This window comes from Paramormyrops kingsleyae, chromosome 22 (assembly GCF_048594095.1).
Source record: "Paramormyrops kingsleyae isolate MSU_618 chromosome 22, PKINGS_0.4, whole genome shotgun sequence".
Classification (NCBI taxonomy): domain Eukaryota; kingdom Metazoa; phylum Chordata; class Actinopteri; order Osteoglossiformes; family Mormyridae; genus Paramormyrops; species Paramormyrops kingsleyae.
Genome location: NC_132818.1, coordinates 21,010,420 through 21,153,238, shown reverse-complemented (window position 1 = coordinate 21,153,238; position 142,819 = coordinate 21,010,420). Strand labels below are relative to the sequence as shown.

At 41.7% G+C, this 142,819-nt stretch overlaps 7 protein-coding genes and 2 long non-coding RNA genes across 15 annotated transcripts; 4 read left to right on the top strand and 5 right to left on the bottom strand.

Moving 5' to 3' along the window:
• The first annotated feature begins 3,405 nt into the window (after positions 1-3,405).
• On the top strand, positions 3,406-15,309 carry LOC111856048 (uncharacterized). Of its 3 annotated transcripts, XR_011984740.1 has the most exons (5): positions 3,406-3,602; positions 9,070-9,126; positions 9,742-10,190; positions 14,031-14,111; positions 15,279-15,309. It is a non-coding gene; the product is annotated as an uncharacterized lncRNA (long non-coding RNA). The 3 variants fall into 3 exon arrangements; XR_011984741.1 differs by lacking the exon at positions 9,070-9,126 and having other exon boundaries at positions 3,412-3,602; XR_011984739.1 differs by lacking the exons at positions 9,070-9,126; positions 9,742-10,190 and having other exon boundaries at positions 3,430-3,602.
• Positions 6,338-7,706, bottom strand: LOC111856046 (Ig-like V-type domain-containing protein FAM187A). Its single transcript, XM_023835668.2, has one exon. It carries the CDS (start codon positions 7,654-7,656, stop codon positions 6,391-6,393), a length of 1,266 nt encoding a protein of 421 aa, XP_023691436.1. The 5' UTR covers positions 7,657-7,706; the 3' UTR covers positions 6,338-6,390.
• dnaaf19 (dynein axonemal assembly factor 19) lies at positions 9,526-15,323 on the bottom strand. 2 transcript variants are annotated; one of them, XM_023835671.2, is made up of 4 exons: positions 15,244-15,323; positions 13,776-13,919; positions 13,323-13,455; positions 9,526-10,132 (listed from the first exon to the last, which is right to left on the bottom strand). In XM_023835671.2, exons 2-4 carry the CDS (start codon positions 13,916-13,918, stop codon positions 9,578-9,580), a joined length of 831 nt encoding a protein of 276 aa, XP_023691439.1. In that variant the 5' UTR covers position 13,919; positions 15,244-15,323; the 3' UTR covers positions 9,526-9,577. The 2 variants fall into 2 exon arrangements, with proteins under 2 accessions (XP_023691439.1, XP_023691438.1); XM_023835670.2 differs by lacking the exon at positions 15,244-15,323 and adding an exon at positions 14,069-14,721.
• LOC111856049 (uncharacterized) lies at positions 15,314-36,552 on the top strand. Of its 3 annotated transcripts, XR_002841034.2 has the most exons (6): positions 15,314-15,371; positions 23,780-23,868; positions 28,113-28,213; positions 30,679-30,750; positions 31,011-31,151; positions 31,693-36,552. It is a non-coding gene; the product is annotated as an uncharacterized lncRNA (long non-coding RNA). The 3 variants fall into 3 exon arrangements; XR_002841032.1 differs by lacking the exon at positions 31,693-36,552 and having other exon boundaries at positions 31,011-31,584; XR_002841033.1 differs by lacking the exons at positions 30,679-30,750; positions 31,693-36,552 and having other exon boundaries at positions 31,011-31,584.
• Positions 36,553-68,559: 32,007 nt separating this feature from the next.
• On the top strand, positions 68,560-93,843 carry LOC111855986 (uncharacterized). The gene is made up of 51 exons (XM_023835553.2): positions 68,560-68,783; positions 70,721-70,909; positions 71,266-71,288; positions 71,527-71,562; positions 72,388-72,480; positions 72,883-72,951; positions 73,233-73,277; positions 73,468-73,521; positions 73,838-73,891; positions 74,282-74,335; positions 76,218-76,271; positions 76,357-76,410; positions 76,497-76,541; positions 77,337-77,390; positions 77,640-77,684; positions 77,972-78,025; positions 78,519-78,617; positions 78,705-78,749; positions 78,835-78,933; positions 79,101-79,154; positions 79,490-79,597; positions 79,944-79,997; positions 80,493-80,591; positions 81,001-81,054; positions 81,291-81,389; positions 81,616-81,669; positions 82,505-82,558; positions 82,806-82,859; positions 83,016-83,069; positions 83,671-83,715; positions 83,809-83,907; positions 84,198-84,305; positions 84,424-84,531; positions 84,847-84,900; positions 85,021-85,074; positions 85,959-86,066; positions 86,352-86,405; positions 86,544-86,597; positions 87,172-87,333; positions 87,474-87,581; positions 87,915-88,022; positions 88,937-88,990; positions 89,124-89,231; positions 89,615-89,668; positions 89,776-89,883; positions 90,335-90,388; positions 90,694-90,801; positions 90,887-91,169; positions 91,567-91,757; positions 91,863-92,105; positions 92,660-93,843. The coding sequence occupies exons 1-51, from the start codon at positions 68,702-68,704 to the stop codon at positions 92,804-92,806; spliced, it is 4,344 nt and encodes a 1,447-aa protein (XP_023691321.1). The 5' UTR covers positions 68,560-68,701; the 3' UTR covers positions 92,807-93,843.
• Positions 93,844-96,733: 2,890 nt separating this feature from the next.
• Positions 96,734-100,976, bottom strand: ifnphi1 (interferon phi 1). Of its 2 annotated transcripts, XM_072704628.1 has the most exons (6): positions 100,758-100,976; positions 98,578-98,665; positions 98,379-98,456; positions 97,950-98,099; positions 97,767-97,844; positions 96,735-97,357 (listed from the first exon to the last, which is right to left on the bottom strand). In XM_072704628.1, exons 1-6 carry the CDS (start codon positions 100,772-100,774, stop codon positions 97,265-97,267), a joined length of 504 nt encoding a protein of 167 aa, XP_072560729.1. In that variant the 5' UTR covers positions 100,775-100,976; the 3' UTR covers positions 96,735-97,264. The 2 variants fall into 2 exon arrangements, with proteins under 2 accessions (XP_072560728.1, XP_072560729.1); XM_072704627.1 differs by lacking the exon at positions 100,758-100,976 and having other exon boundaries at positions 96,734-97,357; positions 98,578-98,887.
• A 3,783-nt stretch (positions 100,977-104,759) lies between these two features.
• LOC111855979 (rho GTPase-activating protein 27-like) lies at positions 104,760-122,658 on the top strand. The gene is made up of 17 exons (XM_023835541.2): positions 104,760-104,987; positions 107,152-108,088; positions 111,412-111,738; positions 112,145-112,330; positions 114,009-114,122; positions 115,185-115,247; positions 116,299-116,366; positions 116,490-116,577; positions 117,014-117,115; positions 117,383-117,481; positions 117,726-117,813; positions 118,483-118,608; positions 119,033-119,131; positions 119,384-119,461; positions 119,866-120,000; positions 120,118-120,223; positions 120,818-122,658. The coding sequence occupies exons 2-17, from the start codon at positions 107,219-107,221 to the stop codon at positions 120,990-120,992; spliced, it is 2,724 nt and encodes a 907-aa protein (XP_023691309.1). The 5' UTR covers positions 104,760-104,987; positions 107,152-107,218; the 3' UTR covers positions 120,993-122,658.
• Positions 122,659-123,456: 798 nt separating this feature from the next.
• Positions 123,457-139,364, bottom strand: LOC111855978 (serine/threonine-protein kinase WNK4-like). The gene is made up of 17 exons (XM_023835539.2): positions 138,932-139,364; positions 133,579-133,751; positions 132,723-132,943; positions 132,073-132,230; positions 131,678-131,766; positions 130,573-130,780; positions 129,560-129,899; positions 127,992-128,113; positions 127,813-127,886; positions 127,141-127,216; positions 126,255-126,371; positions 125,820-125,993; positions 125,579-125,609; positions 124,559-124,979; positions 124,083-124,282; positions 123,728-123,798; positions 123,457-123,606 (listed from the first exon to the last, which is right to left on the bottom strand). The coding sequence occupies exons 1-17, from the start codon at positions 139,316-139,318 to the stop codon at positions 123,604-123,606; spliced, it is 2,865 nt and encodes a 954-aa protein (XP_023691307.2). The 5' UTR covers positions 139,319-139,364; the 3' UTR covers positions 123,457-123,603.
• Positions 139,365-141,362: 1,998 nt separating this feature from the next.
• Positions 141,363-142,413, bottom strand: LOC111856012 (interferon tau-3-like). The gene is made up of 5 exons (XM_023835603.2): positions 142,342-142,413; positions 142,174-142,257; positions 141,747-141,899; positions 141,569-141,658; positions 141,363-141,455 (listed from the first exon to the last, which is right to left on the bottom strand). Exons 1-5 carry the CDS (start codon positions 142,411-142,413, stop codon positions 141,363-141,365), a joined length of 492 nt encoding a protein of 163 aa, XP_023691371.1.
• Between the last annotated feature and the right edge of the window lie 406 nt (positions 142,414-142,819).

Genomic DNA, 142,819 nt, shown 5'->3' with positions numbered 1-142,819 from the left:
ATGTGTGGTATTGCTGGTACTACAATGTTGTGCTCATCTTGTGTCCTAAGGTACAGAGACTTTAACCAGTCTAATGATGCTAACTACTTTCTTGCAATGACTGACAATTGTCTCATTCTTTTGCCATTGACTTCAATGACAAGCACCGAATCCTTATGAATAAATTTTAGTCAAGATCCAGGCAGCTGTTTTATTCAGAAAATGTGAACAAATCAGTTCAATCAGCCTAATCCATGGTCGTGTAACAACTATCTATAGCGTACAATAGCTATTCTCCAAATGTACAATAATTAGCTTTGTCTCCAGAACTGCTTCAAGGGAAGACGCATCCCTTTCTGCACACCATGATTGTACTGTTATTTTTGCACCTTTATTGAACTATGCCAATGTCCCCCGACCTCATTAAGAATTTCAGCTGCAGAAATTCCCTTGACTGGATATTTTATCATTACCCCGTCTGACTCAATAACTGCAGAGTTCCAAGCTTCTTCTGGCATTAATCCAAGCAAAAAACTGCCAGGAGCATCATGGAATGGGCTTCCATGGCTGACCAACTGCATGCAAGCCTCACATCCAGTGCACTGCCAAGTGTTGGATGGAGCAGAGTAAAGCACACTGTCACTGGACTCTGGAGCAGTGGAAAGGTGTTCTGTGGAGTAACGAATCACGCTTCTCTGTCTGGCAGTGAGATGGATGAGTCTGGGTTTGGCAGATGCTAGGAGAACATTACCTGTCTGACTGCATTGTGCCAACTGTAAAGTTTGGTGGAGGAGGGACAATGTTATGGGGTGTTTTTCAGAGGTTGGGCTAGGCCCCTTAGTTCCACTGAAGGGATCTCTTAATGCCTCAGCATACTAAGACATTTTGGACAATTTTATGCTTCCAACTGGGAATGGTTTGGGGAAGGCTGGTTACCATTCCAGCATGACTGTGCTCCAGTGCACAAAGCAAGTTCCGTAAAAGACAGTTTGGTGTGGAAGAACATGACTGGCCTGCACGGAGCCCTGATCCCATCGAACACCTTTGGGATGAAGTAGAACGGAGATTGCGAGCCAGGCCTTCACATCCAACATCAGTGTCTGACCTCACCAATGCTCTTTCGGATGAATGGGCAAAAATTCCCACAGACGCACTCCAGAACCTTGTGTAAACCTTCCTATAAGAGTGCCAGCTGTTATAACTGCAAAGGGGGGACCAACTCCATATTGATAACTATGGATTTAGGATGGGATGTGAAACGTTCCTGTAGGTGTGATGGTCAGGTGTCCTAATACTTTTGTCCATATAATGTCTGCTGGGTGGTATTTAATGTCATGCTCAGTTTATATACATTACCTTGATGTTTTGGAGGAGATTGGTTGAAAAGGGAGCAAAACCCTAGTCGAAACTGAAGCTGAAACTGTGTCTAGCTAGAATGTAATTGTGACAGTTTTATAAAACAAGCTGTTCATGTCAAGTTTTGGAAAAACTACACGTGTAGCATGAGAACTGCTCTCTGGTTGGTTTGTATGTCCAGTCTTACACAAATGCCTTGTGGTGATATGATTTCTGGAAATCAAATGAATCCGTGGGTATAGTTTTCCTTTTTTCTATAGCATTTTATTATACCATTTTTTTTAGAATCAATATAATTACCTCTTGCCACAAATTAAACTATAATTATGTAATAGGCATATTAAATATTTTTAATTGGATGACTACCATGAGTCAAGCATACCAATTCTGCACACCGCAATTGCAACTCGAGATGCATGCAGTCAGGATGACCAGGAGAATGGGGTCAGTTTCGGGGACTGGAAGCAGAACTAATGGTTGGAAGAGAGATGGAAAAGAACCAAGCGGTTATAAATGGTAGCACAGGAAGTCTGTGTGTATGACCGAAAGACTAGAAGACCTCCAAGAACCCAGGACACTGGCAACCCTTTGCTACATTGGTGGGCAGGGTTCTTCTTATCCGTTAATTAGCAAAGCTAACTTTTTCAGTAGTGGATTAGCGTTTCCACTAACTTTAAGAACTGTTAGCGGACCGATTAGGTTCTGCTAAGTTTAGTTCTGTAAACTAACTGCCTGCATTTTTGTGCAGGTAAAGTGATTAAAGTTTAAACGGTCAAAAATGTTTGTAAACCCCAAAATCATACATATCTTTCTTGTTTGTTGTGATCGTGTCTGCAGCAGTCTATCTGGCACTGTGTTGGCTGACTGTGTGTAAACACAAGGCGTGGTTGTTCAATTAAAATGAAATACATTTAAAGTGGGATATCATGAACAAAGCGGGTTTGTCAAGCAGGGTTTACGAAGCAGGGTTTCTCACTAATCCAGATAACTTGTCGGATTTAGTTTTTATCTTTGATCACTTAGATTTAATGTTAGATTAAATCTGACAAGTTATCCGGCTAAGCAAGAAATCCTGGGTGTTTCTCAATACCAAGAATGTGAAGTCTTGGTAGCTTGCCTCTCAAGAGCAAACCTGGAGTGGAATGAATCATGGCATTGGTCTTGTTTGGCAAGGATGCTGTCACTACAGTATGAGTCAGCTGTGGATTTGAGTTGTGTTTGTGCTGCAGATCGGAGTCAACTGTGTTAAACTATTAAAATAATAAACTATTCAAGTAATAAAGGACTTTAGACCATTTGCCAAACTTACACCCTTACCAATTATAGAAAGTTATGGCCCAACTCATGTATTTGCACAAATTTTCACAAAATAGACGATTTTCTTTAATTGTCTGTTTAGATACTGGCAAAGCCCTACACAGGAACTGGATGTGTTTTTTTGTATTTGGCTTGCTTTTAATTAGTTTTCAGTTTTTTTAAAAGATAGTTTGAAGTTGCTTTTGTATTTGCCTTTCAATACCTGTGTATGTGTGACAACAAATCCACAGTTGACTCAGATCCTGGGGCGTTTCTCAACATGCGTACTTGACTGTACTTGTGTTACTGCACACTCGTTTTATGTCATCTTCCATTGCTGAAAACCCGTTCCAGTATCCGACAGAAGGAAAGAGAACTGTAAAACCCCCAGATGTCATTCTTGTCCAGCCCCAAAGCTCAAGAAAGCATCACTTGCATCTTCGCCAAACAAGACCAGTTCCATGATTGATTGCGCCCATAGTTCATTCTTGGAGGCAAAGTTAGCAAGACCGGTCTTGCCAAGACCACAAATATGAACTTTGTTCTTCCTGGTATTGAGAAACACCTCAGTAGTAACAGATGCAACCAATGTATCCTTGATATTTGGGGTGGGGCATCTGTATGTCTGTACTTAAGTATTGGAACTGGTCTTAAGCAATGGAAGATGATGTAAAGCGGGTACAAGTTAACACAAGTACGCTTAAGGACGCATATTGATTTTCCGGGTTTTGATTGACAGAGCTATAGACTAATAAAGAGCTGAGATCCTCCTTCCTAATTCCGGGTAAGTGGCGCCATATTTGTAGTCCAAAAGTGGGTTTCACTGAGGCCGAAATGTCAGCATGGGTCAGTTGCGAAACAGGGTTTCTCTGACAAAAATGCTTCTGTCTCGAAATCGGAATATCACAGAAAGAACATTTCAACGCAGATTTATTCCAGAGACACGACATCATCCAATGACACTTAACTAAGTAAGTCCTAAATATCCCCTGGCAATCACTTTGGACCGACATTTGGGACTTAAGTGTTAGAGGTTAAAATTTTAGCGCTCTGTGTGTTTTTAAGGGTTTCAGAGTCAAAAACCAAACCAAAGCTAAATTCATATTAGTTAGTGGTTGTCGTTAACGCCTGCTAAACCAAAGGATTATCGTTTTAGCGCTATCTAATTAAACTTCGGAGTCAGTGTTTTAACCGTTATTGAAGCGAACTTTTCAGTTTGCTGTGCTCACCGCTCCTCAGATGCAATATCAGCAGGTGATATATTTAAGCAAAGTCATAAGAACTGCTAGAACTCCGTGTCATTAAGGCCACTTAAAATTAATAAATTGTTTTACATGACTCAAACTTCTAAAATGTTGGTGAGTAGGGGATTTTATATTTTTAGCGAAAAGACGATCGGCAACAGAGATATACTAAAACTAGAAAATTAAACTTTAATTTGTCAGTATCTCAACATTTTAAACTCTCAACAGTTCAAACAATTACAAGAAAAGAGAAACCTTCAAAAGAAATGCCTAGTCTAAGTGTTTAATGGTCTTGCCACAGAATGGCCCAATAAAAGCGTCCTCCTGACAATAGCAAAACAACAGCACTTCCATTGTTTCATGAGGGCACTATTATTGGACCACCCTACAAGAGACTACTTGCTCACAGTGCACAGGATATCAGGATTTGGCACATTGACGATCTCTGACAGTTTTTGAGGTGAAAAAAACGGATTTTTTGAAAAATATAAAAAATAAAAAAAATCGAGGCGGCACCAAAAAATTGAGGCGGGCGGCCATGTAAAACAATTTATTAATTTTAAGTGGCCTAAAGTACCGGCATCCTGTGTCGTTCTGGGTTCACCTTAATTAGAATTGGTTGAGTCTACTGTTATTATAGTGGTGATCCTTATGTTGTTTTAGATCGTCATTGCTGCCCACCTACGTACAACAGGTACCCTACAATTTTACTGTGGTGTTTGTTTAAAATTCTATCATGCACTCCATTTACAAATTTCTTGAAATTGAAAGTTGGAAGAAAACGCTTCGTTTTATAATCTGTTGTTCCATTCAGTTTCCATAACCAGTATAACAGTAGTGGGTTGTGATTTGTAAAATGGGGGAGGCACCGTGTGGACATTTGGCAGCATGACCAAAAAAGGTCTTTTTTTCTTAGGTCAGCTGCTTGTATGTAAATTCTGTTTATCATCAAAGGACTTCTTTAGGCATGTTGCGCTCTCTCTCTCTCTCTCTCTCTCTCTCACACACACACACACACACACATACAGAGCTTAGTTAGCAAACTATCAGACTAATCTACTAAAAGTCACTGAACTTGAAAATTATATGAACGATCAAACTCAATGATAACGACTTCATTTGCAAAATGTACAAATGCGAAAGATGACACGAAATGATAAACCGTCACTGGATTTAGACGAAATGCACCTGCGTGCGACAGAATGGCAGGATACTGCGAGTCAGCACCGGCGACGCCACGTGAAAACTCGTCCGAGCATTACTGTTAGCGGTAGTCAATCCTGTCTTGTGCAGAGAAGCCTGGCATCCAGGCGGGTCTATCTGTCCCATCAACGTTGCTTAAGCAAACGTTAAGCAAATGCACGAAGCTCTCGTAGACTCCCAGTTCAGGATAGCTTCCGGCATTCACTCTGCGGTTGGTAGTGTACAATTCAACTCAAAACCTCTAGGTGTCATGATAAGACCTCGCAATGCTGTATACCATAATGCGAATCAGTTTTCAGTATGTAATACTCAAAGATATTCCCACTGCTCCAATTTCACCAGATGGAGTTGAGATATAAAAAGGTATACAAAAAAAAAAAAATCAACAACAGACTGCAACGTACCCAGACATGTTAATTAGCTGCTGTTTGTTGCAAACAATGGAGTGAACATCCACATAATTACTAAATAGTGCAACATTTTCATACAATCATTTGTAATAAATCAGAAGTATACTGTAGAGCAGCTATTCTCAACCCATGGGTCGCAACCCAAATTTGGGTTGGCAGGCTCTGAATAGGTTACGAGGCAGAGTTGGAAATATAAGCATATTAAAACCAGCAAGCTCCTATGCCAGGGGTGGGCAATCTTACCCGCAAAGGGTCGGTGTGTATGCAGGTATTTGGGGTGACCTGTAGGTCAGCTGTTCAAACCCAGGTGTGAGGACTCTTCAGCCAATCAGTCCTCTAATTCGTGATATAAATAGGGAGTTGCAGGGAAAACCCGCAAACACACCGGCCCTTTGCGGATAAGATTGGCCACCCCTGTCCTATGCTGATCCATGATCAGATTTCCCAGCCCCAATCCTAGAATTAACCTATATAAACGGGTCTTGGGTCTGCAAATGCTTAGTGCAAAACTAATGAACAGTCAACCAATCCAAGAAGCCAAACCACAAACTTACATAATAAGTTTCCGTCGTTATTCGGGAAACGCACCCGGACGGCCACACCGGCCACATCGTGCGGCGCCGCTGCTCCTGTCAACACGCCCTCTCATAGAGAACAAATGACTTCCGGTTGCTTTGATTCTCTCGCCGCTCAGGGCGTCATTTAGCATCTGTGTTTAACATAAATTCTGGTCGTCCAAGACATCTTTTCAAGTGAAAACTGGAAGCAGGATTTGGCAATAAACACATTACTGGCAGTAGATGATTCGGTCCCAGGAAAGCTTAAAGAATCAGAATAAGCAGTTCAACATCTGTAAACAGAGTATTTTATTAAATGCATTTTTGTCCATTAGGCTTTATTTTTTACATTTTTGGTTTTCGGGACATTCTAGTATACCTAATAGAACACCTGCCTACTAAAAACAGGACGAAGACTGACGTGAATCCTGCATAGGTTATGAGAGTGGCTCGTAAGAAATCAACTGTTCTGGGGTCAGTGGGCTGGAACTGGTAGCCCAAAGGATGATAGATGCTAAGCCTGATGTCTGCTGCCAGTTTCCCCTGCAGCCAGCAGTAGTATGAGCCCTTGTCATTCAAGAGCACAGGGTGAAAATGCAGACGGCCTCCTCCATCGATGTAGACCCGCATGGTCTTGCTGACCCCTTCCATAAAGCGTCTGCGGAGCATCCTCTTCTCCCCTTGGTCCCACGCTACAGCATCCCTAGAGTTTGCTCCAGGACAGACCAGGATGATGTGGGCATTCACTGGATGATTCTGATAATATACTGGGAGCCCAGCTCCTTTCGTGGAATCACTGAGGAACTCCAGGATGGCCGCCTCTTTCGATGGTAGCCTGGGTTCTGCTGGACATGGCACCTGGCACTCTCTCACTTCCAGCTTCGCCCCTGTCAGAGAATCATCCAGCTGGAATCTGCGAGGCACCGCAGGGGATCCGCAGGAGGCAATTCCACGTTTGGAAGTCCTGTAGCGTATGTTCAGGTAGTCGCTCCGCAAATAGCACAGACCCACTCGAGTTAGTTCACCGGGTACACCGCAGCGATCACACACTGACCATCGCCAGTATCTGTTAAACACGATGAAGTGTGGAGATTGTTCAGATCCTCTGCTTGTTGAAGGATTCTGAGAAGAGATGTCAGATCCAGGAGACAAAGACACCTGCTGAATCTTCTGAATATCCAGATAGTAGGCATAGAAAAATCGGTTCGATTTTGTGCCGCAGATGTAGTAACCAGAGTCTGCTACCTGGCCTCTGAAGATGATCAGACTGAAGAGGCGGATTGACAAACGGTTCTGAAGGTCTGTTTTATGGCCTACCTTAGCCGTGTCTATCACTGACACGCCTTCAAAGTCAGTGATAACTGTACTGTCCTTGCTGGCAAGATGTCTCTGGTAGTGCCAAACAACTGAATAGGCCTCTTCAGATTTGCAGCGACATGGTAGTTCAACTGTCACATCGGCCAGCGACGCAACATTTTCAAACCGGAAAAAGGCAGGACCAGCCTTCTTGGCAAAAATGTTCTCCTTTTCTTCTGGGCTCTCCTGGGCAAAGAGCAGTACTATCAGTCCAAAATAAAATGGAAAGAGCAACATTTCTAAAGCAACTGTCATAACGTACGATTTGAAAAATACTGATGAATATATCCTTGCTTCACTGGAGTTTAAAGGTAAAGTGCTGGAGAATTCTCAGTGATGATGTCAGAGTTGCTATGGAGATAACCCTAACCGACAATTTTTGATTCTAAAGCATATAGTAGCCTGAACAATAATATATGGAGGGTTTTTTTTTGAGACATCCTTAATTTGTCAACCTATCTTTAATTATGTGTCTATTGTCTAATTAATACATCAGTAATTAAATATATCAATAAATCATTCAATTATTGCAAAGCTTATATCAATTTTATTATTTATTGAGACATTTAATGAGTGATATATTGTAAGATATATTGTAGGATTGATTGCAAGATAGACTGACTTTGAAGTATTCAAGTATGCAAAGTAGGTGGGCTCTGATTGGTCTGTGAAAGCACAGTGGGCGTGTTCAAGCCGTGAACCTACAGTGTCATTCCTCTGATTTCTGTGCACGAAAGGAAGTGAATCTTTATGCTTTTGTAGGCAAATTTTCTATACGACGGCGTCACCCAGACTCCCTATGACTGCGCACGGACATAAAACCGGGCTGGTTATAGCTGCGAAATATATGGGGCGCCAAGTGTCTAGTGCTTATTTTCATGCACAAATTATATTCTGTGGCAAAGAAGCATTATTTAATGATGAAATTAAGTAATGCCTTGCTGCATTTTGTCCACAGAAAAACAAACTAAAGTTACATTGTGTCCACAAAAGCATGAAGACCTCACTTCCTTTCGTACACAGAAATCAAAAGGAACGAGACTGTCGGTTCAGAGCTTGAACACCCCCACTGTGCATTCACACAGTAATCAGAGCAAGCCAGGCCAATCCCAACCCAGCAGGCTATCGTGGGCCTTGTGATGTGCCGATTGCATGTACACAACGTGTGAAGTCGTCCACATCACTCCCTGTGCAGGCCTGTTTCACATCTACACACTAGTGCTATTTTAATGTTAGCCAATGAAAATAAATAGTTGTGCTCATATAAAATATATATATAAGGACCACTGAGCTTATGCTCACTGTACTTTTTGTAATGCATCTTATAAAAAATAACTAAATTCATCATCATTTATTTGTCTCCATATTAATAAGGTTTTTTTGGAGGATGTTCCCACATCTTTACTATAAAACAGAAAGGGCCACTGTGTATGCAGGTTTTCGCTGCAGCTCCCTAATTAGATGACTAATTAGAGGACTGATTGGCTGAAGAGTCCTCACACCTGGGTTTGAACAGCTGACCTAAAGGTTACCCCAAATACCTGCACACACACCGGCCCTTTGTGGATAAGGTTGCCTACCCCAGCTTTAAAGTATTACTAAATGCCTGGAACGTTCTGGAATACATTTTGTTTGATACCAAAACTGCATTTTCTTGAATTTTTTCAGGAAATTGAGTGATTAGACAAACCAGTCAGATGTCAGAAAATATACATCACAAAAAAGGTGACTGGAAATTCTGGGCCTCCATCCCCAGATTGCCGGCTGGTTTTAGAATCCCTGTCCATATATGGTCCCCTGAATCATTTTCCAACCCACTTGCAACACCCCTGCACCATGACATGCAGTATATTCTCTATTGTATAATCACAGACATATGTATAATATAAGAAATCTCAGGGTACTTAGTGAACACAGCTAATGGCTCATATACTGCATAGACCAGATGAATTACTCTAATAAAACACACTAAAACTTTTAATAGCATATTTATATAAAAACATCATAATTTTCCTCAGAACTTGTATTAGAATTTAGTAACCATAAAAGTAAAAAAGGACTCAAAATATACATAAAGTTTCTTATGTTTAGACTTAAATAGTAATGCAAATGGATAACTCAGTCTTTTACTTTACTTTTGTTTTTATTAAACAGCATCAGGATGAGTTACACACTTTTAGCTGTCTTGGGTAATGCAATCCAGTTGGGTAGCGAAAGGTTGTGTCTTCACATCATAACATTGCATTAAGTCTTTCAGCTTTTCAACATCAATCCCGTCCCCTGCAGTCTGAGCATCGCAAAAAGCTTTGTAATATTTCTCCTTTTCCCGTGTCTCTGTAGTATGTTCTAGGGCGCCGTCATGGCCGACACCTGTGTGCCCTATCTGAGCTTGTTTATCCGTTACATCAAGCAGCCTGGCAAACAGCTGTGAACACCCGTCTCTTTCTGCTTGGTCCAAGAAGGACACGTTGAGGCTGAAACGACAAGTTTGTGACAGCCCCTGCAGGATTGCCAGTACGTCTGCTTCATCACCCGGCTGCATACATTCTGCCATAATTATCAGGAACTCTCCCAGCAGGCCTGAAGCAATCTCAATGTTGAATATCTCCCTCAACTTCGGCCCGCCGAGGGATATTATGCAGTGATATTTGTCTTTGACCTTCCCCCCTAATCGCCGCCAGCCGCGCTGAAACTCCGAGGCTGTCCGCGGCTGGAACGCCGCTGCGTCACACTGTGAAGAAAAAAATCACATGGAGATGAACTTTACAGAAACGTTCAGCATCACATAAGTAAGACACCTTTTACAACATGAACCTTCATATTGTAAGTTTTCACAGCATTCATTTTTAGATTGTTTTAAATGGAATATCAAACAAAAATTGTTTTTGTAGTTGATGCTCAACAGGATCACATTTTTTGAACGAGCCAGTTATGTAGGTTTGATCTTGGCCTTTGGGGCATTGTTTTGGTTAGACGTGACCACGTTTTACCTTGACTGAGCTGACACACATAGCTAATGTATTTCTTGAGGTTAACTGATGGTTTACAAATGATCTAACCCTGATATAGACAGAGTTGGGTAATTCAGGTCCAGAGTATTCAAATGTTGAGCATAAAGAGTCACAGTCACAGAGTACTCAACTGGTTGGTTGATACAAATTCCCGGTCTGGACTTTTACTCTCTGGACCTGAATTACTCAACTCTGCTTATAGATCAGCTGTGAAGGAAGTAATGTGAATCTATGCCTAGTGTATCGTCAGAATTTGATAATATGGAGAATATCCACTGACCATAGTTAGGATTTTAATTGTTCCACCCAATGTTACTTGCAAATTTTCACAATTCGGAATAATATGGGCTTTTGAAAATGCACAATATAATTTATAAAACAGAAAATATTACAGTCATAATGTAGCTTTTTTGGTGATGTAAGATGGGTCTCCTAGGGTGGGGTAAATTCGGATAACAAGCCCCTCCATTGATTGTTAAAGGTATAAAGTAGCTGACATAAGCTGTAACTTATAGTTTTCCTGTAAGTTCATTTTATATAAATGGCTGTCTTGGATGTTTGCTCTGTTCGGCCGGATGTCGTGTCCTGAAGGTGCAAAAAAACTCCCTGTTGCATCCTCCAGTCTGTGTCACACGGACCTCTGCTGGCCAAGCAGACATAAATCTTACAGATAATTAATGGCATGTATTATTACATTACTAAATGTAGATTTAATCTGGCAAGACTTCAAAACAATCTTGCCAAATTCAGAACAGACTTTAGAGCAGCTAAATAATGTGAGATGTAAAGTCCATGAAAATATTTAATCCCTGGACGTGGGTGACTGTGCAGCTCTCACACTGAATTTGTTTTGTTCCACATCACCACCCTGCTTCCCAGTCAGCTTCCTGCAGGGGATGTGAACAGGTCGAGTAAGGCAGCTGTCTCTCTTTCTCACCTGAAATGCATCCTTTTGCATCAGTTAAGCACATTATCCGCCAAGCGTGCTGGAACATGGAGCAAGGGCTTAAATAGCTGAACTTATTTAATATTAACTCATACCTTAATAGACTATATTGGAATAGTACGGTGGCTCAGTGGGGTGCTGATGATGGGCTTTCGTATCCTACCTGTGCTCTATTTGTGTCAAATTTCCTCCCTCAGTTAGAAGACATGGGTGTTTCTCAATACCAAGAATGTCGAGATCGTACCTGTGGCTTACTCGCCTCCCAAGAACGAACTTGGGGCACAATGAATCATGGGATTGGTCTCGTTTGGCGAGGATGCAACAGATGCATCCTTGATATTTGGGGCGGGGCAAGAACGACATCCGGGGATGTTTACTGTCCACTCTACTTCTGATCTTAGTATTGGAACTGGTCTTCGGCAAAGGAAGATGACGTAAAACGGGTACGCGAGAACACAAGCATGGTCAAGTACGCAGATTGATCAGCACCCATGCACTTAGGACAATTTGTATGTCCAAATTACCCGTAATGCATTAGTATGTGTTCTGAAATGGACTGCCATCCTATGTAGGGGGTTCCCACCGTTGGTTATTTAAGGTTCCAGGCTCCCAGTGATATGGCACTGGATAAGCAGTTAGAACCCTGTAACCATAATTACATATTAGATCCCAGTGTCCGTGCTCCTATAATTAATTCGGTTACTTGTCACTCATCATCCGTCAAAACAGCTTGTAAAAAAATTCCTGCCTGCTTTTGCGTTGCACCCATCCCAGAAAGAAATACCCCCAATTCCTTGTCCCATACATGAGTTTTATGATCTGACTGAAGCAGTCCCCACATTTGTGATTATAGTCAATGTTGGCATCTCTAACCCTCTAACCCTACCCCCCGTGTGTTTGCGGGCTGTGATGCACTGGCATCCTGTCCTGGCTGAACCCAGCCTGATGCCCTTCACACCCTGGACAGCCTCCAGGCCGGCTGAGACCCAATAAGAAGTCCTGCGAAAGTAAAACGGATGGATGCAAAAGTAGTGTTTTCATTTACCGATAATCCGCTCTTGAATGCTGATTTCATTCTGTATATTTAAATTAATTAACTTTTGGAATTGTTTCCTTTTTTTTTCTTTGAAACATTTTTGCGCCTCTCTTCAGAGGCTTCGCTTCTTCAAGTGCCCTATTCGGATTCTGTGGTACAGCTGGAAAACTCTTTATCTGGGCAATCAGCCAGCAACTCGAGAGAACTCAGCCAGATCTGCCAAGAAGAATAGCTGCACACTGAAATAAGCTTGGTAAAAAAAAAAGGAAAAAGGAAAAAAAAGATTTACTCACAGAAACATTTGGTTGTAAACGAGCTGTGATACAAGGGTCTAAATATTTTCTCACAGTAGGTGGCAGAAATACTGACTTCCTTGACTGTTTTTAATAAAGGTATTTAAAATGTGTATCAGTTCTCAATATCAAAATCAATATAAGAAAGTCATTTGGAATGATCAATACATCTTATCATGAAGAGTTGGGTAATTCAGGTCCAGAGAGTAAAAGTACAGACAGGGATTTTGTTTCAACCAACCAGTTGAGTACTCTGTGACTGTGACTGTGACTCTATGCTCAACTGGTTAGCTGAAACAAAATGGGTCTGGACTTCTACTCTCCTACCCAACTCTGGAAATCACACACTTCCATCCAGCTCATGAGTCTTCTGGAGGGTTGTGGTGTGTGAAGCCTTTCCTGGAAGCTACAAGTGCGAGGCAGGGAATAACCCAGGATGGGCCGCCAACCCATGCTCCGCAAACATAGTGTTGGGGCGGAGACTCGAACCCTGGACTTCAGAGGTATACGGCACAATTGCTGTCCCCTTACAAACTTTTATAACTATAAATATAACATCTAAGCCATCTTCAACATCCTCACACCCACTGTAAGCTATTAATTGTAGGTATTTAGTATTTACTGCCTTGACTGACCTCCGTCACCTCACAACCAACCGTGTCCTTTTGCTTTGTAGCGGAAAAAACGGAATTCCATGGCTGTTTGCGTGGGGCTTCTGTCACGTCACTCTTCTCCAGAGGTTTCAAATGGGAGGCCAGGACTATGTCCCTGAAAAGTAAAACATCAACTTATATTGGTATAAGTTATGATATATCAATATTAACTTATTAAAATATTAATTGAGGATTCAGGGCTTAAAAATATGCTTAAAATATTATGGACAGCTCCAAGAGTCAGCCTGTATATTTATAAAGGTGACGTATGATTAAATAATACATTTCCCTCATGATTTTTCTATTTTTTATTATCTTGTGTCAAAACCACGTTTCAACATTTCATTCATTTAATTTTAATTCCGCCTCGATTCCCGCTCCAAATGGAGACCGAGCCGTGTGAGCGTATGTAGCATGTGCATAAGTGACGCTCACCTGAATTCCTCGTAAGACGCCACCCTTTGATGTACAGCTCGAAACTTGGCATTATTTTCTCTTTGATACCTTTCGTCGGATTCCAGGGCGGCATTCAGAGCACTCTCCACTGATGCAAAATTAATCACCTCTGGGCCATCCATACTGCATATAGATAAAATAATAATAATAACAATAATAATATCAGTTAGAGATATTACGGTATTTCAGTTTTGTTGTTTCCTCTTTGTCTAACTACTATACGTTTCTCATCAGGTTCGTCCGTAACTGACATTCAAGCTGGATAACGTTACCTTGGCTGTGTCTTGGTTAGTTTAGCAGTTCTTGCGTCCGGTGGTAAGTCTTGCTTTAAAATTTGAGTTTTTTATAAAGATAACTACTCAGAACTATCAAGAATTAGATTAAGGAAAATAATTATTTGTATTATTACTGTTATTATTTGCTATTGTTTTATACAATAAGAAACTAAGTTATGGCTGTGAGTTTCAGTTTAACTAGCTTTCCTCCCTGTAAAGTAAACAGCTCGTGTCCATGGCAACCACTATAGTAATCGCTGTGTCTCCGTCAGTATATTACCGGCCTGGTGGCTGCGACAATCCAAAGCAGCTCCATTGGTAGTCTACAGTAGCTAGACAGACTAGTGGATATTACAGACGACGCCACTTTTTGTGCAAGGATAACGCTAAATGCGTTGATGAGGGGAAAACGGTCTGGCGATACGTTTAAGCAAATGCTGCGCGATCGGCCGGAATGGGCATGCGCAATGTCTAAAAGGCAAGCTGGGAAAACTGGGGTCTGGAGTCTGGACTCTGGGTCGCTAAAGCGCTACACTGTAAAACAAATAAACGTGAACGGAGGAAGCCCGCGAGCTGGACCGCGCAGTATATTTTAGCGGCGTATACGTCATCGAAGTGCAGACGTAACGTTTCATCACCTCCAGGTGGAAAACGTGCTTTGGTGTTGCATATTCTACAGCTACTGAAATAAATACTTGCAAAATGAGTGTCTTTTAACTCGCTATCAAAACGAAATTACGTGAATTACGTGAAATTTCCTGGACACATTCTGGAAATATAAAAATTATTATTATAGTTGTGTACAGGACAAATAGGGTTTCATGCTCTTGGGAAAATTCATCTTTTAATTAATACAAAGTTTGACATATAAGTTTGAATTGGTTATTACGCAATCAACAGATTCATCCAGCGTAATTAAGAGTAGCATAAAAGTGTACGTTGTTTATCCATAATGTCTTGTGCGTGCCTTTAGTTTTACCCCAAACACACATTTTGATATGTGGATACAGTAATTTTATCCATCACTTGAAATAGGCCTATACGTGTTTGTGTTTGTTCATTTGATTAAATCAAATATTGAGCCATTGGCAGCTGCATTGTAATTCTGCATTGTTGTTCCTGATCCTTATCTGCATAATCAAATATTTTATAATTGAAAACTCAGGACTTACCATGAAATTACTTCTATTGTTTCTATGTTTTTCAGGCTACGTCACGAACCAGGGGCGGAGGAGGGGTCTCGGGGGAGGGGGGCAACAGGAGTGAAATTTGCTGACCCAGGGAGGAGGGGTCCCACTTTGTAAGTTTCTTATTGCGAATTTTGCATGATCGTCGGTTATCAAAAGCAGCATCCAATAAAATCTGCTGGTCGGGTGGGGGTGTGGGGTGTGGGGTGTTGCCAATGGGGAAATTTCGCAGTGGCCCGCCCACGCCGTGATGGGCTCGTTGGCGGTTTAAACAAATTAGTTTTACATTTAAAAAAAATTCAAGAACAACTAAAATGTACTCTAATGAGTGCGTATTTGTTATTAAATAAGGTATTAAAATGAGATTTGCTGATTGAATCACACAGGAAATGTTATCACAATTCTGTCCAGTAGGTGGGGCTAAAGTACTAGAATTTCTGAGAAAATAAGATAAATAAACAGATATATACAACATATCTGGAAATAATCTGTATGTAGTCTGCAGAGGTGTTTATTGAATTAGTTCATGCCATTGGTTCACCCATCCTTCTTCTAACCCGTCTGGTTAGGGTTGGTGTGGTTGGGGGAGGGGGGAGGGGTATGCTAACCTGGGCAGCACAGGGCACAAGGCTGGAGTATAATCTGGAAGGGAGAATAGGCCCACACTCTTTGTCCAAAATGGGTTCCATTGTTTTAGTTGTGGTTCAGTAGCATCATTATTAATGACAGGCACCAGTATGCTTGTGTATATTCCAGATGTTTGTGTTCTATTAATGTCAACACCAGGGAACTACTGTATCATGTTCTTATTGCATTTTCAATAATGATGATTGGGGCTTAAAAAGAGAGTTAGCAAACTAACCTCCTCTTATAGTTGAACTTTGCTTGCCTTTTGGCTTTGATAATGAAATGGAATTTATAGATAAAAGAAACTTTGCTGATTTGATATAAATTGAAAACTAAAGGAATGATCATCAACTTTGTGTCGATCTCCTCTGAGTGGTACAGTTATGGATATCATCCAGTATGATCTGGCCAGAACATGAAATGTTTGATCATATATTTGCAGTGAATTTTGTGTAAAAACTGGAAAAGAAATATATTACTTAAGTTTGCTTCTTTTACCTGTTCACACATATGATCCCCGTTAAATCCACGTGTGCTGGTTCAGGCTGCTGAACTATAGTGTTCCATCCATCCATCCATCCATCCATGTTCAATACCCACTTGTCCTATGCAGGGCTGCATGGGTCTGGAACCTATCCTGGAAGTATTGGGCACAAGGCAGGGAATTACCCAGGACTGGACCCTAACCCATTGCAGGACACACTCACACACCATTCACTCACACATGCACACCCATGGACAGTTTGGTAACTCCAATTCACTTTGGCATGTTTTTGGACTTTTTTGGGGGGGGGCATGGGAGAACTCTTGAAGAAACCACACAACTACATGGGGAGAACATACCAACTCCACATGGGGTCAGGGTGGAGCCTCAGACCTTGGTCCCAGAAATGTGAGCCAACAGTGCTAACCACTGCGCCATCACACTGCCCTGAGCTGTGCTAACCACTGCGCCATCACACTGCCCTGAACTGTGCTAACCACTGCGCCATCACACTGCCCTGAGCAGTGCTAACCACTGCGCCATCACACTGCCCTGAGCAGTGCTAACCACTGCGCCATCACACTGCCCTGAGCTGTAGCGTTAAAGTGTCAAAAAACAGAAAAGAAATAGATGACCTAACAAAAATTGCCATTATCTATTCTGCTAATTCCAGAATTGTAATGTTGACAGGAAAATACCCAGTCCCTCCATCCATTCATCCATCCATCCATCCATCCCTTCATCTGTCCATCCATCCCTTCATCCATCCATCTATCCCTTCATCCATCCCTTCCTTCATCCATCCATCCATCCCTTCATCCATCCATCCATCCATCCATTCCAGACAATTTTAAGTGCCAGTTACACTCAGTGCATATCGTCGAACTGCAGGAGGAGAGCCACACCACACAGGGAAATCATGGCAAACAGAGAGAGTGGTGGCAGGAGGGGAAAAGGAGGAGAGCCACACCACACAGGGAGATCATGCCAAACAGAGAGAGTGGTGGCAGGAGGGGAAAAGGAGGAGAGCCACACCACACAGGGAGATCATGCCGAACAGAGAGAGTGGTGGCAGGAGGGGAAAAGGAGGAGAGCCACACCACACAGGGAGATCATGCCGAACAGAGAGAGTGGTGGCAGGAGGGGAAAAGGAGGAGAGCCACACCACACAGGGAGATCATGCCGAACAGAGAGAGTGGTGGCAGGAGGGGAAAAGGAGGAGAGCCACACCACACAGGGAGATCATGCCGAACAGAGAGAGTGGTGGCAGGAGGGGAAAAAGGAGGAGAGCCACGCCACACAGGGAGATCATGCCGAACGGAGAGAGTGGTGGCAGGAGGGGAAAAAGGAGGAGAGCCACGCCACACAGGGAGATCATGCCGAACGGAGAGAGTGGTGGCAGGAGGGGAAAAAGGAGGAGAGCCACGCCACACAGGGAGATCATGCCGAACGGAGAGAGTGGTGGCAGGAGGGGAAAAAGGAGGAGAGCCACGCCACACAGGGAGATCATGCCGAACGGAGAGAGTGGTGGCAGGAGGGGAAAAAGGAGGAGAGCCACGCCACACAGGGAGATCATGCCGAACGGAGAGAGTGGTGGCAGGAGGGGAAAAGGAGGAGAGCCACGCCACACAGAGAGATCATGCCGAACGGAGAGAGTGGTGGCAGGAGGGGAAGCGGCGATAGACCTCTTCACTGAGCCGCTCTGCTTCCTCTGAATCAAATATACAAATTGGATTCATGAGGAAACATGATCAATGATCAACTCACAGACACACATCTGAAGATCGATTTGTGGAAAATGAAGGCAGTATCTTGCCAAACAGAAAACGCTTAGCGACTCCCCTTCTGGCAGTGAATGAATTAGCAAAATATGTCAGTCCAGATCCTTTAATTATTGCAAGTTGTCGACCTAGGGGGGTTGGGGGGGGCAGTGGGGGCGGGTGGTGATGGTGAAAGTTGTCGACGGTGGTGGGGGAGGGCATGGAGGTCAGCGGTTTATTAAGTCAGCCCTCAGAAGGCCCCAACCTGGCCCATCTTGCCTGGGTTTGCCACTGTCAATAATTCAGAAATTGATACATTAAATTTATATAAAAAATGCAGCACAAGCGTTACTCTTTGCACATACATGTATCTAATATACGGTATTGTGCAAAAGTCTTAGGCAGGCAAAGGAAATGTTTAAAGCTATTTATTTGGGTTTGCTCACAACTAAGATCGCAATTTAACATTAGAAAATATGCAGATTAACAGTAAGACAATAAAAAAAACTGCCAGGAATTTCTTCATAAAATCACTGGTATCTTGTTGGATGGTGAGATGAACTTAAGATGCTTGAGATGCTTAATAAATGCATTATTGATATGCTTAATAAATGCATTATAATGCATTGTGAATGTGTTTATAAATTACTAAAAAGTTGTGTTACCTATATTTTTTGTGAAAGTGTCCCTGAAGCAATTACAGGTTAAAAGCCTTGCATGACAGCCCACCAGTGAATCCACTCTGCTGACCCTGCAATTTGAACTGCTGACTTCCTCACCACAAGCACAGTGCCCTATTTCACTGAGCCACACTCCCCCCCCCAGTCCTGCTTAGATTTGTTGCACCACAGAACCAAAGCCAATCTCAAGAGGCTGGAAATTTTTTTAAATAACGTCCCATTAAAGCAGTTCTTCAAAACAATACTTCTTGTTTTACAAGTTCATAAAAGAAAAAAACTCCCCCTTCCTGTGACTAAGGGATTAATGGTCAGAATACTTGCACAAATTCCAAACAATCCACAGTTTGTCCACTTTCTTGACTCTGCTAAGGACATACACCTGTGTTTTCCACAGTTAATATTCATCAGCTTTATTACTTTACCAAGAGTTCTTGTGGCTATTATATAGCGTTAGCCACACATTATTTTTGTGAACATGCTTCACTTCTGGGGCCTGTATCACAAAGCCGGATTTCTTGCTTAGCCAGATATCTTGTCAGATTTAAGGTACCCCAATTTAAATGAACTTAATCTCCCTTCACTTACATTTAGCCCGACTACCTTCCAACAAATCCAACAAGTTATCCGGCTAAATCCCTAACTCCAGATAGGGATCTGTGGCATTGTCGGGAAGCTTGGCTGTGTCTTCACATCCAATGGCTGTCAGAGTAGTTGTATCGCAGTTGGGCCCTTAAACTGGGACCTTAACCTCAGTCACTTCAGAGGTGCTGGTTGACCCTGCTCTCTATGTTGCTTTGAAAAATATAATTTTAGTATGTAAGTGATGTCTAACTTCAGATTTCTATCCTATAATAACAGAAGCAGCACTATAACTGACGTACTATTTCATGCATCCCTTGACTGAACCAACGCCCCTTGTAGGCAGATCAATGAATTCAAGAAAACACTTAGATACTTGCCTTTTAAATACATACAAACCTGCCGCAAACACCATCCTCCCCATGTTTGTTTGTTTATGCTTCTGTTGCAAATATTTAAAATAAACTCCCTGCTCTAATTATGTCACCTTTTTTCCTGCTTCCAACAGCAGTTTCTGTACATTTGGATTTATTTATGGTAAAGCTGGATAAATGGATAATTTTGTAATCTCTCCCTCTCATTATGCCCCTGTAATTTAGCTTATACCATAAAAACTATTTATTTTATAAGTTTCTACCAAGTCTATGAAACTAGCAGCCAAGGCCTGCATAGAAGCTTATTCTGAATTCCAATGAAATCACAAAGTGAGTCCAAATTATATAAGCTATAGTTATTTAAATTAGTATGTGAGCAATTTCAAAACGACTAACTTTGCGCTGGGCTAATTTACTCTCATCTGTGCTCCTGACAAATGCTCTTTCACAATGTTACATTAAAAACCTGGAATTCTGCACATGAGATTTTAGAGAATGGAGAATACCAAATAGGGGAAAAATCATTAGAATTTTTGACATGATGAAAAAGTACATTGAGGCAGTGATATAAGCCATGTGGTGCATAAATCTTTAGACATTTATATTTTAAAGTGTATAGTTTAAATAATATATGCCACAAATGTGGTAGGTGATGTTGGTTAAGTGTGATGAGAGGTAGAAATTTAAAATCCTGACCATGATTTTGTTTTAACCAGTCAGTTGAGTATAAAAAGTCACAGTTACAGAGCACTCAACTGGTTGGTTGAAACAGAATCACGGTCTGGATTTTTATTTTCTGGACCTGAAATTTCCACCTCTGGGGAAGAGACAGTATGATCTCCATGGGACCTAGGCTATGTCAACGTTTTTCTCCAAGGTGGCGGGGGATAGTCTGGAAAGCCTTGGAATGGTAACTGAATGCATAAAAAAAAAAAATCACTGGTTTATAAGATTGTCTTAGGATCAATTCAGCAAAGTCTGACACTGTTACTCGGGTGTCTGAGGAAGAGCTGATGGGCGCAGATTCTGATAGTGACGTAAAATTCTTCCTTCCTTGGCACGACGTTTGTTACACGCCAGCATCTTGTTTTGAATTTTTGCTACTGCAAGCTAATTGTAGAGCTTCTTTGTGTCATTGGTACAACTGTGTCTTTATTGGTCTTTACCGCGGCTAAAAGAACACATTTTCCCAGGGTCTGTATTCAGATAGTATCACGCCTCGAACCCAGAAACGGACCAGCTTTGGTGAATTTCCATGTGCAAATGCACAGCTCTACATTTTTGGGTAATTTTGATTTCTTGAGATAAAACACCACAGTTTTGTGAAGTTTTTGCGTATTGCTAACATATTTAGCACCGTTGTAGATGGCCAGTGTGTTACAGAGTAATGACCTGTTATGATATTGTAGTCGTAGCAGTGGGCTGTATTGCTAAACACTGGGTAATTACGCTGCCAGTGACAGGTATCCTCACCGTAGGATTTCAGCTGCTTTCTGGCCCTGAGGAGCTTTTCCTGGGAGAGCAGGGTTTATACAACCTTCTGCAGAAGCTAAGACAAGATGTACCACAAGGCCAATGTGGGGATTGGTCAGGTTCAGGGTGCAACAGTGCACCTGAGGAACTTCAACAATGTACTAAACAAGTAGGGGCAGGTGGGTAAAGCAGTAGGAAGGGGAAGGGGGGGGTGAAGATAATTATAAAAGCTGGAGTTGTGTAGCTGGGAGGGAAGGCTGTGGCCTAGCAGGGGGCCCGCATCTGCTTTGGGGAATAAGGGTCAAATTTTCAAGTTTTTTGATGGCCCCCTGTATTACTATCCAACCCAACCAAACAGATTCCAATTGGAACAGATTCTATTCCGGATTTTCAGCTTTTCCCTAAATGTTGATAGCATCCCAGCTCCATCTGCATTGTTTTGGTTATAATTTCTAAATGGCTTAAATGATGTTTTAATCGCTGTCTCAACTTGATAGCCAGGTGCAATTTCATCAGCGGACTAACTCAACAAAAACGTATCGTCATCCTTATAAGCATCTGTGTACAGATGCAGGCAAACACACTAGGGCCTTAACAGCAAATGTTGGAGTTGGAGTACGAGGGGTAGTAGTCTATGTAAGGAATGCTTTCTGCTCAGTGCCTCAACATGTCTAGGTGGTAGGTAATGGACCATTTAGCTTTTAGTGTGACCACTAGCTGTTTCCAACTTCTCTGTAGTGTGTTACAGCATTAAGATGCTTAGTTTCGAGTGATGAAAAAAATTCTTAGAAACAGATGGAAGACTGGATTGATGTATGCATTTTATTACAGCTTAAACTTTGCCTGTACAAACAAAATGAATTTCTTAGGGTCATTGGTCACGGAGGGGTAAAGACTTACTGTTTGTGTTGTCTGGTAATGTGAAATTCATTCATACAAATCTATAAAAGTGAAAATCTGGCTTATGTAGAGCGATAACATGGGTAATTTAACAGAAAGCTTTTCAAGAAAAGGGGAAAAATCAGCCTTGTCTCAGGCTTGATATCCTTGAAAATTTCATCTTGATTGCAATGGAGTGGTGAAGACCAGGGCCTGAATTTTCAGACAGAATTTATTTTCCAAATATTTCTTTCATTAGTGCTAAACAAATGCAAATGAGAAGCAGTATGATTGGGTTTAATTTCTGGGAGCTCAAAATAGCGTTGAAGTATCAAATAACATATTTGTTTCATAGTGAAAAATATCTTTCTGTTTTTAATACAGACTGTATAATAGGGATGTTAGACAGTTTTAGAGAGGAACTGGAAACAGTAAGAAAGTAGATGAATGAGATGTTTATCTGTATTATAACATAACACTGACTGACCGCGTCTTCAAAGAAGTTGTGAGAACATTTGGTATAAGAAAGGAGGACACTTTGAAGATACCCAGGACACTCTGAAGATAACCAGGACACTCTGAAGATACCTAGCACACCCTGAAGATAACCAGGACACTTTGAAGATACCCAGGACACTCTGAAGATAACCAGGACACTCTGAAGATACCCAGCACACCCTGAAGATAACCAGGACACTCTGAAGATAACCAGGACACTCTAGAGATACCCAGGACACTCTGAAGATACCCAGCACACCCTGAAGATACCCAGGACACTCTGAAGATACCCAGCACACCCTGAAGATACCCAGGACACCCTGAAGATACCCAGGACACCCTGAAGATACCCAGGACACCCTGAAGATACCAAGGACACCCTGAAGATACCCAGGACACACTGAAGATACCCAGGACACTCTGAAGATACCAAGGACATTTTTCTCCATTTAAACAGGCACATCGCTGGAGTGCCTTCTTATAACCTGCACTTTTCCTTGTATTTACTTTTTCTTAGCAAAAATGGGGTAATAATCATTTTAGCATTATTTTATTGTTCTGCTGGCATGTAACTGTTTTTCCATTGAATATAACTAAATGTAGTTAACCAATTTATTTATGGGTACTTAAATGAACAAAACTATACAAACAAGCCTTGAGACTTGAAACATCAGGTTTGATATAAGCGACATTGGGCAGAAAGAGACATTACTCTAAGGAAAAAAAAACATTATTCCAAGCCCAACAATAAATAATATGGCACAACTAAGAATAGAAAAGCTTTTAAACATAAAATGCATCCATCTGCACATAATGGTAACCATCAGGAAAGCAGAATGCAAATGTCATTTTATTAAATTAAACTTTTGCATCTATTGTAGTAATATTAAAAATGCATGCTAGTACTGCGGCTTTTGCTGAGATATTTGGGAATAACGGAACCAATAACAACAGAAACCCATTTAACTGGCTTCTTCAAACGCAAAATTGTGAAGGTCAGAGGTACGATCCCAAGTTCCTACAGTAAATACCAATATGTACAAAACATCTAGAGTCATTTGGACCTCACAGTCATTCTGGCTAAATGTGATACTGTATCTGTGAAATTAAAGAAGGTTCTGTTGTGTCATACAAAGACATTTCTCTTATGGATTTTTGCCTCATTAGGGTGACTCTCCATCAGAAGCCACATCTGCTCTCAATCATCAGGGATGAATGTCCCAGAATCGGCAAAACTAGAATCCATTTCGTTTTAGGTAAGTAATTCAACATCTAAGCCTGTGTTTCCGAATCCGGTCCTCAGGAACCCACAGTCGGTCCATGTTTTTGCTCCCTCCCACCTGCCTGCCAAGCAGTCCACATTATTGCTCCCTACCTGGTGCTGGGTGGGAGCAAAAACATGGACATTCTGTGTGTCCCTGAGGGCCGGACTGGGAAACACTGACATGAGCCACATGACACCACTGCTAGAAAGGCATAACATTTCAGTGCATAATATAATAATATAAATGTTTGTTGAAAAATGTATTTATCCAGATTAATTAGAGCTTTTAGATCTTTTGCTTTTAGTGCTTCAATGCTTTTGGGGAAACTCGGCCCTGTCTGCATCTCTGAATTCTTTCATTTTATCTAAGTTTTTTCTAAAAATTGATTGACCCATAGCTGTGCCACTGAAATATGACCTGACCCAGGGGTCTCCAACTCCGGTCCTGGAGAGCTACTATCCAGTAGGTTTTCTATCCTACTTGGCTTCTGATGAGCCACACCTGCTCCTGGTATTTACCTGAGAACAGTTGTGGCTCATCAGAAGCTGGGTAGGATAGAAAACCTACTGGACGGTAGCCTTCCAGGACCGGAGCTGGAGACCCCTTTAATTAACCAATTAAATGCTTCTGTCCTCTCATTATGGCAACAAACGCACTGTTTGATTATTGCATTCGCATGGTTTTCTTGTTCTGTTTATGGAATAATCTGTCTGCACTTGTTTGGGATTGAAACACACTCTGTATATTTAATCCTAGAGTAAAAATCTCTTATAGCTGCAGGGGTAGAGAGGATGTGTCCAGACCACAAAACTTTATGCCATCCAAGAAGCCTCAGCTATTACCCCAAGATTACGAGCAATTGCCTCATTTGCTGCTTCGTGCCACCATTCCAAGTTGGACAGTCTCACGTAAACATCTTGTGTGTGTATATGCATCACATCTGTGACACATGCATAAATCTGTGTCAACGAAGTATCTCTCTGCTAGCTATTCTGCTGTGATCTGCTGTGACGGTCATGTCATAAGGCGCGTTGGGATAATCTCATGCCCTTTTATGGCGACTGACCGCCATCTCTGTGTCCACGGACATTTCGATTAATGAAAATCCAGCTGGACCTGCTTATAATAATTGAGTTGGCAGGGTTTATAAATGTGGTCAGCTGGGCGGAAGTAATGAGGATAGAATCTGGCCAGATGGTGTTTCCGAGTCGAAATGCAACCTTGTAGATAAGCATTGATCAGGGCAAACGTTTGACTGAAGGGGTTCCCAAACCAAGTAAATGTTGCATAGATAAAATTATTAAAGGGGTAAAAAAATTCATGGGATATTATGAACTTGCATTTACAATCAAGATGGGAGTAGATTTATTTGTCTATGAGACAGTGGTTCACAGAGAGATGACAGATAGTAGTAGATCATTTGTGTACTTTGACTTTGCTTTTGTTTACTTTTGCATTGTGCATCATTATATAAGAATTTAAGCAGAACAGCAATTCTGAAATCCACGCCGAAGAAGCCATGTGCTTAAACTTATCATCAGGGCCATTTTCCTATCTTTTCACATCTCTGTGAATATGCCCGTGACCATTTTCCACAAGTAGCACTGGAAGTAATTTCATGACGGCACTCAACCTTGAGAATGCATGAAGAATTCATGTTTGTATTATAGACAAATGTAGATTTTTTATATATATATATTATTTTAGTACCTCCAAGCAGATAATTCACTGATTGTGGGGTGAAGAAGTAAGACCTGAATCCGGAGATGTATTGGTAACAAGCTGTATGTAGAATCTCTTAGTGAAAGATCTTCACCTTTGATTTTCTGTGTCCTTCATTGTTTGTGCATCTGACCTTTAAGAGTTCTGATCTGTACCTTTAAGAGTTCTGCTCTCACAGCACTTTACTATTAAGTGCAATGAGAGTCGATCTTCATCTTAGGGGCTGAGTTCTGACAAAGCCTGTTGAAATGCGCCGGATCTCCTGTGCTGCTTCGCCAAGGGCCCTCCTGCTGACAGCTTTCTTTCCTTTTAATGGGCAGGGCTGAGGATGTGTGAAAGCGTTCAGTTTGCAGCTGCACATCACCCACATCCCCTGTCAAATCATCGGTTTTTACAACATAGTGGTCATGAAGAAACTGGGAATTTCTCATGTTATTTAGACAGGATTTCTGAACAAACAAGGACCTTGGACTTAATGTCAACAACGAAGTGATAAAACCTTTCTAAGGTGAAAAAATATTAAAATCTTAGTACAATAATATGCCTAATTAAAATCTCTTTAATGGTTCTTACACAATGAAGTCTTTACTTCCTACATTATAGTTACTAAAAATCCTAGATAACGAGTATTTTGGAGAGAGAGAGAGAAAGTGAGCCGTTTAATTCAAAAAGGATCCGGAATAGTCTTCAGGAAGGAACGTTCTTTTAAATAAATACTGGAAAATACCCAACAGGGATGCACAATGAACTGGTGGCACTGTCTCGACGTGGGTATCTGAGCTCAGACATGCTATATCATTAATACCGACTGACTCATGGTGTGTTATATGTGCTCTGGGCTACTCTGAGTAATTTAATGCATGATTCATGACCATATGTTTCAAATGCTACAACTGAGGTCATATTCAGCAGCAGTCAGGCATATTAACTGTTCATATAAGGTTTGTTTTATGTAATATTGTGATTTGGTTCTTTATTTACCAAAAAAAGCCGCAGTACTATGAGTTGGCAGGAGTTACATCAGTGGCACTGGGCTTGGTTTAGTTAATGAGTTCCTCCTGACTCTGCCAGCACTGATTATCCTCATCACAGTTTAAAGGCGTCAGCTGGATGGGTTTTGCCCCCCCCCCCCACGTCTCAGGGAGTCTGTGTACCCCTGGTGAGTGCTGTTGATGGCCCAAGCCCCCATTTTTCCTCCGTTGCAGCGTTTTCCCTTTCTTTTGGCACCCCTTGTGATCCCCATAGAGGGCCCTGTCCACACTTCTGCCGCTCTCTCTAATAAAGCCCCTTTGTTTGTGTGAACCTTTCTGTCCCGTGTCTCTATCCTCCCCTTGTGGCAGAACTCCACCCCGCAGCTTGCCACATCAGGAAACGACCACTTAGAACGTGCGAGGAATGTTCCACTAGTATTGTTAGATAACTTGGAGAGAGTCGAGTAAAGCCTTGCTGAAATTCCGAGCCCGTCTAATAACTGAATTGCATTGTTAGATGTGCAGGTTTTTAATGCTTTTTGAATGTTATGCTCATATGACTTATCATCAAAGCCATAAAACAATGTCCTCCTAAGTTATTGATCTTTCAGCTATTGTTAAAATAAAAGTATCTTTGGCTTAAAAATGTATCGACACACGTGTCAGTGCTTAGGCTCATTTTGGGTGATGTTCCCAATTGACTGCCGAGTTACGTAATTACAGGTCAAGACTAAAAGGAGGTGTGACGGAGCAGTAGATCTTATCTGTCTTAATGGTGAAACTGCGTGTGAAGGTTCTACTATTCTAGTGCCTTAGTCTATTGTTTGAATTTCACGTGCTTTTTCATGCGATTGAACTCCCCTTGTGGACACAGAAACCAAAGCCATAATGCCCTGATCTCCAGTGAAACTCTCCTCACGTCCTATACTTAAGCACTGGTCGATTTCACTCTTTGCATAGGAGAAATGCTGCATATGACTTTAAATTGACAACTTATCAGAATCCCTTTTTGCTTTTCCATTCAGGTCCAGAGAGTAAAAATCCAGACCAAGGTTTTGTTTCAACCGACCAGTTGAGTATACGCAGTCTCAGTCACAGAGTACTGAACTGGTTGGTTGAAACAAAATCTTGGTGTGAACTTTCACTCCCTGGACCTGAGCTACCCACCTTGGTTTGTATTTTTGTTAGGTTTTATGGGAGTATTCTCTTGATTCAGCCAGTTCTAACCCCCCCCCCAATTCTGTTCAAGTTCCTTATCAGATATTATGCGATCTCTGAGAAATCAATTATGTGTTATATATGGCTATATTTCTTTTAACAAAGACGATAGGGACAAAGCAGTAGGCCATGCTGAGATTTTTTTCTGCCCCCAGTCTGTTGAGATTGGCCCAAGGCAGGGGCTGGTTCCCATAACCCAGAACACGTGGCAATACTTTCCCTCCTCGCGTCCTGCATCCACGCCGACTCCCCTTCGAGTTTATGTGCTCAGTTCACAGTCTTTGTTTGTTTCTACTTCCATTTCCCCTTTTATTTATTTGGCAGCTTCGTCTGGCCCAGGTGACCCGCTGGTAACGAGCATGCAGATGAAATACCAAATACGAGGAGAAATGAGGCCATAAACACACAAACAGACACCAGACATAGTAAGTTCAGTTATTTAGACAGTATTTTTTTTTTTCCAGGAGTATTCAAGGATAACCCACCCGCCAACAAGGTTACTTTTATGTGGTACCATGTTAATATAGAAATATCCTAGTAAAATTACTTAAGAAAGTATTTAGGTAGATAGATAAACACATAAATAAATGTTATTAATCCTCAAAATAAAATTAAGGTATCAAACCCAAAGCAATATGTTTACTATTGTGCTGCCTTAAGCAATTGGGCTCCACTACAGTTTGTAGGGGGGGGTCTTATAAGGGAGGTTTTGAGTCTTTTGAAATTTCCTATGCATGAGTTTCACTGAAGGAGACAGCTTCCTTTGAAAGAGACGGAGATTATCTCTGAACTACGTGTGTCTGTCTTTGTGCTTAGCTGAGGAAGAGTTGAAGGCAATTCAGGCTCTTCTTTGGGATGCTGTAGTTCAGCCAAGGACATAAACAAGGAGGCTGAGTGGATTTGGTTGCAATCAGACATCAAATTAATGGCTAATGAGTTCCAGATCTACCGAATACCTCTGTGACCACACCCCTCTTCCTGAAATGCATTTTTTTAATTTCTCTTCTCTTTCTTTAACGTAAATTTTCTTTCCTAAAACTATTGCCTGGAATGTGTTGATAGAGATCCCAAGGCAACACATGTGAGGATTTTGTGGGCCCCGAGACGTCTAATGGTTTAAAAAGAAGAATGTGAGGAGGGGAATCGAAGCAAGCAGGATCTTGCCGGGGAGACGGAGCCAGTGAAGTGGGAGGGGTCTCTCTCTCTCCACAGAAGCTGCGATTTTTTTTCCGTTTCTTTGTTGCTCCTGGGTGTTCCCCTTTACTCCGTCCTTCACCCTCGGATACCGCAGACATGGAGGCTTGAGGTCAGGAGCATCCCTCAGACTGCCTCAGCAGTGTCGTGCACATACTGATTATACAGTAGCGGCACATGGCAAACTACAGCAACTACGTGTTAGCTGGAACCTTGATATCATGCTTTATGAATTGTATAGAAAATAATATATCTGACTGCTGAGGGAGATGGGACAGAAAAAACATGCGGGTACAAACTAAAAAAAAAAGACATTCAATTTGAATATGGGAATATGAAAAGCAACATTCCATAGTCTCTCGAGTATCTTATATGCTCAAAAAGGCAAATAGAGATTCAGTCATTTGTGAATATTATTGTACCAATAAGTGCAATTAGAAATGCACTGCTAACTGTAAAGATAAATTCCTGGATTAGATCACTAGTCATAGCCGTGAACGTGAGGTACAAATAACTGGCCAGGGGAGAAAAGTTAATCTGAAAATGGGGCATCCCCAGTCAGCCAATGAGGTGCCTGCTTTTTCTCAGTTACTCCCCCTCCGAAATACTCTTCTCTGTCTTGAATTACGATTTCGGGCTTGTGGGCAGATTGGAGGAGGGAAAAGCAGAGTAAAAAGAACAATAAACAAAGGCAACAGCTAGACAGGTTAAGGAATAATGTCAGCGCTAGTTAACTATATCCAGCAGGAAGTTAATACTAATACTTGGAGTATAGTCACTTCCTGTATTTCTAGTACTAATTGTCTGGGTCACAGATTCGCAATAAAAATATTTTTCATGACATCATATGCAGTTTCAAACACAAATTATTTTTTTTCCCCAGATTTTTCTGCATTTTTTTCTGATCAATTCCAAACCCTAATGAATATTTTTCTGATCAATTCCAAACCGTAAGGAATAATAGTTCTTAGGTACAAAAGAAAAAATAGCAACAAATTAAGTAAAGACACAGATGTGGTTGTGCTAATAAGTTGTTGCTATTTATTGTACGATCAAAGTCAATCACTTTGGCGCAACAGCATGAAGATATTAGGTCTGCTACTGATGCGGGTTTAACTCGGGTCTGGTCGGCTGCCACGTGCGTTTTTCTGTCTGCCGGAGTGTTTATTCACTCAGCTTAACACATCATTATAGAAAGTAAATCAGTTTAGTGTTTTCTCAGTTTAGAAAAGAAACCTGGAACCCTGCTTTGAAAGTAACCTGTACGTTCCAGATAATTATCAAATACTAGAATAGCACTGGATTTATAGCAGTATACTTAAGGTATTTGGCTGGCTGAACTACCAGATCTATTCCAGCAGTCATTAATAATCTAAAAGTGACGGCTGAGATTTTAAGTGGCTTGTCTTGATTTATGTGATTTTCCTTAACGTCCCTTATTATCCAGATTGATGCCTGTCATTCGCAAATTATCTTGGCAATGCAACTAATTTTTATGAAATTATTTGAATTTATGAACACAGGGCAAAATGTATTCTATGGTACATGGTATCCGCTTGGATAAACTTCTGTGCCATTCAATATCAACAATGCAGGCATCTATATACACCGAAATCCTTTGTTTTGTTGTCAAGGAATGTGCCGTAGACTCCTGCTCAGAAGTCCGTCCTTAATACTCTGAATTGTCGTCACACAGAAGTGCTTTTGCCGCACAACAGTGCAGAAGTAGGAGTGTCTTCAGCTGCCTAGAGAGAGTGAAGGGATCACGGTACAAATGCCTGACTTCTCAGTTTAAAAGCCACAATTCCCTACTGCCTCCCCCCTTCCTGGCCATCAAAATGAGTTTACAATCTGCAACCCCCAGCCACACCCCCCCTGCTCCTCCCCCCTCCTCCCCTACCTCATCTCAAGAGATCCCCTATAATTTAATGTATTTTTTTTTTTTTAAGATCTGGACCTATTTATCGCTTCTCTGCAGTGTTTCACTCTACTTCTATATACTGTTATATGTGTATGTTTATTCTTCAGTGGCATTTCCTCTCCGGGGTCACCCTTCATTCCCGTGAGACTGGAACATTCCGGGGCCGTCTGGACCGGCCTGCCGAGGCACCTTCCTGCCAAGGGATTCTGCCGTCACCCCACCACTGGCTCCTGACGGACATGGATGCAGTAGGTCCCAGGGACACATACAGTAACCGTGAAAAAAGGCGTCTCCTGATTGGCAGGGCTGTCCTTGCTGAAAAGTCACATGGGCTGTGCTCGTTTTGTGACTTCATACCTGCAGTTTAAAGTTCACCAACTGCTGGAATCAAGCAGCTAAAGTGGGAACTTAAAATTTTGCAGAAAATTATAGCACATTTATTCTGTTTAACCCCATTTATTTTGAACACTTATGTAATGATTTCCAGGGCTGGCAATTTTTATGCTGTTATGAGCTGAAAAGCAAATGGATGGGAGACACAGACAAAATAATAATAAGACAGACAAAACTGAGTTAATAGTAAGGAAAATGACTGTTTGGACTTCCTTTAAAAGAACTATTATGTAATCGTACACAATACTTTCAGCTTTTCTCTGAGTAAAAAATTAATTGTCCCCTTTATTTTGATGCCACTGACTTTTCATGTAATTCTGGAGTGAAAATGGGTTTTATTAAGCTTTTTTACTGTTCATAATACTTCAAAAGTTGTTTTAATACTTTCTTTTTCAGAATGTAAGACTCCTGGGAACTTTCTGGAATTTTGTATGGCTGTGACAGTCAATAGTGACTTCAGACATACTGCGAGAACATCATTTGTAAATTAAAAGTATCAAAAACATGCAAACTGTTTTAATCCTGAAAGAGTTTTCTCTTCGCAGCTGCGCGGCTGTGCTGAGATGCCCTTGCAGGGTACAAAAAAAACGTTTTTTCCAATACGAATTATTCATCTTTTTTGGTACAGTGGTGAAATCTCTTTGCAAAGAATAATCTTTCATCAAATGTGCTGCCAGCGTTCCGTCCTGCTGCTGTTGAACTGAGGACTGACCCACACTGTTGTGTCCTTTGCGTGTGTTTGTTTGAAGCATTCCTCCCCTCTGGGGGGCCAGAAAGACAATAGTGTACAGCGGGGGTGAAAAAAAATACCCTTTATCTCAGGGGATGGAAGAGGAGCCGCTGGTTTGTGTGTCTCTCTGCTGGTGCGTCTGTGTCTGTTGGAATGATCCACCCAGGTTTCACGGGGCTGGTGCTGCAAGATGAGAGCGGAGCCCTGATACTGTAGGTTTGCAGATCCATGGCACATCTGCAAGTTTGGACACCCATCCGAAACCTGGACCGTATCTCCCCTACAATGAACTTTTGAGGAACATACTATAATATCATGCTAATAATTATAATAATCATCATCGATCCATCCATTCATCCATGCATCCATCCAAGTATCCATCCATGCATCCATCCTTCCATCCATACCCACTTGTTTTATGCACTGCTGCTATTGTACAATTGTACGGCTTGTGCTTGGGTAGTATGATAAAGCAGAATAGGTAACAATAGAACACATATTCCAAACTTCACATACACAGCTCTGGTTGTGCAGTAATTCTTCTATAGGACCGAAACTTTTTGTTCAACGAGAAATGTGATGGAAACTTGTTTATGCAACGGTAGTGGAACATTCAAGGAACACTTTATTTGTAGCATAAGCATTTAAATCTCTGGAAATGTGTTTATAAAATGTGCTCTGTTGTGCTGAAGTCTTCAGAGGGCTGCTCTCCAGAGTGCAGGGTTTGTTTCCCTCATAGCTGGGATTTTGTTTCATATCATAATGTTTAAATGAGGTTGCTTTTTTCTGTGAGCAAGGCCTCCGGAATGGTTGGTAGTTTTCTTGCTCTGCGCAACGAGAGTTTCGAGTTTGATTAGGGCCCCAATAACTGTCTGTGTAAGGCTGCTTCTGCCCCTTGTGTTTGATATTTGCTGCATGTCAAGGGTCGATTCTGATGAATTGCTGTTTGTTGCTGTGCGATGGATTTGTCTGCTGGTTCTGTTCAATGCTGCCTACCTTAAAAACTGTTTGTTAAAACTGGGCAGATCAGCTAGTTACGCGTTGCACAAATCAGTGATTTTGGTTTTCCATGTTGCATGATCCTTGGGCATATTTTGATCCATTTTGGTCTTTCTGATTATGGGAACAATGTCATCTCTGCAGTGAGAAGCAGATCACTATTTATTCATGGAAAAAAATCCATTACTGTGCTTTCATTACTGAGGTGTAGAATGCTAAAAAAACAAAATATTTCTTTATTTCTCATTCTCCTGACAATCTGACAATTTTTGTCCTCTTCTTGGACTTAATCACTCTAAAGATTATTATGTTTTAGGTATTTTATTTGCTCCTATGTAGTAATATGAATCATAATTTCTGCGTGGCTAAATCTGTGTGAATGGATGGCCAGTGTTGACATCATTCTTTTGCCAGCTCTGCTCATTAAAAGTGTTTCCCTTGCAAGCTGACAATGCAACTCTGTCAGTGTAGCTCTAGTGTAGTGTTGAAACTCAGAGTAGCAGATCCCGTGACTTTCCAGCCTAGGTGCCATGCAGGCAGCTGAGGGGCAACACTGCTGATTTAACATGAAATTTATTTGTGAGTCAGGCATTTGTTTGTCTTTGATGGTATTTTACGGGGAAATCCCCTGGGGGTTCCCAACAGGTAGCTGATAGGCTCCTGTGCAGACTCTGCACTTTAAGCCTCCTCTCCCCTAAGCCTGACTGACCATAAACTGAAAACAGGCTTCCTTGCTGGTTGATCCTTTTACCACCCTGTGTTGCCTATTACCTAGAAAGGCTTAAATGGGGGCATTTATGAAAACATGTGACCATGCAAACTGTGTTCTGGACTTGTTTGATCTCTCATTGTATTATTTCGAGCCCACAAGTTTAAATGATCTAAATTACCTATGTGTAAATGACCTCCCGGATCCATTACGGCACAGACTGCCTCTCCGCCATTTTCATTTTATGGTCTATGCAATGTGACATGTGATTTAATCATGCAATGAACAAATGCATTGTATAAGACCTTTGTTGACATTTTATCAAAGCTTTGTCATCTTTGGGAGATGTGTTTTTCCATAAGTGCAGACATATTAAGTAAAAGTTGAATTATTTTTTCAGTGGCTACACCATAAAGTTTATTTGCAGTGATAATGAACATGTCCATAACTGCATGGACTTTTAATATATGTTTAAATTAAATGCTTTATATAAGTCAGGTTTTATGTCTATGTACAATTTGTCTATATTTTATTTATAGGTTAACAATACATTTATAGGGTTCCTCCAGGTATTCCAGTTTCAGTCATAGCTCACAGACATGCAGTGCAGTTAGGTGAACTGGTGTATGTAAGTATTTTGTGCAGTGGGATCTCAGAGGAGGGTGCATGTTGATGTGACAGATTATGGTTCTGCAGTTTAAGTTTCATCATCCAATCTGGGTTACGTTTACCACCAACTGTCTTTCCGTGACGGCACTCGGCTGTGGGCCGGTGTGTGACACTGAAAGCAGAGGAACCGCACTTTTTAGGTCTTCTGCAGAAAGTCGGGTAGAAATATTACATTTTGTCTTCTTATCAGTTGATTACAGATTATTGTTCAAATGTTCGCCATTCCCAAACCACCCAAGGCAACCCTTCCACTGGTCGCAGTGCATCTCAAGTTACTTTGGCTACTAGATGATAAGGGCTGTTTGTCTGTGACTTGTCTCCTCATGCTAAAGATAATAATTTTGCAGTGAGCAGGGTCTTCATTAAGTGGTCATTTATTTAGTGTCTGGCATATTACTCTCAAAAGAGCAGTTTGCAATTATATGACTCTGGTGGCACAGACAACATGTTCATTGCTGTTTTCTGCAGCCTTGTGGGGGGGGGGGGGTAGTGTTTTAAAGCTAGACTTTAGTGGATCCCTAGGAAACACCATCTCTTTGCTCGTTTATACCAACCCCATGCTGCGTTTTGGCTTCTCATCAAAGAAGACCAAGACCCAGGATTATAAAGCTAAAATGTCCAATACACCTACTGCAGTTGCTCCTTGATCTTCCCATTTATGAAACTTCCGCAGAAGAAAAGAGCATGCATAGTGGAAATGATGAGGGGCCTTATTTGACATGAACCCAAACTCATTAGTGCTTGTGTAAATAACCCCCCCACCCCTTCCCCGTTAAAACAAACAGGTCTTTGAAGTAGCAGAGCATGTGAAAGTGAAGTATATTTTAAATTATGTCATTTGAATGTTAAAATGACAGTTTTAGAACCCAGAACTTAAAGTTTATTAAGTAGAATATTCTGTCATTAACACTGCTGGATTCCAGTTTCAATTCTGGAAGATCCAGCTACAATCAGATTATAGTACCAACGTATGGTAACAAAACTGGTTAAAACTGTAGTTTGCTGCTTGTTGTGGTTTAATTAAATTCACCAACTTCATTTCATTTGTCTGTAAAGTACAATGTCATCTTCTTTGATATCTTGTAACTAAGAGCAAAATCTAAATGTTTCAAGGAAATGGTTAGAATGACCATGGATGACTTGTCTAAGGCTGACCCGGGTAGCCAAGGTCGAGTCGGTGGTCACTCACATGCAGATGCACTGCGGGACAAAATACAGTTCATAAGTTGGCTTGAACTGCACTTCTGCCGTTTGCTTAGGAAGACGGAAGGTAAGACAGAATTGTGGAAGAAAGTCAAAGAATCCTGAAGAATCCCCCATGAAAAACAGAATGAATATCTGAACTCCTTTACTTTAGTGTGAGACACTATTCTATGTCAGATGTTTCCCATTATGAAAAAGTCTTGGATTTCTCTCCGTATTTCCACTCTCAAGCTGATTTTTCGAGGCAGACATTCCCAGACTTTCAGAATATGAGGAACTCAAAGACCTTGTTGGTACTGTCATATATGAAGCTGTATATGACTGTCCGCTGCTGTCTTCTCTCATATACGTTCATTTGGTGCATTGAAGACCTCAGGTTGGCTGGCCTGCTTCTGACATCACCCCATTCTTGTGTGCTGCTCTTCACCAGGCCTGTTTTGATGGTTTGGAAAAAATGTCCATCTGCGTTTGTCATTTAACTTCAGCTCTCTTTGTAGAATACAGAAAATGAACCCAACACAAGGAGACTGAAAAAAATGAAATCTTTTACTATTCAGTTATGTCTATAGCGGTATCTTTACCAGTGAGACTGAATTAACTAAATCAATATTTAAAAATGTATAAAAGATGTTTACATTTTAATTATGACTATATGACTAATTATAGAAAACAGTTCTGCCTGTGACAATAGAGACATGTGAGTTTTATCATGTTTCAAACAGACATAACCAAGCAAATGAACAATATACATCTAAACACTTAGCCACTAGCTAGCTAAATGACTAATTTTTTAACATGAATTTATTAATGAATTGCTGTGAACAGTCTAACTAATCATTTGCTGTGACGCTAGTGTGAAAGTGTCCCCTTGGATTCTTCTGTGGGTCCTACAGAGTGTCCCCTTGGATGCTTCTGTTGGTCCTACAGAGTGTCCCCTTGGATTCTTCTGTTGGTCCTACAGAGTGTCCCCTTGGATGCTTCTGTGGGTCCTACAGAGTGTCCCCTTGGATTCTTCTGTGGGTCCTACAGAGTGTCCCCTTGGATTCTTCTGTGGGTCCTACAGAGTGTCCCCTTGGATGCTTCTGTTGGTCCTACAGAGTGTCCCCTTGGATGCTTCTGTGGGTCCTACAGAGTGTCCCCTTGGATTCTTCTGTGGGTCCTACAGAGTGTCCCCTTGGATGCTTCTGTGGGTCCTACAGAGTGTCCCCTTGGATGCTTCTGTGGGTCCTACAGAGTGTCCCCTTGGATGCTTCTGTGGGTCCTACAGAGTGTCCCCTTGGATGCTTCTGTGGGTCCTACAGAGTGTCCCCTTGGATGCTTCTGTGGGTCCTACAGAGTGTCCCCTTGGATGCTTCTGTGGGTCCTACAGAGTGTCCCCTTGGATTCTTCTGTGGGTCCTACAGAGTGTCCCCTTGGATGCTTCTGTGGGTCCTACAGAGTGTCCCCTTGGATGCTTCTGTGGGTCCTACAGAGTGTCCCCTTGGATGCTTCTGTGGGTCCTACAGAGTGTCCCCTTGGATTCTTCTGTGGGTCCTACAGAGTGTCCCCTTGGATGCTTCTGTGGGTCCTACAGAGTGTCCCCTTGGATGCTTCTGTGGGTCCTACAGAGTGTCCCCTTGGATGCTTCTGTGGGTCCTACAGAGTGTCCCCTTGGATGCTTCTGTGGGTCCTACAGAGTGTCCCCTTGGATGCTTCTGTGGGTCCTACAGAGTGTCCCCTTGGATGCTTCTGTGGGTCCTACAGAGTGTCCCCTTGGATGCTTCTGTGGGTCCTACAGAGTGTCCCCTTGGATTCTTCTGTGGGTCCTACAGAGTGTCCCCTTGGATGCTTCTGTGGGTCCTACAGAGTGTCCCCTTGGATGCTTCTGTGGGTCCTACAGAGTGTCCCCTTGGATGCTTCTGTGGGTCCTACAGAGTGTCCCCTTGGATGCTTCTGTGGGTCCTACAGAGTGTCCCCTTGGATGCTTCTGTGGGTCCTACAGAGTGTCCCCTTGGATGCTTCTGTGGGTCCTACAGAGTGTCCCCTTGGATGCTTCTGTGGGTCCTACAGAGTGTCCCCTTGGATGCTTCTGTGGGTCCTACAGAGTGTCCCCTTGGATGCTTCTGTGGGTCCTACAGAGTGTCCCCTTGGATGCTTCTGTGGGTCCTACAGAGTGTCCCCTTGGATGCTTCTGTGGGTCCTACAGAGTGTCCCCTTGGATGCTTCTGTGGGTCCTACAGAGTGTCCCCTTGGATGCTTCTGTGGGTCCTACAGAGTGTCCCCTTGGATGCTTCTGTGGGTCCTACAGAGTGTCCCCTTGGATGCTTCTGTTGGTCCTACAGAGTGTCCCCCTGGATGCTTCTGTTGGTCCTACAGAGTGTCCCCTTGGATGCTTCTGTTGGTCCTACAGAGTGTCCCCCTGGATGCTTCTGTTGGTCCTACAGAGTGTCCCCTTGGATGCTTCTGTGGGTCCTACAGAGTGTCCCCTTGGATGCTTCTGTTGGTCCTACAGAGTGTCCCCCTGGATGCTTCTGTTGGTCCTACAGAGTGTCCCCCTGGATGCTTCTGTTGGTCCTACAGAGTGTCCCCCTGGATGCTTCTGTTGGTCCTACAGAGTGTCCCCTTGGATGCTTCTGTTGGTCCTACAGAGTGTCCCCCTGGATGCTTCTGTTGGTCCTACAGAGTGTCCCCTTGGATGCTTCTGTGGGTCCTACAGAGTGTCCCCTTGGATGCTTCTGTTGGTCCTACAGAGTGTCCCCCTGGATGCTTCTGTTGGTCCTACAGAGTGTCCCCTTGGATGCTTCTGTGGGTCCTACAGAGTGTCCCCTTGGATGCTTCTGTTGGTCCTACAGAGTGTCCCCCTGGATGCTTCTGTTGGTCCTACAGAGTGTCCCCTTGGATGCTTCTGTGGGTCCTACAGAGTGTCCCCTTGGATTCTTCTCTGGGTCCTACAGAGTGTCCCCTTGGATTCTTCTGTTGGTCCTACAGAGTGTCCCCTTGGATTCTTCTGTGGGTCCTACAGAGTGTCCCCTTGGATTCTTCTGTTGGTCCTACAGAGTGTCCCCTTGGATGCTTCTCTGGGTCCTACAGAGTGTCCCCTTGGATTCTTCTGTGGGTCCTACAGAGTGTCCCCTTGGATGCTTCTCTGGGTCCTACAGAGTTTCCCCTTGGATTCTTCTGTGGGTCCTACAGAGTGTCCCCTTGGATTCTTCTGTGGGTCCTACAGAGTGTCCCCTTGGATTCTTCTGTGGGTCCTACAGAGTGTCCCCTTGCCCCCCCTCTGCTTGCTCCCTGGCAGGTCAGCAAACACAACACAAGGTGGAAGGGCAGCGCACTGCAATCTGTGTGGGGCGAAATGGCAAACGGTCATTTTCCAGACCCTCTCATTTGGATTTTATTTTGGGAGCTTTACTGGGTCGGCTTCTCGTGCTGAGGCACAGGGCATTTACATTGTGTTATTTTCAACTCCTTAACCGCAGTCTAGGCCACGCAAAAGAATGGAAAAAGGGAAAGAAAATGTTGTTTTTCTTTGTAATTTAATGTCAAAATCAAGACCTCTGAGCGCTCAGTCTGTACAGCAAGACCATACTCACACGTAACCCAGATTCAGGATAAAAATTAGCTATATTTCAAGCGTAGAGGCAAAGGGTTAAGTTTCAGGAGCGTTTCTGCCGATGTTAAAAAATGCAACGGCTGCAGCTTCCAGAAAGCCGGGCAGAGAGTGGCGCTTTATTACTTTAGCAGCTTTTTTCAGTGTCTTTCTCACAGTATCTGTACTATTCATACTCAAGCTTACTTAGACATCCCTACTTCTATTCTGCATCTTTTTACGCTAAATATTTTTCTTCTGATGTGAGTATTTGATAGCTATCCATGTACAAATTACTCTATATACACGTGATATGCCACAGGCATGACATGGGAGGGAAGAAAAAACAACTAGTAATGGAAATCTATTTTTAAGGGCATTTCTGTGATTTGCACAATTTAGCAGTTGAGTCCAGGCCAGACATCAGAGCTTTACTCTGATTTAATCTTGCAGTAATGAATCAAAGTAATGAAGTGTTTATAATGTATTTATTTATTTTCTTTGTACAGACTCCACAGTTTTCTAACTTTGATGTTCTGATCTAAGCCTTCAACCTTTCTTGTAACATCAGCAACAACAGAGAATAAACATACATGTAGTTCTGTGCTTAGAATATCTTCCCAACCCTGCCCAGGACAAGGAGTAGGAAGATGGATGGATGGATCTTAGGGTGTATATTTATGTATATTTATGTATGTACATGTTCTCTATCTTACCCGAGTTCAGTAGGATGGTCTTTGTCATTCATTACCTAAAATCCTTTATACAGATTCCCGGGTTGGACCTTCTGAATACCCGTCTCTAGCGTAGGAAAGCTTAGTATAACTATTCCAAACGGTAGTCTGTAATACATAGGGCTCCTGGCCTGAAATCTGTGGATCTCACAAAATACACTCAGCAAAAGTGATGACCCCAGCTAAAGGGGGCATTTCACTATGGACCACTCTTGTATAAACAATTTTTTTATACCGTTGTAATGCTTAGAGAGGCAGCTAATGAAATCATGTAGTTTCAGAAACACAATATGAGGCAAAGGAATTTTTTTGTCACCCTTTATGGTGGTCATAGATTTTACTAAAAATTATATTTCCTAATTTGTTCGACTTCAGATATTAAATAATACAGATTTCTTTCATTGCTTCTTCATTTTTGGCATTGTTTACATTTAACAAAAAAGAGATCTAAACATACTTTAAGGCACTAGGTGTAATGAACACATACAGTTTAACAATTATTTTGTTTTTGCAAGTTAGATTAAACAGTTGTAGGATTGGGTCCAGGCAGGATGACTAACACTATGGCATGGAACAGGGATAGGAGGGATGAATAGGGACTTTACTTGGGGATGGGATGATGGGATGATGGGAAGATGGGAAGATGGGAAGATGGGAAGATGGGAAGATGGGTTTGACAAAAGCAGCGGGTAGGAATAAAAACAAAAGACAGCTGTTTCAGTGTCAGCACGGGGAAATACTACACAAGAAAACAAAATGGACGGCGGGTCAGCGCAGGGCTAAGATGGACTGTGGGGTTGTGAACCAGCTTCAAGGCAAGTTTACTGGGGACGAGAGAAAACAACACTCAATCTTACTGGATAACGAGCAGGTGAATAGAGTGGGATAGCTTAAGCGAGGCCCAGGAAAATACGATGTTCTGGCCAGGCTGTTGCCTGTAAAGTCCTCCATTGTTCCTCAAAAGCATTTGCATACCCATTTCAGATCTTGCCGATTCAGATTACTTTCAATTTTTCTGGAAAATCTTTCTGTGCGAGGTTGGCGCCCCATCCTGGGCTGTTCCCTGCCTTGCGCCCATAGCCTCTGGGATAAGCTCTGGACCCCCTGCGACCCAGAATAGGACAAGCGGTTTCAGAAAATGGATGGATGGATTTCTGTGCAAATCCTGAGATGTCTGGTCACCCTTTAAATTATGCTACTTTTATAATCTTTATTCCCAAAATAGCCAGTGGTGGCCTAATGGTTAGGGAAAGGCACTTGTAATTGAAAGCTTGCTGGTTCAAATTCTCCACCAGCAAAGTACCACTGAGGTACCCTGAGCAAGGTACTGTCCCCAAGCACTGCTCCCCGGGCGCTGAATTAGCTGCCTCCTGCTATGTCGCATATGGGTTAAATGCAGAGGACATATTTTGTTCCTCAGATTGTGTCTCATGGTGATGATCTCCATGGCAACAGGCCAAGTGGGTCTCCTTCCTCAGACTGTATCTCATGGTGATGGTCTTCATGGCAACAGGCCATGTGGGTCTCCTTCCACGGACTGGATCTCATGGTGATGATCTCCATGGCAACAGGCCAAGTGGGTCTCCTTCCTCAGACTGTATCTCATGGTGACAGTATCCATAGCAACAGGCCGACTGGGTCTCCTGGCAAGTGTGATTGGGAAGGACCTAGACCTGCTACACGTAGTTGTTTAAAGTTATTTAATTTGCAATGGACTGGTTTAATGTAACCAAAAATGATTGTCTGGGATTAAAGCTGGCACTGAGTAAGAGATCTCATCTATCCTATTCTTTTTAGTTATGAATTTGTATGCATTTGTTCTGTTTTGACCTATATCATCTCTTAACAGTCATATTAAATATTTTACAATCATTAAAATTCCACAATACCTGTAAGTGAAGTAGCTAGTTTATTCCATCAGCCCCCACCCCCCAATGCATGACACCCATATTAGCTTGGGGAGGGGGGGGGGGGTTGGCTAGAGTCCCTTTGTTTACAGCCCAGTAGGCAACCAGAGATCTAACCCACATGAAAGGACTCATATGGACCAATGCAAAACTGGGAGGTCTAAAATGATATACATTTTTATTTTGATACCCGCTTTGTGTGCATGATGCTGACAATTTGCTCGACATTATGTATTATGTGTGCAATCAGATTTTTGTAATGGTCTGAGGCAAATTAACCACAGACGTCATACTTTTTCATTCTCTAAATAAATTTTTCCCGAAATATATAATTTTTCAGCCAGATGACAACTTCAAGTGAATAAGGACGTTTTGTACTCAGGCACAATGTAATGTTTCATATCAAAGCTTTATTTTTAACATGTGTGGACAGTCCCTGGACTCTCTTGGGTGTCCTTTCATGTCGTCCATGAATTGCTGCAAGTGTCCATGCATGCATGTGACCAGCAGGTGCATTTTCGGCAATCGTGGCAGTGCGTCCTTAAGTCATCCTCATTGGGGCGGTCCTGGCACCCATTTCCCCTGGGTTCCCCCTGGGTTCCCCCTGCTGCAGGCCTCAGGCAGGGCGGGTGCTGGAGGCAGTGCTGCCCATCGCACAAACCAGGCTGCAGATGGAGTTCTGGGAGCCGATTCCAAGCTCCTCACGGAGGAACCTCCTCTGGTGCAGTTTCCTACTGCTCCCTCCAGCATCCGTCTCGGTTTGGTTCAGTTCGAATGCATTGTGTGCTGACGCGTCGTAAATGGTGAAAACAAAAAAAGCCACTACACCAGTGTTTGCCAATCCAGTCCTCGGGGGCCCGCAGACAGCCCACATTTTTGCTCCCTCGTGGCTCCTGGTAGGACTGCCTGGCAGGGAGCTCGGAGGGAGCAAAAACATGGACCGGCCGTGGATCTCTGAGGACCGGATTGGGAAACACTGCACTAGACCGTCAAGCTCTAGCAACCACGTCCCCAGAATTGTGTTATGGTCCCCACAGTCAGAGTTATAGTCATCACTTTTTTTGGATAGTAAGAAACAAGTGTTGTGGGGAAAAGACTGTCTGTCCTACATTGTAAGTCTTTCATTATCAATTTTCATCTGTTTCGAAGCTTGTGGTTTGAGGTCAGGGATCCTTAATTATAGTAAAATGACAGCAAATGAGAATCCCCCACCAAACAAAGCTATATGCAATGTGTGCATCACATAAAATACTTACCCTTCAACTTCTGGTTTCAGATTTGTTTGCTTTTGACCCAAACAGTATCTTTTTCACAAAGACTCTCAGTTTGCACATCCCATTTTCATCTGGGCATAACTGGTGGGTGAATATACAGGGTGTCATTATAAACACAATTTTAACGTCTTAGACCCTTAAGACGAGCTGTATTAAATTCTTTACAACATTCGATTTGGGGAAATAAAATAGAAAGGGCCAAATATTGCGAATTCAGCAAAATTACTTTGCATTCTTGAAATACTGTAAAATACTGTAAAATATATTGTAAGAAATGAATTTTAGGATGGGAAACAGCCTGATCAATTAAAACAGTCCAAAGTTTTTTTGCATCCAGATTTAAACCTAAACTGCAGAAAACGCAAATTACTTTTTTTTTTTCCTTCAAAAATACAGTACTGGCAATAAAAACACCTGAACTGAAGATAATATTTCTTTAGAGGCAGCTCTGGATATTCTTCTGGGAGAGGAATTTGTCTTTCGTCCAGGTTTGTAAATATCAGTCAGTGCCTTGGAAGTGAACTATGGAAAATAATTCCATACCACGCTTTTATTTTACTTTTTTTTTATTCTGCCATTTTCTCCGTTTTTTATTTTAAAAATCTGCATTATATGGTACATTTATATTTGTCTCTTCGCTTTTATGCTTGTATGCTGTTGCTTTAAATAATTAATGCAGCACGTCTAAAATTTAATGCATTTTCCGGATAATGAATTTCAGAGTTCAATACCTGGACCTGCGAGTCTGATGGTTTGAACATTTGCCTTATTAAGCTGTATAAAATGTTTATACCGTGACCTATATATGAGTTTCCTCTCATGATCCTGGTGACCCAGAAGGTATTCTGACTTTTAGTTCTGAACGACATTTTAATTAATTAGCCAATTAGCTTAATGGAGTATTTAACAATTCTTACTGAGTAATAAGTTAGCGATGTGTTAAATTAACTTAATGGATAATGGTACCTATTTAGCTCTTAGAGTGAAAGCAATTGAAATAAATGCTTCATTAAAGTATAAGCATTACTTAACTGAAATTTTGAACAATTAATTTAATGACAATTCTCCTCTGTTGCACTATATTTAATAAGTTCACTTAAATAAATCAAAATTTTTAAGTTTAAAAAGCTAGAGTGTATTAGACTGCTTTGGGTAACTGTAGCCCAATTATACTTACGGAAAACTGGAGGGGATCGGTTAGAATGCATGGTATGACAATAAAAGCCTTTGACTTGGTAAGTGGTAACACTAATTCCTTATGTGTACTACGCTTGATCTTAGCCAGAAACGGCAAGAAGCGGCACATGTAAACAGCGAAAATACCGCCAGAGTGTGGAATATTAAAGCTGCTGTTCACAGCTTTAAGTTAAACCTACAGATCTGCAGAAGGCCTGGAGGAGAGACGAGGGGAAATGGCGGCTGTCACAGTAAGGCAATGACTCCTGTAGGGCTTTAGACAAACAAAGGCATTCAGGGCTGGTACATCCATCACGGCCCGAAGGGCGTCTTTGCTCACGCAACAGCTGTTATATCAGTTAAAGCATCTGGAGATTAACGTGGCACATAAAATGGGATTCTCTCTCTTTCCAGTATGAGGTGTCCACAGGAAGCCAAGTGTGCCTCCGCATCCAAGGCTGAAGGGACCTGAGTTTGAAGGTTTGAGGCTGGGTTAGGGGAGAGTCAGACAAAAGCATGTGAAAAGGCATAAAGAAGTAAAGAAAATAGTTTTACGGGCCTGATTCTTTTCTTTGGCAGGGGAACGGAGTACACTAGCAATAGGGAATGATGCAGATATGGGATGGAAGAAATCCCAGTTGGGCTATATTGTATGGGTTGGCAATTATAAGACGCAGCACTGAGTAGTGGTGATTTGTTTTATTTGGGATATCAATATTGACCGCCAATCCACCTACTTTCAAAATCTGAAATTAAACAAAAAACTTAATTTAAGCTTTTTTTTTGGCTAATTATTATTTTTTTTCTCACAATCAGAATTGGGAATCGAATCAATGCTTTCATGAAATGGATGGATGTCGGTTAATAATTTAATCATGACATTACCATTAGCTGCGACTTGCCGTCATTAGGGAACCCTGCTATTGGTGGTGATGGATTCCTATTGGTGGGTGTGACGTAGACTTCGGACTCCACATTTAAAGGGGAGGCTCAAAGTTACATAAGATAGCTAAAAAAAAAAAATGAGGGGGGTATTATTAGACACATCTGGGTCCGCGTCGTCAGCGTACGAGTTAACAGACCGGACCGGGAACAGGCTGTAATTTCCTTTAGCCGACTTTTTGCAGGTAATGGAAATTACAGATCTCTCCGAAAGGCGGTTTCCAAGCGTTCGAAGCTAAGTGCACATTTTTGCACGGTGATTAATGGCATATCAGAAATTCCAGAAGCTGCACATTCCTTTTGCTGTGCACTGCAGCAAAGGCAGAAGAAATATTTTTCTTATATATCACTCGAAAGTTTAGCATTATTCCATTTGTTTTGATGGTGTTTATCATTTATAAATCAAAAGAAAATTATGCACTATTTAGCGGAGCGCCTTCTTACAACCACTCATCCGGTCCCTGGTTATTGTATATTTTGTAGACCCAAATGGATGTGCTGTCAAATTGAAAATTACTCTGTGACTTGCAGTAAAGTAATAATCGTAGAAACTGCGTATAAAGGTGCATTTCTCAGAAATGCAGTTATGAAGGCAGTGGGAGTCCCTCCATTATGACTGACAGCATCTGCTCAGGTGGCCCAGCTACCGGAAAGCCGGGTATTTCGAGAGGGGAGCGAAGCAGATGATTGAATGCGTAGATGAACTCAGGCAGACACGTGGATCCGTCCTCGAATGTCCCAAGCTGGATGCCCGGGTCCACCTGGTGATCCATCAGCTCAGGATCTGATCGCCCTACGCAGGATACAAACGATGAAGCTAAAATAATATGGATTTTATCGACAAGTACTTTGATTATACAGAAGTAGTGGGAATAGACCACATAATACAGAAAGAGTCTGAAGAAACTAATATATGTCGAAATTTGAAAGATACGAGACATGGAATATATATAACCATGAGGTCAACCCTAAATCATGACATGACATGTCTAGGGAGAATCCATCCAACTGTGAAAGTTTGATATGCTTAGTCCACAAATGTTTTCAGGCAGAATCTTAGGTGATCAGTATTTTATATTCAGCTGTGAATTTGATAAGAAGGCTATTTATGAAGTTGAGGCCAGAACTAATTTTGTTTCAAGTGTAGACTGCATCTGCCTTGTTCAAGCCATCTTGACGTAATGAGCGGCCAGTTCTTCTGTAGTGTACGACACCATCATTTTCTAACTTTCACTATATTTCCCAGAATGCACTCTCCATACATTTCTCATGCACTCAGTATTAATGCCAGATGCATTTCATTGCAGCCTCATTAGTAAAATATACATGCCCAACAATGGCTTAAGAGTATAATCTGAGCTCCTGATTACAGCTGCTACAGCAGCTTAGACAGGCACCAGAAGAGCGGTGGTGCATCTCTAAGAGTTGAGAAGCAGCAAGCTTGAGTTATAGGGCAACGCTGATCATTTCACAGAATGGCATCTCTCTGACAGGAGACACCTACACCTGGATCTCCTTTCCTCTCCAGTGACTCATCAGGTAGCACTAAAGCTTTCAGAGGCTTTTGGAATTTCATTCTTCTTTATATTTGCATAGATCTTCTCTGGGTTCCCCAGTTTTCTCTCACGAAGGAAAGTGTGCGTGTGTGTGTGTGTGTGCCTGAGAGACGGTTCTCTGCAGTGTCCCATACCATCCCTTATGGGTCACGGATTAGGTTCTGTGTCAATGTCACCACAGTCGAGAGAGTGTGCACTGAGAGTGTGCACTCATCACCTCCATATCGAGTGTCTTAAGCACAAGTGTTTAGCAAAGGAAACCTGTAATTATGATCAACTTTTGAAAATAATTAAAATGAATAAAAGGCTGTTTGGCTAATATTTTAAACAGACCCCACTAATGTGAAGCCCCCAGCTTGGATAACGAGCTGAGTTTATTTAACACATGTTGCCCCCTTCAAGTGAAACAAAGAATTTACAGGCATTTAAATGCCCCAACTATAAATTCTTACTCTTACTTACTGTTTAAAGTCCAACTGGTTCTCTGTCTATTGGGTGTTTGCTGACTGAACCCACTGGCAAACCAGACAGAAATCTATTTAGCTATAATTTAAATGCGTAAAGGGAATGATGTCTTATTACGCTGAAAGAGTAATTATAAGGTGTCTAAAGTTTTTACTGAGGTGTGGGGGAGGTACCAGTCAGAACTGCTTAACACGTGGAGGTTCTCCTGAACACTTGTAATGTGGATCCTGAACCCATCTCTGCCCAGGCAGCTGAGTGGTCAAAACAGCAGTAAAAGTCTGACCTAAATGGAAAAGAATGCAAGAGTGTCCTATACCCCCCCTTCCACGTTTAATTCAAACAGTATGTGCGCCTGGTAACTTTCCACTTCCAAAAAAAAAATAAAATCAAATAAAAAATATCTAAAACTGTTATATATATATTACTGTATTTTAGGCAATCCTCTCATTTCCGCTTTTCCTAATTTCCACTCTTTCCACCTTTTTTGTTCTAAGTCCGTCATCCCTAAAGCTGCGGCCATATCTTGTATATCTCACTGCTACATTTCCTCTGAATAATTTTGCCCCCCCCCCCAAAGCATGGAAAGAAAATATATAAAAGCAAAAACAAATTAATAAAAACTGAAGTTAGAATGACTTTTGTGAATTGTCATTTTCAGCATTGTTATGTCATTTTTTCCCTAGTTTTTACATAAATTAAAAGTTTGCATGTGTTACTAAAATGATTTAGTGTTTTATTAGCAAAATAATCTTATTTTTCCATTGTTTAAATTTCCGGTTGGACTTATGCTTAGTTGTGCTGCAGTTGGTGTCCAGTGCTTTGATTTCTAGTGTTTACATTCTTAGAAGGATCACTTAGCTTGTGGCAAAGATACTTTGCTGAAAATAGCAGAATTGGCTCCATAACTGCACTTTATAATGCATACCTACATTTACACTAAGAGCTCTCTTCCAATTAAAAAAAAAATTAAGAACAAATATGACACTATTATCAGTTGCAAGAATTACTGGGGGTTCACTAAGGAAAGACCTTCACAGACTTTATAAACTTTGGAAGAACATCAAAAATGATTAAATATATGGCGACCACATTACAGACAAAATAAACAATATTTCTGTTAATATCAACAGCCATAAACAAAAGAAACTGTGTTACCCTTAATATAGTTGCGTATGTAATATTTCCTGATGTCAAACAAAACTTTAGATAGATAGATAGATATAGATATAGATATAGATAGATGAGCCCTTGATTTGCCATGTGACCTATTTTGCACTAGAATTACAACTGCATGGTATCTTGGCTGAAAAGACACTCTGACTTTGTATGGGGGATTGGGAAATATTTTTTCGCAGTAGTCTCAGAGTAGAAATTGGCGACTACTGTGTATCACTCAGACAGGAAACTCTGTTTAAGTTGGCAAATTCAAAGCAGATTTCAGATTGGTCCTCTTTAGCCCAGTCTTCATCTTCACCGCCGTACGCATAGCGGCCACAGCTGCGCAGCCACTCTGAGTGTTGACTCAGGAAGAAATTCAGAACCAGCAGCAATCAAACCTGATTTTAAGTGTAATCTGGGAGTCAGAACAATGAAGCAACAGCTGCGTCATGGAATCATTCAAAAAAAGTCGATGCCTGTGATGAAACTACAATTTTCACGTGGGTTGCCTGAGAATGAAAGTGCTATCTGTACTTCTAGGTCTGATTATTCAAGATTGTAGCAAATTTTTTAAGCATTTTCCGCACCCCTCTCTTCTGTAGAAAAGCGCCTTGCTAAAAAGTTCAGTTTAACAGTCTCCTTCTCAGCATATGTGAACTCCAGATATATTCTTTGGCTAGACAAATTTCTTACAAAGAAAAAAAAGGAGACAGTTCATCCCCGTTCTGCGCTCATGAAAATTAGCTTAGCGAATAGGTTTCAACGTCAGGCCTGCAAATCTCATTAGCTTCCTGCCGCGATGCTACATTCAGTCGTAAGTTCTCAGGGCTAGGGAGAAACATTCGATAATGAGAATGCACAAGAATGAGATCCGTGGGCTGGGTGTGATTCTTTTCCAGAATTTATGTGTGCATCTTTCCGGTGACCTCTGACATTCCTGCAAGCTGCGCAAGCAACTCCTCCGGGGGATAGAGTCAGAGGTCGTTATGGAGACTTCTCAGCTTCCATTTCAGCCTTTGCTTCAGTGAAAAGTTCACAAGGAAAGAATTCAGCCCTAGAGGTGCAGTGCTGCGAAAAGGTAAAATGTAATTACACCAGGTGACACGCAACTTGCTCTCCAAAAACTGTGGCACCATTCTAAACATTCACTCTCTTTTGCTAGTCATGCAGTCAGCTGCCGTGTTGATTTTTCTTCTCTCAATATGCTGGAAAAAAATCCACCTTCAAAAGTGGGCCCCATCTTCGGCATAGTACTGCATCACGATCCATGACGTCACTACTGTAAGTGCAGTCCACACTGACCACAGTAACTCCATGATTTGGCCGCCATCCAAGCAGTCTGTGAAATATAGGGCTGCAAAAACTCCTATTTGCTATCACGACTCGTAAAGTACTTTTTGTTAATCTTTTGGTTAATGTTTCCTGCAATAAGCAAACCCTTTCCGAAGGAGAATGCAAAGCAGAAAAAAACAGACAACTATTCAAATTCCCTTTCGTGTGTGAACAATGCATTCATAAAATAGACTAAATCTGAAATTAAAATGCAGTTAATTAGTATATACTGCTCAGCATTTGTTTCATTTGCATCTGGTTATGTTCGTTTACATCCATTAGTTGTTTATAAAAAACAAAATCTGCATCAAAAGTAACATATTTTAACATTTTTATCAGTATACAATCCTTTTTCCAAAGCTTGCCTTTGTGCATGATGCATTTATATTATAGCGCTTATGTTTACAGTATACTGCATGAGCGTCTTGGTCCGATATTTTAAGCCTCTAGTATTTTAGCCCCCGATGCCAATCTTCGTTCAAAAAAGAAAAAAGTCAAGTCTCAGGTAAGCATGCCTTAGCCCCTGGTCTCTTCAATAGCTAGAAATTCCCTTGCTGTACTGTAAGTCTGACATTTGATTTACTTATTCACTAGCTATAAACCAAATTCATTTTTTCAACCTACACTGATGCACAAGGACAAACAGTAAAAAGAAAAGAAAAAAAAACAGTTTAACTTGTATTGCTTGCAAATTTTGGAAGGTTCACGACTCCTCTGTAGTCATGGATACTGCACATCACATTCCTTCCCGGGATTTGTCGAGTACGGCTTCAAAGCGCCCTCCATTGCACAATGTACAAGACAAAAGAATTATGTGCCACTAAATCAGTTTACTGTGCTGGCTCACATACTTGTTTATTATTTCCAAGAATAAAAAATATGATAGAGGAAGATGGCTTAGGGCTATGGTACAATAGAAACTGGTGATAAGTATCTAGTTCCATAGCAGGCCAAATGTTAGTGCCCTGATGAACTTTCTCAGCTCATGATTTATGAATGTTTTTTTTGTTTTTTTAATATCAATCTTAAGTTTCTGAGTTAAGTTTTCCAGTTTTTCCTCCCACGGTTAGGAATTTCTACCACGGTTAAAGTAACTCCGTGTCTATAAGTTACCCCTTCGCGTCTGTGTCCTCTGACCTAACCCTGGTCACTGCACTTCCTGGGATGCAGTCCAGACTCACCACAAAGCTGAACTGGGCGGAAGCGGTTGTAGAAGACAGATGAGTAGATGTTATATTAAGTTAATCTTAGCTTCCTCTATGTAATCTACTGGTTTTCATTTGTAAATGCAATTATAGTTACTGGTGGCCAAATTTACATATTATTTTCTGGGTGAACTCTAGCTGAAGTAAGACCCGTCCACATCACGGGGGTTAGGGGTGCAGGCCTGCTGTAATCTGGAATAATAACCACATAAAAAATTTTTGTTGTCTTGGTCTCGGAGTTTAGTGGTAGTTTAGGGCACTAACAGGACACAAAAGATATGTGAGAGAAATGCGAGATACAAAGATCGCTGTGAGATATCAAGTGAGTGGCTGTCATAACCGCGCTGCCCCCCCACAAAATAAATCCCACTTAATTCCTTATGCCGACCCGGCGATATATCGATACCGCAATGGGGGAAGTCGCGATGCGGATGGGTCGACTGCATATAGAGGAAAATAATGAGCCAGCCAGTAAGCTAACTAATGCTAGCAAAATCAGCTAATGGTAAACCTCCTTATGTACTGATGATTACGGTTTGAGTTTGTAAAGGTTCATAATTTATTAGGTTTAGGGTAAGGTTCCCTCAGCCCAGTACTGGAAGATGGATGGAGAGATATATGCAGAGTTGCCAATACTCAAGAAATCTTACGGCAAATCAATATTGTTCCATTATAAACCTAAAAGTAGCTACATTAAAAGCATAGGGGTAGTTTTCAGACCCTACAGACAATTTACAAGGTAATAAAACTGCTACATACATGTAAATGCGTGTGCAGACTAATATCGGACTGAAAATCTCACTCCAGCTGGGACAGAATGCAGCCACTTCTTTGGCTCCTTTGTTGTGGATTCACTCTGTCCAGGTTCACCAGGCAAGCAGATGTGAGTGCGGCGCACGGCGTGTAGCACGATTCACCCGACACGCCGTGCTAATCAGTGCTGCTTCAGTGTTATCATGTTAAACAACATTGCCTGAATGAATATGCAGGGTTTCGCAGAATTAACAGAGAGCCCCACACTGCATGATTGTTTATGGTATCTATGCTTTCAAGGCTGGTTGTTAGTTTTGTCAGTATGTCATTATTGTTTGGGTGAATTCCAATATTCCATAAATTATGAAAATAACTACTTATAATGTTGTGCAAGTACTCAGTACTTAAAGTACCTAAAATGGAGGCCTTACTGTTCAGTGTTAGGCCTCTGGTACGTCTTTCTTTCTTAATATTGCCAAAGATTAAAAAAAGACAAAATAAAAAACTATTTTTTGCAAAGTTAACCGCAAATACGTGTTACTTGCATGAAGATGGCACAATTTTTAAAAACGTCGGGATAGGCAACAGAACACACTGCTGATTGGTCCTGGCTGGGAAGGTGAAGCAGCCAATGGGAGTTCTGGCATGCACTGTAATTTCAGTAGGGACGTGCAGCTCTGTCTCCTGATATTTAGAGTCTGAATCAAAGAATGTGTCAATGTCATCCTCTAGCAGTGAGAGTAGTAGTTCTGTTATTTTGAAAATAACAGGGAAGTGACGTCACTGACAACCCTATATTGTAGTGTACAAGATGTCTGGAAAGAGGATAGTAATCTTTCTGTAGGCCTCTGCTATTCTTGAAATGCTTAATTGAAGTTTAAAATGTCAGTTGCCTTATGTCATGTAACCAAACAACCTGTTAGTAGTCTGCATTTTGTACACAGAATTCCTCAACATCCTGCCTTTCCTGCATTTACATGCAGACCTTCTAGTAAAAAACAAGCATATATTAAACATTTTAAAATATGTAAGAAGATTAAGATTCATAGAATTTCTAGTAAAACAAAAAGAGAAAAGACAATTGATTTGTTGAAATTTGAACTTTGCAGGTAAGTCACTTAATCCATTCCAAATCTCCAAGTGACAATAATAATAATAATAATAATAATAAATGTCTGATGTTCAAATCTTTCTTTTCAGAAGTTCTGGTGTTAAAAAATAGTTTTATTTTTATTTTTTAACTCTAAGGGCATTCTCACCATTTTGGCATTTATATAACGTTACATCAGACCAGTAGCACTCTTGTGAAGGCCAGGCTTCCTGCTCCTTCCACTTGGGTAGAAGCTCCTTCTCTGTTGGAGATTGTCCAGCCTGCAGTCAGGTACGATTCCTTCTCTAAACTTGGCTCTTTGTCTTGCCTAAGCTGGACGGTGGCAAGCTGACTATTCTGTTTCTCTGCCCTGAATTACACACACACACACACACCCACACACACACACACACACACACACACACACACACACACAGATTTATGATTTGTGATTTTTTTGCCAGGCCCTGAAAAATGGTCCACACAAGGGAAAAATTAACAGGTTTTCATTTCATTGTGGGACACACACACACATACACACCATACACACATGCGTGCACATTTTTCATTCTCATTCTCACACATAAACATTTTAAAGGCTGGTAAAAATGGTCTGCGTTACTAATTTTTTCACAAATAATTCGTTTCCAAAACGTATGTATTTTCCAGTATGACACCTACTGGATAGCAGCCCTCTGTTTTCAGCTTTAAAAATAACAATACAAACAGGTCCATTGTGTCCCACCTCTTAGCCCTCCTGCTGCACACAAGAGGACAATCAATGGCTATCAGGAGATGTGTCAGGAGATACTCATAGCTAAGAGAAAATGGCATTTTGGGACGCTGAATTTTGGAGAGGAACTAAATAAGAATAAATTGAATCGAACAGACTGAAAACCTGTTGTGCTCCACCAGAATAACTGTGTCATTCCAGCTACTCCTAGTCCTGTCGTCCACGTCAAATATTTTGGTGGGCTAAATACGATCAGTCTGGCCTCTCCTCTCCTTCTCCGTTGCTTATGTTGTACCTGGCAGCGACTTGCAGTTCCCTCTAATGACAGGGAAGAATTCACTCACAGTTTCCATTCCCTCTCTCTCCCGCTATCCTTCATACAGCGTCTGAACGGGAGGAGCAGTTGGCCAATGACAGGTAGCCAAGTTGCCAGGAAGCTGGGGTCTCCGCCTCTCTCTCCTCCTGAGTGGCACAGAAGAATGAGAAGGTGAGAGAAGGAGAGAGGAAATATTCGAGCTACTGTAGGTTTGCTAGAGTCATAATGGTACCAGTGCCTATCCACAAATACAAATGCTCCACTGAAATGCTCCACTGGTGACCTCACTCAGAAGTTCCAGTATCTGACCCCACTCTTGCTTTTTCCATCAATATTCATGAATAGGTTCCATCATTCTGCTTTGTTTCAGCAATCCTTTCTCTAACTTTCTCAACAAATCAAGCCCTTGAGGCATCTGAAGTTACAGCAGAGGCATTCGCCGGTATTATACTGTGGAAGTTTTGGCTTACGGCCTGCCTTTCCTTGGTGGATGCTGTTGGGGATCCTTCTCGAGACATACAGAATGCCAGTTTTCACAGAGGTACCAGTTGTGTCACCTTTGTGACCCAGATTACTTGTGACACGTCTACACAGATATAATACACATAGTTTAACAGCACAGTGTGTTTCTGCTTCGGGGTATGCTGGATGACTTGTTGCTCATGGGTCGTGTCCTTAACCCCCACATCATCTGCCGTGTGACGTCATAAACCTGCAAGCTGGCTGCACACAAGAGCAGAGGCAACATGGGCAAATATGCCACAGAGAAAATGGTATTTTGGGACTCCGAATTTTGGAGAGGAACTAAATGACTTCTGTCTTTCTGAATTTTCTGGAATAGGTGAGACCTGTGTCAGAATTTCAAACCCCCTTTTGTTCCTGTCAAACATCAATGTGTTAGTGTTTAATAACATATTCAATACCTCCCCCCCCCATAAAACCAAAATGGCTCCTTCTAAATGTGGATAGTAACTGTGGCAGGGGATGGTAACGGCAAACCCTCAAACAGGAAGAGGGTGAGGAGCACTTGGCTGCTGGAGGTCAGGCTCAGTCTGGGGACAGTGGAGACACAGCCATAATAAAATGATTGCAGCTTGCAGTTCGCTGGTACAGTGCTGCCGGCACCCGGATGGGGAGCATCCACCCTGTAATTGAACTTTTTTGCAGATGGGAGTTGGTCCTTTCATTTCAAACCACTGCTTTGTGCTGTGGATGGGGCCAGCAAGGCACAGCATTATTATAGGGAGCCTTGGGTGTGGATTCCCTGGCCAAGTTTGCCGCTTCCCTAGTCCTGCTTTAGATGCTGCTTATTAGTGAAGCCTGTGTTTGTTTGTGGAGTGGGGTTTTGAGCTCGGATGAAGGTTGGCTGTTCGATGGGCACCTTGACTCAGCCTCTAGTAAAGATGGGGTGGGTGGGTAGGGGGGGGGGTGGGTTTGCTTTATCCCACACAAAAATCAGGTCATGAAGTTCACGCCAAACCTCATAAAGGTTCATAAATTCCCCAGGTTCTATTTAGCTTTGTCTACAAAGGATGTAGTTTTGAAATCTGAATCTGGGCATGTTTTCTTAAAGAGCAGAGCAGTGAGGGGAAAAAAAAAAATCTCCGCAGCTCCTGCTGGTTTCGATCAGGATTCCTTTAAAACATTGTGCTTCGTCTCTACGGTGTCTTTAGCAATTCAGATAGACAATAAAAAAGAGTAAGGTCATTGTTAATCTCATGCCTCATATTGAGTCGTCATTTTTTTTCTTCCACTTAAAAAAATAATCATTGCTGACAATTAAATCTTTATGCATTTTTAGAAAAGGGGCACAAATAATCCAGAAAAATCACCTCCACAAACGTAACATGAACTAGGTTTTCATCACTCCTGACATGAATTATCAGACGTAGGAATCCTGTGAATTCAGTAATGATATCCCTACCTGGGCTGTGTAAACTGTAGCTAGTGATATCAGATTCAATATATTAGATACAATGTACGCAGTATTAAGAGACGTAGATGATTTCAGAGATACATTTTTGAAACAAACCTAGGAGATGTATCCAGTTATCAGTGTACTGAGGTGGCACAGCAGCTGGTGACGCTTCTGGCAAACCTCCAAATGTATCACATATGTCAGCGATTTTCCAGTAAAGGCCTGTTTCTTATTAGTGTCTCCATTCTAACTGGATGCAAACAAACGGCCTGCCTGCCTGTGAGCAGCATCCTGACTTCGCTCCTACGCTCCTATAATGTCACATCGCAGGAGTAGCACTTTCCCACCTCCAGCCCATTCATGTTGCAGCCCGGAGTCTTTACAAAGGGGATCCCTTTACGTTGTCATTAGAACCTCAAATTGTTATGTACTGCTATTCCTAGACTGAAATTCAGCAATTCCACTATTAGCTTAAGGCTTACGTAGGCACAGATACAAAACCGAACAAATACATTTTCCTACAACGGAACCCACTGCTCAAATCAAAGCAAGGACCAAACATCACTCAATACTGAAACTTTATACATAAAACCAATGAATCTTACGTTGAAAAAAGTCAAATATAAAATCTGAATTATCTATATTCATGATATTAATTTAGAAATCCATCTATTTTGGCTAAATGGTATGGAAGATGGATGGATGGATCTATGGATGGATTGATGATTTAGTGATCTCCTTTCTGACATACTTATGCTTTTCAAAAAAATATGGCTTAATTTGAACACAAACACACAGCATGTTTGGGTTTTGTGTTTGTGTGATTCATTGAACACATTTGCATAGTTATTCATCAAGCAACATAATCATTTGCTGTCCAAACTGGGGGATCTCATTCCATTAAATTTCTCTTTCTCTTAAATTTTGTACTGCTTCACATATTAAGGAAATTCCGAGATATCTGAAATCTAGTGCTTGTAGTCTAATTACTAAACTGAAAAATATAGCATCAACATCATGTAATTTCACTGGTGGGCTCACAGTCAGCTCCCATACAGTTATTAGAGTCAATGAAACAGCACTTCTGAACTGAAGGAGCCAGAACTGGAAGTTACTTTGGACTGGAGTGCAACAGCGGAGAGAGTAAAAGGCAGAGCATCAGACAGATCCAAAAGGTCTCAGCTCTGAAAGAACGATGCGTCTGACTGCAGCATCCAGGTGCACAGAAGCAGATGAAGATCGATGGATCCATCTGCTGTCTTCCTGTTAGATCCCACTGCTTCTAAACTTCTTGAAAATTCCTTTCAGGGTTTTCAAACTATATTCTTATATACAAAGACTTTCTCGTTATAATTTTTCATTTTGACTTTCAACATACCGACAGTCAGACCTTTACTCACTGTAGCTTAATTATTATATCCTGGCACAGCAGAGTTGCACAGGTTACACTGCATCCTTGATGCAGCAAAGGCAGGAATTATGCTCCTTGATCAAAGTGTTGCTTTTACTATACTTTTTACTACAAGTTTTTATTAAATAGTCTTACCTCATCTGTCTGGGCATGTTGCGAAATGGTTTTCTCTGAGAAACATTTTAGTATTTCACAGTGTGGTAAATATGTGTCATCGTTGGTTAAACATTAAGCTCCCCAGGAACTGGCAGTGTGACCAGCACTGTATCCCTCTATATGCTGCGACGTTGGAAGATCATGTAATATATTCTTATGCTGAAGATTCGCAGATACACATAACCCAGTCACTTTGGTCAAAAGCCTTTTTTTGGTTATTGTATTTTTTGCATTTTTGAATCATCCATCCATCCATCCATCCATTATCTAACAGCTTATCATGGTCAGGGTCATTAGGGGACCTGGACCCTATAATGCTTATTGCATATCCTTAAATGACAATGTAATTATTTTGCTCATTAATTATTAATAGTCATTGCACTTTCCCAATTTTTTGTTGAGAATGATTGCTAAGATAAAGCTAATTCTTACAGGACAAGTTACAATTAACACATGCATTTTTTGTAGGGCAGACTAGACTGCTGCAGTGCTTTACACTGAAGGAAAATAAATTACCACCAGAACTTCCATAAAATATGATTGCAGATGCACTCTCCAGTTGCAGAGGACCAAGGGATGCAGGATGCAAATTAATACCAGTGAAGGTTTTAGCGTATAGAACAACTTAGCCTGTTGTCTTGGCTGTGTTTTCCCCAGTCTACTTCAGAGAGTGCGTTTTAAACTGCCGATGTCCGTGCTGATGACTGTATATCTGTCTTAGTTATATCTGTTGTATTTTTGTGTGTGGTAACTGCCTGCTTGGCCTCCCTTGCCACCATTGGATGTAAATTGCAAGCACTGGAATAAACCTTCATGCCACAGAACGTATGCAGTACTACAAACTGCAAGCACTGGAATAAGCCTCCATCCCACAGAGCGTATTTCAGTGCTGCAAACTGCAAGCACTGGGATAAACCTCCATACCACAGAGAGTTTGCAGTGCTGCAAACTGCAAGCACTGGGATAAACCTCTTGTAGTGCTGCCACCATCTGATGCAATGATCATCACTCTCAGGCCAGCTGGAAGCCCAGTACATTCCTCCCTCCTGTTAAAACCAATCATACCTCTTTGTAATTAGCTCATGACCAATCATACCTCTTTGTAATTAGCTCATGACCAATCATACCTCTTTGTAATTAGCTCATGACCAATCATACTTCTTTGTAATTAGCTCATGACCAATAACGCTTAACCTTGCACTGTTTCTTGTGCTCTTTTGAATTTTCGGCACAGCACAATTTATAGTTATTTCGGCCTCTAATGCCGTTCTTACTTATTTTACTTTAAACCTGTTTAGAACATTCTTTCAGCTTTAGGAAGGGCACTAAATTAGATGATGTTAAAGAAGTATTTCTAACATTTTTAAACATGTAAAAATATCAATTTCCGTATATTCGGGATAAGTTAATGGATAATTTTTTTTCCCCATATTGTAATTAAATGTCTTTATTGACAGTTTCATCAGTGTCACTCTTGTTCACGTCCCTAACAGCTACAAAGCACCATCACACTGATACATTTTTATTTTTTTCTAAAGAAAAATTTCAATCCAGGAATTTTTATTTGTAATATATATTCTATTGTGCGCAAGCCAGATAATGAACTGACTGCTAGCACTTAATTTATTGTCATTTTGGGCAGATTACTGTTTCGGTTCCAGCTTTGTGCGAATCCTCCTTGAGTAATGATTTGCAGCTGGCTCGCATTTCTGGGCTAATTGGAAGAGTTTAAGATGAGCTCTCCCAAGGGGTTCGCATGAAGGGGAATCGGTTTCTCATTGGGGCTTTAAGTTCGCTACGAGCTATATACGTTTTGTTTTGTTTTGTTTTGTTTTGTTTTGTTTTGTTTTGTTTTGTTTTGTTTTGTTTTGTTTTGTTTTGTTGTCGATTTTATTTGCCCATTCTTTCTTTTCTCTTTCTCCTTGATATTTGTTCATCTACCTGGCATCTGGGGGCTATATGGTGTTTTGGTTTGGGTTCATGGGGTATAAATTGAACTTTGGTTCTGATTCTTGTAGGCATTTGCAGTATATGTGGAACAGGTGTGCTTGCACAAAGCCAGAAGAGCGTTCTTCTGAGTTGGTCTGCCAGCCTGGTCTGCAAGGGATCAGATGTGATGGGATCTCACAGGGTTTCTCTTTTCATCTCCCTCAAAGGGATTCTGCACAGTGTCTCATAATACATAATTTTATTGTGTATTAATAACAGGCATTTGGCATCCCTATTTAGAAGCTTAGATATACTTTATCACATCCCAACCTGTAATTTGTCTGGAACATAAAAAAAACAAAAATGACTACTGTGCTACAGGCCAAACGCATGTACATGTACTTCTGTCATTTTGCCAAACGGTGAAGCTGTAGTCTTCATAGCTGTATAATTAGTAACACTACAGACGCCAACGAAGTGCATTTATTTAGTTATTTTCATATTTAAAATTGCATTATTTAACCAGAGAACAGTTAAGACAATCTGGACATTGGAAATTGTGGAAATTTCAGGTCCTGAAAGTAGAAATCCAGACCAAGATTTTGTTTCAACCAATGAATTGAGTATCTGTGACTGTGACTCTTTATACTCAACTGGTTGGGCGAAACAAAATCTTGGTCTGGATTTGTACTCTCTGGATCTGAAATTTCCACTTCTGGTCCCTTGCATTGTGGGGACAGTTCCGAGATCATTGTGACTGAATGAAATAGATAATGCTGCTGTCACACCGCGACTAAATTGGCATTAGGTATTCCAAGGGGCATGTAAATATTTTTTTTTATAAAAATGTATCGTAAATTCATCAGGGAATTGTTTAGACCCCAGCCAATTAACTGGCTGTGTGGCACATCTCACCGCCCCCCCCCCCCCCAACTGTTTTTATGCCACAAGTGGGGAGGGGGGAGGGGGGAGGGGTCTCCCTCAGGCAGATGGAGACTGGTATGATACCTCCAGGGACTCCAAGCCAAACAAAGTTCCATCTAAGTTTAACCGTTCATGTGCAATGAAACATGAAGAGTTTAGATATGTCTGAGTATAACAGTTTATTTAGACTGGAGAACTTTTGTCTCGGTCGGGAGCACTAAGCTTGCCCAGCAACACAGTGTTCAGAATTTGTTATTTTTGAACATGTGTTTGCATAATAATTATTCAGTTTTACAGAATTTTCAGAGAACTTCGGTTAAGACTCGAGAATATGAGCACCACCTTGAGTGGAAGTTCAGATGTGTCGAAGCCATCTTTGGTCATTGCAACCAAATTTCCTTTGCATATTCACTCACTGCATCTACTTCATATATACTGATGGAGTGTCATGTGACACTGGTCACATGATGTGGTCAGATGTTACCTTTTAGACTAGCACACAATACAAGGAGTGTATCCTGTCAAACACGTGACAACTGGAATAATAAAAGAAAATAATATGTCAATGTTATGTAAATATATTATAAAACTGACAAATCAAGAAACAATGCAAAGCGCAACGCAATGCAATTACGAGCCATAAACCCTGTGATGTTTATCTTATACAACCATAAAACTGAATATAATTTGTGTTATTATTCTGATTCAAAAATTTTGATCTAAGACCTTATCAAAACTGAAAAATTCCTAAATGTGGCAGTGATCACTCAATGCCAATTATTCACGACTAAAATTCCTTTTTACTTTTCGAGGCAAAGCTCTCCAAAGCTTACGGACATACATATTTAGGAGGCTTAAATGAAAGACACGTGCTACAGTTTCAGCAAGTCTGTCAGTTGCCTTTAAAAGATGTGAATCCAGATGATTAAGCCCCTTATTAGGCAGTTTTTGTGGGCGCGACACAGCGTGTAACAGTGATGTCCATAAAACCAGTTAAAATAATTATAATTCTAGATAATAGTTTTAAAAAAGTCACAAAAATGCATTAGGCACAAACTTAAAAAAGCATAATTTTTTTATTCGTTTAGAATAATTATTCTCATTTTTTTTAGAGACTCAGACTGAGACATATGTGGTTTATTTAGTTCTACGGATTTTCAAAAATGTAAGTTCACAAAGTAATATTTATAACTTGGCTAAACTTTACTATGATTATGACTGACTATGACAAATGTACATGACATCTGTTAGCATTGGCACATTATATCACTGAAAAGGGACTAGAAACCTTGGTTACAATTATCAGCATATATCACCTCTAACTTTCACCATCCTAACTGTTGCCCTCAGGCCCCCCCCCCCCCCCCCCCCCACACACCAACACTTCAGGAAAGTTTGTCATAAAAATACAATCTTACAGTGCTCAGTTCTAAAGTGCAAAACCTCCTGAAGGTGAAGTGTAACTGAACACGGCTCTGCCACGTAAAGAACGGAGCCCGGGGCAGATGCGGGGGGTTCAGTGTGTGATTATTAGCCTTCATTCCCGCTGCCCCCCCCCCCCCCTTTTCCTGTGATATCCAAACCGCTTATTTCAGCGCACATGTGGCACCACGGACTTCAAACGTTCCAGTTCCGTTCATAAAACAGGCTTTAAAAGAGGCCTCTGAACACTTATTCTGTGTTCATTACCATATTCTTACAGGGCTGTAAAAAAAAGAAAAGCAGTGTCCCTCAGACAGTGAAGGCTGCCTCTCCGGGCTGCCCGCTCATGTCGGACAGTGAAGGCTGCCTCTCCGGGCTGCCCGCTCATGTCGGACAGTGAAGGCTGCCTCTCCGGGCTGCCCGCTCAGTGTCAGACAGTGAAGGCTGCCTCTCCGGGCTGCCCGCTCAGTGTCGGACAGTGAAGGCTGCCTCTCCGGGCTGCCCGCTCAGTGTCGGACAGTGAAGGCTGCCTCTCCGGGCTGCCCGCTCAGTGTCGGACAGTGAAGGCTGCCTCTCCGGGCTGCCCGCTCAGTGTCGGACAGTGAAGGCTGCCTCTCCGGGCTGCCCGCTCAGTGTCGGACAGTGAAGGCTGCCTCTCCGGGCTGCCCGCTCAGTGTCGGACAGTGAAGGCTGCCTCTCCGGGCTGCCCGCTCAGTGTCGGACAGTGAAGGCTGCCTCTCCGGGCTGCCCGCTCAGTGTCGGACAGTGAAGGCTGCCTCTCCGGGCTGCCCGCTCAGTGTCGGACAGTGAAGGCTGCCTCTCCGGGCTCCCCGCTCAGTGTCAGACAGTGAAGGCTGCCTCTCCGGGCTCCCCACTCATGTCAGACAGTGAAGGCTGCCTCTCCGGGCTGCCCGCTCAGTGTCGGACAGTGAAGGCTGCCTCTCCGGGCTGCCCGCTCAGTGTCGGACAGTGAAGGCTGCCTCTCCGGGCTGCCCGCTCAGTGTCAGACAGTGAAGGCTGCCTCTCCGGGCTCCCCGCTCACGTCAGACAGTGAAGGCTGCCTCTCCGGGCTCCCCGCTCACGTCAGACAGTGAAGGCTGCCTCTCCGGGCTCCCCGCTCACGTCAGACAGTGAAGGCTGCCTCTCCGGGCTCCCTGCTCACGTCAGACAGTGAAGGCTGCCTCTCCGGGCTGCCCGCTCAGTGTCAGAGTAAAACGGCTTCAGTATTTCTATGACCACACCTGCCCACCCATCTTCCAGCTGCATTTGGCTTATGGGGCCATGAGGAGTGGGCAGGGGGCGCTGAACCATATTTCATGTACCGCAGGGTTCAAGGCTGGGTTACGCCTCGGATGACATGCCAGGCTTCTGCAGGGCACATGCAACCACACACAATAAGAGACAGACACCAATTAGCCTGCCTGTATACATAATACACTCTGTCTAACGGCTGTTGACAATGGTGCTAACTCTGCTCTGTACGTATGTGGAGTTCATGTGCCCTGTGATGGACCGGTATCCCTCCCCCCCAGGGACTGTTGTATTCTGCCTGAGATCCCGGCATCCTCCTGAGTAAGATATGCAACTGGAAGAGTCCATTCTTTTGAATGGGGGAGTGAATGAGGAAGGGAAAAAGGATAAATAGGGTGTTTTAAATTGCGTTTCAGGAAAGCTAGTACTCAAAGCAACTATGCTTAGTGCTGTTTATAACAAACATAGAGTTCTTGATTAATTATAATGCAAATAATCACAATTACACAATCAACTCCAAGCATTACCTAACCAGCTTTTTGACCATAAAAGGGGGATTGTCTCTGACATCTTTAATTGTCCTCAAATTGGCGAGCAGATCATTGCAGTCAATTGTCTTTTAATGCAGTGAAATCCTTCTTCATTCTCTGGGGAAAAATCTGCGTTCCGCACGCAGCACAAACGACACGCTGTCGTCTAATGTAACTCCACCCTAACCACCAGGCTGAACTCTATGAGACACTGACCACAAAGCCCTGGATTCCAAAGGCTCTTGTTAAACCAGCAACACAGTAAATTACCAGTTCTATTTAAATACTGCCGTCCGTCCACTGGGCCTCGTGTCCACTTTGATGGACCCTGATACAACTGCCTGTAGCCAGTGTCCGTCCTCTGCCTCTCTGCACGGAACAGTTGAAATTGAAGTGAAGAGTGCTAGCATGTGATTTCCATGAACAGAAAGGAGAGTGCTGAGATACTGTTACACCCTGTTGGCATGGCGAACAGGAACATTTCACAGAACCCTCCCAGTCACCCTGCTGGGACGCCACGTATTACAGAAACGGTGTGTTTTCCACTCTGACATTCAAATCGGTAACAAAAAAACTTTTCCAAGACATTTCTGCTATGTTTATGATAGCCCCCACATAAATATGCATTGTCTGATTTTTTTCAGTTACTATTTAGAACCTTAAGAGACTCATTCACACTAGATCTACATACACCTGTCAGTATTCATGAAAAGAACAGATGACACCCTTACTTGGTAAAATTCTGTTATGGCAAAAAAAATCCAGTTTTGTTCCAGTACTAATTCTGACAATCATCAAATTGCTCTCAATCACTATTGCAGCTTGTGCTGCATTTTTCACTGCTACTGTTTCTTGTGCAGTTTTCATGTTCATAAGGTCAAAGAAAGAAATGCAGCGTCACCTTCATGAACTCTGGGTATGGGCTTGTGATTGTACTCACCTGTACTCCCCTGTACTCACCTGTACTCCCCTGTACTCACCAATACTCCCCTGTACTCACCTGTACTCCCCTGTACTCACCTGTACTCACCTGTACTCGGCAGCGGGGTCCACTTATTAGATCTCGTCTCCATCCATGTGGAAATATAGCTGATGACATTCAACATATCATATGGAGCCAGATGATAGCTACAGATAGTTGTATTTCATCAGTTATGCATTATGGAAGTCAAAGACATAATGATCGACAATGAAGTTCTGCAATCTCTGTGAAGTCACATTGCTTTTAGGCAATTTCTATTGTAACCTTCTTGTCTATACTGTATTTGTTTAGTACATCCGTCATATGGTTTACACATACAAGTTTTTACATACAAGTGTCAGGACTGAAGCGCTTAGAAGAATACATGGATAATATATCTGCCCAAAACACACACACAGACACGCAGACATACACACACACACACTCTGAATCACACCGTGCTAATGTACTATTACTTGAGCAATTACCAATTAAAGCTCTAAACCAAATGTAATTGACAATAGTAAGCAGTTATTAAGCTACATACAAAGCAGAAGACGGGAAATTGAGCTGTTAAAATAGGTATTATAAAGCAGGGATTGTGGCCTGTAAGTCCAAAGGTTCTCAGTTATAACCATCATAATCTAGGATTGCTGGGCACCTTGATCACATGTTTCCAGGATTGGGGAACTGACCTGTAGGGGGGGCAACGATGGGCAGACGAGGTGTTGCAGGCTCAACCTGAGAACTGTCAAGCAGGGACAATGTGGTGGTGGGTGGACATCAGTGTACGGCAGTGATAGCATGGGGGGGGGGCTGGTCAGGAGAATGTGGCGGCAGCAGATGCCGTGAGGCAGAAGATGGATCGTGAATGTGACTAGCTGAGACAGATGGCAATGCGGGTATCAAGCCAGCCAGAGGTGCGTGCAGCTCAGACCCTCTAACACGGCCACGGGGTAACGGGACGAGGATGTAAGGGGTGGATTCCCTGCGAGGAGGGGGAATCGTCAAATATGCATGGAGATTGGAAGTGGGACAAGTCGGAAATGAGCGCGAGTGGAGCAATCAGAGGCCAATGGAAGGGCAGCTCGGTGACAAGAATGTGTGGCTGAGGGCCACCGTCAGTGACAGGCCAGCTAGCTGGACAGCGGACGATAGCCAGCCCGGTCCCCAGACAGAGAAGGTCTGCTGGGCTCCTCGTGCCCTGTGAAAAGAACCTGGTAGATATGCTTCATATTAAAGAAGAGCTCCTCAGAATGTATCCAATGCAGCTATCAGAGTCATTAAACTTATTCACCTATATGAATAACATGGGATAGCATGAGTGACAGCAAAGCTATTATCCAATCAAACATTAATCTACCAACTGCTTATCATGGTCAGGGTCTCTGGTAAACTGTTATAATAATAATAATTATTATTATTATTATTATTAATAAATTGAGCAATTTCTTCCGGGATCAATAAAGTTTTTCTGATTCTGATTAATGTTGGAGTTGCTGCAGACGTTTGAGCAGGGAAACCACTTTATTTATGTGTATGTATTGTTTTACACACCCATTCACATTTAGCTGCTTGATAAACTGAAATTATTAGTATTGCTGCTGTGGCTGATGATATGGAATGTGATTCAAGCTGGACGGACCATTTAAAGCCCTGCGTAACAACAAGCTCTATGCTTTTGCTCATTGAAGCTTTCAACATCACATACGCTCTGGGTCTTAAAATGAAGAAACCAGCTGCTGAAATCGTTGCATGGCACCGAACTAATATTAACTGTAGCTTGCGGCGTTTTGAAAGGCCCAACACCTGTTCCGTTAAGGGGCACAGCTGACGGAGAACTCGGGCTGGTTTTTATTGCCGTTTTCTTCTTCATCGTGCATTTTCTTGACCGCTGCTCTTGGTGACGTTCCAGTTGCAGCCCTTGCAGTCACACCGTGACAACAAATGTGTTACCCATGGATTTAAAATGTGATTAAACAATACAGTATTATTTCATGAAAAAAAATGCAATATCTCTTCTTTTTTATTATTATTCAAAGGCTAACTAAAGGTATGTTCAGGATAACAATAATTCTAGCATTTTGATTCATCCATCTTCCAGTTGTTAATTCTGGTCATGAGGCCTGCAGGCCACGTCAGTCAGCACAGGGCACAAGGGTAGAGTCCACTCTGGATACACTCAGTCCAGCACAGGGCACCTGCAGGCACATACTCATACACTATGAGCAGTTTAGAAATGCCAAATAGCCTAACAGGGAATTGCTGGGGATATACCCAGAGGAAGCTACTGCACGGGGAGAAGAAGCAAAGTACATGGCCACAGAGAGGAGGTGAGATTTGAACCCAGACCCCTGGAGTCCTGAGGCAATAGGATCCCCTGGGCCGCCCTAATAAGGACCATATGTTTTAAATATGAAGTTATTGGAAGCATTCGTTTTTGTGGAAACGAATCTGTGAAGCAAACTTTATATACCTGAAATAGGCCGACTCAACTTGTACATGCGTCGTCTCTGTTGCATGTCTTTATATTGAAGATGCAGTTCCCTATTAATATCTTAGGTATCCATATTATTTGCGACAGTCATTCGGTTTCCGTTACTTCTCTTTATGGATTTTAAATATTTAATGGCGGTAAATCATCAAGGTTAAACGCGAAACTCCCTGTGTATCAGTCATCTCAGTCATCATGAGAGGCAGCGATGTCCCCAGATGACTTTATGATGGACCTTTCAAGCCCAGTCCTATTGTCCGTCAATTTAATCACCATCGCGCGTCTTCATACTAACAATCCTATATATGTATTGGTAGAACAAAAATAAAACAATCCACCGCTAGTAGAATTTCACTATAGGGATTATTTTCTTAGGTTCGAAATATAACTTATAAGCTAAAGAGGTACTGCGCCTTTTTCAGCTACCGAATTCCCCTTACCGCCATTCGCTCAAAAAAAAATTAAAGACAGATATCTTGGACCTCATACAGGCACGCAGAGTTGAAAAATGAAGGAAAGAGGAAGAGAAAGGAGCACGGCAACGTGTCTGCATCCAATGGTTTCTGAGATGCTGCCAAATGTGCCCTTTATTTCCATTAAGGTGGAAACCGAGAAGCTCTCGATTTGGCGAAGGAGTCTCCTACGTGTATTATAAACGTAGGAAATTTTACCTTAACCCTTTACTTTTGTCCACGACGCAGGGAAACTTTTGTAGACAGAACGCAAATTAACTCGTCGCAAAGCATACGTTGAATCATCTACATCTAAGATTAATTTCACAAAAAGCAGAGTCTGTGATCCATGTCTCGCGAATGAATTTAATTCGTCACAACTCACAATCTGGATTATTGTACCGATTGCTTTCTTTATATCATCGACAATGAACAGAAATTAATCAAGTAGTGCGAATGGAAAATAATTAATTTCCCTAAACATAATCAGTTATACGTTATACAGGTGTCCCAATCTCTTTCACTCGTCTGGTTTCTTCATGTCACTGTCGGTCCACCTGCAGAATGATACTTAAAGCTGGTCTGTATCAGTGGCAAGTAGTAATTTTAACGTACTGTAAATCAGCGCATTGATACTCCGTCGTAGGATATTTTTTGGACCGTTTTCATTTAATAATTTGGAAGTAAATTTTAGAAGAGGTAAGTTTAAAGGCTCCGTATTATTCAGCTGAAGAAACCTCTCCTGGGTAATGGAGATGCCGCATCACGTGGGAGATTTGGAAGAACAATCTGAGCTACCGTAATGCTTACCGTAAAGTGCACAAAATCAGCACACAAACTCATCAGTAATATTTATCTCGAACTGCCAATAATTTAGAAAATATTGACAGAATAGAAATAAGAAATGATATATTTTAAAAGTCTTAACTAAATGTATTGTGGAATAAATCTTCATTGAAAGTGCACCTGCGAGTATATTTCCAGAATATAACTAACCATATTCGTAGTTTGGGTTTAATTATAACCCATAAATGTGCAATATCTACCCAAAATCTAAGCTAAATGCGCGTCCACTTGCCAAAGGATTTTAGCAGTGGGTAGGCCCAGTTGTCTGTCTAAACTTTTTTAATTTTTGCAATCTCCGCCTTTTTTCTTGACATTTCATCCCAGTAAATAAATAAATAAGACAAACTTCAGAAACTGACGAATGAGGGGCTTTTCAGACATGCACACGCGTGTCATTAGGTCCACCCAGGACCTCCCCGAAAAGTTGGGAATATAAAAGCCAGAGTTACCACTTAGTTTAGGTAGTAGGGAGTTTCTCCTGGGGTCTGGATTGGAGATACGGAAGACCGGACCCTCCCTTGTATGACTGGAGTCTAAAGGAACAAAAAACTTCCCCCTCGCCTCAAAGAGTCTACATGTCTAATATTTAGACATGTTCAGCTTTGTGGATATTCGGCTAGCTCTCCTGCTGGCTTCAACGGCGCTTCTGGCAAGATGTCAAGGCGAGGATGATCGTAAGTAAAGCTTCCTAGGCTGTAATTGTAATGAAATAGTAAATTGTGATTTTCAGCAACCAGTTTCTAAATACTACCTAAACACACGTGAGGCCAAGTGTTAAATCGCTGAACTACAGATGGTAAAGTGTGCGGCTTGTCATTACCTTGGGAAAGCATTCATTTTCGAATATACAGCATATAATATCCAAATACAGCTTGTGTGTAATTTGACATTAGCATTAGTTTGTCAATGAAAATATTTTGAAAAAACAGCCTGTATTGTCTGAAAGTCTTATCATTTTATTTTCCGTTTGATGTCCTAACAAATTATATTTAACAAATGAAAAAAGCAAGAAACATTCAAAACCCCAGAAACGTTAGAAAAAAGAAAAAAGTGCTAGTTTTTGAAGCAACTTTGTGGTGATATAATAGCATGAGATATAATTAATGCATTTCTAAAGCGCACGAGGAGTAAGGTTCACAAAAAAGCACAGCACGAGGAACCGAAATGGATAGTGAAGTGTGCTTATTGGACAGAGATAAATAAATTAATGCACAATTCAATTTGGTGCAATTATAATCTGAATGTGCCTAATTGTGAATTAACACAAAGGTTTTAATCACCTTATTTGAATGTTTGGTTATTTTTCATGTGTCCTTTATATATTTAAATATATTATCTTCTGTCTCATTTTTGGAAAGAAATATTTAGGCCTTCTGCAAACTCATTAATCAATTAGAAATTCCACAATATGAAAAATACTCTTTAATTAAATTCGACTGTTTAGATACACAGATAGCAACCAGAAACCGAATGAAGACGTTATGAAGCTCTCCTAAAATGGACTGCTCTCAGTGCATTCTCTGGAGTATAAAAAGTATATATTTAAGATGCATTCACGGAAATTGTTGGGGCATTACTTCATTCAAAAACTGTGAGTCGGAACCGAGGAACATCAAACGGACTTATATCGCCACCATGTGGTTTGATCTGGAGCTGCAAGGTGATTTATTTAAATACAGCCCCACCTGTGTCCCCGCCCTCATTTTTACGTTAACTAATGGAAAACATATGTCGAGTACAGACTTCTCTGCATGGAAAATCTGAGTTGCCAGGTTAGCCGTTTTCAATTATTTCAGAACTAAACCACAAAGGACGTGGAACTTTTTTCTGCAACTGAAATATGCAGACGATTTATCGCGGTACACCATGCTGGACTGGGAGATTATCTACACCAGGGAATACTTACACTGCACACATTTTTACCCTGATGACTGCTCACTATTTCTCACTGCACATCCCCAATGAAATGATCATGAAATTCATTAACCGATTATTTATCTACTAATAATTTCTATCATTAAATAATGTAATTGTCGATAAATTATCATGCTACTGGTAGATCTACAGACTAACCTGTATGTTAATTCGCACAATACAGATATAGTACCCTTATTTCAAGTAATATTTGTGTTATATAAATATATTTCTTTGGAACTACACTGATACATATATTACCTAGCATTACAATATACCATCCATCCATCCAGCATCTATCCATCCATCCATCCATCATCCATCCATCCATCCATCCATCTCCTAACCTCTTAGAAGACCACAAAATAGTAATTTGTAGATTATATGTCACATATACACCTTATGAAATATTAATATAGAGAGTATATTTGACATTTATTCTAATTGGGAATCTTTTGAAAATTCCTGCTGTTCATCTTTTTAGCTTGCATGCCATGAACAAATGTTGCTATATAACGTCGCCTGCTTCAGCTTCTGTAGTTCATGGTTTATAAGGCCTGTTCCCTTAAGCAAAAAATAAATAAATAAAATGCACAGCAGCGGAGATGTCATAGATGCTTCACTGAAAATGAAGACTTCTGTTGACGGCGCTTATTAAAGGTCATTTACGGCCTTTCTTTGCCCGCTCTGCTTCCAGGCCCAGCTGGTAGCTGTACGTTGGACGGCCAGTTGTACAACGACAAGGACGTATGGAAACCTGAGCCCTGCCAGATCTGCGTGTGCGACAGCGGCACCATCATGTGCGACGACGTGATCTGTGAAGATACATCTGACTGCCCCAATCCAGAAATCCCCTTCGGGGAATGCTGCCCAATCTGCCCTGATGGTACATTTCGGAACGTTTTAACGTCTACATAGTTTTCCCACTATGACCTCCAGGCAAAGTTACTGGTGCCCACAAATTGCTTGCAGTTTTTTTAAGCAATGGAAACAAAACCAGGATTCAGCTGGTTTGATTAAGCGGATCGCAGCTCAGACCTTCAGCATGCATTAATAACCGAGACAAAGAAATGAAATGCTAAACTGAATCATAAAGTCATAAATGGACTTTAATTTTATCATAGATGCCAATGGCTCTGAACATTTTGTTATATAAAATACCAAATGAATATCTCATCTGTCGTATATTTGCACTTTTGCTGTAACCTGACTTGTAAAGTACCACATTATTGTCTGTTGCAGGCCCACAGGGACCTCAGATTGAGGTAATTTCTTTAACCTTCCCTCAACCTTTAAGGAACGTCTTACGTGCTGATAGAAGGACCACAAAGGATATGTTACATACTGTGCAAAAGTTAGCATGTGTAAGAAATACGAAAAGATCTTAGAATTTAATGGAGGTATAAAGAATGACTATTAGTTGTTTTTGGTCTGAGAAGGTCAGAAATGATTGATTTACCTCACGTCTTCTGAGTTACTGCTTTGCTTATTTCCCCAACTCAGGGACCCAAAGGTGACCGCGGTGCCAAAGGCGACAGGGTGGGTCATCATTGATTATTTATGCTGGTTTGCAGACTAGGCGATGTCTATACTAGGCGATGTCTATACTAGGCGATGTCTATACCAGATGATGTCTATACTAGGCGATGTCTATACCAGACGATGTCTATACCAGACGATGTCTATACCAGGCGATGTCTTTACTAGTCGATGTCTATACTAGGCGATATTTATACTAGGTGATGTCTATACCAGACGATGTCTATACCTGCCGATGTCTATACTAGGCGATGTCTATACAAAGCGATGTCTATACCAGACGATGTCTATAGTAGACGATGTCTATAGTAGACGATGTCTATACCAGACGATGTCTATAGTAGGCGATGTCTATACCAGACGATGTCTATACTAGGCGATGTCTATACCAGACGATGTCTATAGTAGACGATGTCTATACCAGGCGATGTCTATAGTAGGCGATGTCTATAGTAGACGATGTCTATACCAGACGATGTCTATAGTAGGCGATGTCTATACCAGACGATGTCTATACTAGGCGGTCTATACTAGATGATGTCTATAGTAGATGATGTCTATACTAGGCGATGTCTATACAAGGCGATGTCTATACTAGGCGATGTCTATACTAGGCGATGTCTATACTAGGCGATGTCTATACTAGCACTGCGGCATGAGCTGGTAAGATTTAGACTAAAGTCTTCAAGTGTGTCTGTTGTTTTTTTTGTGAATTTGGCACTCCAATCTGCCCGTGCAATGAATATCTCTGTGATCCTGTGATTAGTGTGTAGAACGTATATTTCTTCCCGGTTTCCATTATAAGATGTTTTCTGCATTTTGTAGGGTCTTCCTGGGCCTCCTGGTAATAATGGCATTCCTGGCGAATCCGGTCTTCCCGGCCCCCCCGGCCCCCCCGGACCTCCTGGCCTTGGCGGAGTAAGTAGACCCAGAAAACCTTTTTCAGGTTCTCTACACCTGGAAAGCAGGCGCAGAGATGTTGTATTTCCTGAAACACGTGCCCAGCCGCCCCGAGGCCCGTGTGCCTCTTCAACACGTTTCAGCACCGTTGCTCTGGACAGCGGTCAGAGATTTATTGTGATCTTTCAGCAACGGATAAGAACGCAGATATAACACATGTCACACAAGAAATACTTTCTATTTGCATACTCTTCTACAGAACCTTATTGCCTTTTATGGAGCTAGAAGTATTATGAGTTATTTTGATGTTATACTCAACGCCGTGATATTCCTGCAAAATCTCGGAGAATGCACCTCACCACATTATAACTGACCTTACCAGACACTGACGCTGTGTTTTCTTTCTCTTGTTCGCTACAGAACTATTCTCCTCAAATGTCTTTTGGATATGATGAGAAATCTGGAGGAGTATCTCTCCCAGGCCCAATGGTACGGACCTCACCCCTCCGTCTCTCTGGAATGCAGATCAAGAAAACACTGCAGCCACAGTTTACCAAATACCTCTAGAACTTCTTCAAAGACGTTCCAAACATCTAAGCTACATAGGAGTCATACAGAAAACTACGAATTTTTAATTTTACTTTAATGATCGTCTCTAGAAATATCAATTGCGTTTGAATAGATACCGATTTGTCAATAGGATGTAGATTGAACTACGGCTGATTTCTGATGTGAGAATGTGGGAAATAAACTGATGTGTTTTTCTACAGGGTCCAATGGGTCCCCGCGGTCCTCCTGGGCCCCCTGGTGCCAGCGTAAGTCCCTCATGAGAGTTTATCAGTTTGCCTGAGTTGTGTAAAGGTGACTTTCACTGTTGCCCACGACGAGTGGCAACGTGCAACTTTGGGCCACGTGCCTGTCAGTCCGTCGTTTTTTTCAGTCGTTACTTCTGTGAATTTCCATGATAGACTGCGGGTCTCATCTCCATCCTCCATCTCGTTTTAGGGACCTCAAGGTTTCACCGGCCCTCCCGGTGAGTCCGGTGAGGCTGGCTCTCCTGTGAGTACCCGGAAGACTCTCATCCTGTCACACATCACCAAGCTACCTGAGATGTGTCCATTTGCAGATAAGATGCATCACGCTGAATAAATCCCACTAGGCCAAAACGCAACCACGAAACATATTGTGGCTTAGCAGACTTAGGTTAGATGGGTTTAACCTTTGCCACATAAAAAAAAGTCCAGCAATTTTTATTGTCCTTCCTGTCAACAACTCCCAATCGTGCTTTTGAGCATTGTAAACAAACGTAACCTATCATGTGTGCACCACCATGCACACAAACACACATGCGCTCACATTTTCTCATCTCTTGTAGGGTCCCATGGGGGCACGTGGACCAGCTGGTCCACCAGGAAAGAACGGAGATGATGTAAGTAGCCGGTTTTTCCTACCAGTTCAAGCATATTAGCACATAAGAACTGGTGTCACTGTGCAAGTAATAATTATTAGCAATAGCTAACAATAGCATGTATTTCAATGATAGCCCATTGCTAATTTAGTTGATCGTCTTAGCAGGCCACAGCCTGCTTACTCGAGTGCTAGGATATAGAGAAACAATGTTATTAAAGCAATTAAAATGAGAAATATGTAAATACCGGTAGGTTAATTTAAGTTACAATTCATGTTACTTACCTAGGACTCCATTCTGAACACTCTAAGCTTCCTCCATAAGCATGTCGCTACCCACTGTGCTGTAGGCCATTTTCCACTATTTATACAACTGTCTAACTGCCCCCCCCCCCGCCCCCCCAACCCTCAGGGTGAGTCTGGCAAGCCTGGCCGTCCTGGAGAGCGAGGTCCATCTGGCCCACAGGTGAGAAAAATGTTTTAAAGGCCCTGTATCTTGTGCCTGTTTGTCGGCATTTAGCAGTTTGACTCTCGTGGTCTAACGAAACGGTTAATACCATGCTGAGAAAAATGATTATCACCCCTCATTAAGCCCAGCCCTTTAACACAGAGTCCACCCACAGACCTAACCACGAATCATGCAGTGCATTTAAAAAAGTAGTTAACAATCTAGATGAAGAAGACGTTTATACTTTTACAAAAAACTGAAAACATCCAGTCAGCTATACTGGGTCAATGCCTTTATTTCATTAAATAAACAAACTTTTTCAAAAGTAGGAAAAATGTCTCAAAAACAAAGCAGAAAAAATAGGCACAAAAATAACTATATGAAAAGGCAGTGTATATGTTTTTATCTGCAATAAAAATTAGCATTTCATTTTAGGATAGACTTCACAATACTTGGAATTATAAATATGAAACATAGATTAAATTAAAATATTTTTCATTTAATATATATTTGTATTGTTAATAGGTTGCTTCTATTAATTATAGTTATAATAGGCACTGCATTGTCATCTATGATCTTTGAAAAGGACTTACTGGGATTTCACAGTATCAGTACTGGTTCCTTGAAAACTAAATGAATTGTGAGAATATGTCAATTAATGATTTGTCAAGTGTAGTGAATGAAATGTAGATATGTAAATATAATTGTTCTACATGTTGTTTATATGGAAATGATTTTGAGATTTTATTGTATTTATTAAATAAATGCAGTGCTCAGAACGCAAAACAAATACATAATACGCAAGGGAAATGGATATTGATGAAATAAAACAAAGCAAATGTAATACAGATATGGAATTTTTGATAGATTTGGCAATTGAGGACTGGGTTCCCAATAGGTGATATTTCAAATTCTTGGAAGAACTGTTTTTCAATTCTTTGCGTAGGATGCGGTCAAGTTGGAGAATGGAAAACTGGCAACTTGCCAAAAAACATATTTTTTCTAAATCTTTTATAATATTATGTGAGTAAAGTGGGAAGCTAGAAAAAGAGCATCCTTTGTGTTTTTTATAATTATAATAATAATAATAGCTATAATTATAGCTATTTTCTAAATTACAGTAAAGGTTCATTTTTATTAACATTGTTATAATAAGTGGCAGTTTTATTTGATCAGTTGATTTTTATTTGCACCGTATGTGTCTGTATTACTTTAACAATAAATACAAACTGAAAGTTTTTAAAAAGTCATTGGATACATTTTATCCAATAAGAAGTTACAGTACTCTGTCCGCCGCCATAAAAGGGCTGTTACAGTGGAGCCTGAATGTCATAGCAGCTGATCTTTGTATGTGAAAGGCGTCCTGCAAGAAAGCCTGTCTGGACAAAAAGCTCGAATCATTTCTGCACTCAGATGAACTGGAATGGTCAGCATGCGCAGGAGGGGAGGGCCACCAGTTAACACTGGATTTTTCCCTACTGGTTTTTTGTTCCCTGTGGGTTTTTTGTTTCTCTCCTTTGCTGTCTTCTGGCTTTTTTGCTTACACTGTATAAGTTTTGCATAAGTTTATGTAAAACGGGGCAAATATATCGGAAAGGGCCCTTTATATAAATCAGTCTGAATACTTACGCATCAGTTTCTCACCTGTGGTGAAAATACAAAGAAAGTATGTTGCTAAAGGAAATCATTTTAATTTAGAATTTAATAGTAATAAGAATTACACTCTTGTCCAAAGTGACATTTATTTTTTGAATAATTAATGAATCGATTCAGTGTAAGTACCTTGTGTGATGATATTGCCGCAAGTGTCAAGATACAAGTCTGTCTCAATGCACAAATTACTGCCCTGCAGAACTATATTCACCTAATTCACAATCAAATCCTTTAATTCTGCCCCCAGGGTGCTCGTGGCTTCCCAGGAACCCCAGGTCTCCCTGGCATCAAGGGACACAGAGTAAGTGACTGCAGACCCTTCCGGAGAGGAAAGTGCAGCCAGGAATCCCAGCACCTTGTAACGCTGTCTGCTTCGTACCTCTTAGGGTTTCAGCGGTCTAGATGGAGCTAAGGGAGAGACTGGCCCTGCTGGTCCCAAGGTATGTGGGGGACCATCCAGTTTGTGACCACAACACTGTTTTCCATATTTTGTTGTGTGACGCCCTCACGTGTGAACCGTCCACAGGGGGAGCCTGGTGCAGCTGGTGAGAACGGAACTCCTGGCGCAATGGTGAGTGATGGATACCTGCCCCGCTCAGGTAACTTCAGGCTTGAGGGTATTAGGATCTAGGGATCTTGCCTCCATCTTCATTGGTGATCATGGACAGAGCAAGGTGCCTCTCCTAGTGGGCACCCAGCTTAGAGCCTCAGGGCGCTATGGTAACCAGCAGCCGGAGGTTAACCCGCACCAGTCACCATGGCTCACATCAGAGATGATGTATGCTGGTCTTCAGCCTTTTCCAACTGGCTCAATTGAATTATAGAGGAGAACTATAATAGAATTTATAGTCTTTCCAGAAATATTTAAAAAAGAATTCCAACCATCAAAACATCTGTCTAAACATTTACTACATTACTAACTGAATTAAACAATGGACTCTGTCCCCCGCTCTGCTGCCTGGCTCCACCCCCTGCTCCCCCTTCCATGATCCTCCAATGACAACTTGGTTGAAAGTCAGGCGGGTGACTCTATATATGCTTAAACTGGCATCCCATCAAGGGTCTCCCCCTTTCACCTGCCCCGTGCATTCTGGGATATATTTCAAACTCAATGCAGCTCTGTAGAGGATAAGCAGTTGGAGGATGGACAGATGGATGGATGGATGGATGGAAGATTTACTTGAATACATAGTGATACAAAGTGTAAGATAATCATTGCAAATAATTACTAGTAGTTTCCTTTCTGTCAGAAACTAATAAAAATGCTAGTAGATTGACCGGATTATTCCTGCGAATTGCCGTCTGATGGTGATGAATAGTGCGGCCTCTAATCGCACTAATCGCCACCTTTTTCTTATTTTCCTAGGGTCCTCGTGGTCTCCCTGGTGAGAGAGGCCGTGCTGGTGCTCCTGGAACTGCTGTAAGTGCCACCATGATCCATGTTAATCCATATGAAGTGGAATAAACCTTCGTGCTCTCGCTAATGATCTTAACGATGGCTGGGCTGTGAGGTCGCCGTCATTGAGCCCATCTCAGTAGAGGTTTTTGATTGTGTGACGGGGAGGAACAGGGAAATATATGTGTATTAGGGTTGTCCCTGTAATTGTTTAGGTGACCTATAATTTTTTTTCCTTTGCCTAATTTAACTACCTTTCCCCTTCTCCCATAGGGTGCTCGTGGTAATGATGGCGCAGCTGGTGCCGCTGGTCCTCCTGTGAGTATTCCAGATAAACCCCTGACATATTCATAACCAATCAGAAACGTCGCAGGTAATCCAATTAGAATTGCTGATTGACAATGTCAATGTCAATGTCAATGCATACCCTCATCAGACGGAAGGATGACATTAAAGATGAGAGAAGCTGAACATACAGAATCTATATAGAATATAACCCTTCGGTTTAGATGATCACAATTGGAGAGGAACAGAACTGAGCAGGTTACAGCATGAAAGGTTTACCCATGATTCCCGGCTAATGGTTTCACTTTTTTGTTCTTCAGGGACCAACTGGGCCTGCTGGTTCCCCTGGATTCCCCGGTGGCCCTGGAGTTAAGGTGAGTGGTTTTTCATCACAGCTACATCACACTGGAGATGGCAGATGGATTCTTGGAAAGCATTTCCAATTACTCAGTTACTTTATGTCAATTTACTATAGATTGACATAAACTTTATTGACCCCAGGGGGGGAAATCCTTTGAAATGTCAGGTTCTACTGAGACTTGAACTTAGATCATCTTGGGCAGAGGTGGGCAATCTTATCCCCAAAGGGCCAGTGTGTGTGTATGTTTTTGAGATAACCATTAGATCAGCAGTTCAAACCCACATGTGGAGACTCTTCAACCAATCAGTCCTCTAATTAATCATTTAATTGTGGATTTGCAGCAAAAACTCATACATGCAACGGCCCTTTCTGGATGGGATTGCCCATTGTTGGTCTAGAGTGTTAACCATTGAGCCACAGAACTACATGACTGCATAACACAGAGCGTTAAAACGCAGTGGTTTTCATTTGTTTCATTTTCACTTTGCTTATGCTCGTGCCTATAGGGTGAGTTGGGACCTCAAGGAACCCGTGGTGCGGATGGACCCCAAGGAGCTCGCGGTGAGCCCGGCAACCCTGGGCCCGCTGGAGCTGCTGGGCCTTCAGTGAGTACAGTCTTTGCAAGTATTGCAAGTCATTGTTCTGTATCCAGTGCGACTTAGACCTAAATCTGCTTTGCTTGTCATCAACAGGGAAACCCTGGTGCTGATGGTGCCTCTGGTGCCAAGGGCGCTCCTGTAAGTGTGATACTCCTCTGGTAGTGATTGTTTATTGTTTGTGATTTTTTCTGCATTGAACGAGCACTTGTTCTGGTTTCTGTAGGGCCCTGCTGGTATTGCTGGTGCTCCCGGCTTCCCTGGACCTCGTGGTCCTTCTGGACCCCAGGGTGCTGCAGGTGCTCCTGGTCCAAAGGGTAACACTGTACGTAGCTAACCCTAAACCTAACCCTAACCCTAACCCTAAGCCTAGTTTCTTCAAAAATTTTGGTAATTTAAAAAAAAAAAAAATGATCCAAGTTTACTCGTTGAAAGCATTGCAGAGTCTTGTTAATATTCTGTATTTAATGCTCCTTGATCTTTCCATTGCAGGGTGAGGCTGGTGCTCCTGGTGTCAAGGGAGAAGCCGGTGCTAAAGGAGAGGGTGTAAGTAGGCGGCGTGGATTTACACCTACGTTAAGATCAAAGTACACTAAGCATCTGTCGTAGCATCTCAGAACCAGCGATTTCAACATTCAGGGCATTTGACAACGTCTCATTATTAAAAACTGTAAACATAAAAGCGTGAAGTCAAAATGTCCTACAATCTTTCAGAGGACATATATGAAGAACATGTTGATGAGTTTCATTGTTATCGTTCATTCCCTGCACAAAAGTGTAATCTAACCGTGTTCATGATGCGTTTGTCTTGGTTAATGTGATGATCGCATTGATGATGGCGTTCAGAGCCAGTAGTGATCATTCGTTGTGTCCTTCTCCAGGGCCCCCCTGGAGTCCAGGGCCCCCCTGGCCCTTCTGGAGAGGAGGGAAAGCGAGGCCCCCGTGGTGAGCCTGGTGCAATTGGAGCTCGTGGAGCCACTGGCGAGCGTGTATGTCTCTCCTTCATTCCTTTTTTCTTTTCTCCCATGCTCATTCTCTGTAATTATTATCACTCTGGCATGCTTATGGTTGACCGTTTAAAACCAGACATGCCAGTTTCAAAATAGCTTTTCATAGCATATTTGTAATGCAACACTGCAATCATTTGTATTTGTACTATTTATTTAAGTCACAACGCAGCAGAAGATTAGCACAGTTTCACTAGCGACCTGCCATAAAGCGGCTGATTGATATTATTTCCACAAGTATTCAAAATGAGCGGATTTAGTGAATGGTTTCCCAAAGAGGTTATTGCAGTACAAATGTGTGACGAAGAAAATGTGTCTTCATCGGCAGGGTGCTCCCGGTGGTCGTGGTTTCCCTGGCGCTGATGGATCTGCTGGACCTAAGGTTTGTTAATTGCTTCCTGGAAGGGTCTGAAAACGGCTCAGAGAACGGATGATCTAAGTAGATTATCCTGTGTGGTAGGGTGGCGCCCCCTATTAGCCATTTGAAGAATAGCTATGAGTGAGCCAGCGAATTTGTTTTACTTATTTTTGCAAGCAAAGTCAGTCGTTAATTTGAACCAAGGTACTTCAACTAGGATGCAGAATGATGTCCATTTAATTAATTTATTTTGATTGCGATATCCCTGCGATGGGCTGGCCCCCCATCCTGGGTTGTTCCCCGCCTCGTGCCCGTAGCTTCCGGGATAGGCTCCGCCCCCCCCCACGACCCAGTAGGATAAGTAGTTTGGTAAATGGATGGATAGATGATTGCTATATGTACAAGTACTTACTTTTAATTTATCGCTTTGAGTGCTGGCCAGGGTACTGATTTGCATAACCTGCAAGGCCTGTACACAGATTCTCCTCATCGCTGGTTCCATCTCCACCTGCCATATAGGGTGTCCCCGGTGAGCGAGGACCTGCCGGACTTGTGGGCCCCAAGGGTGCCGCAGGTGAACCGGGCCGGAATGGTGAGCCTGGAATGCCAGGATCCAAGGTGAGGAATGTATTTCTCTCAGATTTTGCGCTCCGCTGGCTGTTATTTATAAGCTAGTGATTTATCGCTGACCTTTCTTTGCGATGCAAACTGTGCATCGAGCTGTAACACAACACACAAGGGAAATCAACAAGTTATATCGTGCCAGACGTTCTTTATGATTTACACTACTGTATCCGTTTGATTAAAACCAGAAAGTACAAATATGCTGTAAGATATTTTTGCTGTCCAAATAAATTGAACATTTTAGCTACAGTCGGCAGCAAGAACTTTCAGTAGCATTTCATGAGTTCTACAACCTGCAAACACGGCCTTTGTTGTACGGTCCATTTAGCTTCGCTTATGTCACTTTGACCAAAGATCGTCGTAGCTAATGTCGACCTCCCTCTGCCGCCTCTCCTTACTCTAGGGTATGACTGGCAGCCCGGGCAGCCCTGGTCCTGATGGCAAGTCTGGTGCTCCTGTAAGTACCAGACATCTCACTCACCTCCTGGTTCTGGAGTCCTGATTGGATGTTGAACAGCAGCTACTGTAGCTATAGTTAGAGTGGTTTTCCTGTTACATGCATGTTATTTAGGACTTGAAAGTCACAAAATGAATAAGCAATGGATACTGAAATGGTTGAGCCTCTTTATAGAAGATGTAGCTATGAATCAAGTGTATTAAGGTATCAGGGGAACTTGCTATTTCCATCTTAAGGGTCCTGCTGGACAAGATGGTCGCCCTGGTCCTCCTGGCTCTGTTGGAGCTAGAGGCCAGCCTGGAGTCATGGGATTCCCTGGACCAAAGGGTGCTGCTGTAAGTAGCGAAGAAATCGTATCAAATAAAAATGATGTATATGAACCATTTAGTTGAAGACAATCATACGTAAGTAATTAGACTTACGAGGAACAGGTAGTGGCCCTTCTGATGTCACTACTGACTGACTGCTGTGCAAACTGACTGGGAGTCACTACATGTGGTTGCCACAAGGGGGCAGCATTGTAAGCTGTTTGGCTGAGATGTAGCTTCTTCTCCTATGCAGGGTGAACCTGGCAAACCTGGAGAGAAAGGTGTGATGGGATCCATTGGCGCTACCGTAAGTATTGGTGTCTGCTGTAGTTAGAAACCACATGGGGTTTATATCACACAGGTGGCATTCTGATCACCTGCCAATGTTGAAAACGCAGAATTAAGATCTGAATATATAAGGTATTGTATTGAGGAGGAAAGAAAGCATACAAACTGAGCCAAGGTAGGGTCAGCTCTCCATATCCACGGGTTCCGCATTCTGCAGATTCAACCAACCTCAGACTCAAAATATTCGAGAGAAAAAATCCAGAATGTTCCAAAAAGAAGAACATGAATTTGCCGCACACTGACCCCTACATGAAATCCAAATGAATGAAGTGATATGTACGCATACAGACTTTTTTAATGTCAATTTTCTAAACGATACAGTATAACAACTATTTACGTAGCATTTACATCGAATTGGGTATTATAAGTAATCTAGAGATGATTTAAAGTATGCAGGAGGATGTGTGTAGGTTATATGCAAATACGACGCGATTTTATATAAGAGACTTCAGCACTCGTGGATTTTGGCATCTGCAGGGGGTCGCAGAATGACTGTAAAGCCCTTGACGACTGTATTTGCTTATTTGAAATATTTCAGTTTCTGATTAGCTTTGTTCAGAATTGCACGTTCTCACACAGAGATATACTTCTTTTACTCTTACGGAATATAGCTTCGGTATTTCTTGATTACCCTCATGAAATATTCATAATATCTCATGTTTTCATAATTCATAAAATATTCATCATATCTCATATACATATTTTAATCACGGGCATGAAAAGAAAAGATTAAAAGCTGCCTATATTAATATCTCAGTATATTTTGTTTATGCATCAATTCTGTCTCAACACAGGGTGCGCCTGGCAAAGACGGTGATGTCGGCGCCCCTGGAGCTCCTGGTCCTGTTGTAAGTTCTAGTTTTTAGAAGGTTCTTCAGTGATGTCCTCAAAAAAGTGAAGATAACTAAAAAAAAAAATAAAGCCTCTATTCTCAGGTTAGAATCATTTAGCATTGTGGCTTTGGTATTTATGGTAATCCGTGTTAAATGCATTCGTTTCATTTGACAAGATTATGTAATCGTAGTAGAACATGTGACTCTGCTATATAAGGCCATTAAAAACATCTGTCATTGTTGCCCCTCATCCATATTTTAGGGACCTTCTGGTGAGCGAGGTGAGCAGGGCCCAGGCGGCCCCCCCGGATTCCAGGTAAGCTATTTCCACCACATTATATCATTTATTTAATACGACAGCTTATATTCTCTAGTTAACAATGTACAGGCATTTTTTTGCATATACATCTCGATATTCTCCCTCCATTTTGGTTACAGGTGCTAATCACTCTTTTTTGCGCCTTTTTCATAGGGTCTTCCTGGACCTCAAGGTGCCAGTGGTGAGCCCGGCAAGCCTGGTGAACAGGTAAGGCTAGTGATGCACCGCTTTGCAGGAGGGTCATCTCACCACTGAACATCCTATCTCTGTTATATTCTTACAACGGACCTTGAATAATGAGTAACTGAATTGAATTGAATTGAATAATAATTACAACGCAAAGGGTGAAAAAAGATTTAACATCATCATTCGGGGAATAACTAATTACTCTTTGGTTACTCCCAACCCTGATCTTGGATGGGTGATGTTTGAACTCCCTTAGCATATTTTAAATATTGAGTAATAAGATTCAGCCTTTTGGTTATGGCCTTACTGATCTTGGAGAACAAAGCCTTTGTTAGTATAAATTGTAAAGGAAAACAATATTCTTGTTTGGTTTCCATTATTATAGTTTTGCTAATAGAACCCAAATATGTGCCCATTGTAACTATATATCCATCACATTTATGAGTATAATTGGATTAGTCCCTGGCTATTCTGCAGTCCATTATGCAACACATGGTAGATACAGATAAATGCTGATGAAGCTCTGAAGTTCATTAACAACCACAGCAGTTGCAGCTCAGCTAGAGCTCATGTTAACCTAAGGTTATCATCTTGATTGATAACAATTCTGTCCATCTCACAGGGTGTTCCTGGTGATGCTGGTGCCCCAGGAGTTGCTGGATCTAGGGTAGGAGGCTGTTTCTCACAGTCTTGCAGCCACCCTCCATACTGGGACTACCTCCTGTGATCGCTGACCTTTCACTTCTCTTGATCATCTAAGGGTGACAGAGGTTTCCCTGGTGAGCGTGGTGCCCCTGGCGCTTCCGGTCCTTTAGGTGCCCGTGGATCTCCCGGCTCCCCTGGTAACGACGGTGCCAAGGTAAGAAATGGAACAAACCAATCCAGAGATGAGCATCTTCAGATACACTGCATTGTTTGGGCAACTTTGAGTTCATGATGTTTCCCCACGGCTTCTTTAGCTGCCTGGAGAGAAATGCGGCCATGCAAGCATCTAGGGGCCTAAGACTTCACTACCTTTTGTAGCATAATTTTGGAATGTCTTCTCAATGGCACCATCTTTGCAGTTACATTTGTTTGTCTCGTACCACATATTGTCAAGCATGCATATTGGTATTGTAAACTCTTGCTCCTGTCCTCCCCCCTCCGTAGGGTGAATCTGGTGCTCCAGGAGCTCCAGGAGCCCAAGGTCCTCCTGGTCTCCAGGGCATGCCTGGAGAGCGTGGTGCTGCCGGTCTGCCAGGCCTTAAGGGCGACAGAGTAAGGAGCATTCTCAGAACGTACCTTCACAACAAGCACGTCTAACAGGCAGCCATTTTGACACTCTTTCCTTTACGCTCAGGCCATTTCAATGTCATTATTTTGTCTTTCCTGTTAGGGTGATCACGGTGCCAAGGGCACAGATGGTGCCCCTGGGAAGGATGGCATTCGCGGTATGACCGGCCCCATTGGTCCTCCCGGCCCTGCTGGTGCTCCTGGTGACAAAGTAATTGCCCTGAAATAGAAGCTAAATTGCAAGAATCAAAAAACATATTTCCTTGATCTACCCCAAAATACTCTAAAGTCCCAAAATATCTGCTGGACCCTAGGTATGCATGTAGAGATGGACTATCAGCTGGACACACAATTAATTAAATCTATACAAGCAAGAACATCTTTATAAAGCATATTAGTTTCTGTTTGGTCTTAATAACCTTATTGCAATAGGTTGATTGTGAATAGTCTTATATAACGAATTAGTCATTGGATTAGTTTTATAAAACTTGAACTAAGCTGGTTCTTCCTCTCCCTTTGTGCCCAGGGTGAGACTGGTCCTTCTGGTCCTCTTGGTCCTTCTGGTGCCCGCGGTCCTCCTGTGAGTACCGGCTCCTCCGTCATCACAAGCCTCATGTGTTTGCATGCTTACGTCTGAGACCCAGTTTGTGACGTTGGATTCGTGACCCAACTGACCAACGTCACTTCCTTCTCTGACCAGGGTGAGCGTGGTGAGACTGGTGCTGTTGGACCTGCTGGATTCGCTGGACCTCCTGTGAGTAAAAAAAAAATCATCTTAGGCCACATCACATGTTTAGATACGTTTCTGGAGACAGGTTACTGAAATGCTTCACTGCTTCCTGGATAACTAATGATACATTAGCCCCCATTGCCCTGTAGTGACAACGGATTTACAGGTGAATGGATGGACAAAATGATTAATGGAATGACTCCATTAGATGCTTTAAAACAGATTTACAACCAAGCCGCACATGCTGCAGTAAAGCAAACATGCAGCATGTTAAACTTACATAAATTTGTAAAATTCCATGCATCCATTATCCAGATGCTTAACCAGTACTGGGTCATAAGGGGACCTGGAGCCTTTACTGGTCAGCATAGGAATTCCTGAAACAAAATTCCATTCCGTTGCGGGGCACACATAATCACACTCAGTGGGCAACTTAGAGACACAAGACCCCCTAATTGCATGTCTTTTGGCCTGTGGGAGGAAATCCAAGCAACACGAGGAGAAACGTGCAAACTCTGAACACATACAGGGGGGGTTCAAAGGAAACACAGCGGCTTTGCTATCCACCGAGCCACAGTGCCGCTTATAATTATAATTATTAATTATGCATTTTCATATGTCAATTTTCACAACTATTTTGCCCTCACAAAAAGCATGCATAATGATCTACTTTCATAAACAGCTGCTTGTCAATATTTAATTGTAGTTATTTAACCAAAATATCTGCATAATTCAGGGCTGAAACAAAAACAAAAAAAAGAAAAACGTAAAAATATTGTAGCTACTTTCCAGGTCAAGTGCTCTTGTTTGTGTTTGACTGCAAACAATGATTGATAAGATGTTTATAAGCAGTTTCTGCTTCTGAAGGACCTCAGAGTGACTCTTTCGGGCTTCTCTGTCCCCCGCAGGGTGCTGATGGTGCCCTCGGTGCCAAGGGAGAGCCCGGTGACAATGGTGCTAAAGGTGACGCTGGTACCCCCGGACCTCCTGGACCTACTGGTGCCCCTGGCCCCCAGGTACTGTTTTCGTACGTAATGATCAGAGGTGGAAAGTCCAGGTTCAGAAAGTACAAATCCAGACCAAGATTTTGTTTCAGCCAACCAGTTGAGTATCTGTGACTGTGACTTTTTATATTCATCTCACCTAGTTGGTTGAAACAAAATCTTGGTCTGGACTTTTACTCTCAGGACCTTAACTATCCACCTCTGGTATTAATATTGTCCAATTTTTACACCCCTTAATAGAATTATAGGAAGGGAAAGAGAATTATGATCTATATTGCAAACAATTGATTCCAACAGGGTGCTGTTGGTTCTACTGGACCTAAAGGTACTCGTGGAGCTGCCGGACCTCCTGTAAGTATTCATCCTCCGAAGAAATATCAGACACAATGTAGCGTAACTGTGGATTGCAGTTAGTATCATGCACTTAATCATCATTTGTACCAATCAGTGTGAATGGCGTGATGCAGGTTCTTCTCTCTGACTCTGCAGGGTGCTACCGGATTCCCTGGTGCTGCTGGCCGAGTTGGACCTCCCGGTCCTTCTGTAAGTGTGGTTTTCTTCATCCCTGCTAGTTATACCCCAGCTGTACTCTTCCATTCGTAACTAAGCTCAGTTGCGACCCTATATCAAGTATAGGGTTTAAATTAACGCTATGATCAAGTGCTTAGTGCGCTCTGCAGATTACGCCAATCAATGCCTATTGCACAAATCTGATTGGACGCGCCAGTGAATTTTAAATTAAGCATCTGTGGTTTGGCTTCTTGGGTTGGTTGACTGGTTACCAGTTTAATAGTTGCATATCTACAGAATTTTGGTTGATTTAATGTAAATATTTTGATTTAAAAGTAAAGCTTTTTGTTAGATTTGCATAAATGCCTATTGTGCCTTTATAACCGGTTATCCTCATTAACAGGACTCACTTATCCATAATACCTAATTGGCTCCATTCCACAAGCTCCCCAAACAATATGCCGAAGGATTTAACCAGCTTTGTTTTACCGTGGTTACATCCAAAAAAGAACATGTAACTTACGTAACTTATAAATAACAGAAGTACCCGACTACCAGCCTCATGTCCTTCCTCAGCATTTATTCCCCATTCTGCTGTGTGACTCAGGGTAACGCCGGCCCTCCTGGTCCTTCTGGACCTCCTGGGAAGGAGGGACAGAAGGGTGTCCGCGGTGAAACTGGCCCTGCTGGTCGCACTGGTGAAGTCGGTGCTGCCGGTGCCCCCGGTACTCCCGGTGAGAAGGGTGCCCCCGGTTCCGACGGCCCCCCTGTGAGTCCCCTTCAATTCTGTCGTTTCTGCCAACGATTGTTTAAACTACATTCATTTGTATGAAATGCAGTTATTCTTCATTTGATACATGGAGACGAGTACAATGGTGCCATTTCACCTGTGTCTTGTGTCTGCTGCAGGGCTCTTCTGGTATCCCCGGACCTATGGGTATCGCTGGACAGCGTGGTATCGTTGGTCTCCCTGGACAGAGAGGCGAGCGCGGATTCCCTGGTCTCTCTGGCCCATCTGTGAGTAATCACCCAAAATCAGCAATTACAACTACTGAAGGTAGCTCAAAGTAGCTAATTATTCTACAAATATTTAAAGTCTTCTGTAAAAATCTGGGAGTGGAGATCCTCTCTATATTCTCCTTGTTTTCTAATCTGATTTATTCTGTGCAAACTCTGCAAAGCACAAAGCCACATGGGGTCAGAATATAATCACAATTATTAGAGGATTTCCATGATTTGACCATTTTTTCCCGTGTGTTGTCACATTTTACCACTAAATGTTATGATTAAACAGAACGAATCTCTGTCCAGGCTTGAGACTAATCTGTGATGTCCTGACCCCAACATTAGGGAGAGCCTGGAAAGCAGGGATCCAATGGACCCAGTGGTGAACGTGGACCTCCTGGACCCATGGGCCCACCTGGACAGTCTGGTGCTCCTGGTGAACCTGGTCGTGAGGTAAGTAAGCGTGTAGATATCTGGTAAGGGGTAAAGGCCATATTTCTCTCTGGCAGTAGCAGCAGAAGCCTAAACCACATTTGTTCGAATGCTAAAGTGTAGCGTGATTGATTGAAGTCTCTCTGAAACTTGTGTTATAGAAACTAAGCCTTTCAAAGAATGATAAGTGAACTGTTCTTTCAAGCCAGCCAGAAATACATGAATACCTATATAGCAGTGTGTCCCAATCTGGTCCTTGTGGATTGTCTGGCAAGGAAGCCGGGAGGGAGCAAAAACATAGACTGTGTGGCAAGGGAGCCGGGAGGGAGCAAAAACATAGACTGTGTGGCAAGGGAGCCGGGAGGGAGCAAAAACATGGACTGTGTGGCAAGGGAGCCGGGAGGGAGCAAAAACATGGACTGTGTGGCAAGGGAGCCGGGAGGGAGCAAAAACATGGACCGACTGTGGATCCTCAAAGACCGGACTGGGAGACACTGCTGTTGAGGACTGTGTGCTACCTCTCCGTTTAAGCTGCTGCTTATCAGAGACTTAAATTTATATTGACTTTATTTAGAAGATACTTTTGTGAAACGTGACCTACAAGTGCGGCAAATGTCACATTACAAACATGAGTGGCATCAAGGAGTCAACTAGCCATGGGTGCAGTTTGGCTGAGCTTTCAGTGTCATCAGTATCGGAGCAGGGACTGCACAACAACATCTATCAAAGCAAGAACCTAAAAAGACTACTATTCCATGACCAGAAAGTGCAACATTAATTTACCCTAAATGTATGATATTGCTGTCTGGTGTCAGATTTCAGTTTACTAAGTGATTCTGTAACATTGGCTCGCATTCATGTTCTTTAAGGGCAACTGACTGAAAGTGTCATAGCTGACCTTTTCCAAACCTGACTGACGTCTCCTGTGCTTCTAGGGCACTCCTGGTACCGAGGGTCCTGCTGGCCGTGATGGAGCCGCCGGCGCCAAGGTAACGTTCCTCCTTATTCGAGTCAATCCTATTTCCTCTTGCAGGTACTTACAGACTTTGCTGTTGGTGCAATAAAGCAACATTCACTGTTTCTCAGCTGATTCCTCCTTTTTTTGGCTTTTCCACTTCACAGGGAGACCGTGGTGAGACCGGTGCTTCTGGTCCCAATGGCCCCCCTGGTCCTCCTGGTGCCCCTGGTCCCGTTGGCCCTGCTGGAAAGACCGGTGACCGTGGAGAGACTGTAAGTGTTGTAATCTGTCATGTGGCCCCTTGTTTGATCCCAGATGAATGGATTCATTACTACAGTGTGTCCATTTTATGATAATGGAATTGTTTTGATGAATGTTGGTTATGGATTGCACGCAGAATACAAAATACAAAAATGTGCACAGAGTATCTAAGACCCATGTTATATTGATGAAAACTAACATTGTGTATTAATGTTACATTTACGGAAACAAACAAATTAACTCCGAGTGTTACGTTGTTGAAAATAAATTGCCAATGAATGTTACATTCACAAAAACTAACAAATTGTCTATGAGCGTTACATTGATGCATTTGGTTAATCACAAAATGAAACAACACAACATTGAGCTCTCCCTCTTGCTGTTCTTGCCTTAGGGACCTGCTGGTGTTTCTGGCGCCCTTGGCCCTCCAGGACCTCGTGGCCCCGCTGTAAGTGCACTTTGGTATTCTCTTAAAATACATGCAATGCACATATATACTACATATATGGTAGGTTTGGTAGTCCACAATGAACAATGTTCACTCCCATACTCCAGGGCCCTGCTGGTGCCCGTGGTGACAAGGGTGAGACTGGAGAAGCTGGTGAGAGAGGGATGAAGGGACACCGAGGCTTCACTGGTCTGCAGGGACCCCCTGGGCCTTCTGTGAGTAAATGTTACATCGTATAGTGTTGTGTATTTGTTTATAACGATGTTCGTTACTGTTATGACGTATGATGTAAACATATAGTATGGCCTTTCCCAGCATTAACATTTTTTGTCATTTTTGCACAATATGGCAACATATAAATGAATGGCAATTTCGTATTATAACAGGTGCGGTGACCAGATCAGTAGAAGTGTCTGAATGTTTCAGAGATTAGACAAATGAAATTTCCTCCTCCCAAATTTATTAGCATGTCATGCCAGTCTATGTCATCTAACATTTTTGATAAGTCAGATGAATTTTAATTCTTATCAATAGTAAATGAACACGATTTTCCTACTTACAGGTTGTGTAGGACTGTACTGAGCATACAGAGTAATTATGGAGTGTATTGTACTGGTTTAGTTCTGGCTGTAGTATGATGAGATACTGTGACATTTCTCACAATAGGGACCCAGTGGTGACCAAGGACCTGCTGGAGCTTCTGGTCCCGCCGGAACCAGAGTACGTATGCAAATATGATCATTTTTTGAAGGGTATAATCACACCATTGCAGAATTGCACATATTTTAATTAAAGATGAAACATGCATCTATTTATTTAACCACTTTTTGTTTATGTTGACTTGGGCCAAGTATGGTTGTATTTGCAGCTTGATAACTTCAGATGTGAAAGTCAGATAGACATGCCTGATAGCTGCATTATCAAAATTAACTGATAATCCATCTGAATTTTCTGCCACTCCAGTGATTATCTGTTATCTGGAGAATTTGATGTCTGAGAGGTACAGACCTGTATCCCCCTCCTAGGGACCTGCTGGCAGTGCTGGCTCTCCTGGTAAAGACGGCATGAACGGTCTGCCCGGACCTATGGGACCTCCTGGACCCCGTGGTCGTACTGGTGAAATTGGACCTGCTGTAAGTCGCCTACCTTGACCCGGCATTGAATTAAGACTTTTGCTATGGTTTTACTCTTCAACTTGTCTTCCTCCCACCACTTCAGGGTCCTCCTGGACCTCCTGGACCTACTGGACCTCCTGGAGCACCTGGCGGCGGATTCGACATGGGCTTTATTAGCCAGCCAGCCCAGGAGAAGGCACCAGATCCCTTCCGCCTCTACCGTGCTGATGATGCCAATGTGATGCGCGACCGCGACCTGGAAGTGGATACCACCCTCAAGTCCTTGAGCCAGCAGATTGAAAACATCCGCAGCCCTGATGGCACCAAGAAGAACCCTGCTCGCACCTGCCGTGACCTGAAGATGTGCCATCCTGACTGGAAGAGCGGTATGTAGCCAGCTCGCAATGGTCGACTCTTACTTAACGCTCATGGGAGTTTTACTTACACAAAAATGTTCTGAGGGCAGAGGGATAAATGATTGTTTCAGGGAGATCAGATCACCAATCAAATTGTAGTGGAGGTGGATCCAAGCAACTAGAGGAGGTGGGACAAACCAATCTGATGTCTTGGTCCCTCCTCCTCTTGTTGCTTGGACCCACCTCCTCTACAATCTGATTATTAGAGGTTTTCTCTCTGGACCAATCATTGTTCCTTCTACCCTCATAACATTTTTGTGTAGAGTAAAGTAACATGTCATCAAAGTCACACTGTTTCTGTAAATGTCTGTGCTCTAGAATGTGTACCCCTTGATTTGCACTAATAATTAGCTTCTTCCTTCCCTAGGTGAATACTGGATTGACCCTGACCAGGGCTGTCCTCAAGATGCCATTAAAGTCTACTGCAACATGGAGACAGGCGAGACCTGCGTCTACCCAATTGAGGCTGAGGTACCCAAGAAGAACTGGTACACAAGCAAGAACGCCAAGGAGAAGAAGCACGTCTGGTTCGGAGAGGCAATGACTGATGGCTTCCAGGTGAATGACGATTTCTGTAATATCTACCTTAATGACAAACAATTAAATATTGTATTGAAGTGTGATGTATTGAATATGCTTTTCTTGCTCCCTCTCCCCTGACAGTTTGAGTACGGTGGCCAAGACTCCAAGGTTGAGGATGTCAACATTCAGCTGACCTTCCTGCGCCTGATGTCCACTGAGGCCTCCCAGAACATCACATACCACTGCAAGAACAGCATTGCCTACATGGACCAGCAGGCTGGGAACCTGAAGAAGGCCCTGCTCCTGCAAGGATCTAACGAGATCGAGATCAGAGCCGAGGGCAACAGCCGCTTCACATACAGCGTCGCTGAGGATGGCTGCACGGTGAGTTCTCACCTCCCTACTCCTGTACTCAAAGCTTAAACACTTCGTAGTGTGTTTCTATGATTAATCATAGACTTCCCTCCCCCAACAGTTTAGTATGTCTAGAAATAGTAAACTGTGGTGGATCTATGTACAAAATGCTTAATTGGACCGTCACAACAATAGCTGGTAGGGAATCTCTTCAAGAAGAAGGTGCATTGTTTCCTCTAAGGAAGTGGAAATTAAAAAACAAAGCAGGCAAGTCCAATGTTTTAGCAAAAAAACAAAGGAAAAGAAAAGCTTTGTGACAGAAAATGATTTCAGACCACTAGCAGAACAATAATGATACATCAGTATATTTGAGGTTGCTTTTTAACTGGTTAAAAACTGAACTCCTGGATCTGACAAGCAAAATATTGGAGAATCACGTGGCTCACAGCAAACATTCTAAAACATTCAGCTGACTGTGGTCCTGGGTGGCTTAAGTTAGATCCTATGCCCAAAATGGGTACTAAAGTAGTGGCTCTAGCCAATGGTACTTAAGCTAATGTTCATTTTTCTCTCTCTTCCTGAAGTCACACACTGGCACATGGGGCAAGACAGTCATTGACTACAAGACAACGAAAACATCACGCCTGCCTGTTATTGACATCGCTCCTATGGACGTTGGTGCACCCAATCAGGAATTTGGCATTGAAATTGGCCCAGTTTGCTTCTTGTAAAAAAACAAATGTGGACTTGAAATTGTTTTTTTTCTAGCAGTTGTCTCTCTAAAAACTTTCCTATGCATTAAGAAAACGTAAACTCCATTTGGCCACAAATGGTCCACTTGCTTAAAACTGCACTTATGAAGACGGTGTTTGTGTGTTGTCAGTTTTGGGGGAAATGGGACCACTACTTTTTTACCAACATCTTACATCAAAGATACCAAAGACTCATTCGTGTCACCCGGAACAAGAAAATAATATATACGTGTAAAGTGTAAAATTCCCCTGGAGAGAAAAAAAACAGGTGATTTTTGCAGTTTTTCATACCAGTGTGGAAGGACAAAAAAAACCAAATGCTTTGTACCGTTTGCAGGTGTTAAATAAATTTGAAAAATGACAGTGAAGTGTCTTGTTGTTTTAACCACAATAAGAGTGACCAAATATATATTTTAAATACAGTGAATAACAGAGACAGAGGTTTGTTTTCATTTTATAATCTTATGGCTACCTCAGATAAGAAATTCACATGACCCAGTGTTACTCCATGCTAGGCTATGTGCAATTTCTTCATGGGGTCCTGTCAGTGGTGTATAATAGCCTACTACCTTTTAATAAGATATTGTCACAGATACTTACAGGACCTTTGGTGCTAAACAAAATGGCTTACTGTCCAAAGCAAAACAGATGTTTGTTTTCCTTGTGAAGTGTCGGTTGCAGGTCTACAGCTTAATTTCTTTTTTTGTAAACACGAAGCATACATTCTTGTCTGGTGTAGATTAAGCAGGTGGATTTGTTTTTTAAAAAATTCCGGCCCCTTTGTTGCCCGTTTTGCTTTTAGCGAGAAGACATCTTCACCCTTCTCGTTTTGCCTTTCTGCAAAGAGCTAAAAAAGCAAGAAAATTTTGAATTTTAAAATGAGAGAAACAGACACACTTTCTAAGGGGGTGGGTGGGGTAATGGATCATCTGTACCTATTTTGTATATGTATAATAATTTGAGATGTTTTTAATTATTTGAATGCTGAAATAAAGCATGTTAAATGATCGACTTAATTTTGTGAGATCTTGACTTTCCTGACTGAACTTCTATTGGATTTATTTGAAGCAAAATATAATCCACATAGTTTAATTAAAAAAAAAGCTGAAGAAGGATTGCGTTTGGGGGGGATGGGGGGTGGGGCACATTATTTATTGTAAACTGAATAATCAAATGTAAACAAAGCATTTTATTTAAAATAAACTTACCGGTTTTCACATATCAATTAAATCTAAAAACTAGCATTACCACTCTTGTTTATTTGGGGACCAACACTGTGGATACCAAGCAAGAATGTTGTGATTTATTAATATCTCTCACAGCATTTTAACAAGTTAATATTTTGTGTTGGTAAGTTTTTTTTTTTTGACATCGCTAAACATCCTGCAATGTTTTCAGATAGGAGTGTAATAGAAAGAAAGTCAATACTACTGTTTTACTTGCTGATTTTTACAGATGTGAATATTATATGGTAAAACCTGTTATTTTGCTTTTAAATAGTCCAGCTACACTCTGCTCATGATTCTAAATTAGTAGCACCTGTTTGAGGTCGTTAGCTGTCATAAAAACACCTGTGCACCCCACAATCAGCCAAAAAGTCTAAGTAGCAACATGGGCAAAACCAAAGAGCTGTCAAAAGACACAAGAGACAAAATTGTAGACCTTCACAAAGCTGGAAAGGGCTACGGGGCAATTGCCAAGCAGCTTGGTGAAAAAATAACTGTTGGAGCAATTGTCAGAAAATGGAAGAGGCTAATGATGACTGTCAATGTCCCTCGGACTGGGGCCCCATGGAAGATCTCTCCTCGTGGGGTTTCAATGATGCTAAGAATGGTGAAGAATCAGCCCAGAACTACACGGGAGGAGCTGGTCAATGCCGTGAAGAGAGCTGGGACCATCGTTTCCAAGGCTACTATCAGTAATACACTAAGACGTCATGGTTTAAAATCTTGCATTAAGTCAGCCCATGTCCAGGCCCATCTGCCAGGGACCATCTGGATGATCCAGAGGAGTCATGGGAGAAAGTCTTGTGGTCAGATGAGACCAAAGTAGAACTTTTTGGTCTTAACTCCATTCGCCGTGTTTGGAGGAAGAAGAATGATGAGTATCATCCCAATAATACCATACTTACAGTGAAGCATGGGGCTGGAGATCAAATACTTATTGACCTCACTGTGTATATATATATATATATATATATATATATATATATATATATATATATATATATATATATATATATATATATATATATATATATATATACACAAAACACAAAGTAGCATGAATAAAAACACACTGTCCCTAAAATAGGTTTATCAGGTTATGTGTTAAGCACAATTTGAAATGAATAATGAATTAGAGGACTGATTCTATATTGTAGAATTTAATCGTGGACGTTACAGGCAACTGGCAAACTTCCCCTTTCAGGGAAATACTCAGGATAGCCACCAGAGGGCAGCAGTCATCAGGAAGCTTTTCAGCTCATCTATAACGTTCCAAGTAATTAGGACTGATCATTGTTCCGCTGGCTCCCTCTGTCTTGTAATATTCCCTCTTTAAGCTACTTGTGTTTGTCACTTTGTTCTCAGACTTGATGTAGCCTCGATCATTGCAAGTAGTATATGAGCCAAACTAGTCCATCATGTTATTGGGGTGCCAATGGGATAATGTCCAGAACAGGTGACCACACTGGGGGTGGGGGCAGGGGTATGGGGGGGCTTCCCTCTTGGTATACTTTGCCACAACAGGTGGGGCGGTTCTGCCGACTCAGGCGAGTTTCCCAAACATGAGCATCATCCATTAATTACCTGGAGATCAAGTTGGACACCATGATTGACTTAATGATGGGTTGGGCAGCTCAAGTTTAGAGAATAAAATGCCCCATCCATCCGTCCATCCATCCATCCATTCATTTTCTGTGACTGCTTGTCTTCTTTGGGGTCACAAGGCCTATCCTGGAGACTACAGGCACAAGACAGGCAACAACCCAGGATGAGGTAGCAGCCTATCGTAGGGGGAACTGGAGTATCTGGAGGAAACCCCAAGACAACACAAGGAGAACATGCAAACTCCACACACTGAGCCATGATGGAGACTCAAACATTGGTCTCAGAAGTGTGAGACAACGATGCGAACCACTGCACCAAAATGCTGCCCAATTAGATGCCTCATATTTTGTTTTCTACCCCCTTAAATCCACCCCTAGTTCTATGGGTATTTCTTGCTCATTGTCATTATTAATTAAATCTGTTGTAGCTTCTTGAAGTAAATGATCAGTTACAAATCAATAACAATGAACGAACATGATTAATGTATGAATTCATTCATTAATCAAACTAATAGATAAGTAGTGTCTTTGTTTTACTTCAGAAAACCTACTAATTGGTTTATTAGAATCATAATTACCAATATCTGTTACGTAGATAATGATTTTGTGCACTATAAAGAGATGGTTAACAAAATTTTTATAACACTAAGACATAATCGATAATTTGCTTGTACCTAAGACTTAGTTTGTGGTTAAGTTGGTTCTTCATTAATCAAGAGTATAATTGCATATTATTGTTATATTTATTTGTTTGTGTATTTCTCAATTGGGCACAGTCAAAACATTTTTGTTCTTTCATGATCATTGCAGAATTTTATTAGATATGCTGAACAATATTGCAATGAACAAAAATAATCGAAAAGGTGTATTTGTCCCAGAATATAAACTTGACTCTTGAACAACAAACTGCTACCCTGTTATTTCACTGGTGACTGGGGGAAGGCCAGATTGTTAACTGACAGTTCTTTTGCTGGAAATTGTTGCAAAATTGGACACGCAAAATAAATCATACAATTTCTTCCACAATCATAATATGGACCAGGGTGTAAATCAAAATCACACCATTTGTTCATTCTTGGTCTTCCTTCCATGCTTTAGCTGTGTGGCATTTGCAGTAACACTGGTCTCTGCTACTGTGCCTGCAAAGCATTTACTATATATACACCTTCATTTCTGTTTTTCTGTTAATTTGAACATAGATAAGAAAAGTTATCAATTACTTGTTTTACAAAATATGCACCTTTATAAATGTGTTTTACTATGTAATAGGATTGTCACAACAAATATTAGGAATTTAAGGAAATTTCACTGAAATATGAGGTATCATTAAAGATCATTTATTTCAGGAAATGTTAAAATACAAAAAGTAGAAAACAGTCATATGAACAAAATGCATTGTCACATAAATAGTACTTCAATAAATAAATAAATAAATAGATAGATAAATAAATAAATAAATAAATAAATAAATCTTCCAGCGCCTTGTCCAGCACAGCGTTGTGGAGAACAATCAATAACCAAGATAAAATTCTTTTATATCATTCATGAATACATCAGTTTATATCTTGATCGCTTTGCAATTGTTTTAATGCCCTCTGAGGTTTTCCTCACATTTTGATTGAAGAAGCAAGAAGGTCTAGATGTTCCAGGTGGCTTTCCACTGCTTTTCTTACGAGTTCCCAAGACTGTGCGCTGTACTTCTGAAAATAAAAGTAAGAATACGGTTTAAGGGCGTAATTCAAATGGAACTGCATCTTGTAGGAGAGCAAAACATTTTCTTTATCTGTGACCCAAACTACACACACTGCTGGACAAAAAATTGGGCCAAACCAAAACTGCAAAATATTAAAGCTTTAGTGGTCTCAACAACAATTTATCGGTCAGACAATTAGCAACTGTGCCACCATCGACATTTTGTTGACCCAGTGCATTGTTAACGCTAAAACTACAGAAGAAGAGTACCACCAACAGCAAGATGGATGGACTCAGTCATCACGACAATGAATATGCCATTGGGAACCAAATGTCCAAGACAGAAATCAGGACAGTCTACATGAGTGCAATGTAAATGGTCACTGGGACCCCCCACCCAGTATAATATAGTCTCACCATTTCCTTTAAAACAGTCTTGCGCAGCTTCCTGAAGTGTCTTTTCAGTTTCCGCTCAGGCTTAGAGTTTGAAGAAACCTGAAAACAAAAATAAATCTGTAAGCACAGTAACATTTCGGAGACTTGTACAAAGTACGATTCACATTTTTTTAAATGTAGTCATTAACCATATAAGAAACTCACACATTTGTGCAGTTCGTGCGACTGCCGGTGAAGAACATCCTTGAAATGTTCCAGCGCTGTTTTGTTCCACGTGACAGTATCCATATTTTCACCGAAAAGATCTCTTATTTTATTGATAGTGTCAGATAAGAAAGCAATTTTCTCATCTGTCTGTCAAGGAAAAAAAGAAGCGTATGAGTTTCTAGTAACCAGAGGTGGAAAGTTTCAATTCAGAGAGTACAAATCCAGACAAGGATTTTGTTTCAACCAACCAGGTCAGCGTAAAGAGTCACAGTCACAGAGAACTTAACTGGTTTGTTGAAACAAAATCTTGGTCTGGATTTGTACTTTCTGGACCTGAACTTTACACCTCTGCTAGTAACGATGTAAAATACCAAAACATATACAAATTCCTCTGGTTATTGAGTTTGATCAAATATATAGGCATACCTTTTCACTAAATAGGACCAACTTATAGGCTTCGCTGGGGAAGCGGACAGGTACTGTGTCTGTAGTATAATCTCCGCCCTGCAAAACAAGCAATCCAATAAACTATATACATCTTTTCACATGGTGAATTACAGAGAAATCTACATTATATCTTCATAAAATATACAAATGCATATACATACACTCGGCGATAACTTACCATCCGCTTGAGCAGAGACAATGATTCGCTGTTGACAGTTCTGAATCGGTGCTGAATCCACCCGCATCCAAAGCAGACGCTTTGCAGACTGCAAAATACGAAGATAAAGTAAATAACTTTTCGTAGGTCCATGTTGTCGCTCCTAAACAATTATGTGTCGCAGGAGAGTTCGTGGCTGTTAATTGACACTTCATGTTGTACTGCTGTCAGTCTTATATTGTTAGTTTGAAAAGCGAAAACGTAAATTTCCCATACACCGGATCAAGTGACGCGGCCAACAAGTGCGAGTGTGCGACAAACTAAATACAAAAGGTAAGATGTGTATTGCTATATTTAATATATTGTTGCTTACCTGTATGTTATATGGAATATAGCGAAATTTACGGAAAAAACACATTTAAGTAGTGATGAGATATAATATCAAGATTTCGGAGCTCGCCGAACACCCGGGACTCGAAACTGGGAGGCGGAACATGCTTCGTTAATGCAACGTCACGTGACCGACAACATTGGCCAGTTTTCACAATCCAACAATTATAACAGTGACAGTGGGCATCGTCTGTTTTTTTTTGCGGTTTCAGTTACATAAAAGATTCATTATGGAGAATGGCTACGAATTATTAACTCGAGAGCACGAATTACTACGAGACATTTTTTTCTACAATTTTCTTTTCGATTTCTTTTTCATTTTCGAATTACAACTTCCGGTGTCGTAGGTGATGCAATGTGCGTTTTTTCCCAGCTGGAAAACAGTAGTCTTATCTAGCTATTGCATTTATGCAGCAATATTTATTACATAATCATTAAGATCAAGTCCAAATCTATACACAAGCCGAAAAACTGCCACTTTGCGTTTTTATGTCATAATTACATCATAGTTACATTCAGTGTACCATACCTGAAATGTCTGTTTTGGCTTAGTGAAGAAAACATTTTAGCAGCCACATGCATCAAACCAGTTGACCATTTACCAATATAAGTGTTTCAATGGCAAAAACTGAAGGAAACGTTTTTATCAAAACACATGTTCACCAGAAATAAAACTTCATATTAAGTTGTGTCTTTATTTGAAATGGCTAAGAAATGCAACCTCATAATTACTGATTTATGCGAGTCGCTTAGGTGGAATTCTCAGATCCCATTACCAGATCCAGTACACAGGGGCGCCGTAAGGGGGAGGAAAGCTAGGACGATTCCAAGGGCCCCTGAGCAACAGGGGCCCTAAAAAATTAGGAAAATAACTGGATTGGTTTAGACTGGGGGGCCTAATATGATATGCTTTCATGGGGCCCAAAATCTCTAGCAGCGCCCCTGCCAGTACAAGTGTAACGATCGCAGTCCAATGTTTAAAATACATTTGCATTTTTGTATGCGAACTATATATATATTATATGTGCTTCTTGGTAGGTAATACTGTGAATAGTAAATACCAAATAGTACCAATAGTGGTTGTGAATAAATACCATGGGACAAGATGATACTGTGGTTTCAGAACAAACCACCATATAGTATAAAATGAAATATTAGGAACATATACCGTCATATCATAAATGTGCCATGTATAAAACAGAAAAACACTCAAAGTACAAACGAGTAGAAACACTCTGACATGATAATATCATAACGTTATATATGGATCTTCTTTAAAATACTGAGAAACTATATAAGGGGACATTTTTACTAACTAAATTTAAGATGGAATCACGGGAGAGTCATTTTAGACGGCGCTTGACAAACCCGCTGCTGGCTTTGCCATACTAAGATCGACCCTAATTACAGTTGCTAAATTATGTTAACATAAAACTTAAAATAAACATATTTTATTAAGAAGGTTGTATTGGGCACGCGGGTATGGAGGAAGATTAAGGGAAATTCCAGAAGTAGGCCTTAAGGGATAGCAGATCAACCTGATAAAAAATGTCGACCGTTTTCCACATTCAAAATATGTGAAATGTTTAAAAAATGTTTGAAATGTTTTTAAAACGACGCTATAACACACTTCCGACAATACAAAAATATTAAAAATAAAAAACACCGTCTGTCCTGGCGTTAAGGGTCTTTGAGTCGCTGCTTCCGCCGCTCACGTCTTGCGTGGAATGATTAATATGCGCCTAAATTTGTGCTTTTAGTGTTCGGTTTTCAGGTGATCCGGTCTGTAATCCTAATTCCTGGTTTCCTACCTCGCCTGTCCCATCATCCACCGCAAACCTTGCTACTGGTCCGTATAAGATCTACATTTTCATTTCATTTACTACATTGTGAACTGAGCCTTCTGGTGTAATTGGTATTGTATATAGTGCATATATGAAGAGCATGCCGTTAAATTGCGTCCTTCCCAGTTTGCTCGTTCCCTGTATTACGTAACTCACGTACCTGCGGCTCACCTTCACCGTCCAGAAGATCAAGCTAGTTTATACAAGGCAATATTATAATACAAAAAACACTTTTAAGTATATTTTAAAATAGTTTTTTAATATAACGAAATAAAAACGTTTCTCATAAATTCCGCTGACTGGAAACATGTTAAAAACCGTCAAATTTTCGTGACTTTTGCGCTCATTTCTCAGTTAAAATTTGAGCAAATATTGCTGATTCAGACTGTAGAATAGTAAGTCAACTGTCAAGAATCAGAATGTTTTGAGTGTAACACGATGCTTATTAGACAGTGACGTATGGGAAAATATGATTAAATAGGATTAATCAGTTACTGGATTGTTGCGTGTAATGAAAACTTCAGTACATTTGTATCCAGTAGGTGGGAGTAAAGCATTGAATTGCAAAGAAGAGGAACTTCAAGCAGTATTTTAAGATTCATCTGAAAGTGCACGGTCAAACAAAATCAGGGAATGAACTCTACTTTCCCTCTTTTTCAAATCCTTCGTATTGTTCATCCAAAGCATTTTTTAGGTTTTTATCTATAGATTACTGATCCATTAGACGAATGTGTCTATTCAGACAGATTACTAGCTGCTAGCAATGAACGGTTGATACACAAATTTATTTCAGTTTCTGAGTAGTAGGCTATGATGCACTGCAGTGTGATTCCAGAAGAATGGTGATTTTATAATACAATAACTGATCTTTTAATAAAAGATAACCCACCCATGAGTACTTTATCTTTACTACCTTAAAATTAGCTCTTGCACACACTTCATGTAATACACACACTTCATGTAATAGCGAGCATAATACACATTTTATGAAAGCAATCCCCAAAATCTCATGACATTTTTCTGGAAATGAAAGCTAAGTAACGCCCTGCCAGATAGTGGGCCCTGCTCATCTCTAGAATCACTTTAAGGGTTGCGCATTTGTGTTTCTGTACACCATTGTTGTACTGAGCTGTTATTTTTTCACTTGTGGCGTTTAGGTTAGGTTAGGATTAACGGGGTGCTGTGCTGTGGGTTAAAGACATATCCGAGTCCATTTACAAATCAATCTTTATATAATCCAATGTCACAGCACTTGTACTCCAGTTCACCACTGTCTTCCTAATCTCATTTTCTGTTCTCATTCATGGTCTTCTGACCATAGAGCGCTGCATGGTCAAGCTCCTAAGTATATCGCTAGTCTTCTCCATCTCCACACAGCCAGTTGGGTTCTCGGGTCCAGTCAACAAGACCTTCTAGTCGTCCCCCGCAAACGACTTAAGACACGTGGGGATCGTGCTTTTCAGTCAGCTGCACCTAGACTCTGGAACGCTCTTGCTCTGGCTTTGCTCTGTGCTGAGTCCATTGACTCTTTTAAAATGCATCTTAAGACTTTAAGAAGGTCTTTGAATAGAGCTGAGTTAACGCTGCATGGGCTTTGTTTTCTAATATATTTTACAACTGTTTTTTCTTACTCATGTTTTCTTATATTCCCCTTAATATGCTCATTTTAATGTTAAATGTTATGTACAGCACTTTGTGACTTGTGTCTATGAAAAGTGCTTTATAAATAAATTTTACTGACTTATTTACTTACCTAATATCATGTACGTACACAACCATACTACAATGAACAATGGATTTTTCTGCAGTCAAGGCAATAGATTACTTACAGCAGCAAACTAGCACGGCTAGTCTGTCGGCCTGAAATATGTGCATTGCATCCTCCACGCTTACTCTGCGGAACCTAATTTTGGCACAGATTTCGAGTTCCTTCCCAGGCAGGAAATAAGGTAGATCCACGCAACTTCTGTGTCCTTTTTTCTGTGTGAGAGAGAGAGGCTGAGTGGGCAGTTCTGCAACAATGGGTGTGCCCAAATTAAGAAAGAACCTAATCAATGAAGGTACAGTTCTTGTCCAATTTGATGAACATTAAGACGTTTTCTTAAAAACAGAGATAGCAGTACCTAAAATGTTTTGCTAATGCATAAGAAATCATATACAAAGAAATATTTGTGGATATTTCTATACAACATTCTCTTCATTCTGCTTTGAAGTGATCAGCAGAGGTCAGAGTCCATGCAGACTGCGACTTGTTTTAAGACCTGAGAAAGCTGGTGACAGAGTGCTCTTATCTAGTTTGTAAGCATCTGTGATGACTTACAGTGTCTTTACATGTTTACTGTTTCACTGCAGCTGTTCTTCTTTTGTCTCTCGCGTGAGCCTCCATTCGCTAAGGCAGTGGTTCGCAAAGCATGGAACCACGGGGATGGGGGGGGGGGGGAGGGGGGGTGGGCAGGTTAGGGTTAGGGGTTATGGGTCGCCTAATCATTTTGAGGAGTTGTGAGATGATTTTCCCAATCTGCAGAAGTTCAGACAGTGATAAGCTGGATAAGTGATAAATGGGGCGGCAGGGTGGTGCAGTGATTAGTGCTGTTGCCTCACACCTCTGGGACCAGGGTTCGAGTCTCTGCCATGACTCCATGGGTGTCCTCTCCATGTCATCATGGGGTTCCCCCCCCCCATAGATGTACTTGCTTGCATGGCTGAATGGTGCATGATGCCCTATGATGGGTTGGTGCCCCATCCTAGACTCCACAGAAAATGGATGGAGCTAGTGAGTGATACTGGGAAGTACAGATACTACTTTTTCAGTCCAGAGTTGTGAATGAGTCTGATGAGTCACTATTCCCGGAGGCACAGGACTCAAAAAGGAGGACACCAGGGATGAATACATTGGTTGCATCCAATGATTCATTGAGTCCCAAGTTCTGTCTTGGAAGGCGGGTTAGCAAGACCTGTCTTGCCAAGACCACAAGCGCGGTCTTTGGGTTCTTGGTATTGAGATTCACCCCGAATGCCAGTACATGGCAGGTCACACACTCAGTTTTGGTCCACATGTGGGACACCAGCTGACCTATCTGCATATGGTACTTATCATAGGCATTACAGTAAATGCTAACAGTAAATGCTCCTTCACTAAGCCATTGGAGAATTTTTCGGCAGGCTAAATTTGATAATATGCACGTATGGTCAAAGAAATTTGGAATGTCCTTTGAATCTGTTTATCAGCTGTGCATTTGTGTTTTGTGGCGTGGTGAAAATGATAATTGGCCAAAAGGAAGTGGAAAGCTTGCTAACGTGCTTTGGGTAATGTTTACTTTGTGTCATTTGGATATATTACACAATCTCTGTAAGTGTGCCTGTTACTTTGTGTCATTTGGATATACTACACAATCTCTGTAAGTGTGCCTGTTACTTTGTGTCATTTGGATATACTACACAATCTCTGTAAGTGTGCCTGTTACTTTGTGTCATTTGGATATACTACACAATCTCTGTAAGTGTGCCTGTTACTTTGTGTCATTTGGATATACTACACAATCTCTGTAAGTGTGCCTGTTACTTTGTGTCATTTGGATATACTACACAATCTCTGTAAGTGTGCCTGTTGAGCTTGTACGGTATGTAGCCTTCCAGTATTTTCACTACGCACATAAGCCAGGAAACATGCTAGAACTCAAAAGATTAATTTATTCCCATAGAATCGGAATCATGCAATCTTCCCTAATCCATAGCAAGTGACAGTTTAAGCGTAATGATAATGATTGATTCCAATGATAATAATAATAATAATAGATGGAAATCTTGTCGGAAGTCAGTATTGCACCAGTATCTGGCCTCAGAGCGAAATTATCTCCTCTCACCTTTGGTTTCTCCCCTTTGCTGATCCTTCCAGTCCCTCTGTTCGTTGTTCTGTGTCTGGTGGAACAGGAAATGCGTGCAGATAGAGGCAGGCGTGTTGAAACTGGTGAACACACAATTCACGCGTACACAGTCACACCCAGCAGCTTCAGGCTTCTCAGAGCGGGGCAGGAATCCTGCAGAGGAAACAAGCACCAAAGGAAGCAGGAGAGGGACAGTGGGGCCTTAAATAAAAGGAACGAAAAGGAAATAGAATGACCAGCTACTACATTATGGGATTCTTATTGTGACGGTGGAAGGAATGGGATGTAGGGTGATCACACCGTTTCTGTCCAGGTAAACATGATTCCCGTTTTTTTAAACTGTTGCATGACAAAAGCCAAGGAACAATTTACTGTGCTAGATACTCTGGACTCTGTACTTCATGTTCTCTATATATTATCGGACTATTTTCCCTGAGTTTGATTTGAATCGTTTATCTGGGCAATGTTCTTTGGCGGGAAAGTTGTCCTTCCCTCTCTATGTATGTTGCAGGTTGAGATAGTTTGTACCTGTTAAATGGAGAGTCAGTTCGGGGTGAGAGGCAAAGCTAATTTGTTCTTAGTCAAACGGTGCCCTCGCATAGTCCGGAAGTGGTCGAGTGCTCATTCCTGTCGGCACCGTCTTGTCTGAGCCTTTTATACACACCAGCTATATTTACATTGCCGATCTGCAATCTGTTCTAAACCAGACAGTACATGTTTTGGATAAAGTGGGGAATAGTTAAAAGATCAAAAATTCCTGAAATTGCCCTCGGGAGGTGGGGCCAGAGGGAGGACTGTTTGCGACACGGTCGACATTCCAGTCTGGGCAAAAGTTATACATAGAACTGCTGAAAATATCTCTCATCACACTAATAAGGAATTAATTCTGTTTGGCATCGAGGTGACAACCTTGGACTTTTTTGTAAAGAGATTTTTTTTGTATTATTAAATGAAGAAAATGAAAATTAAATCTTAAGTGCATTTCCTGAATTAATGCTTCTGTATCTGTGTGTATTTACATATATACATATATGTGGTAAGATTCTGAAATTAAACACATACTAGGTAAATTGACACACAACATGCCACTGTTTTGTGTAGAAATATTGGGCTGTCATGTCCGTTCCCCGAGGGGGGGGGGCTCCTCTACCAACGGATGCAGAATCGGAAAAGGATGTAAAGTCTTTGTTTTTATAAACTCTATATTGTGTTTTTTTTTTTTTAAATCACATTACTTTTATAGTTTCGCTTGCAGTTAAATACACCGAAATATCCCCAAGAAAAGCAAGGAATAATTTATAACTAATGTCAGTTACATGTTACATTACATTCTTGTGGTGTTTCCCGAAAACAGCACATTTGTTGAATTGACTTCTGGTCAAGGTTAAGGCCCATAAGATGACTGAGGCTGAAACAGAGAAAGCAGAGTTTGCATATTTAGGCTACATGTGACCAGCCTGTGCTTGAAATAAATCTGGTACGACCAAGGCTGCAGTGTATGTGAATTTTCTGAATATTGTTATTTGGTCATATAGTAAAAATCTCCATATGTAATTTCCCTCCAGTCTTTCAAGTAATATCTCAGGATTCCGCACACAACGCAACAACGCCACGTTACATTAATGCTACGTTACAAAGTCACGTTAGTAAAATAACAATATCCAAAAACGCCACTTTTTAGCTTAATATGCATTGCTTTTTCAAACATCTGAAGCATCTGAAAATGACTCAGTTCTCCATTGTCTAACCAATACATGCTTCGTAATTGTTGTGAGTTTAGTCGTATTCTGAGTTTAAGTTCTTTCCTGGTAATTTTGCTTTGGGCTGTGTTTTATCAGGGATTCTCCCTAGGCGGCATGGTTGGTGTCCCAGATGGAAGACTCATAGGATTACGATGTCTGTTAGCATGCAAATGAGCATACAAGATGCACACTTCAGCACATTTAATCCTGCTTATTTGTCAGATTATGGGATTGTTTACAGGAGAGGATGTTATGAGGGATTATGAGACCGCATGAAACGGAGGGGTGGGGGAATGGATTAAGTCAAGGTTAGGGGCAGGGCTGACATACAGTGTCCACTTCTCAAATGTCAAGAGCTCTGGGACAGCTGGCAGGGTGTGTAGACTATGGAGAAGCACACAATTCAGACTTTAAAATGCTATTGACTTACATGGTGTGAAAATGACCTTTTGAGATGTTCATAGGCAAGTAATGTTTACCTGTTTACCTGAACGTGCCCACTGCTACAAGAGAAGAAAAGCTTACACGTACAGGCTGGGATGTATTGGTGAGAGACAGCATGAAACATTCCTGTTGTTCCTGTTTTCACGTTTGCCTCCAGGCCGTGGGTGTGGGCTGAGACACCTGTCAGGGCTGCACTGTGTAAAGAGAGGAATGTTCAAGGTACAGAGCTCACCTGTTTTGCATTGAACATTGACCGCATTTTCTGTTTTTCCCCTTCACATTTTTTTCCAGCTCCACCCCCTCAGCCATAACTGGCTTCGTTTGAGGGTCTTTGGCTTGGCAGGTCGCCACGACAACCATGACCAACAAAGGCCTGGTGCTGGTCGAGTATAAGTATGAGTACTTGGGCCGTGACGGCGACCTGGTGTCCATCAAACCCAATGAGCGCTACGTCCTCCTAGCCAAGACCAATGACCACTGGTGGCACGTCCGCAAAGACGAACACGCCAAGCCCTTCTACATCCCTGCCAAGTACGTCAAGGAGCTGCCGTCACATCTACCGTCTCCGCTGGACTTCATAGAGTCTATGAACCCCGAGCCGACCCAAAACAGGGGCGAGAAAAGGGCCACAGATTCACCAGAAGAAAAACACCTTGAGGTGGCCATCAGGCTGCAGTCACCGGCCCAGTCCAAGAAGACGGAGAACCGGATGTCCACCTTTGGCATCCCCCTGGACATGCACAACCAAGAATTCCGACGGGGTGGCCTTCCGGATTCCTTTCTTGCCCAACACTCTCAGGAACACGCGACAAAATCAGCCTCCGGTAAAAACACTTCCCAGAAGATACAGACTCCTAGTGTTTTTGACTGCCAGCTTCCCACTGAAGATTCGCCACCTTTTTCCCTTTTACCTCGTGAGCCAAGCTTCCGTCCGGCAGATCCATTAAAAAGACAGACAAAGGCAAAGCCAGTAGAGCCGGTCGTCATTAAGAGTATCAAGGTCACCCCAGAGGTGCATGAATCGGTGAGAACGCCCAGTGCGCCGGAGGACCTGAAAGAGCCCTCCTCTCTTCATCCCAAGCAACCACTGGAAGCTGATAATATCTATGAATCCATATTGGATGTCGGTCTACAGAACAGGGAAACGCCAGTGTTCGGAGTTGCTCCTGTTCCAAGTCCAGGTGCACCAGCTCAAACCCCTCCAACATCCGCTCACACTCCATCACAGGTACAAAAATCTCCCAGCACTCAAGTCACTCCCCAAATACATCTTTAAAAAAATACTGTAACTTAACTGACACGCAATGAGCTATAGAGAATTTATAGGGGTGAAAGTTTTCCAGTTGCATCTGCCAGTCAGAAAATGCCATTGTGTGCTTTTATACCAACTACTTTCTAACGAAATCGATTGAAAACTGTTTGTGTCACTTAAAAGAATCAGCATATGAAAATCATACTGAGTGAAACGAAAAATAAAATTAAAGAGTCTAAAAACCATTGAAAAATGTATATAACTTCAATTAATTCAGAATGATTTATAGATAATACCTAAGCATTTAAAAACAATAATGAAATATATCTATAAAAAAATCTTGCCACATCTAATTACGTGATATCAAAAGATTAATATCTTTAAGATGATACAGGTTTCTATGGCAGAGAAAAATTCATATTATTTAAAGATGTGTTTTTTGAGTTATTTAAATTTAGAAGTGAGGAAAATTAATTCCAAATGTCAAATGTTTAAAGACATTTGCTCATATGGCAGCAGAATAAGGCAGCAAAGCGGAAACTTAATTAGTCATTTTTATCGATATTTATTCTTTTGTTTAAATGACTAAAAAAAATGCATATTTGGGCCCGATTCTGGGGCTCTCAATACTGTGCAGCAGTGTGCAACCTGTGTGATTTTGTATGTCAATATGTAAATAGAGATTAGTATCAGGATGGCAAATTGCGTCAGCAATTGTCATTGTATCATTGTCACCATTGTTGTATTATTCCTCTGAGGCTGCAAAATGGTTTCCCCCAAGTGTTCATGTGTGCTTCAGCTGAATATGTCACTTACTGCAATATGTGCTGTGAAAAAGGTCTCTGTTTATAATACCGATAGCACACAAGGTTCTTAAATGAGGTGTAGCTGAGTTTAAAAATGTGAATCAGTAGGATACTTTGCTGGATTCTATGTTTGCTTTTCAGGGTCTTATATTAACACAAAATGTAGTGCATAATAATAATAATGTATTCATAATTTATTAAAGGGACAGCGACCCCTTTTCCCAGCAGCTGTTTGCCATATGAACATTACTAGCGACGGCGCTAGACTTTTCAGCTTGAAAGACAGGTTTAGTAAGAAAAGCAAAAGTCTGAATTTGGAATATAAAGACAGCTGGCATTTTATCAAATGCAAGATAACATCTCAATCATTAAATAAATAATCATTTTCATCTAAGCCTGTTTTTTGTATATATACCTTTTTATATAGCATTCTCTAGATAAATGCGCTTTGTTACTGTATCTTATAATGGGATTATAGCCAGAACTACTGGGATTTTATCAGCCTCTAGAAATACTGCAATGAGTAATATATTTATGTAATGTCTTTCCTGATGAAGAAGGGCCAAGATATATTTGGTAAAGTGAAGAATCACTTACCACTGATAAAAGCACAATCGGAAATGCTTTTACAGATTGGTGGTGTCCTCAGATTTGCATACCCATCTGATGGCCAAAGTTTAATATCGACCTCTTTCCGATATCTTCATTGGCTACAGGCCCAGATGTGAACTCAGCCGGCAAGGTGCTCAACAGGAACGTTTTTGGTGTTTTATTTTGCTTTATATATAAATATGTTTCTGTCGTGTCTTTGCGACATAGATTTCTGAACACTAATCAGGAAATAAGGACACTAAAACTTCTGAGAAGAACAGGTTGGGTTATAAAAAAAGCTGGAGCTCGGCCTTGAAGCTTTATTGTTATGCGGCACTAATAAAGTTATAATAGTTTCTAACATGAATAGGATATAGTATTTACAGCCCAGTATGAGTAACAATGAGTGCAGCTACTCTATAGTGTGTTTCTCAGAATTCTGTGCAAAAGCACAAGAACAGGTCTGACCTCTCTTCCTTATAGGCCAATTTTTTTAATAAAGTGAACTATCTTCTATTTACACTTTAGGCCTTGGTTGCTGCACCACCATGCATATGTCTGAATGCATTATATGAGTCCCCCCCCCCAAAAAATAAATCTTTAAATAACAACAATAAATCAGGTAAAAAGGAAGGCAGTAAGGACAAAATTTGCCTCTTGTTGGTCATATTTATAGATTCATTCTTGAAGTATTATTTCTAAAGATTGCAGCCTCTTTTGCATTTACAGATCATGTACTTAATTGTGTTTTAGTTTAGATGTGTTTCCTGTATGTGTTGGTATCAGATTATTGAGTATTTTCGTGATTTCTGTAATGACGATAAATGGCAGGGACAGTGTTGTCTTAGGTTGTGCTAGATGGTTTATTTCCTGCTACCTGAGACAAAGTCTGTTTATAAATTTACCCATGTCGAACTCACTCATCAAGCAGTTCTAGAATTCAAATGCAGCATTTCACCAGACAACATTTCCGAAAAGCAGTGTGACGAGTCATCGCAGTTTCCTGGTGTAAATATTACTGACAGAAATGTTCTGTAGCAATGAATGGGCTTGCAGTCGATAATAGATTTACGCAGTTCATGACTGGCATTGTGATTTTGTTTTGACAAGTTTGGTCGGAGTAAGATGACTCGTGGACTTCCTCACGGAAAATATGTGGCACATAAGTGACAAAGTCCCCGTGCACGACACATAAACTAGGCTTGACAACATCAGGTTTTGCTGATTTGACTGGGACCTACTTGGTGGAAACTTAAAAATATCAGATGCTATCGCATATTTTAATAACACACCTTGTGTGTGGAACTTTAACCATCGTGACTCTCAGATCAGGCTGGGATCTGACATTGCAGATCAAGACTGCCTACATTGCAAGCATTCCATAAATTTTAATTATATTACAGATCAATAAAAGAGTTTATGGTCAGCGGAAAGTTAAATTGCAACCAGATGGCCAGGTTCGTGTGGTTGTTTTCATTCAGCTGAGCTCTTTTGCAGCACATGACTAAACACATGATTAAGTGCGTTTGGAGACTCTGCTCCGTTCCAGGTCATCCTGTATTTCTTGGACCATCCCGTCCAAAATTTTACGTCTCACCTTATTCCCGTCATCCGTCGCCAGGCTTGTTACCTGTCTTCTGTATTCTGTAAAAATGCTGGAGGGAGGAGATCGCTTGAGCTTTGACGCTAGCTTGTTGCTCATGTGCTATTCTGAACATCTGCCCTGTCGTGCTTTGCGGTGCTGGGGGAAAATGGGTCGCTATAACCGACAGATTGTTTTAAAGACCTGATCAGGTCTATATTGTGTTTACATCAGCGATCTTTAATGGCAAAATAATGTGACAGGAGAAATATTGAGTGTGGGTCTCTGTTGATAGCAATCACCCGTATTTTCTTTTACAGACAGAGAATGACAGCACCTCTGTTTATCCCAGTGTAAATGAGCCCAAAAATAATCTTCCACAAGCATCGGTGAACTCATCTAACAACAATCACGAGACAGCTCAGGTCACCGCGGCCGGTGCTTGCAGTTCTCCCAAAGAGCAGCTACCTGTACAGGAAGCTCCTTCAACCCCTTCTGCAACTACCGGCACGACCGCCGACTCCAAGGTGGAGACAGATGGGACTGGTGGGCGCCATTATTCCTACAACCCGCCGACAGGGAGCACAGTCTGGCCCGCCAAGTCAGCAGAGCCCCAGGGGCTACCGAGAGTCCAGGACGATGTACCAGTAAGTTCCTCCTTAATTCACTGAACGTTGGATAATAGCTGGAATATAGTATAGATTAAGCAACAGGCTTTCACTCTGCATTCCCACACAGCTAAAATTTCTGTCCATCTATTAGCGAAGTGGTAGCATCCCAGGGGCCTGTACTACGAAGCGGGATTACTGGCTTATCCGGATAACTTGTCGGATTTAAGGTAGTCTGGGCAAAATGCAAGTGAACGAATATGAAGTCCATTTAACCTGTGGTACAAGTTACCCCGATAAGCCAGTAACCCCAACATTCAAACACTAGGCAGTAATAGTTATAACATTAATATGAAGAATATGAAGAAGAACAATATGAAGAATAGTTTTAGTTTATAGCTACAGTATTGTGACTTTTCCATGTCTGCTTATGCTGATGCTCCAGCCTCCCCTCCCAGAAGAGGACTATCCTGACGACAGCCAGGATGGCTGGGGGCCGCTGGTCTTCCCCGAGGACTTCCACCCCACCATCCCTCGGGCCGCTGTGGATTTTAACACGCTGTCTGGCTGGCGGCACACGTCGGACCCGTATGGGAAGCCGGCGCTCACTGGCGAGGTGAAGCAGGAGCAGGTACTGCACCGGGCCGATGCCACGGCCGTGACTCGCGGATGGCTTTTCTTACGTACCTCGGCACAGCATAATGTCATTCAGCATTCACTCGTGACAATACTCATCTCTACAGTCTTCAGTGAAACTCCATTCGTCTATATCTGTGACGTAACTCAGAAAATATGCTTTTCTTCTGTATTGGAGATGCAATTAGGTTAACGTCATGTGGGAATCTGCCAGGTTTGTTTGTTCAGGAGATGTATAGAGTTTGAAAATATAACTGCAGATTTTGATGAGGGAGGGAGGTGGAGTTGCGTTGAGTTGTTCAGCTACATCTTTAGTGCATCCTGGGTTCCAAAAAAATCTAGCAATAGTGAGGTGAAAAATACTAAATCCCATTCAAAATCAAGAATCACTTTTCATTCCTCTCAACTTTTATCTGAAGTGTCATTCGAATGAGGAAAGCTTGGTGTCGGACAGCAGGGTCTGCAGTATTCAGTGCCCTAAAGTGGTTATGTTAAGGGCCTTGTTCATGGGCACAATGGTAATGTTAAGTAGGTCTGTGGTCTTCGTCATTCTGTTGTCAGTAGGCAACAGCCATACTGAGCTGCTATGCTGACGCCATCTCATTCAAACAATAAAACTGTCCTCTCATTGGTTGAACTTCAACCAATCACATCATTGGCCCTATTGGTTTTTCACTTTGCCGTCAATCAAGACTCTTGCTTAAGTCCAGCCCGGAAAACTTGATCAGACAATGGCGGGAAGTCAAGCTGGGAAGCCAATTGTTTCTATCCCGTTTTTATATTTTGGCTCTCAGGCTTGTTGTTCCTGTCCTTTTTTAAGGCTAGAATCCTGAAAAAGATACTGGGGGGTGGGGAATGAAGGAAGTGAATAAAGTACCAGCCCCTCCCACTGACTTTAACCAAACATTTGGAGCGGGGTTCCCCAGTTCCGGGTTCTGGAGGCCAGTCTGCAACACAGTCAGCAGATTATCCTGCTCAAACACGCCTTATTCAGCTCCCCAGCTAACTGCCAGGTTTATGAGGTGTGTTTGAGCAGGGAAATCAACAAACTATGGTGCAGACTGGCGTGCCCGGGCTGCAGTTGGGGAGCCTTGATTTAGAGGCTTGTAGCATATATCCCAGAGGAATATATTGTACAATTAAAAGAAAGAAAATGCATGATGCTATGAAATAAAAAAATAAATAAGCAAACAAGCAAACAAAGAAACAAATAAAGTAAATCATCCATGAAAATATACCATCCCCCAGTCCATCCCACCTAAAGTGTTCTGTGTAATTGTTACTCGCATAAAGCTAAATCTACCAACCACAGCAGAGGTACCCATCTCTGATTGGACTGGACCGAAATTCAGACTGTGCAGTCACCCCCCCCCCCTCTTTCCAAAAAACTTTTTCATCTCTCCCCCCTTGCACCCCCACCAACCCCCTTGAAATATTTTTACCACTCGACTACTGTATGTATGTGTATGCACATGTGCGTAGATGTTTGCTGTAAGACGTTATTACGCTTATGATATTATGTTTCATTGAAGTTACAGTAAGTGCAAGCTTCATAAAACACAGCGATGGCATATGTGTGTTCCCAGCTAATGTTAGATTATGCTTAGGTTCTGGTTGCTTTTGGCTATTATGGTTTAATTTGGCCTGTTGTTGGTCCGTTACACTCTCCTCAGCTGCCTGTACCATCCGGCCAGCCGAAAATGGGGTTTACCGTCGATGGCGGACTCTCTGTCATGAAGAACTGGAGGCACAGCCTGTCTAACTTCAGTGGAAATCTGGATGATATAGTGAGTAGCCTGTAGGGGGCAGCAGCAGATTGGAAAAAAAAGATGCTGAAAAATTCACCTTAGTACCTAAGGTTGGGGTGAGCAAACCTATCTGCAAAGGGCCCAAACCCCAGGTGTGAGGACTCTTCAGCCAATCAGTCCTCAAATTAGTAATCTAATTAGGGAATTACAGCGAAAAGCCACATACACAACGGCCCTTTCTGGATAAGATTGCCAACCCCTGACTCAAGGAGAGGTGTGTAATTTTTCTGCATTTATGCGCTTCAGTGCTAGTGCTGTGAATGAATTGCGAAAACATTACCGTCTTTACAGAATATCCACGATAGTTTAAGTATTAATGAAGTTGAGTGGCCCTCAGTCTGCTCATAAACAATCCTGGATGTGATGCAGCTGTCGGCAGCTTGGCTCATGCTGCCGAACGGCTGCCTAAAAGAAACATGAAGTACCTTCTTTGTTTGGACTGAGAGCTGAAAGGCTGGAGATCAGCCCCCCTGTGGGGGGGTCAGCAGCAGGGGCGTCGTTAGGCCTATTTTACGGGGGCTTTAGCCCCCTAAAATGTTTTTTACCCCCTCCAAGTAAATGTGTATTTACCAGCTTTTATATTATATATGTTTGATTTTTCTATTTATGCTTATATTCAGTTCAATTTCCATTTGAAATCCAGATTAGTTTTAGTTAGTTTTCATTGTAGTTTTGTTAGTTTTTAATATATTTCTGTTTAAGTTATATTTCTGTTTAGTTTTTATATATGTTAGTTTCAGTTTCAGCTCAGAAAAGGCCGGCCCAGTGGTTCCAGTTTTGGTTATGTGGTCGCCAGGCATCGTATCCCGTATTTTATTTGCACAAAGCAAACAGGTGACCAGTGATGCAGGCCACAGGAGAGGGAAACAGCTGCTGGCTTCCATTTCCCTTGTAAATTTATTACACACAGCAACATCTTTGCCCATCCTGCACGACGCTACCAGACGACAATGAGCGCGGACTCGGACAGGCCTGTGGGACGTCCTCGGTCCTTCCTGTCATTCCTGGCTCGCTGACCTGTCACTTCCCCTCTTTCGTCAGAGTTTTTCATCAGCCCCCAAGAGAAGAACCTCAGACTGCTCAGGTGAAGAAACACATCACCATGTAAGAGAATTCCCCATGATTCTGCGTGCGGTCCATTATTCTGCTTTTATTCCTGTTTTCGGCTGTTAGAAATTTTTGACATGTTAGTGCTGTTACTGCTATCAACACACACTGTCATGCACTGTGAACTCAAGCTACTACAATGTACATGTTGGTGAACTCGGGTCTAATTCACCATCTCTGATTACAATAGACACTTAACATATATTTAATATAGTTTTAACAATATTGCACCTCATCCAATATTGCATATTACCATATATTGCACATTGCCATATATTGAACAATATATAATTCTTCTTAAATTGCACTATCCTACATGTCCTTTGCACACTGGATTATTTTCTTTTATGTTTATGTTTAGACTGTGGTCCCTGAACTTCGCCATTTCGTCTGTCTCTATGCTTGTATATGGTGGGGATGAAAATAAACTTCACTTTGACTGACTTTGAAGATGGTCACCTGATACATTTGTTACAGCACCATTTGTCTAGTATCTTGGTGCCAGAATATATGTTTGTATACAGTACTGTGCACAAGTCATAGGTAGTTAAAGAAATATTATCAGTATATTTGCAAACAAGAAAAACTCAATTTAACATTAAAATATGATGTCACAATGAAGGCTAAAAAGAATTTCTACTGTTCTCCAAAAAGTTACTGATATCTGGTTGGATGGCTAGATAAACACCACGTCAGGCCCCTAACCCCTCCTCAGGGGACACTCCACGTACTCATCAGATTTCAACACCTTATTGGATCTTCAAAAACACAAAAGTGCCCTAATTCTCAGCAGATCCACCTTTGCAAACCTGGAAATTGTACACTTTAACCATAAAATTGTAGATGAAAAATAGGTTCTAATTTTGTTGCAAGACCTTATGAGTTTTTTGATATATCACGGTGTGATATATCACCGACTAAGATTTTAAACTTATATTTTAAACAATATCCCCACCTGGGACTGTATATATTTTTGATTTGAGAGTAGCATTGCTGTGTATATGACAACTTAACACATTGGATGGATAATATTTACTATTCTCTTTAGAGCCATATTTTGGAGAAGGCAGGGATTGTCAACAAGACCAAGATCTCTGACAATGGAAAAAGACTGAGGTTTTTTTGCTTTTTTGCTTTCCTTGCTATTCCTGGAAGCAGCAGAGCTAAAGTTGGTCAATTAAACAGTTAGAATAGAACAAGATCCTTGTCTATGAACTGACTGCATGTTTTTATCTACAGAAAAAGCTGGTCCCCATCTTGGACGGTACTCCACGGTGGCATTCTAACATTTCACAAAGACCCCAAGTCTACACCAGCGGGAGCAATTGTAAAATAACTGAATCTTATGTATCACTTGGTTCCTAAAAAAATTAACAAAGAACCTATAATTACATATCGCTACTGATCATTAAACATATAGACAAGTTAATGTACAGATTTGTCTAATCGCAAAGTTTAAACTTAAAGCAGGGGTAGGTAACCCTGATCTTGGAGTGCTGGTATCTAGCAGGTTTTCCATCCTACTTGATGAGTTACTATCTGCCTGAGATCAGGTGTGGCTCCTCAGAGATCAGGTAGGATGGAAAACCAGCTGGACACTGACAATCCAGGATCAGGGTTGCCTACCCCTGACTCCCTGACTAAAAGTAAGGTTGTTTGTTTTTGTTTTTTTTTTTTTAATAATTTAGAAGATGTTTACATTACCTTTCTTACCTCAAGGCTCTGCCATCAGAACCTTAAATCCTAATGTTTTGCATTTGTAGAATAAAAGCACTCAGATCATCCCTGAGTACACGGTCGAGCTACGGGGAGCTACTATTAACTGGGCGACCAAAGACAAATCCAGCAAGAAGAACGTTTTGGAGGTATGAGACTGATTTTCTGACTGAAAAAACTCATGAGAAACATCCCTTGAGAAATCCAACTTCTCACCAGAGAACTGAAAGTCCTGGAAAACAGAAGCGATGATCTCCTTCGGGTGGCACTGAATTGATAGCTAAGGAAACGCTGAAACTGAATAAGAACAACAAAACAATTCATGGACTGTTGTCTGAGCTTGTGCATTAATTATGTTACGTCTGGTCCTGACAAAGTTTATTTAAAATATTTACTATTGACGGCTCTTTCCCCAGCTAAAAACAAGGCACGGTTCTGAGTACCTCATGCAGTACGACACAATCAGTATCATCACTGATTGGTACTATACCATTAAGGATACCATTCATCAGTTGGTGAGTCTCTGATCCAGTACTTTGAAACTTAACGTAGAAATATTCTACCACAGAGCTACAAATTGGATTCCTGAACTTGCTTAGCCTTGTCAAATGTATATTTTTGGATTGATATATAAGCCAGTAACACAAAACATTTATGATGCAGACTTGTATGCATTGTGTATGTTTTATGATGTAAAATCCAGCTTTTGCTCTAGCATGGACTCACATGCATCTATCTAATATGCATTCATTTCTCCAGGATCGGGACGATCAGAGTGATGAAGAGGAAGATGAACATGATGAGAAGGTCCCAGGTCACGGAGACAAAGACGACAAGAAGAAGAACTGTATGTTGAACTTTCAAAACTGGCTTCAAACGATCATCAATCCGTTTAATTTCTAATATATTTTTGCGAACAGGTTGCGAAGGACTTTTACGTTATATTTTCCAGAAAACAAAGCAAGCATCTTCTGCTTGCAACGTGTCTAGTGCTTCATCCGATGTTCCAGACTAGAAAATCAAAATATCTCATTGAAATTATTTGCATTTTTATGGACATACAGTTTTTGACTTATCAGGATAGCAGTAGTAGTATACGGTTTGAAGATTCCAATATTTCAGCGATCAAAACTACATACAGTAATGTTATAATAATAATAATAATAATAATAATAATAATGCATTTTATTTGTGGGCGCCTTTCTAAAACCCAAGGTCACCTTACATAGACAAACAATAAAAACAAATAATTAAAAACAGTTATTTACATAATCAGACAACATGAGGTCTAAAGCGAGTAAGCCAACTTAAAAAGATGGGTTTTGAGTTGTGACTTATGCATCTGACACAATATGTTAAGTAAAAAGTAACAAGAAAGACAGGGTACTCACAGGGTACTCACAGGGTACTCACAGGGTACTCAGATTCTGGCTGTCACATGTAACTTCTGCTCTTGCTCAGTTCCTGCAGTTGTGTGACACTTTGTGCACCACTTTGTGCACCACTTTGTGCGCAGACGGCAGGCACAGCACGCCTGTCTCCAGTACCGAGTCAGAACAGGGCAGGGTGCGGAACAAACTGCGCAGGTTCCTGCAGAGGAGGCCAACGCTGCAGTCTGTCAAAGAGAGAGGCTACATCCAAGGTAGCGCCCCCTGCTCACAGGTCCTCCTCTCTGCACTAAACAGCTATAAGGTGTCATTAAATCACATTACATACTGTTTATAGTTCACCAGTTATCAGATTCTTTTGCACCGGTAACTAGCATATTCTGTGAAACCCTGGCTGACATCATAGATTGCATGTTGATAATACTTTATCTTAGAAACTTATATATTCTTATTTTTTCACTTCATGTTTTTATTTACTTCTAGCATGACTCAACTGTATTACAATTTCACTGATTTATACTGCGCAAGACATGAAAAAACTGTTCTCAAATATGCAAGTCTGTATATAAGTATTTTCAAAGGTGCATTTTTATAGCTTATGCTGCGGTTATTGTTGTGCTGCAGTATTTGTAGCTGTAGGTCTTGTGCATAAGCATCTTATTTCTGGTTCACCTGCAGAGAATGTGTTTGGCTGTCCTCTGGAAAACTTGTGCACCAGGGAGAGATCCACTGTCCCGTCCTTCGTGGATAAATGCATCAAGTCTGTGGAGAAAAGAGGTCAGTCTTTTTTTAATACTTTCATTTGTTCTCATATGTTTTGGCAAGTCCAGCTATGAAGACTTGAAAGAAAGGGATCTGTGTGTTTCTTTTTTTCAATATATTGAAACAATTGATTGAAACCTTGTTTTAATCAATCTGATTCAACTGGCCTATATTTCATTGGGGTGAACGTGCGATATAATGCTAGGATTTTTGTATCCATTGTTTTTTTCCATCACTGAGTTACATTTAGAGTTGTCTTGGGAACAGGTCTGGATATTGACGGCATCTATCGAGTCAGCGGTAACTTGGCTGTTATTCAGAAATTACGCTACAAAGTGGATCACGGTGAGAAACACTTCAGCCCTCGAATGTTCTCTTTACAATTGACTGTAATTTGCATGTAATCTAAATATAAAGTTTAAATTTGTACACATTTAAATGTATGAGTGGGTCCCCCAACAGTGACGTTTGCTAACTGTGGTGGAGGGGGGGGGGGGTGTTAATTTTTGCTTTATCTTTATTGTGTGAAATTCTTGTTCCAGAAAGTATAAAAAAGAAACTGATAATTGACTATAGAAACAAAAAAAGATTGCCGATTTTGGGCAAAAAAGTGTCGTGGAAATGAACATACAGTACAAATGCAGCATCATCAGAGTGTAAATGTAACACTGCTTCTCGTGCTTGAGAACGGCCATCCTGCAGCAGCGGGTATCTGCTAATGTTCCTTGTTGTGTCTGTTCATCCCTTAGAGGAGAACCTGGACCTGGATGACGGACAGTGGGAGGAGATCCACGTCATCACCGGCGCCCTGAAACTCTTTTTCCGAGAGCTTCCAGAACCTCTCTTTCCTTTCAGTCACTTCAACAAATTCATAGCAGCCATCAGTGAGGGTTTTTCTCTTTACTTCCCCATGACCTGCGTTTGAGGCTCCCTGTCCACCTCATAGCTCCAGTTTACCAGTTTAGTGTGGCTTGTTAAGGTGGGTTTTTTTCCTGCTACAGACAATACTGACTATTCCCTGAAGATGAACACCATTTGTGAGCTGGTGAGGTCCCTGCCGCAGCCGAACTATGACACCATGAAAGTCCTCTTCGGGCACTTACACAAGTGAGTGCTTTGGTTCTCCAGCTTTTTCATGGCCTTCGTGGGCTGTGATGACATCTACATACTGCTGAATGTGCAGTTACTTGTTGAACTTTGGGAAATGTATCAATCCCTCTGGTGAGGTTTGTCCACAAATTCTTTCATGTGATTTACCCAGAGAAAGAATATAATTTTATTTTAGGTACTGAACAAATTGAATATCTCAATGAAGATCATCACAGATTCACCAATAAAACACACATACCCATACACATTATGCATTTGGGACCACAGGTGGTTAGTTCAGGTCAAGAAAGTAAAAATCTAGACCAAGGTTTTGTTTCAACCAGTTGAGTACTCTGTGACTGTGACTATACTCAGCTTGTTGGTTGGATCTTTACTTCATGGACCTGAACAATCCACCTCTGTTAGAGACACCAATAGATATATTTATAGACATACCCATAAACATACCTTGTACCTTGCAAGATATTAGGAGGGCCAGACTGGCTGTATTTGTATATATGTATATATGTATATCTACAAATACAATATTCCAGACGTCTTACATTCATTTATTGTTGAGGTTTTTCTCTCATTCCATATGTTGTTCAACAGAGTGATCCAGTTTGGAGAGAAGAACCGAATGTCGGCTCAGAGTGTGGCCATTGTCTTTGGACCCACGTTGCTCCGACCTGAGGTAGAATCAGCCAACATCACCATGTACATGATCTTCCAGACGCAGATAGTGGAGTTCATGCTGAAAGAGACTGATAAGATCTTCCAGGCATGACAAGTGGCGCGTCTAATGAAGGCGTCTCAAGGAGAGCTGCAGACTGAGAGTTGGCGCTTTTCCTGAAGGCCCTATGTACATATAATGTGTCTATGTCTATGCTATGAAGAATGGGACAGGTTGTAGACAATAGCTACCTACAGTACAAATGCAACATGTCCTGATTTTCCTGAGTTCCGCACGTCCCTGGGTCAATGAGGGAGGGGCTTGCATTTCACTTCATTAACCAATCACAGTCCTCATTGTATGACATCACCGCATTAATTAAAACTAGTGTTTTCTGGTAAGCGGCAAGGTGCACAGATTTGCTTACCTGCAAAGGCTGTACAGAGCAATGTAAGGGTGCATCTTTATTTCATGATGATGATGACGATAACAACCAGCAGTTAAGGACCTTTCTCAAAGGCCCACAAACATGTGGTTGGTCTGCCAGTGCTAGGTTTGGACCATCCTGAGCCTGCTGAGCCACACATTGGACCATCCTGAGCCTGCTGAGCCACACACTGTCCTGGTCTTGCTTACTGGAAGCCTTGAATTTGAAAATGAGGGGAAAAAAGCAGACTAACGTGGTGACATCATACAATGAAGACTGTGATTGGTTAAAGAAGTGAAACACAAGCCCCTCCCCTGTTCACCCAGAGGTGCAATGAATCTTGCGAATTCCTGCGAATGCATTCCCTGTGTTCCTGATATTGTCTTCCCTCAGAAATGTAATATCTCATAGAAGATTATTATTAATGAAAGCTTGCGTGCAATACTGTTTACTTTTCTCTTCTGTAAGATCGTAAGGAATCGCGTACAGATTAAATCATAGGAAACTGGTATTGTGCCAAGTACATATAGCCAAAATGGAGTTTCATTTATGTTAGATGGCCATTTGACTTTTACGAATGGTGCGCTGACAAAAAGGCTTTCAGTGGTCATTGTATTACTTGAAGGAATTGCACATGTTTTTCAGGTAAACTATGTGACTATTACTGCGATCATTATATTTGTTTGACATAAAATTTTTATTGTAATTTTCTGGAAAATCTGATTATCTTCATATTATTAAACAGGCAATAGAATATTTTGACTTTTGTACAGCTATTAAACTGGATTATTTTACTTACATGATTACTGTTGCTTCCAGTGAATGGAGACACACAGTTTAAATAAGCCTTATTAACCCTACAACTTAAAATTAAAGCATGTATTAAGAGAGTTAGTCAGTGTTGTGTATGGAAGACTGTAAGAACAAGAATGGCATCCAATGTAATGTCAGAACTGAGCTTCCAGGAGAAATTTCAGTACTTACCATCCATTTTGGACTAATTTCCCATTGAATCTTAATCTTAATAAAACTGGTTAACTTGCTAAACATAACGTGAGACCTCAGCTCTAGGGGTCCCTGCGGTTTGTGGCCTTTTTGAAACTCAGGAAAAATTAGTAGCAAAACCAATGAAACCATGTAAACGGCTTTATCCGTTTACACCAAAACTCTACTTCTGCTAAACGTTTTCATACAGCAAGTTGTGAAAGTTGATATAGAGTGAGGGTGGTGATAGTTCAAATATTTGTTGCTATATTGTATTTTGAGTTGATGAATAAACCTGAAATGTACAGTTATTTTTGCTGCCTAAATCTATGGTTAAATACTAACACAATAAACTAGCTCTATCATCTACTGGCGAGTCAGTTTCTTGGTATCACAAGTTATGTCAGGATATAAATTAATTTTTGTTTTTAGGGCAAAGCTTTCAGAATTAATAGCAACAATACACTTTATGTCCTGTTTGGGATGCCAAGTTCGCATGTTGTATTTCAGAGGACATACAGCAATTTGACAAAGAGTACAAAGTTTGCATAATATATTCTCATTGATGTACGCATACAAGGACCACTGAAAACTTTGTGGAAAACGTATTAACTTAAAAACACACTGTTCCATTAGCACCCAACAACCAATACAATGCATTTTCTTATGTGAGCGTTTGCATCTGTTTCTGATTAAACTGTGCGTAGCAGTGTAGAACTCGGGCTGTTTGAGGGACAGGGGCGAAAAACTGAAAAGGGCACCAGCTGAAGGACATGCACACTCCCCCACCTAATGGAATGGCACGCTGCATAGGGAGAAATAGTTATCATCCCCGATTATGGTTATTCAATGTCTTGTCGACTACAGAGGTAACCTGGGTGTAACATTTTCCTGTACATAAGAACACATACAGGGTACATTATTTCATCTGATTATCTCACAAATGCAGGACGCTGCATCTCATAGTGGGCTATCAGAGATCCCATCTCCATCCCAAGGGCACTTGATCATGTATGCTCACTTGGAAGGGTAACCTTAGAGGGCACTTCATGGAGTTTTTCCACTAGAAAGGCACCCATAGTGCACCACAAGCATTTTTGCTATTAACAAGAGCAGCAACATTTTTTCAGCCGTGGGGGCAGCAAGGAGGCACCCTGAGTCCACCAGTGGTCTGCAGTCCAGTAAAAAAAGAATCAGTTAGGTAAGGAGTCCCCTTTTTAGACTGGTGAGCCCCATCCTTCTGGGAAACAAGGGGGACGTCGTGTGATCAAAGGAGGGAACCACACAAGTCAAGATGATCCAGGCAAAAGCTGCTCACTAGAAAAGGCAGAAGAAAAGGACAACAAACATTTAAAACTGGAACTACGAAGGACAGGAATCTGTGTGTGTGATGTGGTGATATGAATGATGCCATTTAGCTTTGAGGTCCCATGCTCACCGTTTTGAAGGTCACTCCTTTGCTTGGCCTGTCTTGTGAGTTTTTCCGCACAGTCCCTGATGATGGACCACCTTATCAAGCCAAACAGTGGTATACAGTAGACAGTAATTAGCATATGCTTCATACATACAGGTGCCAGTCAACGCCCTTGTGGCAACACTGTTTACTATCCAGCTTCACTCTCAGACAGTGAAATGTTATGGGTTTGCTAAGTCTGGACCCACGCAGAAGGTAATGGGTTGAGCAGTTGGGTTGCACTGTGATCCAGGACTGCAAACCACTCATATCTCATCATTCTTTTTATGCAGTGTGTTCTGTAAAGGATGGTGCTAACTGAAGCAAAGGAGAAGCCTACCAGTGGGTGGTACAAGATCAAGTCTCAGTAAGCTGTTTTTGAGGGATGAGATGTAGGCTTTTGCCAAGTGCCGCTGGTGGTTGGACAGCATCGTAGCGGGGGAAACAATGCCTGCAGGGGGCACCTTTCCCATGCTCTGATAGAGTTCCTCAATCTCTTGCTTCTGGGTAGCTTGCAGTTCCTGAACCTCTAACTGGTGTCTGAAAACAGGCATTAACATTGAAAGAAAAACAAAACGTGAAATAGGTTGTTTTCAGAAAACTTGTACAGTACTAGTACATTACGGTCCACTTTTTTGTTTTAGTTACTTGGACATTCTATCCTGCTCTCTGTTTAAAAAAAAAGGGCTCAAAGCACGCCCCAAAGCAATCCAAGAGCACCATCTAGTGGTGTCAAAAAATACAGCAAATGGTTCATGAAGCTTCCATTTGGCCATTAAAAAGTATAAAGTAAGGAGTGGATTTCTAAGTACTCACCTGCTCCGAAGTTCCTCCAGCTCCTCCCAGATCTCTTCATCCTCAGTCTCTGTCTCATCGCTGCTCTGGTAGGAGCTGCCAGCATAGTTTATCCAAAGCGGCTGCAAGGTGACATTCTGCTGGATGCTTTCATCACAGCCACCCTCTGCATGGCTCTCTCCTGTTCCTTCACTGTACTGGCTCCTCTGCTCTGGCTCTGCTACCTCGCCTTCCTTTATTTGCTCTTCTGCTTCCATCATCCTTCTCACTGTGGTGCTATATTCCAAACTGTTCCTGGATATCTGACCAGAGAGCATCAGCCCAGTGTTCAGGCTCGCCTCCGAATCCTGTTGCTCCTCTTCGCTGTTCTTCGTCTGACTGGCCTGAGACGTGGAGCTTTTGTCCAGAGGGGATTTTGACAGAAAGGCTATGGTTTCCACATCTGTATGGGGTTAAATGGACATTAACAGTAAATGGATATATTAGCTAAAATAGAATAGAATAGAATCTTTATTGTCATTGTAGCAATGAGACATTGTACAACGAAATTAAAGTGCAATTCTCCAGTGCAAAATAAAAACACAGTCACTCTGAAAGAGCCTGAACGCTACTTTCTTTCGTACCTACAAACAAACAGTTACAAACAAACTACGTATTGCACTTGTTTCCTTAGCCAGTTTTGGCATGAAACATAAGGCTGTAATGTAACACTGTGACACGCCGATAGTGGTAATTTGAGATCATTATCATCACTGGTTTTATCATGCAGTTGATGTGTTTTGAGATTCAGACCGAATTGAAAATGTGTAAAATTAAAAAAGTGAGGCAATATACTGTGGTATTAGAATTGTGTAATTACTATGAAAAACAAAAAACTGAAGCAAATAATGTATTTTGCAAAGGACCACAAACAATAAGTAACATAACTAAAATAACTTTGAAAATGGTGAGCGTTCCTTTGCAGTCTAGCTGTTCTCGTTAACATTCTGCAGAAATTGATCCTATGAGATGCTGCATATATTAGTGTGAACGGCATCTCACCTTCACAGCCGACGGGGGTTTCAGGAATCACCTGTAGAAACATCATAAAAGCTGGCGGACTTCTTGCTTGTTTGTGTTAAATAGGTATATAGGTATGTATCTTCAGACTTAGCATAAAGACATTTTGCAAAAGTAGAGAAACCACATACTATTGTAGTATTGTAGTGCTTTGGTGTTCTATGTGCCAGTTAAATCAGGCGCTCATAGATGACCAGGATATAGAAGTAAAACACAGGCTGACCTGAGGGGCAGACAGAGTTCGGGCCTTTTTCACAGACAGCTTTTGGGAAATCCCTGCTGGGTCATCCTGGCCAGAGGGCTTTCTTCTCATGAGGGCCTCAGCCTTCCTGATGATGTCACGCAGGTTGAGGATAAACCCGTCCCATTCAGTTGGGAGTATGAACTTATTGTTGACCTGTGAACCATGAAGGGGACGCAGACAGCAACAAAGGGCTCGAAAGATGAGATACTGGGCCGTGAAAATAGTTAATCAGACAGTACATGTGCACTGTTATCTGTACTAACGCAACTTTTTTAACCTTCAACACTCAAACTGTGTATTTGACACAATTTTATCCTTATTTTAATACATAACCATGGTAATATAGCAACATCTTGTTTTCAGGTGAACACTCCCAGAGTTGATTTCCGAATCCTGTCGCAGGTGGGGGCTCACCATGACAGTGGCGATGTCCTCGGGACTGTCCCCGTCAAGGTCAAACTTAAAGGTCACCATTGTTTTGTTGTGAGTCTGTAACTGGCACTCCACCACACGGTCCTCATTGTCCGATAGCTGTGGACCAAGAGAGACTCAGCCTTCCAGTGACAGTCACCTTTCACGTTCAGAATTTAGGTGGGAAATTAAGTGTTAATTTTCAATAGCAAAATGTTTCAAAATCAAACTGTGGTAAAAAAAAAAAAAAATCACAATTCAGAAACATTTCCTTTTCACAATAATTCTTCATGTTGCCCTCTTTCTATATAACAGAAGTTCTGTATTTTAGTTATGTGTCTCAGTGTATAAATGTAACTTAAGACTACCAGAATACATAGTAGTGCTGGGTATATAATAATGAAGACTATTGATCATTGGTCTAGAAGACATTTGTAAATTGGAGACAGAAAATAAAGGCAGTGCCCAGGTTACGAAGGAGTTCCATTGCTTAAGTCTGTCTTTAAGTCGAATTTGTAGGTAAGTTGAAAAAAACATTATAGTTAATAACAATACGGTCAATATAATAATGAAATAGTAACGGTACTGTACTGTACCTTCATGTGACGAACTGCTGAAGACGCGCAATGTTTTCACGAGCGTTACAAAGTTATTCGTTATTACGAACCATTGCATTTAACCCGAAATTTTAGTATACTGCGCTTTATGGCCGTCCGTTCCTAAGTACGAGTGGTCCGTAACTCGGACATTCTTAACCAGGAGATTGGCTGCATTCACTCATAAATCTACTAATTGTTCTATGACCCTGAACAGTATAAGCAATTGAAAGATGGATGATTAGAAAGGTATTTATTATTTGGCTGTAACAGTATTATGGACAGACACCCACCCTGGTGATGTGTAGCTGAGGCCGGTTCCCCCCCCGGGAGATCTTGCCTTCCGTTAGGACTCCTTCATGTCCGTCACTGAGCATCAGGTTTCATGTCAGAATTGGAATCAAATACCTTATTTTTTTAATGACATCGAAAGATACTGGGTCTCTGTTAAGGACTGGAAATGTACCGTGTGGCTGTAGGTCATTTAATGTTAATTACTTGCACTAAGCACATCGTTTTGTTTATGCATATAATTTATTTTGTTGATTGTCCTTGATTGCTTTACGTGACACCCCAAAGTAAGTAGACTAAGCCAATGTTCTTCTGATTAATGAATCCGATTACGAATTCAAATCACAGACAGTGTTTCCCTACAGTTTAGTAGGGTATACACTCTATACCCCTATTATTCAAATCATGGTCCTCGAGGTCCGAGCCCTGCTGGTTTTCCAGCCTTCCTTTACCTGTGGGTCAGGTGTGAAGCCTCTGGCCAATCAGAATCAGCAATTATTAAACTAACTACCTGGGAGAACTGAAAACACGGCCTGGATTTGGAATCGAGGTCCAGATTTGAAGAGCCCTGCTCTATACTTATGCTGGGCCTGTGTGTGGGGGGTTATGTGTTCGCTCTATGTTCACTGAAAAGTCAAAAAAATAAATAATGTATAAATGATGATGATTGATACCTGTCAACGGGAGAGGAAAGACCGCTGCTTGATCCTGACTGACTGCACTCAGTATTATGGGACTCTGCAACACTCTAGGGATTTGCAAAATACGTTATAGAGAGATCAGAGCAATGCAGCTCAATATAAAACAGAAACGACTGACTCAGGAAACAACCTGAAATGACAAAGACACCCACCAGGGGGTAGCAAAGGGCTGGGATTTGTAGAGTTTGCTTGGGTGGGGCGGGACTTAGTGGAGAATGTTGAGGAGTGGGAATTCCCTCAGAAGAGCTCAGAAAGCCGTCTGTCTCACATTCAGCTGCCATAAAAACAGACACAGTGATCACATCATTGATGGACAAATAAAGAGGTGCTTTAACATTGCAAGTAATAATAATAATAATTAGTGTTGCTGTATTGCTTTATTTTGCACGACTAGATGCTCTATCAACATGTCAGAATTTACCGCAGTTCTGCTTTCATCCATACATACAATGTCATTTCATTTCATTTTTGCGAAAGGCTTTATGATATGATTTTTTTTTGAGCTAGACTGATACAACTATGTCAAAGGAGACTTAAAGTTTATTTCCGGTACGTTAGAGGGTAATATAGGAAGACGGTTATCCTCGGTAAGCAGCCACAAGATAAACCACAACACGTTTAAAACAGAAACTGACAGGCAATGCTAATTTGGTCACTTCTTTTCTCTTTCAAGTTTCAGTCTAACCTAATTTGAAACATGATTCAATGACGCCAAAAATAAAATTTAAATTTATGGGATTTTTCTTTTTTTTCATTTTCAGGCTGAATGAATTTTTATTTTCCATAAAATACTTGCACCTGTTAAAGAAGAATAGTTTACGCACAAAAGTATGTGACACGGGAATTTACCATATTATATATTATATATATTTATATTTATATATGTGTGTGTGTTTCTGGGTCATATAAGTAGGTGTGGTTACAACCAGCACAGGAATGTCAAAGCCAAATCATCAAGAAAAACAGGGACAAAAAAGGTATATAAAAAAAAAAGTCCAATATTAACAGAGGCATAACTTTATTAAGCTCCTGTAAGCCTGTAACGGCTGGCCTGATTGGTTCATTAAGAAGTCTCAGGTAGGCTTATTCACATTGTAGCACTGGCGGGGGTCACCGTATCCCAGCATGCTCGGCGGCAATCATAAACAGCCCCTGTCTGTGTCTTGTGAATAGCCCTTGTTATATCGTTGGCGTTGAAGGCTGTACTTCCCAGCTGTGGCGTGTACGTTGCCCCTGTCTTATGCGATCCCCGTGCACTACTCGCATGTCCGTAGCTTTGTGTAGCTTTGTACCTTACAGCTCAGCGTCTGACCCCCACGTGTCTCCCTATTATGTTCAGTTCGGTGCCCATTACATGCCTGCTACAGTCCTGTTCAGGACTATAATTAAGGCCCTTCACCTCCCTCGCGATGCCTCGGTCCGTCCGGCGCTGTGATATAGTAGATGCTCCGTCACCAGGAGCATTTTAATGCACGGCCTTGCCCACTGAACTATGCTAAAAAGAGGCCTCAACTAACCTTGTTTATTAAAATCTTAAGCCCACCCGTCGATGACTACACCATCGTACAGAACACTAGGGAGCTTCTAGCCATGTTAATGTGTCTTCTGTTAAGTACATTTCATTCTAGGGAGCAGGAAAGTAAAGGGTTCTGCTGTGATCCCTCTTTACACTCTGCTCCGTCAGTCCTGCGCAGCTGAAAATACCAAATTATGCTCTTACAAGTGAAGGGGGAGCAGCTGGGCTGCAGACTGAGGTCATGAGGATGTGCATCAGGCTCCTTGGGTGCCGAGCAGAGGAGTGGACTCATGTGGGAGTCTGCAGACCTGTCAGACGGGGGAGGGGCAGGAGCAGACACGGTGAGCATGGGCAGGATGCCCTCAGAAGCTGGGCCAGGAACCTTAGCAGCTGCTATCTGTTGCCCACGCTCCTCATCCCTTTCCAGCGTAGTCTTCCTCGGCCTGCTCAGCTTGTCCCTCTGCCGCTTGATGGCCGTCACCCGGTCACGGATGGATCTGGCCACGGGTTTGTAGTCGACCTCGGACACGAATCCTGAGACCACCTGGGGCGGACGAGGCCGATCGAGACAGTAGTGAGATCTCTGACCCAGGAGAAGCCGGAGACGGTACTGCACGAACGTGAGTCTCACAGCTGAAATTCATTTAATGAGAAATAAATGAAATTCTTCTAATGAATTCTGGAGAAGATTCAATATCTATGTACACTTCTAATGTACATTCTGTATTTGTACCTTTGAGGGTACAATTACTTGTCAATGGGGCTGTACCCTCAATGGTCTGCCAAGGACACCCCAGCTATAAGTAGATGTACCAGTTAGTCTAATTTAAGGTACAGAAATGGACTTTGATGAACATTTCTCTACCACTGATGGTGCATTATAGTTGTTTGTATCTTGGGGAACAAAACCAGGCTGCACCCCTTTTTATGACAGTGTATCTCCAATACTTCTATGTTGCCAAATAAACGAATGAATATACACTTTGAAATGCTTCTGCCCAAATGTCCAGTTTCCAGCCTTTAAAATGTCAGTTCAATGTAACTAATTCCTACACTGCACAGGTCCATTCCTACACTGCACAGGTCCATTCCTACACTGCACAGGTCCACTCCCGTCGTCCATTCTGCACTGTCACACAACTCACAGCATCAGATGGAGCCACACTCTGAGTACTGAGTGCTGAGTACTGAGTACTTTTCACATGAGTAGACCTCACCATCTCTTGCGCGACATCCTCAGGCACATCCTTGTAGAGATCGAAGAGGAACTCGATGGCGTTGTTGTCTCGATATTTCTTGGGGTCGTCCATGCGCAGCCAGAGCTTCAGGCCGCACTTCAGCATGTCGTCCTCCTCTGCCAGCTCCACGTGCATGCCGCCGTGCTCCTGGAAGAACGGGTGCTCCAGAAGGTCGTGGATGGTGTACCTGGGTGGCGTGACATGTGCAGCACAAGGACAAAATGACAAGGGTCATGAATGTGACTAACAGGGCACACAGGGCAGGAACTGTGACATACGTACAGTCATACATGAAAGGGTGAAACAAGGTGCCATGCCCCCCCCACACAGAGTAATACTCATACTCAGGTAGGTTAAAATGAGGCAAAACTACCCTTCCTAATTTTTTTTCTTGTGTTGTGCTTTTTAAGCTTTTTTGGATATGAAGATAATTGTTTTCTGCTGTTGCATGATGTTTATTATTTTTATACCTGATTTTTCTCATGTATTCAAACTTTATATGTGCACTTTAGATTCACTATATGGAGAAAATTACTGCGGCACATCCATGGGCATAAATTATGAGGGGGGTGGGGGGGGTGTTGTAAAACCAACCTATATAACCCACTGGACCCCCCTTAAATGGGAGGAGACCTCAACCCCTCCAATGCTCAGGCCAAAGTTATACCCTTGGACACGCCTCTCAGTTACTGGTTTCAGGTGTTTCATTCAGACCCTTCGCCACAGGTGTATAAAATCAAGCACCCAGCCGTGCAGTCAGGTCTACAAACATTTGTGAAAGAATGGGTTGTTCTGGAGAGCTGAGTGAATTCAAGTGTGGTGCTGTCACAGGATGGCGCCTTTGTAATAAGTCAGTTTGTGAAATTTCTTCCCAGGTACATATTTCATGGTCAACTGTAAGTGATATTATTGCAAAGTGGAAGCATTGAGGAATAACAGAAACTCAGCCATAAAGTGCAGACCACAAAAAGTAACAGAGCGGGGTCACCGAGTGCTGAGCCACATAGGCTCAGAATCAGCAAACCAACACTTTATAAAAATGAACACTATATAATACTGATATGACAAGGCATGCAAAAATTACCTTTCAGTTTTGTTCATCCGTATGCATCCTTCAATGATCTCCTGAAGCTCGGGGACTTTAACTTTGAAGAAGTTGTCCGGCTTGATTCCCTAAGCACATCATTAATTAACAAGAAAACACTGCATGGATAGCTGGACTGATAGGACAGAAACACATAGAACAGAAAATCCAGAAAGAATATGAAACCAATGAGGAACTTGAGAAAATTATACATCACTGTGTCATTGTGAAAATTTATTAGTCATTCTAGAACAATTATTTCAGTTTCTCTACTTCAGTAAAAGTGCAGATTCTGTTCTTTCTTGCTAACTTTTGGTTTGAAATGCTGCCGAAATCAATTTTCAGCTGTATAACAGAACAAACAGACCAGCTTTTCCTCGGACGTTCACACTCACGTTGGTGACCTTGCGGTAGATCTGGGCTGCATTCCGACACTCAGAGTAGGGGTATTCTGACGTGGTCATCTCCAAGATGCACATGCCAAAGGCATAGATGTCCACTGCCTCGTCATACTTTTCCTCATACATTTCTGGGGCCATGAACTCAGGAGTTCCTTAATTGGGGGGGGGGGGGGGCGGCATAATTTCATAGCACAGCTGCTATGAAGCAAATCTCTCCAAAGCATTTGGAATTCCAATGTCAGTGGTCACTAAATTCAGTTGAAGCCACCAAATTAATGTTGTATTACAATGTAGATCTTTCTGCACCAACTAAATACTATGACTTCACAGAGGTATTTTTTAGTAATGGCCAAAACAAGTTTCATGAACCATTTCCTCTATTTTCTGACCCCACTAGATAGTGCTGTCTGTTCAAAAAAGGGCTCAAAGCAAAGCAAATCAAGAGCACCATCTAGTGGGGTCAAAAAATACAGCAAATGGTTCATGAAGCTTCACTTGGCCATCACTGATATTTCTGCCTTACTGTGCAAGGAGTTATGGAAGATAGATGGATGAATTTAAAGAGAGTCTTAAATGCAAATATTCACTAATTTTCTGAGTGCAGTATTTGCTGATTTGTGGCAGGGGGCCTAGCGTGATCTTACCGATGACGCTTTTAGCAAAGGACGTGCTCTTGAGGGTGGCCAGTCCAAGGTCCCCGATCTTCACAGAGCCAGTGGGGCCGGTGATGAAGATGTTGTCGCACTTGAGGTCGCGGTGGATGATCGGGGGGCTGCGGCTGTGCAGGAAGTGCAGGCCTCTTAGGATCTGGCAGCTCCAGCGCTGCAGGACCTTCAACTTCATCTCCTTAAAGCGCTTCAGGTACCTTCAGGGTTCACCGGTTTATGTCAGTTAAAGGCCATATTTGGAATTAGCCTGAATAAACTCAGGCCTGCTGTGTAAGTTAGTTTATGCACAATGCTACACATTGGTAGTCTGTCTCTAACAGATAGGGCGACCAGATAAATCATGTCAAGGAGGACACTTTGAGCAACGACAGGGTTTGTAGACTGCAATTTCAATTGAAAGGACCTTGATTGCACTTAAGCATGGAGTTCTTGCCGTGTGGCTGATTAGTCAGTTTCCTATAATCAAGCATGTGTCACTAATGTTAACATGTAACAGCTGAACAAGTCTTTCAGTCAAGGAAACAAAGCACAATAAGAACTGAACTATTCAGCCAAGCACAGGAGACCTTTCAGTTTTTTAAAAAAGTCTGTGAAGCAGCTGAAAGGGTCCAGCCTTGATACCGATTATCTGGTCACCTTACAAACAGGCGTATCGGAAATACAATTCAGCAGCTCCAAAAGTCGTGTGGTTTTGTGTAACTTGGAAATGGACGAATCTCCCTGAGGGCCCCTAGATTGACATTGCTAGTGCCCTAGGATAGTCTATACATTAATCTGCCTCAGGTATAACCAAGCAGTGAGACGGTGTCACGTGATGAGGAGAAGGACTGACGTTTTTAGGGTTCCTGAGGTCATGAGCTCGGTGACCAGGATGATGCACTTATGGCCATTGACCGTGGACTTCCAGGAGTCATGGAAGCGTACGATATTGGGATGCTGCAGGCCCTTCAGCATCTCAGCCTCCTCGCTGAAGCGCTGCTTCTCAGCTTTCGTCAGCTTCTGTGTCTGCCGGGAGAAAGGAGGAAGGCCAGAAAATCGCTGCTACACACATCATACATGTGGCTCAGTGGGCTAAGCCTCTGGGCCTGTGATCACAAGGTTGCTGGTTCAAGCCAGGCCTCAGCATACCTGAGGGTCCTTGAGCAAGGCCCTTAACCCCCAGCCCCCTGGGAACTGCTATGGGTGGCTGCCCTCATGGAAAGCAAGATAGGGGATGTGAAAAGAGGATCTATAGAGTATCAATCAAACAGGGCCAATACTAGGATTTGATCTTCAATCCCCCCCGATTAAATTTTCCAAGAGGGGGGTTATGAAATGTATTTGAAAATACAGGACAAATTGCTCATTGGTTTTAGAGTAATTATTAGACAAAAATGAAATAAAGTAAATGCCATCAAGAGAGAAAATTCTAGAAGTGGGACTGAAGACCCATAAAGGAAGGAAGAAGCCCTTAATTATTGAGGAGCAGGGAAGAGCCAGGCTGCAGTTTGCAAAAAAAAAATAATGTATATTTTATACAGGCGAATACCCATAAATCAAGAAATTAGTGAAACTGAAAATTCTTAATTTTTTTCAGAGCTGTATGTAAAAAAAGGAACAGACAGGTATATGTGGGGTTTATAGGGTCATACAAATGTCTTCAGAATGAAAACATAAAGGTGCACATGTGACAGATAAGGAAAGCTGCTTGGAACAGATCAGTCTTATCAGTAGCTCTTAATATAACTTCATAACTTTAAAACAAAGCAAATAAATAATCACCTTTAGCAGAGAATGAGAAACGGTTTGGGTTCAGCCAAGCTGACAGAAGGCAAGTTAGTAACATTATTATGGAAACTGCAGATATTAAAACTAATTTTCTAGAACAACTAGGCTCCAATGACACCAAGGCATGTAGCTGATAACGATGAGATATCAGCCTGTAAATATTGATATTTCCATTAGAGCACCAGTGCAAGACAGGAGGTACAAGAGTGCAGGTAAAGTGGCCTGTTTTTGTACAGTACAGTCCCCAACATATCAAAAATACAGACATGATTCTAGTCTCTAAACAAGAATTGTGCATTTTGATCAGCCTTGATTCATACATGTTACTTCTGGCCCAAATCTATTATATTACAGTGGAATAGAAGATACTTATTTCTGTGTTTTTCCACCCCTCTGGGTTCCCCACTACTGTCCAAAAACAAGCTGAGGCTGACTGGAGATATCAAACTGCCCATAGGGTGAATGGTGTGTGAGTGTGTGTGTGAGTGAGTGTGTGAGTGTGAGTGTGAGTGTGCCCTGTGATGGGTTGGCGCCCCATCCTGGTTGTTCCCTGCCTTGCACCCGTAACCCCCTACGACCCTGAATAGGACGAGCGGTTACAGAAGATGGATGCATGTATAATTCGGTTGAGGGTTAGGGTTAGGGTTAGGGTTAATAGCGTGGACTGGTAGGGGGACAGAGCACTGCATTGTCATGCTCACTGTCACGCCGATGTTTCATTTCTGCAGCGTTTCCTCACCATCCCGACCCCCAAAGGAGCAGCGGCCGATGAAGCCCAACCGCTCATAGACGGGAACAGCTGGGTAGATTCTAGAGAATCAAACTGAGGAAGTGAGAGGCCTGCCTGGTGACACCGTCGATAGCGGATTCACGCCTACCAGCCTGTCGGTTTACCATTTTCACGTAGATGGTATCCCCAGTTTTGTTTTACGTGTTAATTATAATACACTGCCTTTATTTGGAATGGTACTGTTCTTTGTCTCTGTTTTTTCCATACGCTCAATCTCACTTTCAAAACTAGTGACAAGTTACGTAGTCATGATAGATGGATATTGTGTCTCGACACGTCACACGAAGGCTTTCACGGTTAAAAACACCAAACACATGAAAGCCTCAGTAGTGTCCCTAACCCTGGAATAGAAAATCCAATAACTGTTATCAAATGTTTTATGTTCTTCCAGTTTCAGAAATACATTACATATATGTAGTAGGTTCTTTCATCCAAAGTAATAAAAGTGCAGTTGACAGAGCATCCGGACCAGCTGAGATACACCGGAATTCTTCGCTATGTATATACAGTATCAGTCAAAAGTTTGGACGCGCCAAGCTGCCTACAAAGGACAGTGATAGAGTGTCGCATCACATGACCTGGCCTGACCTAGTCGCATCACATGACCTGACCTGACCTAAACACAGCAGAGATGGTTTGGGAGGAGTTTGACCAGAGAGTGAAGGAAAGTGGCCAATGAGAGCTCAGCATATACGTGGGAGCCCCTTCAGGACGGCTGGAAGAGCATCTCAGGAGGCGCCTCATGAAACTGGCGTAGAGGAGACAGTAGGATCAGCCAGTCCCTGGGGCCACTGGGGTTAAGGGCCTTGCTCAAGGGCCCAATGGTGGGATCACTCTGCCAAGCACGGGATTTGAACCAGCAACCTTCTGATCCCAACCCACAAACCCATGTTGTTTTATAGATTTATGTCTTTATAATTATTCGAAAACACAAAGAATGGTACAAATAAACCTTTCTATGGGTTGGTGTGTCCAGTCTTTTGGCTGGTACTATATAATTTCATAACAACCTAGTAAGCAAGCTCCTAAAGCAATAAATATGACAATATCTAGTGGCTTCCAGAAAAATGAAGGACTTACTTAACAAATGATTCTTAGCTCCCGGAAGTGGGGAGTATCCAAGTAGCCACATTAAATCTTTATATTAACACAGTAAAAGGGAAGGGCAAGTGCAAAACACTGTTTATGAGTACTCATGAGTACTCAAGTTAAACAGACATTTGGAGACTGGCTATCATTTAATTTTATGTTACTGTTGCTTTTGGTTCTCTGCATAGTATGCACTCATTTTATATTTGAAAAACCTTTTCTGAGCAAAACCTTAAATGTCTTCACCTTGTTAGCTATACTTTTGCAAATTATACATCGTATAATTGTAGATTCTGTTTGTCACAATTTTAGCCTGACCATAGTTTGTGACACAGTAATAGTAATAGTCCATTAGTAACAATGTAGCTTTATTTGATGCTTCCTGCTGCAACAACTGATCTGACAGCCGCTAATGATATGTTTATGATATAATTATGATAATAACAATAATAATAATGATAATAATAATAGTAATAATTATAATAATAGGGTAATGTTGCAATATAAAATTATAGTCTATAAATTTGTTACATTTTGTTGAGTTACAATGTCCACAGAGAATCAAAAAAGTAGTCATTCCAGCAGGAAGAGTGGCACATTTTACCACTAGCTCAGCCCTGCCCCCCAGTGTGCTGTCGGCACATATTACCTGTAGCACCCCCTGCTGGTCGACACGTTTTTATCGCCAGAACCCACCCCCTGGTTCTTCTTCATCCACCTCCCTGATATCAATATGCCTAAGGTAGGACGCCTGCTGCTGAACAAACTGCCTCTTGTTTTTTAATCAAACATGTATTGAAGTACGCCGACACCAAACCATTTCCTTGCCAACACCAAACCATTTCCTTGCTCTGCCATCCTTTACAATGAGGCAGTTGCTTGGTCTTGTCTAAAGCTGCACTAACCCTGGGACAGGAGGGGGTCCCACCTGCGTATGCAAACACGGCTCGGCATCTGGTGTTTGCTGTGATTTAGCACCCACTGTGCCGACTCTGTGCGTGGAAGGTGACCTTAAAGTCACCTTTCTGACTGATAAGCTGTTGTTGTGACTGTGTGCATGAGTGTACGTTTCCTTTGTACTCTGCTCCAATAAACAAGGCTTTTTGGTAACACTTTACATAAACCTGTCATCTATAATAAATTATAGAAACCTTCAAAATGTATTACAATGGACGGTATAAGAATTACAGCATTATAACATCTATGGACAGTCATAAGGCAATATTGTGTTGATTATCATGCTTCATAAGCATCAATGAAGCACTCATCTGTAATGCACTATAGATCAGATGGCTAGTTTCTTTCTTTGACAAGCGTAGGATAACCTAGGAAGGACAAAGGGATGGTTACACAAGAACGAAGTCATGAAGCTCTCAAGTAGTTAGGCCATAGAAGGGAATTCGCTATGAGAAAAAATGGGTTTCGGACAGATTGATATGAGGCTTGGCTTCTAGCCACTCACACATATATTTTTATTATAAATTGAATACCCCATGTACTAAGAAGGTCTCGAGGAAGGTCGACACTCCTGTGAGACACATGTTATCACATCCTTGAAGTCTCTCGTGCACTTATTAGGAGGGAATGAGTAATAAATCAAGAAGTAACAGAGGCAGCAGTAAAACATAAAGAGGGAAAGCAGAGTTAGAAACTCCCCAGGGAGTAAATAGCCGAGACATGAGAAGGTCACAGGTGAAGCAAAGGGGAGGATCCCCCAACCCCCCCCCCCCGATGGGGTGGTTTCAGCTTGCTTATCTGAAGTGTCTGTGCTCAAGAATTAAAGATCAAAGACCTTTGACTTGCCTTCAGGAGGCCCAGCCTGACTTCATGGGCCCCCCACTCTATAGGAGGGGGGGGGGACCTCACCCCGCTTTTCACAGGGGGCCCAGACTGCCTGGGTACTAGTATGGCTGCTAAGATAAACTCATTTTAATTTATGCAGAGTGCGTGCAGTGTTTGTGTTCATCTGGATACATTTTGCTATAATAATAGAGGAATATCAAAAATAAATTCAACAACAGTTGAACGTTTGGACAGATCTGCTGAAAATCATTTGTTTTCCAACAAGATAATGACCCCAAGCCCATCTTGGGGTTATGCAGTGAATATTATCCTGTGGACAAGGGAGGCAATGGAGTGCTGCGACAGATGACCTCCCCCCCCTCCCCCCAATCCCACAACATAAACCCTACAGAGTTACTTTGGAATGAGTTGGATCGTAGAGTAAGAGCAAGTTTTTGCGATATTTGTCATGTATTCCTTCATTGCCTCAAGGCGTTTACTCTTAGGTGAATAACACAGCTAAAATAGAGACAAACGCATTAAAAGCAGCTCTGTCCAGACTTTTGACTGGTACTGTATATAAGAAAACATACTTGTTACCTTACAAAATACTGCATTCACACTGGACATATAGATAATGTATCTTTTCCAGAAACATATTCTTTGTTTTACGAAAAACAATATTTATTACTATTGTTAAGAATCAAAGCACCGGGTAATTTTGATTGTTGGGTAAGATTGCACCTTAAATTCATACCTGCAACTCGCACCATGCCACCTCCACCGTGGTCTCCGTATCTAAGCCCCTATAAACAGTCTTGAACGACCCTCTGCCAATTTCGATGTTGAATTTAAGATACCTGCCGTCAGGTGAGGTCGCCACTGCTTTGGTCTCTAATTCATCCTTTTCTTCTTGTTCCCCTTTTCTTTCAAATGTGGCTGGCGATAAAACAGGATTTCTGCCGGTTATTTCGTCCTCCGAGTCTGAATTAATATCGGTTTTGTTTGCATCCGGCTCCTTCGCAGGCCACTTTTTTAGGAGGTGGAGGTGCTGAGGGCTTGGATAGCGTTTCACACTGATTCTTGTCCTCGAACGTAAGTCGGGAGAAGAAAGTGACTGGGACCCGTTATTTCCCTCTGTCATAGTTGCGGATTAAATATTTTCCTTTAAGATAGGTGCGTGGTAAAGTTGTGACTGCAGCGCCGTTGGGTTTATTTCATTTGAATACATTTCTACAGCTATCCCGTACTGGATACGCGGTTGGAAGTTGAATGGATGGCTGGCCAGATGGATAATTCCTTATCGAGGGAGCAGAACGCCACCCTTTCCTTAGTAACACTTTATCAGGCAAGAGCAGCTTGTCGTCCAGTCAAGTTGTTAGTACTGGAGTCTCTTAGGTTACCTTATCCGAAACATAATTATGACGTGTAATGCATGTGTGATTGACCTGCTGTGAGTTTCCGACCTGTCTTCGTGAATAACGAACGACGCTGGTAAAAAACGAGATTCGCGAGGGTTTAATTAACCTAAACCCTTCGTTATTCCAGAATTAACGAACAAACTTTAGTAGTATACTCTGCTGGTAGATGTTCCTAACAGGAACATCGATCCCACGTATTTCAATGGTGAAATATATCGCGCGGCTGGGGAATACCCAGGGCATCTTGGGGAACATGGCACAGTGCCAGTTGTAAATACGTGCACATGTAATAATCTGTGGTAATTAGCGTGTATTGTGTTGTATTTGCAATGCCACATGCGTGTAAATATGTTGCGTCTGGTAGTTATGGTGCTTTCTTGGATGGAGGCTAACCTGGAGGATGTGATATGAAATAAGACACAGCTGATCACTGCAGTTCTGTGTGACATTTACTCCACAGTGGTGTGGCTAGATCTGATATTACATTGGTTTTAGAGGTGAAGATAGAGATCTCCGAGATGTCCTAGGAGATGGAGAATAGGTGCATTGGGAGCTAAGCTTTGTACCTTTCTTGAGCATCCTGATGTCGCTGGTGCAGCAGGCTTGCCTCGACGGCAGTGTTGCAATCAGCCATATCAGGGAGCAAAGGAAACGGTGCGATCGGCCCTGACATGGACACGTCTGATCCTGCCACACTATGATGGCGAGAGAGCCCTGGAACCTTCCCTTTCCCAGGTCCAGGTAGAGGTGCAGCACCATGACTGCAAAAGTTCAAATAAAGAACGACGTAGATAACGAGGGGGTCGGGGCGTTAGTAAATTTATGAGCAAGATTACGAACTAATTTAGTTATGAATTAATCGATCTTAAGTGCTTAGCTGCTTAGTGTTGTCACGCCCGGCTCGTCTGATCCTCCTGTGTGCCACGCCCCCCTCGTTACCCCGTGTTACTTCCCGACTGTGATCGCCTGTTGCCTGGTATTTTCGGCTTGTCTTGTGTATTTAGTCCGAGTCTAAGTCCGTTTTCCCCAGATCTGTCATTAACGTTCGTCCTGTGATGCTCCTTGTCTACTTTAATAAAACCCTGTTTACCCGTATTCGCGGCTTCCTTAGTCTGCTTCTCCGCTCCATGCTCGTTCGCTCGCGCAGGTTGCAACAAGTGTTGCGAAGCTTTTGGAAAATTCACTACTATTTAGCAGATTTTGGTAACAGTATTTATTCGTAACACACAGGAAGGGTCAGTATTGAGAATGAGCAATTGAATTATCTATTATTATGAATTATTATTATATTTTAGAGCCTTTTGGTATTAATGGGAATCCATATAGGTTAATTGTTATGATAAACCAAAATATTTTATTGAATAGTGAATTCTCGTTTCAACAGTCATTGTATGAAATCAATCAGTATTTATTAGAAAATGTGCATGTTACAGGAACAGATGCCAAAAGACAAATAATTAAAACAATTAGCACGTGAAAATAAATATGAAAAAATACATTTAAATAAATAAATACACAACTTAAAATTTAATATGCTGCATACCTGGTTTCGCATTATATGTAGTTACTAATCCGAAAATAAGTTTTAAAAATGCGTAGAAAATATAAATATCTCTTGTATAGCGAATAATTGAAAATATAAATATATAAATAAATAAATAGGCACATAATTTAAAATTTAATATGCTGCATATTTGGCGTCACATTCTATGCACTCTGAAGTATCCATCGGTCATGATTTATCTGTTGTAGAGCGAAGAGTTCCCCCTATCGCTGACTGCTGCCGAAGAACTTGCTCAGATATTCTAGATTACGTAGCACCTCCATCCGCACAATTTCCCACGCGCAGCGGCTGTGTCCCTAAAAAAACAATGCATACAAACCAAGGGTTTCACTTTAGATACATATGTATGTTTATATATGTTTGTTTGTTTATTTATTTAAAAAGAAAACTGATATCTAATATACGTTACCTTATCTTCCAGAATACCGTTCAGCTTTTCAAAATATATCTTCAGGTTGGCATACTTGGTTTCAGAAGAACCGGACAATTGTTCTCCAACCTTTTGAAGGCAATAAAGAAAACTATTGATTGCAGTTGGTATTTAAACCTTTAGAAATTATTAACAAGAAGTGTTACTTATTACTTACGCAAAATTGTAATCTTTCTACTGTCCGATCTATCATATTTTGAAAGAGATTAAGCTGATGAAGGTCCCAAGTCGTAGAAGACAGGTCCTTCTTAAAAATGTTTTGCACGCTCTTCAGAGCCTCGTAAGCCATGGACAAGCGAGTGCTCTCATTCTGCAATACATATATCAGAAAACTGTAATGCAAACCAAGCAATGAATGTGATTATATCAGCGCATGTGCACGTTTTTAAGGTTTTACTGTCATGGTCCCTGACTGCTGTCTGCACGCAGAACAATGTAAAGTTGAAAGAACGTTCACAGCGTCAGAGAAGAAATTTAAAGACGGAAAAAGACAGCAAAACATGATATAACATAATAATAATAATAATAATAATAATAATAATAATAATAATAATAATAATAATAATGATGAATGGATAACTTACCGGTGTTTCATCAAAATGGTACACGGTGTCATCCAACATCTGTCCGGGATTCTCGTTAATGCACTCAGACGGAAATCTTCCGCCCTGTGGGGTAAAAATCAATTGTTTTACATGCTGTAAAAGACAATAATCCCCTACCATTTCTGCCCAAATAGACACGATGCTTACCATCTCTTCCAGCTTCTTTTTGGTCTCCTCAATCCGTATCTCCAGTGTGTTTTTCGTCCGCGTGCATGACATGGGACTGCCAGAGGTATAGTCTAATAATGATATAATCAGATAGGCGCTCAGTAGTTTCATCATCTTGCTTTCAATAAGTACTGTAGGCCCAAAGCTTAATCGAAATGCGACAGGCTTGTTTACTCGTACTGTTCCTGCATGGGGTTAGGTCTATACCTCCCAGGTTTATAAACGTTTCAAACTAAGAATTCCCCTTTGTGTTTCAGTAGCGAAAATGCTTACTCTACATGTTTTTTTATTCTAACTGACTGGGGTATTACTTAACCGCTGCAATTGGTTTCAGTGATGAAAATAAAACTATGAAGATTTTTTTTCAAATACAATTAATAAAAACTACATTTCGGACTTCCAGTATTTTTACTTATTGTATTTACGTTTTGTTGTATAAAGTAATATTTTATATTTT

Excerpts from the sequence above, each read along its gene's own strand:
- LOC111856046 (XM_023835668.2), bottom strand. The coding sequence starts at position 7,656 with ATGACAGTTGCTTTAGAAATGTTGCTCTTTCCATTTTATTTTGGACTG.
- dnaaf19 (XM_023835671.2), bottom strand. The coding sequence starts at position 13,918 with ATGGATGGCCCAGAGGTGATTAATTTTGCATCAGTGGAGAGTGCTCTG. Across the intron at positions 13,456-13,775 it reads GCGTCTTACGAGGAATTCAG|GGACATAGTCCTGGCCTCCC; the intron begins GTGAGCGTCACT and ends TTTACTTTTCAG. Across the intron at positions 10,133-13,322 it reads TTGGTTGTGAGGTGACGGAG|TGTGACGCAGCGGCGTTCCA; the intron begins GTCAGTCAAGGC and ends TTTTCTTCACAG.
- LOC111855986 (XM_023835553.2), top strand. The coding sequence starts at position 68,702 with ATGTTCAGCTTTGTGGATATTCGGCTAGCTCTCCTGCTGGCTTCAACG. Across the intron at positions 88,991-89,123 it reads ATGGAGCCGCCGGCGCCAAG|GGAGACCGTGGTGAGACCGG; the intron begins GTAACGTTCCTC and ends TCCACTTCACAG. Across the intron at positions 89,232-89,614 it reads CCGGTGACCGTGGAGAGACT|GGACCTGCTGGTGTTTCTGG; the intron begins GTAAGTGTTGTA and ends TTCTTGCCTTAG.
- ifnphi1 (XM_072704627.1), bottom strand. The coding sequence starts at position 98,709 with ATGGACCTACGAAAAGTTATTTACTTTATCTTCGTATTTTGCAGTCTG. Across the intron at positions 98,457-98,577 it reads TGTCTCTGCTCAAGCGGATG|GGCGGAGATTATACTACAGA; the intron begins GTAAGTTATCGC and ends CTTGTTTTGCAG. Across the intron at positions 97,358-97,766 it reads AGACTGTTTTAAAGGAAATG|AAGTACAGCGCACAGTCTTG; the intron begins GTGAGACTATAT and ends TTTTATTTTCAG.
- LOC111855979 (XM_023835541.2), top strand. The coding sequence starts at position 107,219 with ATGACCAACAAAGGCCTGGTGCTGGTCGAGTATAAGTATGAGTACTTG. Across the intron at positions 117,482-117,725 it reads AGGATACCATTCATCAGTTG|GATCGGGACGATCAGAGTGA; the intron begins GTGAGTCTCTGA and ends TCATTTCTCCAG. Across the intron at positions 119,462-119,865 it reads ACGCTACAAAGTGGATCACG|AGGAGAACCTGGACCTGGAT; the intron begins GTGAGAAACACT and ends TTCATCCCTTAG.
- LOC111855978 (XM_023835539.2), bottom strand. The coding sequence starts at position 139,318 with ATGACAGAGGGAAATAACGGGTCCCAGTCACTTTCTTCTCCCGACTTA. Across the intron at positions 132,231-132,722 it reads CTTTGCTAAAAGCGTCATCG|GAACTCCTGAGTTCATGGCC; the intron begins GTAAGATCACGC and ends CCCCCAATTAAG. Across the intron at positions 127,887-127,991 it reads CAGCCCTTTGCTACCCCCTG|AGTGTTGCAGAGTCCCATAA; the intron begins GTGGGTGTCTTT and ends GCAAATCCCTAG.
- LOC111856012 (XM_023835603.2), bottom strand. The coding sequence starts at position 142,413 with ATGTCATGCACGCGGACGAAAAACACACTGGAGATACGGATTGAGGAG. Across the intron at positions 142,258-142,341 it reads AAAAGAAGCTGGAAGAGATG|GGCGGAAGATTTCCGTCTGA; the intron begins GTAAGCATCGTG and ends TTTACCCCACAG. Across the intron at positions 141,456-141,568 it reads ACGGTATTCTGGAAGATAAG|GGACACAGCCGCTGCGCGTG; the intron begins GTAACGTATATT and ends TTGTTTTTTTAG.